General features: G+C 38.1%; 2 protein-coding genes and 1 long non-coding RNA gene across 8 annotated transcripts; 2 read left to right on the top strand and 1 right to left on the bottom strand.

The window, feature by feature from the left end:
* The first annotated feature begins 3,890 nt into the window (after positions 1 to 3,890).
* Positions 3,891 to 86,325, top strand: FLNB (filamin B). Of its 5 annotated transcripts, none has more exons than XM_087923804.1 (47): positions 3,891 to 4,359; positions 31,675 to 31,923; positions 32,702 to 32,799; positions 33,736 to 33,883; positions 35,158 to 35,276; positions 36,283 to 36,360; positions 37,825 to 37,987; positions 39,056 to 39,253; positions 40,940 to 41,077; positions 42,624 to 42,750; positions 43,242 to 43,378; positions 44,213 to 44,406; positions 45,279 to 45,392; positions 46,982 to 47,125; positions 48,090 to 48,213; positions 48,464 to 48,624; positions 49,647 to 49,737; positions 49,970 to 50,139; positions 54,502 to 54,619; positions 54,891 to 55,153; positions 55,798 to 56,395; positions 56,755 to 56,928; positions 57,963 to 58,125; positions 58,783 to 58,943; positions 61,970 to 62,137; positions 64,000 to 64,062; positions 64,845 to 64,968; positions 65,878 to 66,034; positions 67,582 to 67,771; positions 68,828 to 69,075; positions 70,530 to 70,607; positions 71,116 to 71,218; positions 71,893 to 72,033; positions 73,403 to 73,531; positions 74,473 to 74,646; positions 75,003 to 75,161; positions 75,394 to 75,597; positions 76,121 to 76,273; positions 76,650 to 76,772; positions 78,040 to 78,306; positions 78,569 to 78,706; positions 78,799 to 78,914; positions 81,199 to 81,331; positions 83,236 to 83,412; positions 83,643 to 83,861; positions 84,158 to 84,361; positions 84,724 to 86,325. In XM_087923804.1, exons 1-47 carry the CDS (start codon positions 3,906 to 3,908, stop codon positions 84,909 to 84,911), a joined length of 8,040 nt encoding a protein of 2,679 aa, XP_087779930.1. In that variant the 5' UTR covers positions 3,891 to 3,905; the 3' UTR covers positions 84,912 to 86,325. The 5 variants fall into 5 exon arrangements, with proteins under 5 accessions (XP_087779930.1, XP_026579307.2, XP_026579316.2 ...); XM_026723522.2 differs by having other exon boundaries at positions 64,000 to 64,080; XM_026723531.2 differs by lacking the exon at positions 64,000 to 64,062.
* On the bottom strand, positions 75,464 to 77,971 carry LOC148126849 (uncharacterized). The gene is made up of 2 exons (XR_015741635.1): positions 77,887 to 77,971; positions 75,464 to 75,664 (listed from the first exon to the last, which is right to left on the bottom strand). It is a non-coding gene; the product is annotated as an uncharacterized LOC148126849 (long non-coding RNA).
* Positions 86,326 to 90,753: 4,428 nt separating the features above from the next.
* LOC113450172 (protein SPMIP1) lies at positions 90,754 to 98,798 on the top strand. 2 transcript variants are annotated; one of them, XM_087923803.1, is made up of 2 exons: positions 90,754 to 91,267; positions 94,967 to 97,153. In XM_087923803.1, exons 1-2 carry the CDS (start codon positions 90,829 to 90,831, stop codon positions 95,059 to 95,061), a joined length of 534 nt encoding a protein of 177 aa, XP_087779929.1. In that variant the 5' UTR covers positions 90,754 to 90,828; the 3' UTR covers positions 95,062 to 97,153. The 2 variants fall into 2 exon arrangements, with proteins under 2 accessions (XP_087779929.1, XP_026577116.1); XM_026721331.2 differs by lacking the exon at positions 94,967 to 97,153 and adding an exon at positions 98,598 to 98,798 and having other exon boundaries at positions 90,757 to 91,267.
* Positions 98,799 to 113,715: the final 14,917 nt, after the last annotated feature.

Raw genomic sequence — 113,715 nt, 5'->3', positions numbered from 1 at the left:
GACAACAGCAGAAATAATTGTTTAAATATAGTCAGTGACAAAGAGAGGGCCCCCAGTTTTGGGATGCAAAAATCTGGATAAATACAACAAGACAGGAAAGAATTTGTTCTGTCTTTTCCTTGTCATATATCTACAGCCAGAACTTTACAGCTCAGGTCTGCTAACTCTCACTGTATCTAATAAGGTGTTCATTCTGGGCATAGTAACATCAAGATTCAGAAAACAAATGTTTTGAAAGGTATTATGAAATACAGTCGACACCGACACCACTTCCAACTAATCTTATTGAAGTACTGTATAAATAACTTAGGAAAGACTGTCCATGACCTACTGTAAATCTATTCCTTCTTTCCCAATAATAGTTTCTGTTGACTTTATGAGTACTCATATGAAAGTTTGGCTTACCACTGAATGGATAAGCATAATTCTAGAAGGCCTCTTTTGCAAACCTACTGCTTTCTCCGTTTCATTTCTTTCCTTTTTAAAATCAGATTTTGCTATTTTGATGCTATGTCCCAGGATGCTTGTAGATGTTTATTTGGAATAACACAGAAGCACAGAAACCCAAAGCCATACTAGCAATCGCCAATCCTCATTTCTTTAGCTACAAAGATGCCTTTTGAAAATAATACCCCTGACTCCAAATCCAATCTTTAAAAGAAGGTGGTTCTCCCTGCAACCTGAAACACAGTGTAGCTCCTGTTGCTTAACCCCACAACTCTTCATTTCCAAAACATCTTGGCATCAACTCAAAGGGCACCTCACAGACTTTGCTCTTTCCGCATTTTAGGGATTGGCTAGGAAATGCAATATCCTTTTCTAACCACCCTGTTGACAGGAAAAGGAATAATCCAAGTATGACATAGTCCTTTAAATCTCAAGGACAGGCTTCCAGGATCATACCAGAAAAACACCGCAGACAGAGGCTGCTGGAATCCCTTGCCTCATTTTAATACAAGGGATTCAACATTACATTGCAGTGGAAAGAGAGTAGTCTGTCGGTTGCATAGGCCATTTGATCACACAATCTGTTGTGTACATCTGGCTTGGGCAAAGGCCGGGTACACTGCAGACATTTCTTAGGGAAACTGCCTTGGGAAAAATAGAGCAAGGGACTAACTCAGCATCATAAAGGAAACTCGGAAAGAATGAGAATTTGAGTGCAAGATTCAGTAGACTCTAGTAGTCGTTCTCATCAGTAGACTCAAATAGAAAGCAATCTTGCTCAAAAACAAGTCTAAGAAGTAGAATCAAGTAGCTTAACATGCCCGAATGTCTTACTAGCCAATTCAGCAGAAAAAGTATCTACCTATTTAATACAAATAAGTGGACTGTGCCATGGAAAGTTAAATTTAAGAGGAACCAATTTGTCTACCAATTTGGGGCCCTCCCACGGATGATTATTAGGCTCACTCTAAAAACAGGTAGGATTCATGAATATACAGGTCCCATTAAGAAAAAAATTAGTTTAGCATCATTTACATAGACTTCTACATCGGTCAGAGTGACTATAGCAGTGTTGGCGAACCTTTATGGCACCAACTGCCTAAACAGGAAAGTGCGCGGATGGGGGAGCACCAGAAATAGAAGAGCATCTCCCTAGCATGCATGTTCGTTCCAGGAAGCTGAGATTCCAGTGTCTGGTGCATGCATACGTGCTGGTCACCTGGTCTTTTAGTTTCTGGTGCGCATGCACAAAGACATGCGCACACCAGGGAGCTGCTCTTCTGGTTTCCAGCGCTCCGCACGCGTGAAGTCCAGCTGACCAGTGCGCACATGCCAGAACCTGGAAGAGCAATGGGCGACAGCTGGCATGCCTGGAGAGATGGCTTTGCATGTCATTTCCAGCACGTGTGCCATAGGTTCGCCATCATGGGACTTTGGTAATCACTAAAATAAAGACTAGACAATCATCGTGCAAAACAAATTATGTAATAAAAGGAACTACGGTAGGTACAATATACGAGTTCAGAAAAGTATTTTCCCAGAAGACACTTCAGCTTTGGAAAAACTTCCAGAAAGAAGTATGCCCAACATCAAAACAGCGAGTATTTTCTTTTTGATGATTAAAACATTTTCAACTGTTCAGTAATTTAATCTTTCATATTTTCAGCAAGATTATTAGTTTTTGCTCTATATTTTCTTTCACCAATAAATAGGTTGTGTTAACCCAATGGTTTTGCTTTTTAAAAGCAGGAAAAGCAGTGTAAAATAGCATAAAATATATGCTATTATCATTGTGATAACTTTTAAGAATGGAAAAAATGTTTAATTATTCCTCATATGCCTGTCTTGTTGTCTAGTATACTATGTATTTCCAAAATCTAGAAGACGATCGATCTGCTGAAAATATGTCATGTCTTCCTTGTGTTATGCTGGTCTTGTACTGGGAATTTTGTCCATCTACATTTTGACCTGCCATGTGAATATTTTTGATCATCCTGTGAATTTTCTCACCAGCATTACAAAAAGCAAAGAATATGTACTGGTCATAGGGGGAAAAGTCCATATCAGGATAAGATTTTTTTTTAGAAAGGTAAATAAAATAGCAAGCTTTTGAGAATCCAGCTCTTCTTACAAGGTAAGATTGTATTAGGCAAATGTGTTTTTTTCTCATGAACAGACGCATGTTGAAAGCTTGCAGATTTGTGTCAGCTCTGAGTTAGAATATCATTTCTATAGCAGAACTGAACAGGCTTTATGCTTGAGTGATCTACTTTGCTTTTTATTATAAAGAAAAGCACCATCCAACAGAATCTGGCATGCAACTACTGTAATTTAATTCTGTTGTTGTTTAGCTTGGAAAAACAATAGAAAAAGAAAACTTCAAGCACCAAATCAGAAGCAGCATTTCTGGCCTGCAGATTTAATAACTGGTACAGGACGGGAGATCTCAGCAATTGATACTCCCCTCTCGCCCATTACTCCTATAATAAACCGCCTCTGCTAAAAGCTGCTTTTATTCTGAGAGCTTGCTACCTTTTTTGACACACAAACCAATACATTTTTATGACAAAAGATATTTCATGAAATAAAGATATGTAACCACTAGTCACAGATCCCACAGTTCCTCCAGGTAAAACATACCTGGGCTGTTTCTCCAAGCTAAACCACCAGATGTTCGTTAAGAATATTCTGTATTTCTTTGGAGTCTAGCAGTTGTAGGGGGTTTCGGCTCCCAAATATGGGAGCTCTATAGGAGTTTATACAGGCCACCCACCCGTTCACCAATAATTGGGTTGCGGAGGATTATAAATATAAATGTCTTTCTTTGTATTTAATCTCCCCAAAGCCGAAGATATTTCCTGCAGGACTACAACTCCCATTAATCCTAACCTCTGACCATGCTGGCTTGGCTAAATTGCAGTCCCACAGCCGGAGGGGGGGGGGAAATAGGTGGTCACCAAAAAAATAAATAAATGGTTTGTCTCTGTAGTAAACAAGGCAGGCACTCCAACGCGTTGACCCACGCTTAGCGCGGCGGCGCCTCTGAAATGGGTGGAGGGCAATAAGCTTTTCTTCCACCTCCCCTCCCGCCGCGATTGTCCTCTTCGCAGGCTCCGCCCCTTCCCTGGCCGGGATCCAATCCGTTTAATCGGAGAGGGGTATTTAAGGTCTCGCCAAAAAAGACGCCCTCGCTACTCCTTTTCGTAAGGTCGGCACGTGGGTTTGGTGCGCGCTCGCGAGCGGCTTCTCGAGCTTCGGCTGGCTTTGCTAAGGTGACGGCGGGGTCCTCTCGCCCTGCAGCTTCACCGCCTGCGCTTGGCAAAGGGAAGGGAGGGAAGGAGGGAGCGAGCGAGCCAGAGACGCCGGCCTGGACTGGCGGGGTTAGTTGGTTGCTTGGTTGGTTGGTCGGTCTGCCCGCTCGTTACAGCCCAGACAAGAGAAGGCGGGGCGGCCGCGGCATGAGCACGCAGGCGCGGGGCCAGGCGGCTCGCAGTGACTGCAGCAGCAGCGGCGGCGGAGGTGGGAGCGGTAGCGGCGAGCACAGTCAGGGCTCTCACCCCCGGTGGCAGGAGCACCCGTATCCTAAGGGCCGTAGCGACCTCGAGGCGGACTCCGCGGCCATGCCCGTGACGGAGAAGGACTTGGCGGACGACGCGCCCTGGAAGCGGATTCAGCAAAACACCTTCACCCGTTGGTGCAACGAGCACCTCCGCTGCGTGAACAAGCGCATCGGCAACCTGCAGTTCGACCTGAGTGATGGGCTGCGCCTCATCGCCCTGCTGGAGGTGCTGAGCCAGAAGCGCATGTACCGCAAGTACCACCAGAGACCCACTTTCCGACAGATGCAGCTGGAAAACGTCTCGGTGGCCCTCGAGTTCCTGGAGAAGGAGAATATCAAGCTCGTCTCCATCGGTGAGCTCGGCGCGCTCGCCGCGCTCTTCAGGGCTGGGCAAAGAGAGCTCGGGACGGGACGTGTGTGTGTGTGTGTGTGTGTGTGTGTGTGTGTGTGAAGCCTTGCCTCCCAGGCGTGTGTGGCACTTGGCCCGAGGAAGGCAAGCGGCTTCCTTCCCTGCTTTAAGGTGTTTTACATCCCGAGCGTCCCAGCAAACCTGCCAGAAACCCTAATTTCCCGCTGACTAGCTTGACATTGCCCGCCCGAGATGCCTCTCGCCCCCCGCCCCGCCCCCGGTCCTAATACTTGCAGCCGCGCTAAGAGAGGCGGCTGGGTCGGATTCGCATGAAAGCCGGGAAGACCCTCTGGGACCCTTTCAAAGCTTGAAGGGTTGGTGGGGGGGGACGAGGCGGTGCGGGTTGACTTTTGTCCCGCTGGCCGCCAAGCCTCTTCCTGGAGGTGTCGGAGCGCCTGCGGGGACCTAGGAGGAACTGGGTGGGGCTGTAGGTTTGGGAAACCAAACCCGCCGCTCGCGGGAGGATATACCTGCCGGGTGCTTGTTCTACCCGCCAGCCTGGCTTTGAAGCAGCCCAGTAAGGCGCCGCTGTGGGCAATAAAATATCCAGGATACCGGTTTCTTTTTAAACAGTAACAAACACGCTCGAGTAAAGTATACAAGGAGTTTCTAGTCGAGAAGGAAAGACGCTTAAAGTTTGGGATAGATATCAACTTCTTTCTCTCTCCCGTCTCCCTCCCCACCTTTCCCAAATCCGGCTTTTTTCATTGCACAGACTATTTCTGGCTAGCTCTAAGAGGGGTCAGAGCAAATCCTGAGGAAGGGCAGACTTGGCTGTAGTTTGGCAGACAGGATTTCCTGAGGTGCCTCCCTCCCAGCAGGTAGAGCCCTTTCCTTTGGCCTGCAGGATTTGGGGCTTCTGCGTTGAAAATGTGAGGAAGTTTTTACACTGAAAAGTCCAGCCTCTCAAAACTTCAGGGAGAAAGAAGCATGCATCAAATCCTCTTTGAATCAGTTCAAAAACAAAGCAAAAAAGTGTTGTAATGGCAATCTATTGATGATGTTTGCATTTCTCTGAAACATGTTAGATGAACACACATGGTTTTTCCTATCAACAGCACCCTGTGAGATAGCTTGGTTAAGAAGAGGGAGTTGTCCAAAATCACAAGTAGATTCTACAATTGGACAGGGATGTATATGGATGTAATGGGTCAAAACACCCCCAAATGCTTATATTTTTATCCTGAAAAATATACTTTAAAATCATACTGTACTACATTTTCTATTTGCAATATGGTGCAATGTTATTTTTATCAAGGGTTCTAAAGTGACTAATTCTTTTAACTGAAAGCAAATAGATCAGGGGTGGTATTCTACCTATTTGGACCAGTTCGGTAGAACCTGTTGTTACGATTTTGCACAGTTCGCAGAACTGGCAAATCATGCCCCTGGCTGGCCCCACCCTTTGTCCTCCCCTCCCTGCCCAGTCAGTCCTTATTACGCATGTGTGACATCATGTGCATGTGCAACATCGCTGACTGCATTCTTGCCCCCGCCCAGTCACTCCTTACAGTATTTTTTTTTTCCTCCTGGCAACCAGTTGTTCTGACGATGTGCTGGGATCCCCCTTGCTGTCTTACTGCTTGACAAAAGCAGGAGGCTTCTCTGGGGCCCAGGAGGCAAAAAGGGGCATGTGGGGTGGTGGTGCTGCGTGCCCCTCCCCTCACTCCCATTTTTTTGCCTCCTGGGCCTCAGGGAAACCTGGGAGCAAAAACAGCCTCCCCTGAGGCCCAGGAGGCAAAAAAAAAAAGAGAGCGTGGGGGGAGGGGTGTGCTGCAAAAAAGCCATGCCCACCCAGTCACATGTCCATGCCCACCTAGCCACGCCCACAGAGCCGGTAGTAAAAAAAATATTTGCATCCCACCCCTGAAATAGATCCTGCGTTATGCCCAACCCAAAAGTGGCTTGATTGGTTTTGGTTGTGTGTGATGTGAAGAGTTAGCCATTGGGATTGATAAACTAAGAATAAGGGCTTAGTGTTTGGATAACAAGACATGTCTTGTTTAAGAAAGAGTGGTTAAATCAAGACTGTGTATGTGACTCCAGTTTTAATGTTAACTTCTTAAATAAATACCATTTATTTTGGTATTTTTGAGTCAGTTTTGAGTTCTTGGCAACTATCTGAACAAGTGCAGGCAGATTTCTTGGCAAGAGTTTTGGAAGTGGTTTGCCATTGTTGCCTTCCTGGGGTTAAGATAAAATGGCTGGCCCAAAATTACTCAACGTGCTTTGTGCCTAAGGTGGAATTCATGGTCTCCAGGTGTTTAGCTTCAAACCTTTAAACACTACACCAATTGATGCTCTTTAACATTAATTAAAATTATCCTGTGGGTTACCAAGATCTTCTGGTAGTTTAGAATAAGATCTGTTTTTTGATTTTCAATTTCAAAATATGCTATTATCTATTTAGGTATCTATTTAACTTTGTCCCATTATATCAGAGAGCTCGGCAGTTAATTCAATATGAAACTTCAGATATTAGGCCAAAGGTGAACAGACTTCAAGCTTATGGGACTGATTTAGTTTCTTTTCTAAATCTCTAAACTCCTCCAATTGGAGCCAAGTGGAAAATAAAGGTGCAGGGAGACACATGTAAAGAATTAAGAAACAAGGTGCCTCTGAGCAGATGTTTATCTCAGGAATTTATGATGAGTATGGGGAATATGAAGTCTTTAACCATTTCTGTTGGACAACTGAAAACTGGAAACTGGTCTGTTCCAGTTCACTGAGAACGAGTAGGAAATCTGTGAGCCTACAGATCCTGGAGTCCCACTGAGGATATTGACCATGGTAGCAAAGGCTGTGTTGTAATCAAGCAATGTTTGGAGAATATAAGTACTCCATTCCTTGCTTTAAAATGTACTACCAGTTCATGATTGTCATTTTTGTTCTCCCCTGGCACTATGAGGAATAGCTTCGTATAAGCATGTGACTCCTAGTTCTATGTAAGGAATTACTAGCCCTACAGTAACCCTGAATTTCAAGGTTAGAAGAATTAGACTGCAGGCTAATAATTCGTACGACATAAATGAAGACATGTATTTGGATTTCCTGTTCATCATAGCTATGTCTTTAATGATCTGGGCTTGGCCTAAAGCAAAAGTAAAATAATTCCAGACCCAACCAATCTATAGCCTGGTATCTTTTCCACACGGCAACGCTAAAGTGCTGTTATCCTATGCAGGAATTGGCAGAAAACTCTTGTAGGTTTATAAAAAAAACAAAAAAAACCTAAGAGCCCTGGCAACCTCTGCTCTGCCTTGACAATGAAGCTGAGTAGGGTTTCTGCCAGCGCCAGAAGCAGAGGGAGGAGCAAGACAGGGCAGGAGGAATGTCTCCTTTGGTGCCAGTAGCTGGTAGCAGAACATCTAAATATTCTGTTCTCTGTTCTGATTCCAGGGACAGCTCATGCTTTTAAAAAGAAAAATAATAGCAAAGAGCCGTTCTTTCCTACTTCTGTCTCCTTTCCCTGCTATTCATGGGTTCTTGACAAACCAGAGGGAGAGTAAAAGGGGAACAGGTTTTTTTTTTTAGTCTTTAGGGGATATTTTATATCTAAGCCTAGGTGTGCTACATCAGACACATGTCATGAATGCCCCCTGAAGCTTTGACACCACTGCACCCAAAGGAACCCTGGCAGCTATACCAAGAAGGCACACCTGAGGTATAGCCGTCCACTTACTTGCAGCTTAGGTGCTGCACAGCTGCAGCAGTTGGGAGGCATCCTTGATATACGTGCAGTGATCTTCTGGAAGGCTGCCAGACAACTTTTGGACATTCTTCCTGCAATTGCAGTGCTTAAGGTGTGCGGGTGTGGGTGCCTGAATTGTATGAGTCTGCTGCTGGTATACCTGTGGTAAAGCTACCATGGGGGTTACTGTGTGGGTACATGCTGACTGATATCCAAAAAACCCATCTCCTCTTCTCTCCCTGTTTTTGGCCCCCCACATGTTGGATAGAAGAGTGGCTTTTTGACAAAGTGGCAGAGACCTAACTCTGCTGCTGCTATCAAAAAGCTGAGTAGTAGCATAGAAGAAATGAGTTTACAAGGAAAATGGGACTTGTCTGTGGCGAGCTCAGACATACCTCTTTAACAATTGTTACCCTGTTTGATGAATTGAAGTTCTGTCTGAATTCCAGCTAAGGATGTTAGTTGGTTCTCTTTTCAGTTGTGTCTCCAGGGTATAAAACTATGTTGTTTTGAGCAAAACGTGACCTTGAATTAGAGACCTGAAGCAGAACTTTAGAGACGTTGTGTCTATATAAATAGACTCGAGGCTTCAAGGAGAAGTATAGAAGAAGGAATGCTGGCTCTCTATATGTAACCCATATGTTTTGAAGCAGGGGAACTGTGCTGAGCTCAGATGGAGTCTCCTCATAGAAACATATCTCTGACAGCTGCTATAAACTTGCTTTTCCAGAAATTACTTCACTCTCCTTTTTCAGTTTAAATATTAACAGTAGAATAACTTGTTACCTCAGTTGGCACTTTGCACAATAGGAGTCATGTGTACTCTTGCGCTATTTATGCTGCTACAACTAGCAGAAACTTGACACAACTATTAAGGCAGAGGAGTGTCTTTCACTAAGTATTCAGCATCTACGTTATACTGGGAGTGGCTGCTTAAGCCCTCATTAAAATTGGGATTATGATTACTGTAAAACTCAGTATATGTGCATATATACATCATATCTTGGATAATTAGAACTGAAACTATAGATTACCAATGTATTGGATTTTAAAACCTGTAAAACTATTATTAGGTGATCCTCGACTTATGACCACAATTGAGCCCAAAGTTTCTGTTAAGTGAATTTTGTTCCATTTTACAGCCTTTATTTTGCCATGGTTAAGTGAATCACTGCAATTGTTAAGTTAGTAACATGGTTCTTAAGTGAATCTGGCTTCCCCATTGACTTTGCTTGTCAGAAGGTTGCAAAAGGTGATCACATAGCCCAAAGATACTGCAGCTGTCATAAATATGAACCAATTGTCAAGCATCTGAATTTTGTTCACATGACCATGAGGATGCTACATTGATCGTAAGTGTGAAAAATGGCCATGAATCACTTATTTCAGTGCCGGTGTAACTTCAGTCACTAAATGAACTATTGTAATTTGAGGAGTTACCTGTATTGTGAAATTTTAAAGCAACTTTTCCTAGGCTGTAAAATAAAATAAAAAATCTTTCATTGCCATTTACTGGTGACTTGTAACATGAGGTTAAAGGTTAGGAAATGATATCAGGGTAGTTCCTTATTCACTTTATTACAGTCTCAGGTCTCAGGTGGGGAAATGATCATTTGAAGATTTCTTTTAAAAAAATCTGATGGCACTAGTTGTACGGTCCTTATAGTTTGTCTCTTGGGAGGTAGCCTTGAATGTTTTCTCTGTTCAATAATTGACTCTGTGTGGGAGAACAAGGAGAAATTAGATCCAGACAAGAGAGAGAGAGAGAGAGCCTGTTGATCAATAAGGAACCAAATTAGGGGACTGGATGGAAGTATACTAACCTTGAAAAAGCAAGTTCCTGAATTCTCAACTGTCAGTAGGTTCACACTAAGCCGCTGTGGCTAGGAGTGCATTTGCACAGTTAACATCTAGTGAGTCAATTGTAGCCATTTCCAAACTGATCAGACTTGGGAACTTGTCCATGCCTTGGTTATATCCTGTTGACTGTTGCAACTTGCCACATTTAGGAAAAGTCCTTAAGTTGCAATCAGTATGAAATGCATAATATAACTGATGCAAAGTATAAGGAACATATGCGATGGGATTCATGACAAGTTACAGTGTCATCAAAATGATGTTTGTACAGTGAGGTCATCATACAAATGCTACAATTACATGCTTATGTCACAATGTTTGACTCAAATGTGTAGGATGTGGAGACTATGTGATGATGCCACACGAGTCTCATAATTTTCTCCCTGCAGATGCTCATATCTCTGAGGTGCCTGATCCTTCTTGGTACAATATAAGATGTTAATGTTATTCTTCAAAGCCCTAAAGTGGCTTGGATCTTGGCTATTTCAGTTGCATCACTTCCATTAGCTTTTAATGTCAATTACTAGCTTTAGTTTGTACTTAAATTTAAAATAACTGTTTTATTAGCTTCCTTTCATATGTGCAAAGTAAAAAGTGGGTACAGAAGTCACACAAATGCTTCCCATGGAACTTTCCTTCATGACTATCTCTTCTTTCTCAAGTTTTAGTTCCTTTTTTCCTGGGACAAAAGTAAGGTATGATCTTGAGAACATGATATAGCTTGAGCAATCATGTCTATATAGAGTTAAAGCACACTAAATTCAATGAAGCTGATAAGTGTATGTAGATTTAAAGCCTAGGCCAAAGAGAAAAACTTAAAACTATAAGTGCTGTAATAAGTATGCAGCTTTACCTCCATTAGACTATTTTACTAGTTTGCCATTGGACCATGTTCAAAGCCATGTTTTGGCCCTAGTGTTACCAGAATTCCTGAAGTGTATGCAAAAAATTAAATGCCTTATGTGTTGTCAGGTGAGATATTTGTCTAGAATTTGGCATTCCCCCCCCCTCACACACACACAGATTACATTGATTGCTCACTTATGTTGAAGTACATTTTAGGCAATAAATTATATTAGTATTGCCCTTGTGTAAGACTAATCATCTAAAATGCAATAGCTGCCTTCAAATTGAAAGTTGCATCACACAACATAAGAGGCTATTAAATTGGTTTTTTTTTTGTTGAAAAGTAAATAAAGTAATAATTAAGCACCTGTGTGTTTTGGCACTGGAAATATAGTTAATGACTAGCTATCAAATTTAATAACTGATATTACACTGAACTATTTTTATTCACTTGCATGAAGCAAACAATTTTTTGACATATCTTTTTCCTCATGCTCACAACTGGATCAGAAATATAAGCTTAATGGATGGATGTTATAGAAAATGGTAATGCCTCTAAATGTAACACAGAATGAAGCACAATTGGGAGTCCCACTTTTAATGTTCAGGTTGTGATATGTCTTATTAACTGTACATTGCCAAATTTATATATTGAAACGTTTCCTGCTGTGAACATGGCACGGCTTTTTTTGTGACCAGTAAAATGATAGCTGTTAGATCAGTGATGGACTAAAATTTTGAAGTATCACTCATACAAGAAAGATGCATGTCTCCAATGAGTGAACAAGTTCCAGTAAAATGGAATAAAGCATCCTTCTGTTATTCCTTTCTTAATGTATAATCTTAAAGTGGCCTGTAACACTGTATATGAGGTGCTAATTGTAGAAGTTACAAGTAGTCCCCAACTTATATTAATTTAATGACTATTTGAAGTTTAAAGGTGTGGAAAAAAGTGATTTATGACCATTGCACTATCCCCGCAGTCATGTGATCATAATTTGGGTGCTTGGCAACCAGCATGTATTTACAATCATTGCAGCATCCTGAGAGCATGAGATTGCCATGTGCAAGCTCCCCAGGGGGCTTCCAACACAGCTGGATTAGTTTAACAATCATGACAGAAAAGGTCATAAAATTGGACACAACTCATTTAATGGCTGCACTGTTTCACAACAGAAATGCTGATCCCAATTATGGTCATAAGTCAAGGACTACCTGTACGTATTCCTGAGAGTGACATATGTTTAGCTACTGTCTTGGTGAGCAGTCTTTCCCTATGCTGTCATGTGTGGCAAAAGAAGAAATTCTTTGTCAAAGAGTACTATAACTTTTCACAAAAGAGAAATGCATTATTATATCATGCAACATACAGGCTAGTCACTCTACCAGGATTATTGATAAGCATTGTTGATATGATTTTGTTACAGGGAGATGTGTTAAATTCACTCCATGGTAGTACTTTAGTAGTCCATTCATGCAGCACTTGTACTTTTATCAGTGGCTCAGCAGGGTGTGTGCTAAGGTGTGTTAATTACCTTGCAATTTATTATTCAAGCAATTTCCAGTCTTCGTTTTGGTTTGAAGAATCAACCTGTATTTTAACTGGAGTTGGAGTTGGGTGGAGTTGTTTAATTGAAATATTTGATTTATGGGTTTCTTTATATGCGGTTTCCTTAGTAAGTAAAACTGGTATAGATTAAATCAAGAAGGTAGTTTTATTACTGGCAGCTAGTGTTCACACCCTATATTTATTTATACATTCTGAAATACCTAGGTAACTGTTGAGTTAGTTATTACAGTGTACAATGATATCAGATATACAGTTTAGGGAAGGGAGGAAGGATAGAAATTGCCATGTTTGGAATTTGATATGTGTGTTTTGAGTCAATTTATATGGAAGGGAGGAGAATGAATCCCCACAGTGTGTGTAGGTGTGTATATATGTGTGTGAGAGATCATGAGTGCTGTCTCATCCCAGTGCTGAATTTTGATTGTGTGAATTTTCAAAATTGGTAGCATTTCCCAACTTGAGTGGGGGGGGGGGACATTCATGAAAACTGGAATGTTAAGAATTGAGGCTTAACACCTGGGAAATCTTGATTTTACTTGCTTTTGCGTCTCACTCACTACAGCTATCAGTCCCCCAGACTCATTAGGTTAAAGGTGATTCACCTATTATGTCATAGGCCTATTTATCACCCATCTGGGACAGTCTCTAAGTAACTGCTAAGAAAGTCAGGAGAAGATGTTAAGAAAGAAATGCATAGTCTCTTTATGTCAACACATGAAAAGTGGTAGAAAACTCTTAATCATAGGATCATAGAGTTGAAAGAGACAATTTAGGCCATTGATCCCAATGGAGGAAGCTCTGCTCTGGGCAAAGAAATATTGATAATGAAGTCAATGTTTAGTGGAAATTCTTTGATTGGTGTAAAAGCTCTTGGCTCAAAGAAAAAAGGACCTTTTCTGTTCATAGAACATAGATTTTTTTTACTTTATATCAGACTTATTCAGGCTCCAGTGTGTAGGGGTATAAAGGAATGCTGTGAAAATAATGTTGGTGTATAGCTAGTAGGGAAAATAAATTTCATAAGATTTTAAAACTTGTTAATAAATTGAATTTGTTTGATAGCATAGGAAGCACTGTTTAAATTGCAATCAATAAACTAAAAAGTTATTACTAATAATTTGTTTGGATTAGAGAACAAACAAAAGTATATAGCAGGGGTGTCAAATGGGATTTCTTTGAGGGCCAGATCAGCATTGTAGTTCTCTGCGAGCCAGCCAGGGGGAGGGTGAGATGGGGTGGGCAACTCCTGTAGCACCCTGCTGGCTAAAATGGGGTGCAGGGGGCCCGCATGAGGGGCTTCATGCCCCATTTTCAGTCTGAACGGCCTCCTGCAGCATCCTGCTGGCTAAAATGGGGCACGAGGGGTGCTCACGTGGCCCCTCCGTGCCCCATTTTGGCTGCCGGAGGCACCGTGGGCCAGTATTTTGCTATTTCCATGGGCCATATTCAAGCACCCTGCAGACTGGATTCAACGCATGGGCCTTGAGCTTGACATCCCTGGTATATGAAATCATCAAGAGAGTAAAAGAATTGAAATGGAAATGGACTGTTCGCATAGCAAGAAGTGATGGCAAATGGGCCAAGGCAGTCATAGAATGGATCCCACTTGATAAAAAGTGTCCAAGAAAGAAACCTAGGAAAAGATGGATTGATGACATCAGCAAGTATGGCGGGCCCTACTGGCAACAGAATGCTCAGGACTGTATTGATTGGAAACATGCAGAAGAAGCCTTCATCCTACAATGGATAGACAGTGGCTAAAATGATGATGTTGATGAAGCTAAAAATAGAAACACTACATAAACAAGCCAGAATATTATAGCTGTAATAGCTCAGAATTTAGCATGAAAATGGCTTTGCTGATTCTACTTCAGAAAGCAAATTACATAGAGTAAGTTCTGTTTTCCTTTGGCCTGTTTGACCAAAACATATGCTACATCTTAAGATTCTGTGTTGAAAGGAATGTTAGCAGATTTGTCTCCTGTCTGTTTCCTGTAAAGGCTTTTTTACGAGGAGAACTTTTGCATAGGGATTATCACTATAAAGGACAACTCAACACTTTTGATACTAAAACAAAGATTTAAAATACAGTAAACTTCCTGTGGAAGGGACAAGGTTCCGTGATTGATATCAGCTCAGTGACTAAACCCTTAATCATGCTGAGTTAAAGCTCAGACTTATGCCTCTCAGAAAATATTTCCCCATCAGATTTGACCTTATATAATTTCTTAATGGCATTCCTTTTTATTTATTTATTGGGGCTTTTATGTTGCTTAAATTTATAGATTCTTTCATAATAAATTAAAATAGGATTCTAATGACATGCTCAATTTTCATAAAGACTGATGCTAAATTTAGTAATAGCTATCCGCTGTCCTCTTATTTAAGACTGAAAAAGTCTAAATGTATAAATGAACTGTGTTCAAATATAAAACATTTCATGTACAATTCGTATTGCATCAATCACTGTAAAATTGGGCTACACAGTATTTGTTTGGACTGCTGTAGGGAATGACTATGTACACGGGCTGGTTTCCATGTAACTTGCTTACTACACTTTGCATGTTGAGTTATACAAAGTACCTGAATGCCATGGTGGCATAGTGGTTAGAATGCAGTATTGCAGGCTAATTCTGCTGACTGCCAGGAGTTTGATCCTCACCGGCTCAAGGCTGACTCAGCCTTCTATCCTTCCGAGGTCAGTAAAATGAGGACCCAGATGATTGGGGGCAATGTGCTGACTCTGTAAAACTGCTTAAAGAGAAGAGGTGGGCCCATGTCTTGTTTTTTTGTTGTTGACAACTGTGTTGAGGTTTAATATAGACAAAATTTGATTGATTGGTTTATAAGGAGAATTTCTTTCAAAAAAAAACATGGACTTCTGCAAAGATAGAGACCACCCAGAAAGAAAGAGAATATGTCCATGTATGTTTCAGGCTCACTTTATACTGAGCTTTGGGAATACTTCAAAGGAATGAGCAAACAGTAACCTCCGTGATCAAGCAAGTTAACTGGGCCTCATGCCAACATTCTTATCTGCTCGAAACTAGCGGTATAAGCCTGGCCATCCCAGGTATTCTACTGAATAATCTCATATATATCAGTGTGAGAAAACTTAAAAACTGTTTTTCTTGTTTTTAAGACTGTTAGAGTTCCATCCAAAAAGGCTAGACATATTGCTTTGAGCTCCTGAAGGAAAAGCAGGATTTATATCTAAGAAATAGATTGCCATCTTCTGTACTGTCGCTCCCTTTATTGCTTCTTCATTGCTTCTGAAGAGACTATTTTGACATAATTCAAAATACTCTTGGAGTGTTAATGTAGATCCAAGACTTGGAATCCTCCTGTAGCTTATTAGTCAGATGAAGTGGTATGACATATATGGGAAGGAGGGATTCAGAATTCACTGTTATTTTAAATCTAAAGAGATGTCCATCTGAATCCATTTAATTCTTCAGGTTTTAGATGGTTACACTATCCTTCAAAGGCAGCCAGTGACTGCTAAGAAATAGTTTAATTACCACAAACAAAATTTACTTGGCAGAATATTGGCTTATGTGAATTATGCTTTAGAAATTCATTTTTATACTACTAAATATAAAAAGTAGACAAATAACCCTTGTGCTTCAGTTATGTGTCAAGGCTACCAGCTGTTAAGGGAAACATCTGGATTTCCTCTAGTACTTAGGTGATAAGGCAGCTGAAAAACAGGATGGTTGCATATGTTATTACATGCAAAATATCAGGGCCTGTATCGTTGTATTGGTGATGAGGTTGGAGAAATACTATAATTAAATCTGCTGTTGCTTTTGCCTTAGTATTTTTGGTAATCTAACCTTTTTTTGAATGAGGCATCAAGATTCATTTTTTCTTTACTCCATGACTTATGTGTGGTAAAATATGAGTAATATTTAAAATTATTTTGGGGAGTTGACATGTTCCAGGTTTGTAGCATAACCATGAATAAGGTGGTTTAAAATAACTTGAAGTATCTCATGGCACCAATTTTAAAAGGTGTAACAGACTATATAAATTGTAAAATGTTTTCCATGAATTTAGGACATTCAGGGTTATTTTTTCAAAATGTTTTTCTTTGGCTGTGATAAAATCTGGCTGAACTGTTCATTCTTACATGAATGGGATTTCCTTTTGCCAGTTTTGTTCATGTTGTGACTGTAGATGGTTTCAGATGGAAAAAGTGAATCAAAAGTATACATTGCAGTCAAGGATTTCCCCAAACAGTAATCAGTTTTGATTACTTCCAAAGTGTTGGTTTTGGCTTTGAAACCTATCCACTCTACTTCAATGCTTGGCGTGTGCTGCAGAGAAGATACTTGACTAAACTATATCTGAATAGCTTTACTTATCTGTAACAGGCTTCTGTTGGTGGCAACTGCCTAGATGAATTTTGATCTTCTTAGAACTGTTTATTAACATATGATTCCTAGGTCTGGGCAAACCAAGATCGGTTATTGTAAATGAGTATCTGTAGAGTTTTGAACTAGCAGCAGGCAGAATATCTTAATGGGGGCTAATTAAAATAAAAAACACTGTATTTTTGAATCAGAGGGAGGATGTATAGCATAAAGCCACTAAGGAAAGTGGAGTCTAGGAAGAACAACCATTTTTATATCCATTTCAACATAGTCAGGATAAGTTTCTTTGGAAACATCCTGGAATAGCTTAAGGCATTTTACTTCCTCAGCTACTGGTGCTCCTCTTAATCATACAATCTTCAGATAATAAGGTTGGAAGAGATCTTAGAAGTCATTTACTCCAATCTTCTGCTCAATAGCCGAATTCACTGAATCATTTCTGACAGTTGCTTATCCACCCTTGCTTAAAGAAGTGTAGTGAAGGAGAATTCACAGGTCATGTGGTAGGTAGTCTGTACAATTGGCTAAGAGCTTGTGAGATTAGAAATCTGTTCCTCCTTTTTTTAGCCTGTTGGTTCTGATCTTGCCCTGTGGGTCATTAGGGAATATATTCCCTGTTCTATAGCAAAAGCTCTTCAGGAATTTGAGGTCTGTTATCACATCACCCTATCGCTATCACATTAATTGTCTTTTTTAAAAATATGCCTACATCCTCAAAGTATTCTTCTTTGGGCTTGGTTTCCAAACCGAACCCTCTTCTGAATTTCTGTACAGTGTTTCTTTCCATTTCTGGCAACAGTGTTTTAAACAATGTTTTGTCTTGCAGTGGCTGCTGCATAGACTCTTCCTTTTCCCTTGGGATCAGTTGTTCTGATGTTAAGTGATAATCTGCTGTGCTACAGCGGTGGGACTGGAATTAAATCTAGCATAGAAGGGGCTGGTCTCTGAAGATTCTTTATGAGCATTATTCAACTGCCTCTTTGTATAATATCAGACTGTCACTTGAAATTTGAATCATCATGTTCTGGCAAGGGCTTAAAAGTGACCTTCCTACATTTTAATAAAAATAACAGGGACTAATGTGGTCTTGCACTGAACTCTAAAAAATTCACTTAAATAGCCATTGAAGAAAGGGGATGGAATTTAAACATTACATTGTGCCTGAATCAAGCAAGTTGTAATGAGTTCCAGTTCAGGAAATGCCAAATAGGCATTTCCTATTTTTCCTCTTTGAATAAGGGCTGGGAGAAATATCAGTTGAACATTCGCTACACAGACACAAAAGATAATGCACCCAACCAGTTTAACTAGAAAAACGTTTTTGCTGGGTCTTCATTTTCTGGCATAGAGTTATGATTTCTGCATATAAACTACACATAGCAATAGGTATCTGTCCAAACCATATATTTTGACATAAGAAGAATGAGAAAGCATTTTTTTGGGAGGAAATGAGAAGGCAGCAGCTGGTTTTAAGCCGATTTTGGTGCTTTAGCATTGTCCATTGATTCTGAGCCAAACATCTTTTAAAGATAACTCTGGGCTGCAGTCAAGGTCCGTTGTTGCAAATGGATGAAATTGAGCATATGATACCGGAGGTGCTCCTTCCAGTTTTGCTTTGAAGCAGCATTGTTCTTGTCCTGTTGGAAAGTCTATACTCATACTAAAACATTTACTTGCAATAGATGGATAGGCATAGAATTATAGTTGATGTCATTGCAATGAATGTAGGCTGCAAAACACAGATCCAGCATTCTCTGCTTAGCTTGCCTTGTTCTGCTATATCTTCTGAAATATCAGACTGAAAGACTGTCTGCTTTCTTTAGAAGACAGTATATGGCTAGTAAGAACAGTTTAGTGGAAACAAACAAAAGCTTAAACTTAAGGAAGGGTTTTATTTTTTTCTGTCATTTTCCTATGGCAAGCTTAGATTGGATAGACCTTCAGAGGGACAATTGAATATGAACAGCGGGACAATTAGGAAGCCCCCCAAAGAGGTTTTACCTATGGGCAATAAAATCAGGAGGGGGAAAACTATTCTACAGTCTATATACAGTACTTAATTACATTCTACTTACGGAACACTAAAAAGTAGTTTCATGATATCCTGGATTCTCTTTCTTGAATTAATAAATGGTTTCCAGTTGAAGCCTAGGGCAGGCTGATGATGTGCTTCATTTTTTAAAAATAATTTATTTAAATTTAGAGGCTGCCTGACTCAAAATGACCCTAACTTGCAATTAAAAAAAAGAAAAGACCCCTGTACGAGTGCAAGAACAGAGATTGACAGCCATGGTAGCCACAGGCCTGGTCAAACAGCCAGGTCCTGAGGAACTTTTGGAATGTCATCAGGGTGGGAGCTTTCTGGATCTCCGGTGGGATGGTGTTCCAGAGGGTGGGTGGGTGCCATGACATGGAGGAGAAGGCATCTTGGTGTGCTTCAAAATCTTGGTTTTAAATTTGGAGTTAATTGCACAAATCACGAGAATCAGTGAAGTTTTGGGGGTTGGACTTGGTTGAATACAAGTTCAGAATCCTAAAGCACCTTTTTAATTTTTATAGTCACTCATCTTTGTTTTCCCAGTTCCCTGAATTAAACATTTTGAGTGAACAGATGGATGCAGAAATCTTTTTAAAAGGTGGTGGCTTGGGTACTGAATGCCTGTGGCATCTTGTCCAAAGTCTCCTCAAATCTGGTGAGAATTAAAGATCCCTAAGCACTTAAGATGGCCTGATTTGAAATGAATAGCAATTTTGAACATTTGCATGTATAGGCAAGAATAGTTGCCAAGAAAATCTGGAACACTTGCATCAATTTTCAGATGCTTCTGAAGACATCATTTCAGTCAAGGCTGAAATAAAGCAAACTGATCTCATCTCCAGCTTCTGAGTTTTTTTCTCTCTCCCCAAATACATGAGGAAGAAGAGATGACCTCACTTATAAGCAATGTACTTTGTGAAGTATAAGAGAGGGCCTCCACTCCTGGGACTTAATTGTCAGTATAACAATTTTGTCAGTTATGTCATTTATCTAAAAACGTGTTGAAGCAAACTTTAAAGATGCAGAAAGGGCTTGGAAAGCTAATATTTGTGTATTAGTAATGCATTAAAGCAAAAATTCTGTAGGATGACTATAGCAAAATTTTATTAGAAAAAAAAAACATTTTTAGCTGCTGACTTTTGTTAGATGACAACTCCCAGATCTAAATAACCTTGCTAAGTAATCTGCCTAAGTCAGTTGGTGCAACTATGCAGCCCTGTCTTTGCCAGTGATGGCATCAGTTCTATTGCTTCTGCTGAGGTCTATCCTCCTGAGGTCTATCTTTATGGATCTTGTAGCACAAGTTGGCAGCCTCTCTAACAGAAAGGTGAGTTTGGGCAAAATAATTTATGGCCCCAGCCTATTTTTATGCTGATCAATTAAGACTCTGTGCCAAATGTAGATTCCCAGTTATGTTTCAGATCAAGTTCTGGAAATTAAAAGCTCCCAGTATAGTAAAACTTCAATTTAGTGGACCTCTGGAGGATACAACAGATTCAGTTTTCTTTCCCAAGTACTGGACAAAGTCCATTGTTTCTGAAAGAGTTTGAACAAATATAGTTAAACAAATGACATGGATTGACACAAATGACATATTTCACTTCACTTGTGTAAGCTTGAATTTAACAGACATTTGACTTTAACAAACACCACTTCTTTCCAAACACTTCGTTAAATTCAGGATTTTCTGTTACTATTTGTTTTGATTGTTCAGTTACTAAGTTATTATTCTGAGTCAGCAGATAGGCTGGTTTTGGGTAAAATTCTCAAATACTAGAATTTGTCATCCAATGCTTTATATAAACAAACTCTTTATCATTAAGGCTCCAGCATGTTTTCACATCAAAGACAAAGTGCTTCCATGGTTAATACATCTTAAAATAAGTTATAAGAATTATCAGAATATAAACAGCTGATTTCTGTTTATTCTAGAAATAGCTGTAAATATACTGCAGCCATGATGAGGCAACTGACATGTCTCCTTGCATTACTTGACCACAATATCTATCGCCACCTGCTTCTTAAAAGATAAATTTCAACATGCAGAGCCATGCATCTGCTGGCTTGATAACTTGAAAGTCTAATTTATTACAACCTTAGATTTTATAAAGCTGACTTTGGGCCAGATTTCTGCACCTTTTCCTATGTTCAGAATTAGTTTATGATTTCAGTTTTTAAGTGCAGATGGACTATTATAAGGTACCTTTAGATTTCTGGCTGAAAGATTAACTGCAGGTTTTTTCCAGCAGGTTCAGCACATTGGTAGTTTTTCTTGGCTGTAGAATTTTGTTTATTCTGGTTTTAGTTAAGGTATACATGTAGTCCTCAAATAATCACAATTGAGCCAAATTTTTCTGTTGCTAAGCAAGACAGTTAAGTGAGCTTTGCCTCATTTTATGACCTTTCTTGCTGTTGTTAACTGAACCATTGCAGTTGTTAAGTTAATAACACCGTTAAGTGAATCTGGCTTCCCCATTGACTTTGCTTGTCAGAAGGTCACAAAAGATGATCACATGACTCCATGACACTACAACCATCATAAATACATGCCAATTGCCAAGCATCTGAATTTTGGTCATATGACCATGAGAAAATGCTACAATGGTTGTTAGCGTAAAAAATGGGCATAAATCACTTTTTTCAGTGCTGTTGTAATTTCAAACAGTCACTAAACTAATAGTTGTAAATCAAGGAGTACCTGTATAGAATAATTTGGAGAGTTCCCTCCAATTGTTACACATGGACACAAGGGTTGCTATTTTTAAACACTTATGAGTCCTGGAATGTCATAGTAAAGTTTTGAGTTATGGTGCTCATTCCTCTTCTGTTGTTATGTCATAGCCATGAGGGGTTTGGATGCTTCCATTTTGTTCTTAATTAATTGCATTAATTAATGGTTCGTTTGAATTGAGTCCATTTCAAGCATAACTGATGAAGCTGAATTAGTGTTTGTCAGGGTTAGTCAAAGTGATTGAAAAACAAAAACAGATGCTTCCTTTTTATTCCATCTTGTACAAGCTAAATATATGCATAATGGTTCATTTTTATAATGTTATACCGTGGCTTGAAATGACATCACATAAGGTGGTTCCAAAGTCATTCATCTTTGTAGATAATAGAATAGATCATTGTCACTGGAAGTACTCCTTTTATTTTACAGAATACTTCTGATTGCAAGGTTATCCTTTGGTCCTCCCTGTTGTAAGGTGACTTATAGGCAGCAACAAAACAGATAGCTTATTGCTTGTTAGACATGAGAATGGAAATTAGCAGGAGAGTCTAGACCAGGCCTGCACAGCTTTTAGAGGAGAAAGGGCCGCATTGATAAATTAAAAATCATAGGTGACAAAGGAATACCTGGCACCCAGAACAGCTGTTTGGCTTTTTGGTCAGACCTGCTCTAGGTCTTTTTTTGCCACAGTTATGTGAATCATACAGTTGTTAAGCAATCCCATTTTACTCAATGGGCATTTTTTTGCCAGAAATCAGGGAAAAATGCTGATAATTGTGGTTGTATGACTTAAACATTACAAATGACCATAAATGCAAGCATCTGATAAGCTCCCCAAATATGATCATATGACCGGGGATGACATGGCCATTAGAACTCAGGATCTCTGGTGGTAAGTACCTCTGGGAAGGTGCCGCATAACTTTGAATAGATGCTAAACTACGAGTTGTGACTACTGTACCTATTTTTGGAATATGAAGAGTTTTTACTTGATGTTTATGAATGGTCTTGATTGATGTTTTCTTCAATTCCATTCTTCAACTTTTTTCATAAAAAACACAGCACTCCAGCTTCACATCGATTTCATGATTTATTTTCCCCTATGGAAGATAATGGTTTTAACAGAGTATTTTTTTTTTGTGGAAGTGAATATACACTGTGCTTAGTAACAAAACCTTCTCTGTCCCTTGAAACATACAGTAATTTCTACTCAGTTTCTGAAATGATTGCTAACCTTGAAAAAGCAACAGGGAAAAGCATTCCCTTACGTTGATAATTTCAAGGATGAAGCATGTGATCCACAACCACAGATACCATAATTAGCAGCTGTAATGGGAGAAGGCAACACTTCAAACCTGAAGAATGTCAGTGATGAAGGACAAGAGGGTTGTACTCCCGGGTTTGGTTTTGTCTAGCTCTCTTGCATTTGCTTCTTGGCAAAACCAGCAGCATCCTTCATTGAGGATTTTACAAGTACTTTTGAATGAAGTACTGTAGTAATATACAGTTTATAGCACCCCAGTCTCCTCTTTCTGTCCCACAAACTAAAAAATACTAGATAATACACACAGCCCCACGTCTTATATAGGATTCCCTTGTGGTTACAGGAAAATAGTGTGCTAATTTAGCTTGAAGAAGGTAACAAGTTGGGAGGGGCACTCTGTTTCCTGAACCCTTGAAATATCTCAGAAGAGATTATTCAGAAAGGAAGCCTGTTTAATCCCTGAGCAAATCCAGCACATGTTGCAACATTGGCAAATGATTAAAAGTTTGAAAGCTGTGTGGTAGGGTAGAAGAGTCTATGCATTCCCAGGTGCTGCTGACCTACAACGTCCATTAGCTTTATGAACTTTTCCAGACAATTACCAAGAATCAAGACTGAGTCAAAGGCAGAAAAACAAACTAATAATGACACTTAACCTGTTTTTTTTAGGACTGGCAGGTCTGCTTACTTTGGCCTTCCCTTGGTGATGCTCTAGCCCTTGCTTGCTCATGTCAGTAAAAAACGCAGCCCCTTTCTGTGTTGTAGTTGCTAAGGGAACTGACTATGGCAGTTTATCATATTTCCGCTGATTGTCTGCAAATTCCTTGTATTGTAGCAGAACAAAGTTTTTAAAAAGCATCAAGAATATTTGTTCATTGTTAAGAGTCAATTGGTCTCAATTCACAGTACTGTGACTAAGCAGGGACATGAGTTTTATCTCCAGTGGTGTAACAATTAGAATGTGAGCTTATACATTTGAGGGAATTTTGAAAGCAGATTGCATTCTGGTACAATAAAGATCTCTCTCTCTCTCTCTCTTCCCTCCCCCTCTTTTTCCTCCCTCCCTCCCTCCTTTCCTCCCTTTCTCTTCCTCTTCCTCTCTCTCACACCCACCCACACCATCTTTAAAAGAATTATTTGAATTGCAGCCTGAATAATCTTTCTGCAAGGGACTTTTCCCTTAGTAAATATTTAACATTGGTTTTTAGGATGCAACTAATGTTCAAAGGCATAAGCAGGGGTGGGATTCTACCAGTTTGCCCCTATTCACTAGAACCAGATGTTAACATTCTAAGCAGTTTGGAGAACTGGTTTTTAGAAGAAATTACTGGCCTAATCCTGTAAGGAAGACAGGAAGAAAATATTTTGGTGTTGCTTACAGAAACTGCCTTTCCGTTAACCCTTATTACATTCTTAGCAGGACTAGACTTCCTGTCTCAGGAACTTCTCTGGAGTTTTTTTTCTCTCCTTTGCTGGTACTTTGCTTGTGTGGAGTGACCATTCAAAGTTACAATGGCAGTGAAAAAAGTGACTTATGACCATTTTTCACACTTACGACTGTTGCAGCATCCCCACAGTCATGAGAGACCAAGTGAGGAGATATGTGCCTTGATGTGAGTGATATTGAGTTGGCCACCCCCAGCCAATAATATGACCACCAAACCACACCCACCCAGTCACATGACCACCAAGCCACACCCACCAACTTAGCCATGCCCACAGAACCGGTTGTTAAAAAAATTTGAATCCTACCCCTGGGCATAAATATCTACTATACATTTGCTAAGTTTCAATTCATCAATTGGAGCTCATAATGCTCTGCAATTCATGGTTGTAAAGACTACACAACTCATGGTTGTATCATAGTTGAGAGTACAACTCAGATAACAACTCAAGGTTAGGAGTTGGACAACATATTGTTACCATCAAAAGTGTCAAGTTTTCCAAAGCTTGGATAATATACAAAGTTATCTTGGAGCAAATATCTGTACGCCCTAATTCCACACTTTTTTTTAGAACTGGAATTTGAAGGAAGCAAAGAGTTTATTGTATTTGAAGTAATTCACTAACTGTAGTAACAAGGAACAATAGTGCACCAGACAGAACAGTCTCCTAGCTAACCCACCCACATTTCTACTCCTATAGCACCCTCATAATATTGAGTCCCACATTGGATTTGTCATTTATTGCATTTTATGCTAAAATGAAGATCCTTGTCATCAGTGATTCCTGATGTTTCAGCTTCAGATTTATCTAATAGTTCTGAATTTAATTTTTTTATAATTGCTGTTTTATTTAAATGTTATTCTCAATTGCTTAACGAGTGGAAACAAATATCTTATAAAGGTAGCCTTGACTTGTGACCACAACTGAGCCCAAAGTTTCTGTTGCTAAGCATGGCAGTTGTTAAGTGAGATTTGCCCCTTTTTATGGCCTTTCTTGTCAAGCAAATCACTGCAGTTTTTAAGTGAAGCATGTGGTTGTTAAGTGAATCTGGCTTCCCCCATTGATTTTGCATGTCAGAAGCTGGCTGGGAAGGTTACAAATGTGACTGCATGACCCTGGGACAGCACAATTGTCATAAATACATGCAGCTTCTCTGCCCGGTTGCTGGGTGGGCTTGGCCATGGCGGGCATGGCCTAGTCAGCCTCCTGCATCATGGCGGGAGGGTTTTTGCCCTCCCTGGGCTCTGGAAGCTTTCCTCGAGCCACCACGAGGGCCAAACAGCCTCCCTGGGCTCCGAGGCTCTCTAGAATCTGAAAACAGGCCTGTTTCAAACCTTCCTGAACTTCTGGAAGGCCCATTTTTTGCCCTCCCCGAGCCTCCATGCATGCCCTGCACGTATCTACATCCAAAACAGGCTGCGTGGGGACTCAGGGCAGGGGAGGGGTGAGTGGGGCCAGCCAGGAGTGGAATTTGGAGGTTCTCCGAACTGCACAAATCTTAGCTAGGGGCTCTCCCAGACCCCTGAGAATCCCCAGCAGCCCGCCACTGAATATATGTCCGTTGCCAAGTGTCTGAATTTTGATCACGTGACCATGGGGGTACTGCAGTGGTCATAAGTGTTAGAAACGGTCATAGGTCACTTTTTTTCAGTCCCGTTGTAACTTCAGTTACTCAATGAATGGTGGTAAGTTGAGGGGTATCTGCAGATGGTCCAAATAAATTAGTAATTCCCAACCTTTCGGAGCTGATTGGCACTTTAAAAATATTGCAAACTATGTTATGAATAGCCTTTCAAAAAATGCTGCTGGGGAGAGGCTGGGCTATTTACAGACTTGCTGCCATTTAAAGCTTACCTTGGTAAATTGCTGCTTTTTAACTGCCTGGTATAGTGTTTGCTACTCCCTCTAGTCTGTTTCTGCACAATATTCCCTGCTATCCATTCTTATTATCTTTGGCCTCCTCCTGTAATGTGCCTATTGGTAAACAAACATTGGGCTACAACTCCCCTCCCCCCATCATTTTCTGTTTTGTAAGAAAGCTTGGAAATAAAATGTAAGTTTTAGGCTGGTGCTTTGCAGTATGTACAATTTATGTTTAAAAAGTAAACAGAAGGGCAGAGAAGTGGGTGGGGTTGAAGTTCAGTGGGCACATGAGTGCTGTGTTTAGAATCCTGAAATTAAATCATTCTACCTCAGCCTCTTCTCTTACACAGCATTGCTGACTCCTGATGACTGCTGAGAGAAGTTTGTACAGTTTTCTTGGCAAACTTTTCGGAAGTAGTTTGCTAGTCTTCTTGGGCTAAGAGTCCCAAGCCAGCCAGCTGGCTTTTGTGCCTAAAGCAGACTACAATTCGTGGTCTCTCAGATTCTAATCCAGCACTTCAACCAGTAGATCAGATCTGCACATGTATGGAGAAAGGGACACAGTGATAAATTCAAAACCATTGCAGGGAGGTGCACCATCAGGTATTTGATGGCTAGCGAAGCAGCAGTATTGAAGGCACACAACAGCATATATTTTGTGGGGCAGTGGCTGTTCCTTCCTGAGGGTGGTGAATTTGTTTTTGAAAAGTAGCAGGTTACACAAGGCTGCTTGGTGGGTTGCATGGAGCTAACAGGTGATATGGTGTGGAGGCCTGTGCAAGCCCACTCATTTTAGCTTATTTTGCTTATCAAGTTAGATCACCGTCCATAGATCATGCCTCTAAACAGGACATGGGTAACAATTAGTACATATTTGTAGCACCAAGACCTCCCTTCCCCTATTCCCCACCCTACTGTTGATTTTTCATAACTAAAGTATTCACTTAAAAATAAAAACCCCAGAACGAATGGATTAAAACTAGCCCAACCCCATGAATAGGGTGGTGATGAATGGGTCCAATCCCATCAGTATGAAAGGGTGCATCCTATAACCTTTGTTGTAACACTTGGGGTTATGAAGGGGAAAATGTGTCTCTTGATCCCGGACAGTTTTCCTGCCTCTGCTTTGACCAAAGAATATTATAAGGTTTATGAATATTTGAATGTAATTTTTACAATTCTTGCATAACTGTAAGACTATAATTTTTCCTGTAAAATTTCATCCATCTGCTATGATACTCTGTAATTTAAAAATACGTAAGGAGGTGAAAATAGATCACTTACTGCCTAGTATTTTATTGGTTTCTGTAAAAAATAATAATACTTCCATTGTTTAAGAGAATCTTCGGGAGGTCTAAATAAATCATACACTGGGCTTCTCACAAATTGAAGCGTCCATAAATAGTTTGTCAAAGCATTTCTTCTTCTTGGCTATTTTTCATAATGTGATATAAATTCTTATGCTTTGCAACAGCTCAATAAATTATAGTGTTCTAGCAGAGTCATAGCATTGTGCAAGTTTGTGGGTGGAAATTGTCACAGTCCTTAAACTTAAAAAGTACCTTTTGGCTGTTGAGCAATTTCTGTTGTAATCAGGCATCTTTAAGGCTTTACAATATTGTATCAGAGTCCAAGATGCAGCCACAAAGGGAATTTCATCTCCTAGAGATAAATGTCTGCCCTGTAAGCATACTTTTCCATCCACTATTAAATATTACAATATAATTAAACATTGTTCCTCAAGCCTTAGGTCTTAATAACTTGAGACTGGTAGTTCAGCTGCCTAAGTGATTTAAGATTGCAATCAACAATGACAGTGTCTGGGTGCAAATTATACTCTTAATTGACTAGGCAAAAGATCAAAGCCATTAACATTAAAATTATTGCCTGCAATGGAAGGAGTTATATTATTGAACACTTAGCTGCAGTTTGCCTGCTTTGTAAAGTTTCGCTCTTAACCTTACCTGGAAAATAAAACCTATAGGTGGCAGCATCTCTCGATCACTTCACCTGGACAAGTGAAGGCTTATTAGGTCAGGTTTACTAACATTATGCAGTGTATTTGATTTGAAATGAAAAAATGGCTTTAATCTGTGCATGGACACACACCTGGTGGCAGCTTTTTAAACCAAACATATCTTGCGCCTCAAATTAAGGCAAAGTAACTTGTTGTATGATGTTGCATGAATCCAGGAAAAGAACTTGTTTGCATAACCTAATATCTGTGGACATTTTTCCTGTAATTTCTGCACAGCGCTTGTTCATTGCAAGTTGCTTCATGAGATATTTAATTATTAGAGCTGTGGAATGTCTTGGATTTAATTTAGAAGTGTTTCAGATAGCATTGGAGTTCAAATGCAGCTCCAGTTTATGAATCATTAAAGCAGTTATGTCTTTTCTGGGATTATGCAAAAGTTGCAGCTGCACAGTTCTGGAAACATACATTACGTAGTTGTCTTAGTGAAACAAAGTCAGATGATGCATTTGTACCCCTGTGCATTCTGACGTATTTCTTCTGAATCAAATCTGAAGCTTTACTCAAACCTTACTAACTGTAGTAGCCAGATTTGAGGTTTACATTCATTTCTTAGTTTCTCATTACAGCACTTTAAGAGTAATTTACTATCTAACAAAAATAATTGGGTCATACAAGATTATGGGTTTCCAAATCCAACTGGCCACCAAAATATCATTTAAGAACACAATATTTTATTTTATTTATTTTGATTTTTCAATCACTTACAAGATAATAGGTATCAGTATATACATAGTTATGAATACATGAAATGGGTACATATAAGAAAAATAAAAAACAATAGGACGGTAGGCATGTTGGTGCGCTTATGCACACCCCCTACAGATCTCTTAGGAAAGGGGTGAGGTCAATAGCAGACAGTCTAAGATTAAAGTTTTGGGGGTTTGGGGAACAAGCCAGAGTCAGGTAGAGTATTCCAGACATTGACCACTCTGTTGCTGAAGTCGTATTTCCCGCAATCAAACATATCTGTACTTGCTTTCTATTTCACTACACTGAAGCAATCTATAGATATGTGGTAATGGGCATTGGGGAGGCATTTTGATATAGTGGTTAAGGCATCAGGCTAGAAACCAGGAGACCAGGAGTGCTAGACATAAAGCCATATGTGATCTTGGGCCAGTCAAGCTCTCTCAGCCCTAAGAAGAAGGCAATGGCAAACTATTTCTGAAAAACTTTGACAAGAAAACTATAGGGATTTGTATAGGAAGTCTTCAAAAATCATATTAGACCAGTCAGAATTGACAAGTCAGCAGCCTTGAAATTTGAACTATTAATAATAATCACTTATTCTAGATTTTTCCTACTCCCACATATCTGTTACTTAGAACAGAAGAACAATAGATAGCATCAAACATATGCTTAGCATTTGAAAGATCCCAGGCTCAAATCTTGCATTTCCAGGCCTAGAAATGATTTTTTTCAGAGCTAGTGGCAGTTAATATAGATAAATATTAACTATCTAATCTAAATAGTATACATCTTCTCACAGTGCATAATTAACCTCAGGAATTCATTTGCACAAAGCATGGTGATAGCTGCTACTTTGAATGTCTATAAAGGGGAGTTGTATAATTAATGAGGGAGAGAGGTTTTATCAAAGGTTTTGAACCATCAGTTACCTCTGGGCTGAAGTTGGCATACTTCCAGTAGTCTCTACAAGGACCCACAATGACTACAAACATCCCAGAGACAATTACTTGGACACAGCGAGAAACCAAATGTGAGATGGCCTTGGGTCTTGGCTTAGAATTTTATTTAGGTATGATATCACTGTCTCTGTTCTTAAACAATTGGTTAAAAAAGTTTTGCTGATAGTTTTAAGCAAGTAGAATTCTGTTGCTCAAACTTTAGGCATTGTGCCATTTTAAGCATTTATTCCATAACAACATTTCGTACAAACTTTTTTTCACTGAAATCTGTAATTAAATTTCAAAACCTTGGGTTAAAATTCAAATGATAACTGCTTTGGCATGAGCTGAAAAACCATTGGTTCAGACCTTTGTGTGATTGTGTTTAATCCTTAGATGTAGTGATTCGTAATCTTCATTGTTCTCATGCAGGACAAGACTCATTCTTGTAAGCCAAGGTCCAGTATTTAAATCAAAACAGAATTGTAATCTGATAGAAGAGCAATTGCCTGGTATTATTAGCTAGCTAGACAATCTTCTTGAAATCTGTATTCCATCTCTTCATTCTCTTCTCTTGGGCTTGCAATCTGCTTCCTACTCAGTTAAATATTAAGCCAGAGCCTCTAGGAAGATAGGTGAAACATTAAGCCTCAGGAACAATTCATTGTTCGGGAAGAATGATAGTAAATATTTGCTTTCTTTATTTTTATCTATCAAAAATATAGGCTTATCTTCCTGCCCACTGTCACTACCATGACGGTCCCATGAAGCTATACAAACATTATTTTCTTTCTGAGAAAAGGTATTATGCTAAAGATGATATATTTAGTGCTGTTTGAATTGTAAATAGAGTTCAGACTGGGTAGGCTTTACGTTAATAAGAGAATCTACTTTGTGTTTCACTGTAATCCTGATATCAGTCAAACGGGATCAGGCTGCAGATTTTGCAGATCGCTTAGAAATTGTCAGTACGTCTTCAATATACTATCTGCTGAAATGATACAGTAATATGCTTAAACTTTGTACCTTCATTGCCTGCCTGAGCTAAATTGAATCAAAGTTAGGAATTCAAAACCACTTTTGGTTAGTGGGTCCATATAGGTTATTGATATATCGCAGGGGATGCGATAGTGGGCATGGCCATTCATAAAATATCTCCCCACTGAAGTTGTTCTTCATCCCCTTCTCTTTCTTCATAATGCTTTCTATTAACTTAGCTTAAGTCTGTCTTTTGTTTTGGCAGGCAGCCAAAAAAAGCATTGGGCTGAAAACTCTATACTTTTTATTTTCTATGAAAGCCTCCATGTGATATTTATTTCTGGAAATAAAGGTTATGGTTGAGACTGGTGTTTGGCTTTGCAGTGTGCTCGCTTTCCTTATAATTTTAGTTAAATAATCAGAAATATGGGTATGGAGATTTGACAGATGCCAAGAAAGGAGTCTGTGGTCACGTTGATGTCCACATGTGCGCATTGGGAATCCAAGTTCCTGACCGTGATTCATTATAGCAGACTAAATACCTTCTTTCACATACAGAAAAGATCCCTGGGCTAAGAACGTCTCACTTAAAAGACAACCCCTAGATACAAACAGGCTACCTATTACTAAAAATGGTGGATGGCATTTTTCTTCCCTGAGCTGACAAACAACTGAAGCTGTGTGTTTTTAATATGTAGCCTGTTTTCAGAAGTTCCCGAAAGCATGGTGCAGCTTTGGCGGACCATCAGCTTGAGGAAAGACAATGCTGTCTGCCATTTTTAATAATAGGAGCTTCTTTGCAAGTACGAGTTCTGACTTACTTACAGATTCAAGTTAAATACAGAATTAGGAATTCAACTTGTTCTTAATCTGAGGGCTGCCTGTATATACGTGACACTTAATGAAATGGCAATTCTCTTTTTCTCTTTTCAGATAGTAAAGCCATTGTTGATGGAAATTTGAAGCTAATCCTAGGCTTAGTGTGGACCCTTATCCTCCATTATTCAATTTCTATGCCCATGTGGGAAGATGAAGGAGACGATGATGCCAAGAAACAAACACCTAAACAGCGACTGTTGGGATGGATTCAAAACAAAATCCCATATCTCCCGATAACAAACTTCAACCAAAATTGGCAAGATGGAAAAGCACTAGGAGCCTTGGTTGATAGTTGTGCTCCAGGTAAGCATCCTGTGGTTTTTCTTTGTACATCACATATAGCAATAATTGAGAGCTTGGACATAAATAACTTTTCTGTAACCTGCATTTTGTGGACTGCGAGCTGTGGGAGAGATTGCATGTAAACAGAACTGTTTTGTACAGTGTTGGTGTTTGATGTCACAATTTTTTAAAAAAGGTGGCTTTAGGATATACACTACTGTTTTGGGTTTTTTTCTGTTCCAAAATAATGGGGAACCATGCTGTTAATGTTTGACAACTGGGTTCTTTGGAGACTACCACCACCCCCAAAGCAAAAAGTTTGAGAGTTGTGTATTTATTTCATTTATTTATCTGTATCCCTTTTTTATTATTTTTACAAATAATTCAAGGTGGCAAACATATTCAACATACCTTCCTCCTCCTATTTTCCCCACAAAAACAACCCTATGAAGTGGGTTGGGCTGAGAGTGACTCTCCCAAAGTCACCTAGCTGACTTTCATGGCTAAGGCTACAATGGAATGAGTTTTCAGAGCTTGTTTTTCAACCATGATGAAAATCGTATATTCTTTACTAAGAGAAAAACGGCCAGCTTTGGAATCTTTAGACTTGTTATATTGTAAAAGCAATTTCTCCCTCTTTGGTGGGTTTTGCGCTTCGCTCTGCACTGAAAGCTTTGGCTGGCAATCTCTACTTTCTAATTTAGGATATAGCTGGTGCCATTTAAGTATGGGGGCGGAAACTAAGTGCAATGCTTCTTTAATGACAAAGAATTAACTTTTCCCTAATTCCCATCTTCAGGTCTCTGCCCAGATTGGGAAAATTGGGATCCTAAGAAGCCTGTAAACAACGCTCGTGAAGCTATGCAGCAAGCAGATGATTGGTTAGGTGTCCCTCAGGTATGGAAAAGGGAGAGGCTTCAGTATATCTAAGGAGTAGCCTATAAACTAAACAGCCACATTTGATTAATGCTTAAGAACAACATTATTCACTTGTCAGAATATGGAGTGTGACTAACCCAATAATGTGTTTATACAAGTAATGTACTTCTTGCATGAAATAGAAGTGGCTACTTTGTGAAAGCTTCTTTAGAATATATTTGAATTTGAAGGCTTCATTTTTCAATAATAATACTAATAATAATAACAATAACTAACAATAATAACAACAACCATTTTTTTTTACAAATAGTACTAATTCCATTTTTAACTGAAAATTCATTTTGGCTCTGTCAAAATTTCAGATTGATTCTGTTCACAAAAGGATTCAGTTACATCATAGCTTATCAGTGTATAATAATCAATCGGAATGCCTACAGAGCTGCCCAGTTCTCTTTCTATTGTAAAAATAGAAAAAAATATGAGAAAAATATTTCTCATCTGGAAATGTTTGCACTGTAATCCAACATATCTAAATAGTACCTGAATGAGATGTTGTTAAAGTAGATTAAAGACACTGCATGTGTTTAGGTACATTTCAGATCATTCCATTTATAGTTGCTTTCTTCTGGGAATGATTAGATATCTAAACATGTTAGACTTAATATAGACTTAACATTTATGGGAACCAGCAGAACATTACACTGAACTTCATCTAACAATGGGTTATTAAAAATGTATGGTAAAACTGGTAACACTTCCTCAATTTTGAATAACAGTAATAGTATCATTTTATAGGTAGATTATACCCATATGTACAATTTTGAAAAGGCTATTTGCCCTTATTAATGCATTTTGTTAACCATAGTTCCAAAGCTAAGCAAATAGCTAAGGAGCAGTAATGTTGGCAAGGAAGAGGAAGGCCCACTTAACACTGTCCTTTAATGGTTTTTTTAGGTCATCACTCCTGAAGAAATCATACATCCTGATGTGGACGAACACTCTGTAATGACTTATTTGTCACAGTTCCCCAAAGCAAAGCTGAAACCAGGTGCTCCTTTGAAACCTAAGCTTAATCCAAAGAAGGCAAGAGCATATGGCAGAGGTAAGATACTACGAAATCTGGCTTTTGTCCCTGGACTGGTGTTAAGGTATTATGATTTTTTTTTTTGGAGCCCTGTTTTGTTTTGTTTGAATTTGTCTGTGTGGTTTTAGGTTTCATATGTTTTATAGATTTTTTGTTTGTTTGTTACTGTGTGCAGACTCTATTGGAATTGGGCAGCTGTAAAAATTTTAAATAATAAATAGGCAACACTTGGTCTATTTATAACTCTGATGGAAGAGCTAGTTGATTCTTACTATATAGCCAAACATCTATATTTCATTGTGTTCGTTTGGTGCACTGCTAACATTCAGAAATGTGGAATTTGTCCAAAAGGCACTCCTACTTTCATATGAATTCCCCAATCCTGTGAGAACCAGTTCAGCAAGGCTATTGTTTTTGTATCTATAATGTTTACACCACATTCTTGAGCAGATTATTGTCTGTGTCCCTAGACTTAAGCCTTTATATTCTATCACTGACAGGTGGATGTAACTAGATTGAAAAAGTAGATGAAAACATAGAGACAGTTAAGTCATTGGTATTATTTGAAGCAAGATCACATCACCCAAGGGAAGTTTTTTTTTAAAAAAGATACACACATACACAGTTCTGAGAAAATGTATGTTGGTTTATTGTATATTATAAGCTGTTTTTATTATAAGTAAGCTTGCAGGACTTTTTCAAATGTAGGAGAACTACATTTAGCTTTTCATGAACTCATCTTTTGGTAGTTTGTTTGGAGGAGCATTTGAACTCTCTAAACAATGAAAAGAATAGTGGACAAAGGTCTCCCTGGAAAAAAAAACAAGATTTCTTGAGGATAGAATAATCCAAGACAATGGAAACATGCCTTTGTTTTAAGGAACAAAGCTATCACAATCTGCAGGTATTACGACCATGCCTACTTCAAATTATATGTAGGCAGTTTTCAGCAGTTATTCTTGTGCTAGTTATGTTCTAATTTGTGTATTTTAAGGACACTAAAGGGTATGTAGAGGCCTGTATAAATACTTCTTTTTAGAAATCTCATAGATATGTGAGGGAGAAGAAAACATTAAAAGAATGGGAATTATTGGTTCAGGAGTATTGGAGCATTGCAAAGCTTTGCTGGCCACTATTTTGGATGACTTAAGCAAACTTAAATGACATCCATAAAGTTGTCTGCCAGTGGTGATTCGTCATGATAAATTAATTCAGTGTTAATTCTGAGAGAATATCAAGATTCAGTAAATTATATCTTTACACATAAGCATGGTTTTTTAATGTGTTTACAGGAATTGAACCTCATGGAAATATGGTCAGACAACCTGCCAAGTTCACTGTTGATACTATCAGTGCTGGTCAAGGTGAAGTAATGGTTTTCATAGAAGATCCAGAAGGAAACAGAGAAGAGGTGTGCTTATTGTGGAATCTTGGGTAGAATAAACAATTGCTTCAGATTTTTTCTTGTAATTGGAAAATGGTGATCTTGCACAAGTGTGTTTATTTAGAATGAGTTTCATGGGATCATAGTTTGAATAATAGGGTGCATGCATAAGAACTGGGATTCACTCCTTGGTATCTGCAGTTCAGGTATTAAGCTATTTATTTATTCAGTTTTTATGTCTTGTCTGAATTTTTAAAAGAGCTACACAGTTAGAATACAGTATATCAAAAATAGAGGAAGATGCAAAAATGAATGTGAAAATTAACAATTAAAATAATGGAAAAAGAGATGTGTTTGGCAGTTCTAAAGGCAGAGAAACTGGAGGCCAAATAGATCACCCAAAGATTGTTCCTTACATTCTGTGAAGGATGCAGGAAAAGTTGATTAAGCAGAGCAAACTCAACAAACTCTAGGAACATCTTCAGCTGTTGATTTTAATATCTAGACATGTTCATAATGGAAAAAAAATTTTTCAGACAGGTCCTAAGCCATTTAGCAATTATAATGGGAGAGCGTACACACTTTGTTATCCTGTTGGTAGGCAAAATTGTATCTATTTCAATACACTTTTGACGTATAGATTGGCCTGATTGCTAAGGTGAATTTGTACTGGATTTAGAATTGATATAGGTTTGATTTGCATATTATCATTCTGTTACTCTGATTAGCATCTCTGAGTGACATTTTAGATGGAAATTTAGACTAGAGTAATAATCCAGTAAATAAGTTTTGCAGTGGCTGTTGCATTATAAAATGATATTAGACACTTTCCTAACTAGAAAATTAAGAGTGGCTCTTTCATATCATCTTCTATAACGATGCTGTAATGGAGGGCTCTGTTTCAATGGGAGAATTTCTGCTAGTTGTTTGCGATGAAAGAGATACAGTGTGGAGGAGCATTTTTTCTGAAGGTGCTATTTTAAGCTTAGATGCCAATTCTTAGTGAAAATATTGAGCTAATGTTCCTTTTTAGGCCGAAGTGACACCTGATAATGACAAGAACAAGACATTTGCTGTTCAGTACTTGCCAAAAGTTACAGGTCTCCACAAGGTAAGGCAGTTTGAAGACTTTGTACGGAGGGAGGAGAATGTATGGTAGTTGCAGCAATAGTTACGCTTCACAACTTCTCCTCCTTCTGGAATATACATTTGACACCCCAGCATCTTGATTGTTTGGTCTACCAATTATGAAGCATCTCATGGAAGCAAAACCAAGAAAATTATCTTGTATTTCTGTGTCTTCGTGAAATTTGGCCCAAATAAATTATGAAAGGTTTTGATTTGTTTAGATTCACCTCATCCACTATTATTTAAACTATTAAATGTCTTTTCAGCCTGTCTCTAGATAGTCCATAACTTACAATTGTAATTGAATCTAGAATTACGGTTGTAAGTCATGTGGCTTTTTAAGTGGGTCACCAGGTGACCATGACTGATTTTATGCCTTTTTTGAAGCAGTCATTAAGTGAATTATCACAATAGTTAAGCGAATCCCTTGGTGGTTAAGTGAATCCAGTGTCCACAGTGGGCATTTTTTTAATGTAAACTGGAAAGAAATGCCTGTTTCTAGCAAAAAATGTGATACCTTACAGTCATGTAACCATATCAGTTTTAATATAGGTTTTACTCAGGGATTTCAGTGCTTCAGATCCATACCCCAAAAATTGCTTTGGAGGTGGCACGGGTGCAAACTGCATCTCTTAATTCATCTTGGAAGAAGTGTCCTAATAAAATATACATTTGAGGTATTTTAAGGAAACTCTAGCATAGGGGTGTTAAACGCAATTTCACTGAGGGTCACTTCAGGATTGTGTTTGACCTTGGAGGGCTGGGATCGGTGTGGCCAGAGTTGGCATGGCCTGCTCGATGTCACTCATGTCGGGGGTGCCTGTGGCAACTTGCGTGTGGCTCTCCCGAGCTCCGTTTTCTCTGGCAGAGGGTTGCAGAAGGCTGTTACAGCCAGAAGTCAAGTTCAGGAGCCCATTTTCACTGGCATGGTCCCTCACTGTTTCCAGGGTGGCCCCGTGGGCCAGATCTAAGCATCATGTGGGCTGGACCTTGGGTTTGACACCCCTGTTCTAGCAGCATCCCTGTGCTCATTTCAAAGCACCATGTTGATGCTTCCTTAACTCTATTTTCTTCTCAGTGGTGACATTTCTACTGACAATAATTACACTCCAGAGGCATCATTTTCATTACCTTTCTAAAATACAGGAGAATGGGCACCAGCCAAACCTTGGGGATAGGATTGGAGTCTTTTCTAAGAAAAGTGTCCTCAACACAGAAACACTGTCTACACTGCCTCTTGAATGGCAGGGACTCTAAACATGTCTTTTTAAGATGAGCAATTTGGATGAGCTGGTTATGGAAAGAGATGGCTTTGGAGATACTTCAATGCTATGTGACCACAGCAAATTTTATTGGCCAGGAGATGGTCTGTTACATTTTGCTCAGTTGCCAAATGCATTGCAGTAGTCTGTTATATCTAATGTGAACATTCTTAATTTTCTTTTAGGTTACAGTTCTGTTTGCTGGCCAGCATATTTCAAAGAGTCCATTTGAAGTAGATGTTGATAAAGCCCAGGGAGATGCCAGTAAAGTAACAGCCAAAGGTCCAGGCTTGGAAACAACAGGAAATATAGCTAATAAGCCTACTTACTTCGACATATACACAGCAGGTAAGATGGACTAAACAGATTTGTAGGAATATTTTAAAATTGTCTATAATGCCACATTGTAATGAGCTGTAGCAAACTGAAATTGCTTGATATCTGAACCCTTCATTTGCACATTTGAAGATGAAGCAACTAAGATTTTTTGTAGAAATTAAAATTTTATTTAACAATTAAATAAAGTTAATAAGACTATTCATTATTTATTTGATATAGTGACTTTGAAAACTATAGTTTGCAGGATATTTGAACAGCCTTTAGATGTCATAGATTCTGCAGTCTACTTTAGATTAAACCTTTGTGTTCAGAAATCTTTCCTCAGAAAATCACAGATGAAAAATGGCAAATACTTTTTCCAATTTCAGCAAAAAAAAGCCCACAAAAGTTTTCCAGTCTTTTATTAATTTTTTTATTGTTTTATCCTTGACTGGCCAGGTCAATCTGACCATTTCTACTAATTCTGCCATATTTACAATTTATTTCTCCATCGTGGGTAGGCATTTTGAATTGGTGCTCTTTTTGAATTGCATCAATCATTGTTAACTTGGCTAATGTTTCTCCACAGTCTGCTAGATGATGAAGTAACTAGGTGTGGCATTTTGTTCCTGATGAACTTTGCATGGAAACTTAATTTGTAGTTATCTTTACTTTGCTAAAGATACCAAAGATTTCCCAATCACGATGCACGTCTTAGGCTGTGTTGCAGAAGAAACATTTGCTTCTTTTGACCTAAATGATTTTATAAATACCTAGTTGAAAAAAAAAACTAGCTATATTATGTCTCAGATATTAGGATTGTAGAAAGCCTCTTTCAACTCTGCCAATTTGATTTTTATTTTCAAATTTTATGGCTTCAAAGAAATACATTGTGTTGCATATTTGCAATAAATCAGATGCCCCTGAAGGCAAAATTGCATCATATTAAAATCCTATTAATCCTGTATAACTTTTATCCTTCTTACTAATCGATTTTTTAAATATTTTGCATTTTTCTTGTCTTCCCTACATAGTGGCCTCTAGCTATATGGTTAATTATGGAAGCTACATTTTGAGCTTATCTTTTCTGTCTTCTAGGTGCTGGTGTTGGTGATATTGGCGTAGAAGTTGAAGATCCTCAAGGAACAAACATTGCTGAGATTATGGTAGAAGACAAAGGAAATCAGGTTCACCGCTGTGTTTATAAGCCTCTTCAAGCTGGTCCTCACACTGTAAAAGTAGTATTTGCTGGAGAGCATATTCCAAAGAGTCCTTGGGGTATTCTTGTTGGGGAAGGTATGTTTTAGAGATGGATGAAATATATGCATATTCATATTAGCATTTATTTGAATGCATATTTTTTTAAAAAATTACAAATGCAAGCTAATTTTTAAAAAATTATCAACATTCTGGCTTGGTGAAGATTAAATTAAATTATTCCTTGAAAACTCTTTATTAACTAAATGTAATTGATCTGCTATTCTAAATGATCCTGTTTTTCTTTTTGGCACTTCTGCAGTAGAATACCTTCTTGCTATATTTCTTAAACCCACTATATTTTCTTTATTTTTATATCATAACTCCTTTTTACCCCTTCTGAAATGATACTGGCTTTCTATTCTATCCTTGCCTACTCCTGTGCTTTCAGACCTCTGCTTACTTCTCCTGAGCCACTCTCAATTTGTGGGAAGTTGGACTTCACTGCTATTGACTTCCTAGTTGAGCAAGCTCCGTCGGTAAGATGTGTTCAGGGTGACCATGTATGTGTTGCCTTTTTTATCCCTGGAAATCTATTCTGTAACTTTGCAATTTAAAGAATGCTTCAGAATGTTGCAAGCAATTTCTCAGATTAGGGAGATTCTTGTAAGCAGTCTTCAAGAAGTTGGACTGCCTTACCACAAATAGCCAACTTGGTTGTAGGAGAGTTGAAAGTAGAAAATTATCAATTGGATTTAAACTTTAGCTTGCTGTTCATATCTTCATTCTGCTAAAATGAGCAAACAGACAAACAACAGCTAATGCATAAAGAAAAAATGTTTAGGAAAAGTGAGATGCTATACATGCATGGTCAGAGTAGTTGCTGTGGAGTGTATGCTAATACCTTCAAAGAAAAAGAGGCTGATTGCAAAAAGATATGTACTAGATTGGGCTATTCAAGATGCCTGGGGCATATTCAGAAAAGCTGCAATATCATGATTAGACAAATGCTGATAAGTAGGTTCTTAACTTAAGACAGGGAGAAGCAATATAGTGTCTGCCAAATATTTTGTTTTTGAATTTTTAAAAATTGTTTAAAGCAAAATAATGCTTGCTTAGAACTTCCCTCATATGTCCTCAGCATTTTAAATGTTCCCTCTGTTGCAAAATGCCCCTGGCTTGATGTTTTCTAAGCTGCCTTCTATCCCCCCTAAAATTTATGTCTATTAATTGTTCCAATATACTGTATCTAGTAATATTTGAAGACCATTCACATGTTTCTTTCCTGCTCTATTCGAATTTCCTGTTCCAAGCACATCTCTATGGTGGGCTTGCCCGGATTATTTGGTTAATTTCTATGGATGGTTAATTTCTCTTTTCCTATATTGTGCTTACTTTCTCCTCTTCTTCCTTTCCTTTTCCAAAACACTTGAAACTGATTCTGAACATTTGTTCAAGCTAGAAAGCTTCACGTTTCTAAAATTGGAGCTTTAGAAATGGGAGTATTTGGTTTCCTTTTACTGTTGTCAGATACATAGCTGTTCTATTGCAACCATTGACAAAAGGCATATTAATATTCAGTGTATTTGTATGTGTACAAAGTAAAGACTTTAACCAAGAACAGGCTTCTTAAGACTACAAAATGGTATTCAGGTTTTGCATTTCATGTAATGTCTTATCCATCTTAAAGGAAGCCAAGAGAAGCTGTTCCAGCCTGGCTTGGTTAAATTAAATATCTTTAGGAATCAAAGACTGCATTCATGTCTGTCTGCAATTTGCTTGTAGCCTGCAATCCAAATGCCTGCCGTGCCAGTGGTAGGGGCCTCCAACCCAAAGGAGTTAGGATCAGAGAAACTGCAGACTTCAAGGTTGATACTAAAACCGCAGGGAGTGGAGATATCCATGTGGCAATAAAAGGACCAAGTAAGTGTTGAACTTTTTTGTTTTTGCATTGCTTTGCACCATGATATGAGTCTTCTGCAAACAACTCCAATCAGGCACTGATTCTGCTATCTGCATGTTGACTTTGCTTCTCAGGAGAACTCTAGAAGTGAAATAAAGCTCCACTTTTCACTGGGATATTTATTTAATATATGCATAGAAGCAGGAAAACACCAATTTCACTTAAAATAACATATTATTTACATGTTCATGTAGAATTAACTTGAACTGCATAACCCCCTGTGTAATCTTTGATATGGGAAGTTTTATTTGATGAGGCTCTTGGGCAAAATGTCTATGTAGGAAAATCCTTATTCAATGACAAGACTAAACTTTTAAAAAACCAAAACCCTAGTACCCTGATAAGCAAAATGGACAGAATAGACTTTCAGCCAAAGTTCAATTCCCCAACTAAAGGAGAGAAGCTACTTTCTATCTCCAACTTGAGGTTCCCCCTGTGTGTGTGTGTGTGCGTGTGTGTGTGTGTATGTGTGTAGACCAAAAAACACAAATCACAATGCATGAATCAACTTTTGGTGGAGTTACTCAACTTTTTTGAAAGAGATATCTTATGGAAAAGTTGATAACCTGCAAGATTAATTTCAGATACAAACATTGACAAAATAGATTTGCATAACAAGCCTGATTTGCTATATTTGGCCAACCTTTTTGACTAGTCTTGAAATAGTTTACATATGTTGAATGCAACTGGTGTGATCATATCAGGTTTTCAGAGCAGTCATTTTTTTCCTTGTCTATAGACTGATGACAAAAATAACTTAGAACATTGCGCTTTACATAGTCCCGGGAGTGGAAAACCATAAACAAACTAGGGTCTTTAAATTGAGACATCATTTTTTTTTTATTCTTCAGCTTAACAAAACTACATCAGTGTGGAAATTTCAGTGAACTGAAAGTTCATCCATGTGGCAGTCTGCTCTTCAATTTGGGGACATAACCTGATTTGAAAGGGATTTCTGGCGTCTAAATTAAACAAATGGAGGTCCATCTCACTTTCATACAAATCAGTATGGCTTTTGAGAAGTCTTTGATAAAATGAGTTGTAATTTTTACACAATGCTGCTTGAGCATTGGCTAGAAAATGTTGCCAACTGTGCAATGGTGAAGACAATAGGCTTGTATCAACAAACTTTAGAATATTTAGGCTCTCAAGAAAACTAAATCAAGTAGGCATTCCCCAAATATTTGTGGTCATGAGGTCTGACAAAGCTTAAGCTTTCCTTGTTTTCACATATGTCATGCATAATGTTGCAGACTAAGGAATAACATAGGGAAATGAATTAAGCATGGTAACATAACACTTTTACTCATCACATTCTTCTGGAAATGTTTATGCTGTCTTTATTACATGACTAGGGGTAGTTTCTCCCCTTTGCAACAATTTTTGGATGAGAAGAAAAAATGACTTCATTCTTGGCAATTGATCTTGAAACATACAATTACCTATATCCAGAGAATGTAGGCTGGAGTTATTAAAGGCTAATGCTAAATTAATGATATTTTTCAGAAGGCTTGGAAGAGCTTGTAAAACAAAAGGAATTCATGGATGGAATATATGCATTTGAATACTACCCAGTAAACCCAGGGAAATACATTGTCACAATTTCTTGGGGAGGTCACAACATCCCAAAAAGGTGGGTTGAAACATTTCATATGTTGTAATTGAAAGTGATTCCATAGTAAATTATTTTGAAACGATGTGAGTTGGAAGTACATTGCATTGGTGACAGTTTCAGTTTTAGTTCTAAGCTTTACTGTGCGGCAAAGGGATATCCCATCTTTCCAGTGTAACCTAAATTTAGTAGTAGGTACTAAGAAACGAGTAAAAAAAAAAAAAGACAAGTCTTTGGAGCAGAAAGACATTTAGGACATCAAATTCCCAATTTAAATTTTGTGTTCTCCCCTTTCTTGAAAATACTGATGGATGTCTACATGATGTTTCATCTTAACTGCCCTATGAGATGATTTAGGTATGGAATTAGATATTAGCTTTAAATTGTTTAGTAAACTTTTTGGGGCCCTTTGGTTCTGACTGTTCTCTCTTGATAAACAGACATGGATTAAATATATGTGTGCCCATGATTGTTGCCTCTTCATTTTTCCTAATTTGACTTTCTTATCCTAGCCCATTTGAAGTGCAAGTCGGTCCTGAAGCTGGACCTCAGAAAGTAAGAGCTTGGGGGCCAGGCCTTCATGAAGGAGTTGTTGGTAAATCAGCAGACTTTATTGTAGAATCCATTGGTCCGGAAGTTGGATCCCTAGGTAATAACCTGGCTCATTACACTGCTTCCTTCCAAAACAGGTGTTACATGATAGATGGTGTCTAATTATTTCAATAGTAAGAATTTCCTGTTGTTGAATTAATGGGTTGAATTAAATCTTATCTTCTAACTATATTTAAATGGAATTGGCTTTGCACAGTACTTTTGATGTCAATTATAAGTCTATATTCTATTCTCATCTGAAAGAGATTAGCAGTAAATAATGACCAATAATTTTTTTCTTCAAGGTTATCAATCTAATAGCATGATTAGTCTTGCCTTGAAACAGAATCTGGTATTATAAAAGTAGGAAACATCCTAACAAAAATCATAGGACATGTTAGTGCTTAGTGCTGTGGATTACAGGTATGGAACTACAGTGCAGTGCATGGATTAAATGAATTCACATATCACATTAAACTATGGCTTGCTGACTCATACAAAGCACCTGGGATCCCACAAAATGCAAAGCCATAAATGATGGCTTATAACTACAATGTTCTGTTCAGACATCACACAAAACCTAAGCTAAGCAAACTGTTATCACTAGGTACAATCTGTTATCCCAGCTATTGAGGTCTTGTAGGCATTGGCTGAAACAAAAACTTTTGAGATTGGAAAATAGCTTTGGAACAGATATAATAAAGCTCACGTATTTGGTTAGACTGGGTTTATTTATAATTCTAAAATACAGCATTTTCTTGTCTATGATTAATGAATTGTATGAGCCTAACCAACTATTGCTTATTCAGCAGTCTCTTGTTAATGACATTGCAGCTTAATATACAGCCTTAAAAATCCTAAATTTGAGTGCCTCTAAAAATTTTTTTTTCAGGCTTTGCTATTGAAGGCCCATCACAAGCAAAAATTGAATGTGATGATCAGAATGATGGCTCATGTGACGTGAAATATTGGCCTAAAGAGGCTGGTGAATATGCTGTTCACATTATGTGTGATGATGAAGACATCAAAGATAGTCCTTACATGGCTTACATCCAGCCAGCATCTTTAGATTTCAACCCTGACAAGGCAAGGATACAAAGAGATGATGATTCTGCCCTTTTTATATATCATTCAAGGCAGCAAATATTATTTATCTAATAAACCTACCTCCTATGAGGTGGGTTGGGCTGAGAGGGAGTGACTGGTCCAAAGTCAGAGAGCCATAACTCACCGTTTTTCTTTTGAAAAAGTTTAGAAATTATAAGAATTTGTAGTTTTGGGGACTGGAGGTATTCCAACAGATTAAGCCTGAGGCCTGAGTAGTACTAATCACTGTATTATTAAATTCATCTCATAATATTTGCTTCATTTGCATTGTAAGATGCTCCCTTGAGCATTCAATAAAAACATGTTTATTTTTAATATTTAAGCAGACAAGCTATTAGACTGGATGTGAAGAGCAAACTTGGGACAATGCAGTGTTAGTAGTATAAGGCAGGGGTCCCCAACCACTGGGCCCCGGACCGCTATCGGTCCGTGGATCATTTTCTACTGGGCCGTGGGTTTGCTGGGCGCCGCCATCTTGTTTCGACGAGAAAGTGCTTCCGGGTGAGCTTTTCCGGTTGGAAAGCAGCGTTTGGGTCCTGAAGGAATCCTTGGGCCTTAGTTTCATTGAAGGGGGCGGGGCGGCTTCGAACGAAGAGCCATCCCGATGGCGGAGGAGATTAAGAAAGCACAAAAAAGGTACAAAGGAGGAGTTGAAGGTGGCGGGGAGAAGCGGGGGACGGCTGGCTGTCCTTGCGTTGTCATGCGTGCTGATGCTGGTACTGGGCCGCGGATCATTTTGTGATGCCGGTACCGGACCGTGGCACAAAAAAGGTTGGGGGCCACTGGTATAAGGGACTATAAAAGCATCTTGGCCTATTCTCTCACCTTATATCTTGCTCATCTTTTTCTAGGTAAAAGCTTATGGCCCAGGGCTTGAAAAAACTGGCTGCATTATGAACAATCCTGCAGATTTTGTAGTTGATACAAAGGAAGCTGGGAATGCTCCACTGAAGATATATGCACAAGTAAGGCCAAAGATCCAAGCAGCATTCGCTCCTAATCCATGTAGTGTTATCCATCTAAGGATCTTGAATTATGAACACAAATTCTTGGCAATATTCATAAGTTTCTTCTTAAATGTAGTGGGGCTGTAACATTTAAATAATACATTATAAGGGCCTACCCCATCTCTATATTTGAAAAGGTTTGATTTGGCACACACCTTTATTACAATGATGTGAGTTTTCTGTCACTTCACTGAGAACCAATTTGCATCTAAAATCAAGGTAATATAAGTCACTTGCTAAATGACTAGAATTCATTGATTAAAAGTAGGGTGATTGATAATTCTTATTGATGGTCTAATGAAGAAGAAACATGAATAACTTGCTATATTGAGGATAGATTGAGTTACACCAATTCTTCATGATTTTGCTTCATTATTGAAGGTGAGGGAGATAAATGAACTCTTCTATCATCTGCTTTTTTAGTACATAAGTGGCAGTGTGTGTGTGAGATGACCCAGGGCGTGGCACAAAGGCAACACAGCCACATAAATAAGAAGAGACCAACTTTGCCCCCAATGTCCACGTTACCTTCAGCTGGAGAAAAAACTCCCAAGAACAGTCTTTAAATGGAGGAAATTCAGTCTGAAAACAAAGTACATACAAACTGTAAATAAAAATCCACACAAACCACGCTGCAGTTATTAACTTTACAGGGCAGAATAAGGAATTGCAGACTTGAAAGGCCAGCAAAACACACACAGTTGGGAAGATGCCAGGACCCCAGTTAAGCCTCCACAATACCAGATAACTCACGATTTGCTCTCAACAATTTGCTGTGCACAACCTCCCTTTTTAAACACCGTGTTCCCAGCTGCAGCTAATGAAGGGAGTCAGGACCCTTTCCTCCCCCGTAAGCCACACAACTCACGTTGCTCCCTTCTCCATTCCTCCCTGTGTGCCCTAGGATGAAGAGGGGGTGGGCCTGGGTCTTCCTCAGAATTTCCTCTGCCTTGCTCTACCTCTCCCCTGCTCTGCCCAGCCAGACTTTGCCCTTCCCCAGTTTCTTCCACAGTCAATGGAGCCACACTCCCACTCCCTGTCAGCTGCTCTGCGTCCCCCTCAGAATCAGATTCTGACAGGGGCATGACACTGTTTGGTATGCAATCTACATCTTATTTCTAAATGGAAAGAAAATAATAGGCTGGAAATAAAGTTTGATATGCTACCTCCTTCTGTCTTTCAATTTAGAAATACTTTCAGGATAGGTAATAACAATTGAATGTGAAGTAGTGAGCATAATGAAAATAGAAGCCATCAAGATCCTTTCCATAAGCTCTTGAGAACTGATCCCAGTGCTTCACTCTCCTGGAGTTATTTCCACAGGGTAGTTGGTAGTATTTGATCATGGGGAAGAGATAATCTAGCTGCAGCAGAATGAGCACAGATGTATGGAGAACATAAGTTCCATAAAAAGGCCTAAGTTTACTGGTTAAGTTAAAGTATATATCTGCCACCCTTTCCATGACTCTGTATGCGCAACTAATGTTAAACCTGAGTTCATGTTTAGCAGCTTTAATGGAAAGCAAGCTGGCTTTTTTCTTTTTTAGGATGCTGATGGAAATCCTATTGATATTCAAACGAGGAGCAAGCCTGATGGCATCTATGCTTGCTCTTACATTCCAACCAAACCTATCAAGCATACCATTGCTGTTACTTGGGGAGGAGCAAATGTCCCTAACAGTCCTTGCAGAGTAAGTAGCAAAGTGCTTAAATATCTCTAGCTGCTTGTTTTCCAGTTGCAATTTGTTTCCTGACACCTTTGTACAAGTACAACAGTTTCATTGTACAATGACAATAAAGTTCTTCTAATTCTAATTCTTTTGCAAGATTAGATTAACTGATACTTACTTCACAGCAAAAGCTGAATCCTGTTCTTTTAAAGTCATTTTTATTAATCACATTTTTTTTTAAAAGGAAGAAGTTAAAAAAAAATGGATGCAAAGATAGTAAGAGGACAAAGTAGCTCCAGTTGTACAGTTAGTTCCCAGTATATCATTAATGAATAATTTAACCATACATTATTTTTAACAATAAAGAAAACAATTTTAGATATCTTTTTGAATTTCTGAACTGAGTGTCAAGGTCCACTATTTTGTCATTTAAAAACATCATCTAAAATGTACTAAAATATAAATATTCGCTTTCTAATTTTTTCTCTGTTGTTCTCTGATAGACAATATTTATAAATAATTAGCATTTTTATGTATTTCTGAATAAATCTTACTCTTATTCTAAAATGAGATTAGGAATACCTAGGTTAGGAGTGAGAACATTGGATTAAGATGAAGGAATTGTTTTTGGATCAGTGTTCTTTTAATTTCTCTCAGGGCTCACATGGGCTCCTCAGAGGTTTCCAGTTGGCCACTACGAAAACTAAATAATAACTAACTAGGCCCTAGTCTTTCTTCTATGGCTGAGGTGTTGGATTGAGGCCAGAAAGACCTAGGGTCACCCGCATTTCATTCTCAGAGGAATCTTGGAAAAAAAGATGTATGCCCTCTTGAGGTCTTAGAGAACAGATTCAACAAATACATTAAACTATATGTTGAATGTCAGTAGAAGAAACTTAAAAGTATTGTCTGACTAATGTTGAATATTCTAAAGTGCTTAACTCATATTTATTAAGTTCACATTTTGAAAATGTATGCCATGTAGGTCCAGATTGGACAAGGCAGTCATCCTCAGAAGGTGAAAGTTACTGGACCAGGGGTGGCAAGAAATGGTCTGAAAGCTAACGAACCTACTCATTTCACTGTGGACTGTACAGAAGCAGGCGAAGGTAAAAACAGATTGGTATACCATATTGCTGAATAGTGACACCCCACCCTTCTCAGTACTCTTGTTAGAAAATTAAGCTGAAAAGCTGTTAAAAGAATGCTTGATTCCCATAATGTTGCTTTTAGGTGGAGGTCCTTTCTCATTCTAGTAGCTGATAGAAACTGTATTTTAAGGAAGAAATATTTAAGCAGCAAAAGGTGCTATAGGGTGAAAATTATCAACACAATTTCTAGTGAATTGTTTCTTACCAGGTGATGTGAGTGTGGGTATCAAGTGTGATGCTCATGTAATAAATGAAGAAGAGCAAGACATAGATTTTGGCATCATTCACAATGCTAATGATACATTTACGGTGAAATACAACCCACCTGCAGCTGGACGCTATACTGTTAAAGTGCTGTTTGCTGGAGAGGTATGTCATTATCTGATAAGGCTTTTGATACCAACCCTTGTTTCTAATCCCTAAAATATCTCAGATGTATGGTTTCTAATATTGGATATAAGACTAAAACCATCTGGATAGGGAAAGTTGGCTGAGTGGTTGTATTATAATCATATATATATATAATCATATCCTGAGGGCAAATACTGTATATACATGTCCAAGGATAATGAATATGTCATGTCTTAATAAAAACATGTACTTTGGGCAGATTGATAGAAGCAATGTGATAAAAATTGGCCTTAGTTCTAATATATACAACTACAATGACTTTTATTTAATTTGAATGATATAATAAACTTGGATGGCCTTAAGATTAAATAGGACAAAGACTGCTGCCTAAGGCTCTAGAAAAAATGCTGTAGTAGTAGATTAGTTTATTTCGACCTTCTGGATATTCAGAAGTTGCTACAAATATTTTCATGTTTTATTTACAGGGAAAACAATAATTTGGAAATAATTTAAAGAGCAGTTATATGCAAGGGACAGTACATGCAAGGATTTTTTTTTACTATTCAAGCCTCAGGATTTTTCTTCTTTATGGAAATTTTATTGAAAAATTTAGTTTACTTTATTGTCATTGCACCTCATACAACAAAATTAAATGCCATCTTCAGTGTAGGCTATAACTATAAAAATAAAACACAAACACATATCCTTCGCATTCTATACAATTGAATTAAAAAATTCCTGATATTGCATTAATATTGCACTGTACAGTAGAATTCAATATAGTTACTGCTCTGGGATAGAAGTTTTTTCACCTATTTGACCTTGTTTTTGTCAGATGGTAATAGTTCAAAAAAGGGTGCCCAGGATGAGATGGATCTTTAACAATGTTTTGAACTTTCTTAAGGTAGCGGGAGCTATAAAGCTCTTCCAAAGAGGGGAGAGGGTAACCAATAATCCTCTGGGCAATGATGTTAACTGTTTGGAGCGCTTTCCTATCTTCTACTATATGCAATGTCAAATTTTTGTTTCTTTGTCTTAAGGAAATTCCTACAAGTCCCTTCAGAGTGAAAGTGGAACCATCACATGATGCAAGCAAGGTGAAAACCGAAGGGCCTGGATTAGGTAAAACAGGTAAGATTTCTGCTTGATTATTAGGCAATTATTTAATTGGCTCTTTGTTGGTTGCAGTCATAATAAAAAACAAGCGTATTCCTTGTCAAGGCCCGTAAATGGATGCTAAATAAGTAAATCTGGAGTATGAAAAATTAAATTTGTAATATTCTATTCATAAAGGGTTTGCACTTGTTTTTCCAGAACATGTCTAGACATGATGATAATGAATTTCATTCCTTTATCTATCCAGGTGTGGAAAACGGAAAGCCCACACACTTCACTGTGTTCACAAAAGGTGCTGGGAAAGCCCCTCTGGATGTCCATTTCAGTGGACCAATGGAAGGAGATGCTATCAAAGATTTGGATTTCATTGACAACTATGATTATTCCCACACTGTAAAATACACTCCTGTGCAGCAGGTAAATTCTCCTACAAAAGGATAGAAATGTGATGCACATTTCTTTAAGTCTATAAACTGGAGGCAGTTTGCAACATTTCCAGGTCTTGTTTTGTACACAACAAGTTTCTAATACACATGTATTTTTTTTAAGTTTTATTTGGGTTTTCACAAAAAAACACCATAATACAAATAAAACATCTTTTTTTGAAAATAGCATGGTCCCAGGTTACACTTCTTCATACAGATACAAACTCAATTTCATGCTCCTTTTTATGTTCTATTCCATATCTTATTACTGTTTTACATTTTCTACATAATTTTTCCCCTCCTTTAATTTTCTCAATTTTATTTTGATTATCTCATCTCAATTCAAATCATTATATTTATACTTTTGTCTGTCCTGTTTCAATTTCATATTATCTTTTCTCATTAAACAAATTTTCTCCTGTTGTTACTAGTTGGAGTATGACACCTTTATATCTTTTAATTTTATCCATTCAACTCTTATTTAAGCTTCAATGTCTACCTTAAGATTATAACATTCAATATAATACATAACTTCCAATCGAATTCTGCTTGGTACATTCTTGAAATACACACTATATTCTTAAAAAAGATTATAAAAAACACTCATTTCATTCCAATTCAGTTCTATCATTAATATTCATTAAAATCTTAACATCTTTAACATTTCTTTTCAATTAAATATCATACTTCCTTGGGAACACTTATCAGCTTTCCATAATTAATTTTTCCCCCTATTTCTCTTCACTTATATTTTATAAATCATTAAATAATTAAAATGTTCCCATCCTTTCCTAATTCCAATTCTCTCATTCGTTTTATTTCATTTATTTATTAACAAACATTCCACTAGATTACAATAACTATTTTATCCATCATTTTAATCATACATTGTTTCATATTTTCTGAAATTATTTCTAATATAACAATACTATGTTATGTACCTTTGCAGAATCCCTTTTTCAATTAAATTTTCACCCATTATCTCTAAATAAGCCCTGTTTCTCTATATCTTGTTTCTGTCCTTTATAACTTCTTTTCCTTTCCTTTTTCCGTCTCTTCTTCTCCCTCCCCTTTTTACCCCCTTGTCTCTCTACTTCTAATTCTCTCTTCTGTATTCCCCTCTTCTGTTGCTTTCTAATATTATAATTATTTTTCAAACCATTCTTTTTGGTTGTTTTTTCAAATCTCAAACTTTTCATTCTCTTTTCCCCACATAAAATTACTTGTTCATTAAAGATGGCTTATTCTTTGTCCCAATCTTCTTGTTCTGCAGGCATTTCTTGTTGTTTCTCATAGTTCCAAATCTCCATTTCTAAGAATTGAAATACAAAGCCAAAAGAACCTCTCCCTTCTTGTGCATCTTCTTTGTACTTTTTAAGTTCCATTTTCAGTTCTTCTAAGAGTGGTGCTATTTTAAACACTTTTAAACAACCACCTGATTGATTTTAGTCATTCAAATGCAAGAACCAAAAATCCAGAGATTACCAAGTAATCCAAATACTCCCAAGCTGTTGTTTCTTGCTTCTTTTTTCCACTTTCTCTTCCTGGGGTTCTACTATTTTGTTGCCAGGTTTCAGTTAAAATGTATCTGTTAGAAGTCTTATTGAAGTTTTACTGTAAATTCCTTTTAATTCCAGGCAGTCTCCTCCCTTTTTTCCAGATCCTGCCCTTTTATTCTTTTTCTCTTCTTTCCTGCTTTCAAAAGCTTTTGAGTATCCAGAAATCTTTATTATCCCTTTGACATTTTATTTTCAGCTTAAATGCCTATTGATGTCAAAGTGGATTTTTTTCTTCTATTTCTTGCTTAAGTCTCTTTGCTGTCAGTATAGGGAAAGGAAGAGAAGAAAAAAAACCCCAAATCTTTTCCCTTTTCTCTCTCCTTCACTGCTTCTAAGTCTTCTTTGGGAACAATGTTATTTTTTTTATAGTTTAAATTCCAGGGTACCTTAATTGTTGCTTTTGCAGTTTAACCCGATCAACCAAAACTTTCTCTTCTTATCTTCCTCCTGCACATTCTTTTCCGGTTGAGTTTTTCTTTGAGGTGGCCATTTCTGACCACCGCTGCAATTGCCTTCGGGAAAGGGAGTAATGGCCAGCTGAGGAGGAGAGATGCGGCTCTCCTTAACCCTGCTGGCAGTCTCCCCCCTCTTCACCACCTCTACGGAGTGGCTTAGCCCCAAAACCAGCTGGCTTGGGGCACTCCAGCGGCGAGCACGGATTGATACCACACGGTTTTTGTCTGGCTGTGAAGAGGTTCAAACGGGAACTCCCGTACATATGTATTTTTATTAAGCAATGCTCTGAAAGCTGTTTAATGCATTTTAAACTCTGATTCCAGCTAAATTTTGTTTATAGGAATTTAAGTCATAGTTTCCAATTAGCATGTGTTTCTAACAGTGTGCAATGTTACTGTTGGCTCTGGGACATCATCAGGCAAGCAGCAAAGCAAAACTGAAGATTACTGTTCACCCTGAACTAGAATCCACACATTGGTGTAATTCTTCTGCTTGTTACATTGGCTGTCATTTAGTTCTGTGCTGAGAGACAGTAAGGGTGATTATTGGCAGAGACAATTTTCAAAGTAAACTTATTTTTCATATTCTTATGATATCTAGGCTATCTTGCTGACCCCAACAAATTTTAGGTGCCTCTTCTTTGGAGTAACTAAATTCAGTGATGTCTTTGTTTTGGTTGGATCTTGCTAGCATCAGTGATGCCAACTTTATCTTAGGCGTGCTGGTGTTGTAAGTGGAAATGGATTTCAACTTCTGAACAGTGTTTCTTTGTATAAATTCTGACAACTTGCATGTCTGCAAGTGTAGCTTATATTTGAAGAACTGTCTTCAAAATATGTTTGACTCTTGTCAAATATTTTTGGGAAGCAGTTATTTCTTGATTTGGTTGCTGTTCAGAAAGTCAAGCCTTTTTCGAAGGCAGGTAATCCTTGATACATGTCAATAACTTATGATGATATTTTTCAGATAACAATCAGAGTTGGAAGGGACCTTGTAGGTCATCTAGTCCAACCCCCTGCCCAAGCGGGAGACCCTACACCATTTCTGACAAATGGCAGTCCAATCTCTTCTTGAAAGTCTCAAGTGATGGCGCTCCCACAACTTCCGAGGGCAAGCTGTTCCATTGGTTGATTGTTCTCACTGTCAGAAAATGATATCTAATAATATAAAAGATTAAATGAGATTTAATAATGGAATCCTATCACAATTCTGTTATGAATTGAAAACTAAACAGTAGCTAGTGACAAGTTTGGAATAATGCTGCCTTATTTAAATGGTGCACGATATACATTTCTGTATTTCTGGCAAGCACTCTGAATGGAAATAGGGAAGAGACAGGTTTAAAGGGTGAGATTGGAAAGCAAATTAGTCCTTGCACTGTCAGATTTGTAAATATTGCAATGAGAAATGCTACTTATTAAATATCAAGCTATGTCTAACCCTGTGAAAATATAATTTCAATTCCCAAGGAATTAATTACCAGAACTGTCTTATGATATACAACTTGGTTACAAGGATTTTTCTTATTATGCTATTCTGGCCCTTGCCCAAGTCACTTCATTGAAAAAAAATGTCAACGTATCTATTCTGTACTAGCTTCTACTAATTTAGTGGCATATTAATGAATATATTAATATTCCACAAAATAGAGAAGAGGGTATATTAATCTTGCTCATTTTAAGCTGCTAAATGGCAGTTTCTAGGCAGTCAGCACTTCTTCCTTCTAAGCACTTAATTGATTTGCTAAACAGAAACAACAGTGCAATTGTCCTTCTGTTTTTGAGGGTAGTTATAGATGCTGTTGAAATTTCAGAACAGTACATAAAGTGACAGTGGGGGTGAATGTGAACCAAAAAGGTAGATGGTGACCAAACTATATGCAGAAGAGAAAGAACAAACCTGGCCTATTCCAATGTGCAGATATAATAACATATCATCTTAAATAGATAGTATCACTGAAGATTACCTAGTTTTGTAATGAAACGACTGCAAGCAAACAACCAAGCTCAAAGAACTCCAAGGACTCCAGATTATAGTCTGTCAGGTCTCAAAAATTTGAGTCCTACACAAATATCTGAATGTAAAATTGGTATTATAGACAAATGATAACAATTTCAGCATCTTTTATATTTTTAAAATTTTTAATATCATTGAATTTCTCAGTATTTCTGATTTGTTATTCTTAAAGATGTGTTTGTATATACTATGAAAGATTCTTCTCTAGAAATCTGGAAGTGAGCATCTACCTGCATGATTTCTGGAAAAGTTTATCCTGAAATGTTAATTTATTACAGTGGTTTAGTATGAAATGACTTTAAAAATATATCTGAACTCTCCAGGGTAACATGGAAATTCAAGTGAATTATGGCGGTGATCCTATTCCTGGAAGTCCTTTCACTGTAGATGTTGCTGCGCCACTTGACTTGAGCAAAGTTAAAATCAGTGGCTTAGAAAACAGTGAGTAACTCATCTAGTGTACACTTTCTACTAGAATACAAATGAAAAACTTAACTGCAGAATACACCATTCTAAAATGAAGGATGAGATGCGGTAGAGCCTTGTGAGTGTGAATTGAGCAGCCATATAAACTTGTTAAAAAATAAAAATGCTTTGATGTAGCATTACTTCCTTTGTGCATATATGTCTATTCCTCATACTATTAATGGATTTTCCATGCATCTGGTGGAAAGAGGCCCATTTTCAATCTTCTTTTTTTAAATTTTCTAAGGAGTTGAAATAGGGAAAGACCAAGAATTTATCATTGACACGAAAGGAGCTGGTGGACAAGGTAAACTTGATGTGGCCATAATTGCCCCAACTCAGAAAAGTTTACCATGCTCAGTAGAACCTGTCACTGGACAACAGTGTTGCAAGGTAAAGTATATTCCAAAAGAAGAAGGATTTCATGCCATTGATGTCAATTATGATGGGAATCCGGTTCTGGGAAGCCCTTTTACTATAGAAGCCACCTTACCACCAGATCCTTCTAAGGTAAGAATCCTTTTTATGGGTAGACAATTCATTGATACCATTTTCAAGTGTGCCCTTTGCTGTGATGTTCAGCAATGATCTAATTTCTGCTGAACAACTTATATTTTGTTACTAATGAGGTTCTGTGTGCAAAGCACAAACTTGGTCATGTTTACGTAGCTGATGAATTTCCTGCCAACACCATCCCAGTTGGTCAAAATTAACCTGAGGGTTCTTTTGAAAATTTTCTAGCATTGCTGTAATAACTTAGAAACTGGTATAACAGTTGGATCTGCTATGATTGCATATTTTATCTCATCTGGGCATATGTTGTTATGATCTAAGCATTCAAACCTTATCACTTTCTTGATCTGAAAGCCTGCTAAATAAATGAGAAGATTAAAACATATCTATGTATATGTATGGATTGGTTTGAAAACTAATTGTAAGGCTATCAGAATGATAACGAATAGCAGTATTCTGATTAGATTAAATAGTATGGAAAAGTGTCACTGTCTTTTAAAAATAAAACTGGCATTTGAGTTTGGTGTGCTTCTAAACAATAATAGAGATCTACCTAATCTTCAGAACTAGATTTAAAATTCTAGAAATGATAAAATGATTTCATAGGTACTATATTCAGCACCTCTTGCTAATATTTCTAGGTGAGAGCTTATGGGCCAGGCCTCCAGGAAGGACTTGTTGGAAAACCTGCAGAATTCACAATAGACACTAAAGGAGCTGGAACTGGTGGTCTAGGCTTGACAGTTGAAGGACCATGTGAAGCCAAAATAGAGTGCTCAGATAATGGAGATGGAACATGTTCAGTCTCCTACTTACCAACAAAACCGGGTGAATACCTGGTGAATATTCTTTTTGAGGAAGTCCATATTCCTGGCTCTCCTTTCAAAGCTGACATTGAAATGCCATTTGACATTTCAAAAGTAATTGCCACGGGCCCTGGACTTCAGCATGGCAAAGTGGGTGAAGCTGGATTGCTTAATGTGGATTGTTCAAAAGCTGGACCTGGAAAGCTGGACATGGAAGTTTTATCCGATTCTGGTTCTAAAGCTGATGTTGGAGTTAAAGATAATAAAGATGGAACTTATACTGTTACATATGTACCCTCTAATGCTGGTATGCACACACTCAAGTTGAAATATGGTGGAGAACTAGTGCCAAATTTTCCTGCATGTGTCAAAGTTGATCCTGCCATAGACACAAGCAAAGTTCAGGTGTTTGGACCAGGAATTGAAGGGAAAGGTTTGTATATTTTTTTTTTAGATTAATAGGAATGCTACAAATAAATCGTAACTACTTTAGATGTGCCTCTCACAGAACATAATCTTTGGATTTTTCACAATAGAAAATTAATTTCCTCATTTTTATAATGAAACTACTAATGATAGTAAATCATAGAGTTAGGAAAGTAAGATGAAAGTGATTAGTAGAGTGGTTCTAACTTAAATTGCTATATAATGCTAGACAGATTATGATTGCTTTATACAGTTTGGCACTCTTCAGTATTCTTTCTGTGCTTGAGCACTTGAACTAATGTCTGTACAATAACATGTGAGCCTATAGCATGATTTCATTCAAATGACACAATAATTACTTTTCAGATGTTTTCCGTGAGGCAACAACAGATTTTACTGTTGATGCTAGCTCCTTGTCCAAAACTGGTGGAGACCACATCAAAGCCCAAATTGCAAATCCCTCTGGAGCTTCCACAGATTGTCTTATCAAAGACAATGCTGATGGCACATATGCAGTAGAGTTTACTCCATTTGAAAGAGGTGAGTACTACATGCTATTATTCTGGAAGAAAGCAGTGGGAAATAGATTGTGAGGCCATCTGAATACCTTTGAAATTTTAAATTAACTGCAGTGAAAGAAGAAAGTATACTTTCTTCTATTCCTCCATTGCACACATACTAGTGGGGCTTTTCCATCAGGAGAAAGCTATTGCATCATTTTGTGTAATCGGATCTGTTTTAAATTGATCTCTAGCATTGAAGCAGGTCATAGAGATGCAATCTCAGCAACTTCTGGTCCCATGTTTTTGGATTCTTTTTGGCTAGCGTGTCTTGATGTGGATAGGATGTGTAGAGATAAACAGACTGTAGCTTGTTTATTTGATCCTTTCCCATACTGTCTGATTAAATTGGCCAGGATTGGCTTGGCTTTATAGTTAAGAAAGATGAGCAATGTCTTGTTGATGTATTGCCTTATTGCTTAAAGACTGCAGTAATAAGATGTTGAGTGAGAAAAGTCAGGGAGACATGTACAATTCTTAAGACAAGTTAATGATATTAATGTAATGTTGAATTTTATACTAGAGCTTTGAAATTTGATTGTTTATCTGATACTTTTGTTTGGGAATGGTTGTAAAAAGAATTATATTGGGGCATTAGAAAAGTTATTTTCAATATGTCAAGCAATGGCTGTTGAAAATGTGTGATCTATCTGATTTGGAGAAAGCAATATTTTCTATCAATCAAAAAGAGAACAGCGATGTGTCTTGTTGTGACAGAAATTCTTACAGTAACATCTTGTACTGTTCATATTAAAGTAGTTAATCATTGGTAAATTAATGACTTGATAAATATAAAATAGAAGATAGATTTTTCTTCTCTTTGTTAGTTTTTTACTTTTTATATATTTAAAGTTGTCTTTTTACCATTAAAGATAGTTACAAAAATTAAGATATTAAATAACAAAGAGTAGAAATGTGGATATGAATCAAGTACATATTTAGTTAATAAATATGATAGATTGCTACATTAATCTTCTCAGAGCATGTTCATAAAGATATACCTTCTACTTCCAGGTCCTCATACAGTTGAAGTAACTTATGATGATGTTCCTGTTCCAAACAGTCCATTCAAAGTGGATGTCACAGAAGGATGTCATCCTTCACGTGTTGTAGCCCAAGGAACTGGGTTACAAGAAGCCTTTACAAATAAACCAAATCCATTTACTGTAGTTACTCGGTAAGTTTTATAAAAATTTAAGATTTTAAAATATCAATAGCCTTGCTGTCTAGAACCGATGGAAACTGAAGAGTGACAGGTTGAAAAGGGTGTAGTATATTCTAAATTAATCATGCATAATAAAGCCAAGATGGCTGATCTATCTCTGTGCAAACTTTCACATAACCATCTAAAAGTACTTTAGGAAACAGAGGCATGAAATAACATTGTGAACACTTGCCAGTTTCTTCTTGGTATTAGCTGCTTAGTAGGGACATGCCCTGGACTGTATACAAAGACAGTTCAGAGCTCTTTGGAGCATTACTGAAAGTCGAATGATGGATAATGAAAGATGCAATATAGTTCTTAAGAACTTCCAGCCCCACCTCTTGAAATCATTATCTGATGTATACCTGCCAACTTATGTCATCACCTAAGACTTCAACATTCTCCAACCTTAATCAGAGTCCTGAGTATGGGCGAAAAACATTAGTCAACTGAGATCTCTCTGTTCTACAAGTCTTTATTATCCTCCCTAAACAACTGTTTTCTGTGTGAGAAAGTGTAGTAGCATGGCATAACTGATAGCAAAAATCCAATACACAAGGAAAATAACAAAGTAGTCCTTAAAATAAAGTGATAATAATTAAGCATACTAACTTTCCTTTATTTTTGCAGAGGAGCTGGAATTGGTGGCCTTGGAATAACTGTTGAAGGGCCTTCAGAATCCAAAATTAGCTGCAAAGATAACAAGGATGGCAGCTGTAGTGCAGAATATGTTCCATATGTACCAGGAGATTATGATGTCAACATAACTTATGGGGGTGCACATGTTCCTGGTAAGACTATTCCCATATTGTAAGAATGAAAAATGAAAAAAACTATCAATTGTTCTTATCATTTAAAACACTGATAATGAAACTTGGGAAAATGTTGAACATATTGACATTTTAATAAACAGGCAGAAAATACTGATCTTCCAGAATTCTAGGCAAATGACTAAATCACCATTAGAATAATGGAGAATAAATTTTAATTTGATTTTGGTCAGCTAGTGATTCTGTCAGGGAATATAATACTTCCCCATATTTTACCAACCGCCAATTTTATAATTTCTTCAAATGACCTTGCAACCAGTGGCAGTATGCTACCAGTTTGGCCCAGTTCTGCCAAGCCGGTAGTGGCGATGAGCAGTGGAGAGCGAATCGGTTCTCTCCACCGCTCTGCCCGGGCTCCCATACTTACTTTTATCTTCTGATTGTGAAGCGCAACTGCTTTGCGTGGCACAGAAGAGTGCAGCGCGGCAGCTGCTGAAGCGACCAGGAGAGTGCAGGCTTAAAGGAGGTGAGTCAAAATGCCTCTGCACCTGTGCAAAATGCATGTTTGGCATGCGCATGCAAGCAAAGTGTGTGCTGGTGTGCAAAGCGCACACACTAAGCCATGCCCACCAAACCAGTAGTAAAAGTTTTTGAATCCTATCACTGCTTGCAACTTAATGGTATAATGTGCTATTTTGTTTCTCAGATGAACTGGTGTCTCAAGCTAAAACCTGACATAAATATAGTAACAGGAAAAACAGGATAAAACAGGAAAAATCCAGCCAGTGTATTCAGGTTGAAGAAATGACTGGAGTAATTTGAATAAATATGTAAAATACTATTTTCATGTATTCCCTCCATCTCACTCACTATTCTCTCTACCTGCTACTTTAATTAGATAGTGAAAAAAAGTTGCTATCACTGGTGTAACTCTCCTGCATAAATAGGATATAGCAGTGTTATTCAGTTATCAATTTTAGTAGTATTTTAGGCTAGCTAATTAAATAAACTAAAAATAGCACCAAACCTACAAATTGGATAAAACATCCCGAAACAAGAGTAATGATTTGAAGGAAAGGTAAAAGCTCAGGACAATGATAAGTGTCTAATAACTGGCAATGTTGGAATCTGATTGCAAATTATAATCAGACTAAATTGTAAATTTTTTATTTACTTATTTATTTTTATTTATTTGTCAAAAGCTTACAATATAACAGAAACAAGAATAAACATAAATTTAAATACAAGAAATAGGAACTAATAATGGGGACAATAGGACAGGGACAGTAGGCATGATGGTACGCTTATGCACGCCCCTTACAGACCTCTTAGGAATGGAGTGAGATAAACAGAGGTTAGTTTGAGGGCAAAGGAGTGGGGGTTTGAACAGGTGACAACAGAATCAGGTAGCGAGTTCCAGACATTGACCACTCTGTTGCTGAAATCGTATTTCCTGCAATCGAGTTTGGAGTGGTTTACATTTAGTTTATATATGTTGTGCTCTCAGTGTTGTTGTTGTTAAAGCTGAAATATTCATTAACTGATAAGATGTTGTAATATATGATTTTATGTACTATGCTTAAGTTTAATCTTAGTCAGCGTAGTTCAAGGTTGTCTAAGCCAAGAATCATTCCATTGATGGTAGTTCTTCTTTATTTTTAGACTAAATCAGATGTTGAATCTTTTTGGCTCGGCATGCCAAAAATTTGGAAAATGCCTAACTTGACTCTGCTAGAATGTTACACAAAGACAGCCTAAATAAAAGAGAAACTGGTCCCTATTCCCCTGCCCCCCTCTCTAGGCCACCCTGAACAGCAGCACTTGGTGGCAGCACTGAAGTTGGGCCTGTAGGCCTTGACTTCAGCCCTATCAAGGCACTTGGGAACAGCCTTGGGAACAGCACAGTTGCTTCGTGTCCCAGCTCTCCCCACAATCTGCTGCATGCTGTTTACTTTTTTCAGGTGATGTTCTCTTTCTGTTGACAGGCCCTTGTGGCCTACCCGAGTCTGCTCTGGTTCACACGAGGCCTTCGTTCTTGAAGCAGCTTCAGAGAATGCTCCTCCAGGGCCTCTGCAGCCTCTGAAAACTGTGCAAAAACATGGCTCTGTTATCACATGATTTTCAGAGACTCTTGTGACCGCACGAGAACGTGGGACTCTCATGTGATTTCTGGAGACCACAACCAATCTTTGTGTAGTCTCCAAAACCTGCACAAGAACAGGTTGTGGTTTCAAGCACAGTTGTTGTTTGGTCTTGGTAGATGCTGGCACATCCTTCAAAACCTCATGGCATGCCATTTTTGATACATGTGTCATAGGTTTGCCGTCACTGGTCTTCACAATTGTTGTCCATCCTCTTGGTTCCTTATATAATAAGATCCCATATTTTAAGATGGAATATGAAGTTTTGTTTACATTTCATTGTATGGTCTCCATCACACTCAGACTGAGTTGCTGTAATAGTTTTCCAGTCTCATCTTCTCATAGTTGCATAAGTAATACTTCGCTGATCCTGAGATTTTTTTTCAGCTCCTTCCATTTTACCTTAATTCTCATGTCTTCATTTTCCGTCAGTCTGCCTTCATTTATCTTTAGGTTTTTACCTTTCACTTCATAATCTACACACTGACCCAACTTTTTGTGGAATTCCCTGGTTTTACCCTTTACCCCATCATCAACCTAGCGAGTGAAGTTATTTCTAGTTCTTGTATGTAGTTTTGAATTCCAGTCAAATTGATAGTTCCCTTGATGATCGAAGTCAATTCATTTTCTGACAGGTTTTCTTTTTGGGGGGTAAGGGCCATTCACCTGATTTTGGTTGAGCTTTTCCTGCTTAATATAAAATTAAATTTGAACTTCAACACAATCTTAAATCTCTGAATTACCAGTATAGGCATCCTTATGACTTAGAAAGCAGTGTGAATTGACCAAAGCTGTGGAGAAGGTTGCTGCTGTTTTGTCTTCAGAGGTTATAATGCAACCCCCAAAGCATCACATTGCTTAAGCGTGTTTATTATTGTTCAAAACTTGCTTTTGTTTTATTGGTAGGCAGTCCATTTAAAGTTCCTGTAAAAGATGTAATTGATCCCAGCAAGGTGAAAATAGCAGGACCAGGTTTGGGGACAGCCGTGCGGGCCAAACTTCCTCAAGTCTTTACTGTGGATACCAGCAAAGCCGGAGTAGCCCCACTTGAAGTTACAGTCGCAGCACTCAGAGGTAGGATGTTTCTCTCGATAACTTAGCATTTCTTTTAAATGAGAATGTATAGATACTATATACACAACTGTGTGACCTCCATTTCAATACTGAAATTTATAAAGAACTTATTTTTTAAAAATGTTCCCCAAATGGTGGTAGATAAAAATAGCACTGCATGTTTTTTACTGCTTTGTGCTGACTGATTATTTGTAGAGCTGCAAAAAGTTATCCGTTAGAGACTGCTATAATCAAGATAATCCTGACACAGACAATCTTTGGAATCTCAAAGTAATTTTAAAAACCCAGATATTAATTAGGGGTGTTTTACCTGATTGATGAGTTCAGAGCACATCTGAAGAATTTCTTATATCTAACATGGTATTTTCCAGGTGGCTGTCTGGAAATTCAAGGAGTTCCCATTCATCTGGAGGATACCAGATTGGGGACGGCTGCTGTAACAAATCAATATGCATTCTCAATAAATGTATATCAAAAGCATTACAGAGGATTAGGTTGAATTTCCTAGACTCTGCATATTCCCAAGAATGTAGCGCTTTGAAAGTATCTAAATTATAAGAATAAAAAGTACTGTATGTTCTAGACAACCAATAAATATAGAATATATTTTTGCCAGTTGAACTAGGAAAAAGATCTCTAGGCTTCTCTTCAGTAATATTTAAATCATGCAAAGAAGATTCAAATTTATTTGTAGTTACTGAAGAGTGATAAATGGTTGTCTCTTGAGTCAGACGGGAGTTGACACACCCACATGCATAAATATATACATCAAAGTAAGAATTAGGAAAGGAGGGTCAGTAATTCATGAGAATGTGAGGCAATAGAAAGCAAATTTAATTGCTTAATACTGGATGATAAGCATTGTTGAATGAATAAGTGCAGGTTTATTCAATGTAATTTTTTAAAAAATGGGATATAAGTAAAAATTTAATACTGCATATTATCTAAAGTCTAAACAGTCAAGCCTGAATGGCAGCAGACATGGGTTGTAAGTCAAAACATATGGAGGGCAGAAGATTGTGTAACATTGCATATTAAGTAAGCAATGCTGTCTAATGAAAGATGGAGTATTAAATACCAATGTCCAATATTTTAATTTATAGAATTTTTTTATCCTGCTTTTATTATTATTTTAAATAACTCAAGGTGGCAATCATACTCTTTTCTCTTCCTATTTTCCGGTTTTCTGTGAAGTTAAATCTGGAATCTACCTATAGACAGTTGAAGAACTATTTAAAGCCGACCTATGTTAACTTTGCTGGCCTCACTTCAGCAACCTTAGTTGAGCTTAAGCAAAGTCAGCCCTGGTTTGCGCATATATGGGAGATCACCAGGAAATATCAGAACTAAAGATTAGACTGAGAAGTCAAAAAAGCTTCCCAAAAGATAATAGTGTCAGACCACTTTAAAATACTCTCATGAACATGGATCCTGCGACTAGGCTTCAACATGGATTGGGAATATCTTTATCTCTAACAAAACTAACTTAGATTCTTTTTTTAAAGCACATATTTCTTTGAAAATGAAAGTAACTTGGTGATGAATGGAAGCAAGTAGTTAGAATAGAATTCTTTATAGGCCAAGTGTGATTGGACACACAAGGAATTTGTCTTGGTGCAAATGCTTTCAGTGTACATGAAAGAAAATATACATTTGTCAAGAGTCAAGAATCATCAGGTACAACACTTAATAATAGTGATAGTGATGTCATAGTTATAGTGATAATTATAGTGATATCAATAAGTGTGAATGGTTTTATGACCAGCTGTAAATAGTTTTCATCTAAACAAATTTGATAGTTTGTCAGAGCTCTATTTTTGGGAGGAGGGAATGATTTGAGTTAAATAGTTTTTTAATTCTAGCTGATGAGCCGGATTCCCAGTCATGGCGCAGTCCTTTGAAAACCCTTTCAGAGTTCTTTAGAGGTGAACAACCTGAGACAGGTTTGAACTCTCACTAATCAATTATACTTTAACTAAATCTAAATTCTAACTGTAGCTTTAAGAAGAGAGGTTTATAAGAAATAGACTTCTCTATAGGCTACCACTGTTCTATAAAATATTGAAATGCCTTTTTACCAAAATCTTCCATGCTGAATTAGCTATGATAATCAAAATTGTATTTGCTATTAATCCTATGAAATGATTCTCTACATAAATCCATGCTTTGTGGAAATCCATGGTTTCTGGGTTAGACTTTAACCTTTTTCATATCTTTAGCTAGCAGCTCATAGAACACTTATTGGCTCCAAAAATTTATTATTTTCTAAACCTCTCAATAGTTCTATAGTCAAACCAAAGTATTTTGTTGGTTTTTGTTTAGGATTTCTACTAATTGGAATCAACATCTATTTTTTGTATTTGAGATGGGAAGCTTAGATTTAAGTATGTCCCATTACTGACCTACCATTACTAACCTCTCTGTATCTGGAAAAACACATTATTTCAATCTGTCCTTGATAGAAGATTCTCAGCTTTCAATTATGAATCACTTGAGTTGCTAATGAATAATCCTTTCTCTGATTGGCAAAGTCACAACGATAGAAATAAATTCATGCACTTGAACATGTCCTAAATAAATGTCTGTGCTGATTCCTTGAAAAGCTTCAATCTATTTTTTATGAATCAATAGCATTTCTTTACCAATCAGCTCTGAAGCCTTGGAAAGGCAGCTGAATGTATCAAAATGTGGCCTTTTTCCTTTTTAGGATCTGCAGAACCTGTGCACATAACTGATAATGGTGATGGAACTTACACAGTAGAATACACCCCAGCACAAGAAGGCCCCTATGCTATTGCTGTTAAATATGCAAATGAAGAAATTCCTAGAAGGTAAAATTGGGTGAAAAATAAATTATTCAATAGGACTTAAAAATGCATTGGCCTGGCTTCCTTAGTCGGAGCAGTTTGCATCTTTGGTGCGTTATTTAGCTATAGTGCTTGATAGGAATTTTGAAGAAAGGGCTTCTGTTGCAAAGGTTCCTTATGCTTGCAAGAGAGTGGAAAGCAGTAGCAAAGTGAAGGTATTTGTTGGGGCAGAGAACCGGTAATCTTCCTGCAACTATTTTGCTGTTTAATATACTGAAAAATGCTAACTTGGATCAATCTAATCCAAAATAAGTGATCCATTCTGTTTTACAGAGTTTTTAGTCTAAGTAGAATGTAGAATAGAATAGAGCTGAAAAGGACCTTGGAGGTCTTCTAGTCCAGTTCCCTGCTCAAGCAGGAGATTCTATAGCATTTCAGACAAGTGGCTGTCCAGTCTGTTCTTAAAAACCTCCAGTGATGAAGCACCCACGATTTCTGAAGGCAAGCTGTTCCACTGGTTAATTGTTCTCACTATTAGGAAGTTTCACCTTGATTTCATGGTGTTTCTCTCCTTGATTAGTTTCCAACTAATCCGTTGTTTCCTGTCCTGCCCTCTGGTGCTTTGGAAAATAATTTGACCCCCTCTTCTTTGTGGCAGCCCCTCAAATATGGGAACACTGCTATCATGTCACCCCAAGTTCTTCTTTTCCAGACTAGACTAGCCAAACCCCAATGCTGCAACCGTTCTTCATACGTTTTAGTGTCCGGGCCTTTGATCATCTTAGTTGCTCTTCTCTGAACTCTGAAACTTTAAAAGTGACTTGTTAGGAAGTCAGTATTTTTATTTTGGATAACAAGTGGGCATCTTTAATGTGAGTTGAATGAATTCTTCTCATTTACATGCATGAATAAACAAATTCTTTCTCTCAATAGCCCATTCAAATTAAAGGTGCTTCCAACATATGATGCCAGCAAAGTGACAGCTAATGGGCCTGGCCTTGTCTCCCATGGGATTCCAGCAAGCATACCTACGGAATTTGTTGTGGACACTAAAGATGCAGGACAAGGACTTCTCTCAGTACACATAACAGTAAGATATTTCTACCTCTTCTATTGTCTGTCCTCCCCTGCCATTCCCTACCTACCTCAGTCTTGAAGTATGTAAATTATCTGTGTATGGTGGGGAACTTGGATATTATTATCTTACACATTGTGGTATTTTAAGTATATCAGTTTCCCACAAAATACCTACTTTTTGCTTCTCTTGCACTGGTGTATTTCCCTTACTGATTATAAAAATGTAATGTGACCATTGTGTCCTTGGAAAGCCTGTTGATCCTAATGAAAGTTGACCTGATCATAACAAATCATAACATTTTTTTATATGAACTATTCCTGGCCTTTCCAAATTCCTTAAAATTAGGCCAGTCTACAGCTTTCATCATGAATGAGCATAGACAAGGCTCTGTAGAAAGCTCATACATGTTTTGGAACTCACCATAACACTCTCTTTCACGGATACTTTGTTAGATGTTCAGAAAAACTTAATGGCTTTAGAGAGATGTTGGCTAGCCCCTAGAATGATTAAAGTTGTATGTCACACAATGAAAAACAGAAACAGAAGATTCATGAAGTATACAATGTGATCATCTATATTATGAAAAAATGGAGTTTTTTTTAGAATTAGAGGGGAATCTCAAGGACTTCTGACTACTTTAGCTATTACTGGTGAAAACTGCACAGTTTTCCAATGATACTAGAATTCAGTACAGGTTGAGTTTTAACCATTTGTTTAGTGACCATTTGAAGTTACAATGGTATTGAAAAAAGTGACCTATGATTGGTCCTCACACGACCGTTCCAACATCCCCACAGTCACATGGTTAAAATTTGGGTGCTTGGCAACTATCATGTATTTATGATGTTGCAGTAATCCAGAGTCACATGATTACCATTTGCAGCCGCCTCAGCCTGTTTCTGATGAGCAAAATCAATGGCAGAGACTTAACAAGCGCGTGATTCACTTAACAAATGCTATGATTTGCTTAAAAGTCATGACAAAAATAGTTGTAAAATCGGACCTGACTCACTTAAGAACTACCTTGCTTAGCAATGGAAATTCTGATCCCAGTTGTAGTTGAAAGTCAAGGACTTCCAGTATTTGGCAATAACCTTGTTTAAGAATGCTGTTTGGTAACATCTTAAGGAAGTTGTGAAGTTGTGATTGCATATAGAATAACTGAATTAATTTACTTCCGGTTGCTGCTTCTGGTGAAATATAGATTTATGAAGTGTGGTAATCAGTGGTACCAGCTATTTACACATTGAGTGGATATCTAAAGCCATTGAAATTTCAAGTTTCTTGCATCATACATGCTTACTTTCCAAAGAATATTATCTGAAGGGTTTGTCATGAGATGCAATGTTAATAAGAACTAACATCCTATATTTCTGTGGCATGGTGCCAATACAGTTCTTTTTGTTCTGAAGCAACCATTTTAAACAAAACCAATATATTAAGAATGTAGTCATCCTAAGCACTCAAGCTGTTTTTCCCTCCATTCATATACCTTATACTTGTCTCTTGTTTGTGATGAGGGTTGTTATTTTAATGGTGGCTTCATTTCTGGCATTCAGGATCAAGAAGGGAAACCAAAGAAGGCAGATATTCATGACAACCAAGACGGCACATATGCAGTAACGTATATCCCTGATAAGACTGGTCGTTATTCTGTTGGCATTAAATATGGTGAGGATGATATACCTCTTTCTCCATATCGAATCCGTGTTTCCCCAGCAGGAGATGCAAGCAAATGTCTAGCAACAGGTCAGTCCTTATTATGATTTTACAATTAGTGCAAAGTGGTAGTGTAATGAGCCATGGTGGCGCAGTGCTTAGAATGCAATACTGCAAGCTACTTCTACTGACTGCTGGCTGCCTCAGCCTTCCATCCTTCCGAGATGGGTAAAATGAGGACCCAAATTGTTGGGGGCAATATACTGACTCTAAACCACTTAGAGAGGACTGTAAAGCACTGTGAAATGGTATATAAATCTAAGTGGTATTGCTATTGCTGGTGGTCTGCTAGATATTGAAAAACTGAATAGGGTGGAAATGGAGGATGCTGGAAATTTGATTAAAGAAGAATCTTACTTTTATAATTTTGCCATAATTCTTAAGAATTGAATAAGTTGAACAAATGTTACTGGCTTCTTGTCTCCCCTTAGGTTTATTTAGAAATTGACCTTGTACCCTTAATAAGTTTATTTAGATTCAAGCACTGAATGCTTGAATCTAGTATGCCAGCTTACTTTAATCAATTAGTAATGACCCATTTGCAGTAGAAGACATGACAGTGCAAATCTCTTGACTTTTTCAAGTTGCTAATATGGACCAATAATTTCAAGAAGAAGAGAAATTAGTATAAGATTTGTACTGCAAAAGGTAGTCTTTCCTTTGAAGTTCTTAAGGAAGTGATAAATTCTATAGGCCATGAGAAAATGGTGCCGGTATCCTGCAACATATGCATGCAAGAGACTTCTCTAACACAATGCTAACTACGAATGCTAAGTAATGAAATGAAAAAAGCAAATGTAGATTAATTTCTGTCAAGTACCATTCCACAAAGCAGTAAACAAGATAGTTTGTTTTTAAAGTCTTTATGGTATCATTGTTGCCTGAATTAGTATTTTGGTTGAATTGGATATGTTTTTAGTAATGCACATATCCAAGTGAAAACTACATGGTCATTCTATGACAGTTCAAGGTTGACTCAGCCTTCCATCCTTCCAAGGTGGGTAAAATGAGGACCCAGATTGTTGGAGGAAATATGCTGACTCTGGTAAACCGGTCTGGTAAATCTTCATATTAACTGTCTTTCAGGCCCTGGCATTGCAGCAACAGTGAAGACTGCTGAAGAAGTGGGTTTTATAGTAGATGCTAAATCTGCAGGCAAGGGTAAAGTCACATGTACAATCCTGACACCAGATGGTATAGAAACTGAAGCAGAGGTCATTGAAAATGAAGATGGAACATATGACATCTATTATACAGCTGCTAAACCAGGAACCTATGTGATTTATGTCCGCTTTGGTGGAGTGGATATTCCTAATAGTCCCTTCACTGTCATGGTAGGAAGACCAGCTGTTTAATAATATTTTCTTAGTGAACATAAATAGTGATGCAGATTGAGGAACAATTTCAGCAGGCAGTTTGATATCTATGCTATTCACTTACAGTCTAAATTAGTTGTATAGTTGTATAGAAGTTCGCCAACCTTAACTGCAAATGTTGTCTATATTTGCATATTTTATATCTGTTATTTATGGCATCTGTTGGTTTAATTCTAAATAATATATTTCTATAATAGTTGCTTTATGTAATTAAATATACAATATCCAGCAATGAAAGTGTACCATAGATTTGCATGAAGCATAAGTGTTTTTTTTGGCCATAAATTATACTGTCTTAATTTTTCAAATAAGTTATAATGCCCTTTATTTCTTTATTGTGCATGCTTTCTCATTTCGGCCAATCACAGATTGTACCATTTGTAAGAATTCCATTCAACTTACTGTCCAGTGAGGTTTGGCTGTGTGCAGATGACAGCATATGTAAAATATGGTGACTAAGGACAAAGTCAAGTTGGTTACATAATAGTCCCCACAACAGTTCAGGGGATACCTTTTAATGTTCATCTAATGTATTTCAAAAATAAATCATAAAAATTATATATAATTTTTGAAATACATTAGCATTTGCACTTTCAATGCTGTTATAGAAAGTTCTAAAATTTCATTCAATAAATACTTAAGAGAGGGGGGCATTTTGAGGAGAAGATGCAGAAAGGCACTCATCTTTTCCCAGAAGTCATCTTCTAAAGGCCATCACTGCTACCACCAGTTTGCATTTTCATGTATCTTATTTACCAACTGAAAAGCCGTTTTGTCTCTTTTTTAAAAAACCATTTGGTTTGGGGCTACCATTCATTCTTAATACTTGGGTACAATTGAACGCAGAGGGATAGATTTTATATTATAGAGCTCTGAACTGTGGAAATTGGGAAGCAAATCATAAATTCACATCAAAGAGGTTTTGAACAAATTTCTTACCATGAATGCTATCTAAGGATTCCTTTCTAACCTGTCTTCCTTCCATATCTTAAAGAGATGAAAAGAGATCTTCTACTTGGTTCCTACTTACCTATGTGATTTTCCTGAATTGGTTTTTTAAAATTAGTGACCATAGGATAAAATATTGCCATTTAAGGTGGCTGTTTCTACCTCTCATACCCTTTAGTGTTTTAGTATTCTATTACTTATCTGCTCCCTAAGTTAATGGGTTTGTTAAAGAGCATATTAACTGATGTTGAGAAAGTGGACAAAATTGGAGAAAGCACAAAGAAATTTGAGATTGACTTGCTGGGAACTACCATTCAAATCTTGTGCGCTCATTTTGGGTTAGGTGATAACATTCCTGTTCTGTAATATGCTTCTTTCCCACTCTATGTATTTGGTATTTTTTTTGCTCTGTGTGAAGAAATAGGGGTTCATTTTTGTAAACTGTACTTTTTGCCACTAACCAGGCCACAGATGCAGATGAAGTTGCAGTATTGTCTCAGGAGCCACTAAATGCAGCCTGTCCCCCTGGATTCCACCCCTGGGTACACAATTTTACAATTTTTTTCCATGTTCCATTCAAGAAATGACAGCCTGCCTTTCTCTTGGGGTTGCTTAAGCTTGCTTTTGTGTCATATCTTAGCGGTGGTCCAAGTGCTACTTTGGAGGAAGCCAGATTTGATTCAGAAATTTCTATTCATTGCTGTGCTAATGACTTTTTGAGCAACTTTTAACATCACAATCATTTCAAGGCTCCTAAGGTATTCTGTCCTTATAAAATTGCGCATCAGTTTTCTTCTAGCCATATGAAAGCAGATGGCCTTTATATTCTGGTGTCTTAAACAAATTAACTTTCCTCTAGGCTGTGACAAATCGTTGTTCTTTCAGATGGAGCCCTCCTTGTTTGTGCAATGTCTTGCAACTTCATTGTGCCATTTATATGTTCTAAACATCTTTGCGATTCAGTGGTGTCTTCATTCTGGAAGCAGCAGTCTAAAAAAGTTAGCCCAAAATCTTAACTGTACAGATAAAATTACATTTTTTCTTCTTTAGGTCACAGAGGAAGCATGTGCACCTGATGGTGGCGTGAATGGTGTAGGCTTTAAGCCCTTTGATGTGATCATTCCTTTTGCCGTAAGAAAAGGAGAAATTACTGGTAAATAGTTTACTGCATTCAAAATCATACTGTAGATCACCCAGCTTGCTAGCATCATTCAAAATTCTTTGCTCTGTGAGAGAGTCTTCATGTATCTGAAGTATAGAACTAATTTCATAAAATTTGCAGTTTGATTTGCTTACTATGTAATCAAAAGGGGATGATGGACAATTACTTCTATTAAAATAGCTATTCTTAGTTTTGCACAGTGGATGATTCATACTTAGTTACTTTCATTAGTCCATGACAATTTTTCTACCCTTGTGATAAAATGTAGCTATCCAGAATTCTTGGATGCTATAACTCTTGGAAGGTTCCATGTTGGGGAATTATAGTCCAGAACACCAACACCAGATTGAGGTTTTGGCAAATCATACAAATTCAAGGTATAATTATAAAATTGTGAGGCAACAATAATAGATGCTATTATAATTTTGTTTACTCTTAAACAGTTGAAGAGGCTGATTTTAAGTTATTACTAGTTATACTCTACTAATGATATGAAAATAATCTCCAAGTCTCTGATCAAGATGGAAATGGGAGCTGGAAATAGTCCAATTGTCTTCTTCCTTAGATTAATTTACAAAATAGCCTCTTTATATTGTATACAGGCTTGAGAATGAAAATGCTTGGATGGCTTTGTTTTTGTAAAAATATAATCTTACTGTTTTTAGGGGAAGTCTACATGCCTTCAGGAAAGACTGCAACACCAGAAATTGTGGATAATAAGGATGGCACAGTTACAGTTAGATATGCTCCTGTTGAGGTTGGGTTACATGAAATGCATATCAAATACATGGGCAACCATATTCCAGGTAAGTACCAATTACTTCTAATTTAAAATTCATATTGCATTGCAAAAGAACTGTGGATGAATGGGAACTGTAATTATGCATAATGCTCTAGATGTTGATGACTTCAGGCTGGTAAATGGCTGAAGTCTTGATTTGCATGATACATCATAAAATGAGAAACATTGGGTTAAAGAATCAAGAATTCTTACTGAGTGTGTGCCAGATTTAAAAAAGCTTTGGCTCTGTGAAATGAAATTTGTTGCTATTCCCCTATGGTCAACTGAAACATATAATTTGTGGGTTGATAAAGATTAAGAGCTGTACAAAAAGCTTGTGTAAAATATTAGGCCTTCTTTCTTTAAATTATAGTTTGCTCTCTTTTATACTTTATTGCTCTCTATAAATAGCTGAATTTGATTTTTGAAGTAAATTATTATCAATCACCATAGATTTGACTGCTTGTTAACATATTGCTGGCTTGCATGAATTATTTAAAAATACACATTGTATGAAAATCCTTGGCTCTGCTCCTTTAGTATTGTACACAGGAGATAAATTTAATAAGTTGGAATATATAACGATGTATCTTCATACAGTATGTTCTGAATTGTAGTGCTTCAGTTGCTTTAGGGCATGTTTGATGGTTTCTATCATTTTAGTTATTTATCACTTTCTAATGTGTGGTGAGAAGAGTAATTTATGTTTCTCATCCTGATACTTTCATGGGATATGGACAGATAGTGATTGCATGTTGGCTTATGCATTGCAAGTAAATGTCCAAAGTGTAGGCAGCGACAATATTAAAAGGAATATTCTGGGCACATCCAGTTAAGATGGATTCAATTAATTTAGAATGCTTAGCTATGTTAGCTTAAAGTCTATGAGTAAAGCTAGGAATAGAAGCACCATTAAAGCCTAACCACAAAAAAAGCCTTCATAGGGTTTTGACAGTTTTAATGGTTTGGCTTTTTCTTGCATACAGTAACAGATGTGACCCTGTAAGTAATAAAATTGGGACCTGTAGTTTGTTTGTTGACAGAAAACAACTGGACAAGAGGGTCATAGAAATACATGTATGCCTATCATTGGCCAAATAAGACAAACAAGTAATGTAATGTTTTATTTTTGTTTATTTTTTATCCCAACTTTATTATTTTTATAAATAACTCAAGGCTGTAAATATACCTAATATTCCTTCCTCTATCTATTTTCCCCACAACAACCCTGTGAGAGGTGGATTGGGCTGAAAGAGAGAGAGTGTGTGAGTTTCTGGCCCTGATCCCTTGTTGAATGAAGGACATTTATAATCCCTTTTGGAGAGGCAAAACAAGTAAAAGCATTAAAATCTATGATACTGTGTGTACTGATGATAGACTTTTATCCTCTGTAGAGAGCCCCTTACAGTTCTATGTGAACTATCCAAATAGTGGAAATGTGACTGCTTATGGACCAGGCCTTGTCTATGGTGTAGCAAACAAGCCAGCAACCTTCACCATAGTCACAGAGGATGCTGGTGAAGGTGAGTATTAGCTTTTTAGCCAGGAAATTTTTTTTCCTACCAGTTCGGTGTGAGTGCACACTTTGCAGCATTTGCAACTCACTTTCTGCTGCAAGCCCTGTGTGTAAAACAGCTGACGCACGGCAATCAGCTGTGCTGCGTGAAGCATCTGAGGTTGAAAAACAGGAAATAAAGGTCAGTATAGAGCCAGAGGGCCCAGCAGCTGATCATTGGAGCGAACCAATTCACTCACAGATGATCATGGAAGATACTGGTTTGGCCGAAACAGGCTAAACCAGTAAAATACCACCACTGCTTTTAGCCTCAGTACACCAAAGATGAAGCAAATTCCATTTGAGTGTGTTCTTTAATTTGCAAGTAAGCATTCATATGAGATTGAATTGCTGACTTGGAGTTATAAAGATATTTTTTAACAATGAATATGGGCATAATTCCTCATGTCAATATCTTATCCAGGAGTGCATTATGATAATCATATTTGCTTAGGCACAATATTTCTAAAAGGGGTTTTGCTACTTTGCAGATATTACAATATTACAAATATACTTATCATATTTAAAGGTTTAGACTGAGAGTTTCTCATAGGCATTGAGTAAGCTTTGTGAGTAAGTTTGGAATCTGTTGTTAAAACATCACATTGAAGAGATAACAACAATAATCTAGGAGAAATTATGCATGCTATGTTACAACATTAGCATGCAATGTTTGTAGATCAAGTTCATCATTCCACTTCAGTCAGCTTGGCAAGCATTAATTCCCATAATTAAATATGATGATTTGATTATGGAGATGTTTAAAAAGAAAACCATATTACTTGATCAGAAAATCTTCCAAGAAATCCCCACACATCTGAAACTGCAAATTACTCTTCATAATTTCAGCCTAAGTATTGGAAATATACATAGGACAACACTAGTAATGTTTTTCACCCAATGTGACAGGTGGCTTGGATTTGGCAATTGAAGGTCCTTCAAAAGCTGAGATCAGCTGCATTGATAACAAGGATGGCACTTGCACAGTCACTTACCTGCCAACACTTCCAGGAAACTACAGCATATTAGTGAAGTACAATGACAAACATATCCCAGGGAGCCCATTCATTGCCAGAATCACAGGTATGAGAATATATATGGACCAGGTTTCTGATCCATACAGTGTGCTAGATACAGTGTGCTACATGGTTTAGTTTTAACACTTGAACATTTTAAATATGTTAACATTTTCATAAATTCCAACAAAGCTTGAGATACCAGTAAAATGTGGAAATGTCAAGATTTTAGCCAAGGATTTACTATAAACGCATTAGAAATTAATAAGGAGCATATCCAGGTTTTCAGTTGGACTGTGGTCTAATGATGTCCAATTTAGAGTTTCCATTTCTTCAACCATAATGCTCCATCTAGGAACCACTGAACTAGAATAGTCTTGGTTATGTGGTCTACTGGTCTTAATGGGATTCTTCTTTCCTAAGATGACAATAGGAGGCGATCCCAAGTGAAACTTGGCTCTGCTGCTGACTTCTTGTTAGACATTAACGAGACTGATCTTAGCCTCTTGTCAGCCAGTATTAAAGCCCCATCTGGCCGAGACGAACCTTGCCTTCTGAAAAGACTGCCAAATAACCACATCGGTAAGTCTCTGAACTTCTAGGGAGGCTGTGTAATTGTTTATGGGTTTTTTTTTGGTCAAGATCACAGTTAAAAGCTGATAAATAGCTTAAATTTGAATCTCAAATTTTGTGAGCACTAATGCTGCCTGCAATATCAGACCCCTGCTGGGAGGGGGAAAAGTAGCCAAGGTGTTGCTCTCTTTGTGTTGTGAGATAGAGAATTGAAATCTTTTTGCCATGTTTTATCCGGCAGGTATCTCATTCATTCCTCGAGAGGTGGGAGAACATTTGGTCAGCATAATGAAGAATGGAAGCCATGTGCCCAACAGTCCAGTGTCCATTATGGTAGTTCAGTCTGAGATTGGTGATGCAAGTAGGGCAAGAGTTTCTGGTCGTGGCTTGGTTGAAGGTCGCACTTTTGAAATGTGTGACTTCATTGTCGATACCAGGGATGCAGGTCAGTAATACAAAGCCTCTTCATTTGCATGGACTTCTTATGGCTTAACTTAGGAAATTGCCTATTCCTATACATGTAAGAAACAGAAAGAAATACAATTGACAGTTCAGTTTATTTGCCATTGTTTGAAGCAATTTTGTTCAACTCTGCAGTAAGCAATAACATTGTCCAGTTTCTATCACTGGACAAAATTAAAACTTTTAGTTTAATTCCTAATTTGAATTGTAAATTGTCAAGCTCAAAAAGATAGAATGCTTGGTTCCCTGAGACTGCGTACAAAATAGAAAAAGTTTCAATGGTGTACAGTTTTGATAATTAATATATTATTGTTATATATAACTCATAGCGTTATGGTGTATACTATATATATTATACCCAAATCAAATATTTGGTGAGCTCTGCCCATGAGCATGTCCTGACAAAAGAAACTTGTAATCTCTTGATTTTTAGAAGCTATAACTTCTAGGAAATACTTTGTAACTGTTCATCATTATAGGTACTCACTCTGCCTCTTCTCTTCTAGGGTATGGTGGAATATCATTGGCAGTTGAAGGACCCAGCAAAGTGGATATCCAGACAGAAGATCTGGATGATGGAACATGCAGAGTGTCATACTTTCCAACTGTGCCTGGGGTTTACATAGTGTCAACTAAATTTGCTGATGAGCATATCCCAGGTAAGAATGAAGGGAAAGTTAGTTAAGTTAAGCTAACTGTTTTGGTAACTCACAGTATTACCCTTTTATATTCCTAACAGTGCAAGTAGAGCATGATTATCTGGACTGTGAATTCAGTGCACTTTATTTAATTCAGTGCTCTAGGTTATTTAACATAACTCTTTTCAATGTTGAACTGTGTAGTGTAAAAGGATGGCTCTCTTTGTATTCATTATCAAACATTAACTGCTTCATGTTTAATTGTTATGATGTCATCATACATCGTACAAGTCAGACTTGTAGCTAGTATCTTTCTGAAAACTCTACCTACCTAAATTTTGGTATCTGCACTGTTTCTAAGTGGAACTCAACATGGTCTTGTGTATTTTAATTAAAGGCAGTCCTTTTACTGTGAAAATAAGTGGTGAAGGCAGGGTCAAGGAAAGCATCACACGCACCCGGCGAGCTCCCTCTGTAGCCACTGTTGGAAGTTTGTGTGATCTTAACTTAAAAATTCCAGGTAAGTGTTGTCATTTAATAAACATTTAAATGAATAGGGCCTAGACAATAGCAGAGTGATATTTAAATAAAGTGGGCTATTAGCAACCTTAAACGCTCATTAACTTGATTCTGCTCTACTGTGTTTGCTTGAACAGAAACAACTTGAGTTCTCCCAACAGTCAAAAGAACTCGCAATAAAAATGGTGGCTGACCCAAAGATATTCCTTGATTCCTTGGTTGAGAGTGGACTTGAACCTGGGCCCTGCCCAAGTTCAAGTCCAACCTCATAAGCAATGACTGTTCTCCATTCATAATTAATCTTCCGTTTTTCAATTCCTCATTTGTTTTTGAGCAAAAGCATTAAGTGTTTGGCCTTTCATGCCTTGTACATAGGTTACAATTGTACATTTAATGATGGTCCAAAATTATGACAGCCTTGGAAGCAGTGCTTTTTATCCTATAAAGCTCTTTATCCTACAAAGCCATCACAATGTGCTACCCCCATGGTCATGTGATTGCAGTCTGGGTGCTTGGCAACCTGTTCTCACGATTGGTTGCCAAAAACACCTCTGTGATCATGTGATTGCCATTTGCAATTATCTCTGCAAAGGCAATGGGGAAGCAAGTAAGGAAGATTGTAGACTGCTGCTACATGCTGAGAGAGTCCTTATTTCTTGGGGCTGGCCTCTTCCAAAGATTCTGAGCTCTGTTCCTGCACCCCACTGAAGGAATTCCTTTCCGTACATCCACACCCCTTTCAGCCAGCCCTCAGAGATAGCAGAGAGTGAAATCCAAGCAGAGGGACTTCATAGTGAGGAAAGGAGCACCAGATGCCTCAGGCAGGTGGAGGAGGCCCACACAGGCTACGCACAAGAGTCTCTTCACTCATGGGCTGAAATCATATTTGGATGTCAGCAGGAAAGATTTTTAGCTCTTGAATACAACTTCCAGGTATCTCTCTCCCCCCGCCCCGCCAATGTACCCCACACCCTTAGTTTGTACTCCATCCACTTAACAACCTACCAGTCATGAGGGCAATCTCATGATGTCTCATTTAATGACTGATTTGCTCAACAGCTGTGATCCCGATCCCAATTGTGGTCATACGTCAAGGGCTACCTGTATCTACTTACTTCTTTCATCCTTACAAGTGTCTTTCGTTGACTGTAGTTATGGGAGAAGGGAATCACTCCGATTACATGTATGCCTGGCGGAATACCTGTCTGTATGGAACTTCACAGGCTGTAGTATTTCAGCGTTGTTTCCTTTTTTTTTTCTCCCCTAAGAAATAGATATAGTTGATATGTCGTCCCAAGTAACCAGCCCATCAGGAAGGATTACTGATGCAGAAATAGTCGAGCATGACAAAAATACATACTGTGTCCGCTTTGTGCCACAAGAAATGGGAGTCCACACGGTGGCTGTGAAATACAGAGGGCAGCATGTGCCTGGCAGTCCATTCCAGTTTACAGTAGGGCCTCTTGGTGAAGGAGGAGCCAATAAAGTCAGAGCTAGTGGTCCAGGACTTGAAAGAGCAGAGGCTGGCATCCCAGGTAAGACCTTTTTCTGCTTTATTCCAACCTTCTCAATACCTTTTATTGGCCTGAACATCTTTTTTTTTTTTTAGTTGAATGTATGATTATATTCTTAGAACAGGATGATTCATCATTGACTGGATATGAATCTTTTCACACAACTGCTTCTGCTGGAATATATTTTGGGATAACACCACTCTGTGGCAACCAATGCCAGTATTACAAGAAAGGGATGGAGGGAGTCACGTGTCTGCCTCTAATTGATTTATTCTGTTAACAGCTGAGTTTAACATATGGACAAGAGAAGCCGGAGCTGGTGGTCTTTCCATTTCAGTGGAAGGGCCAAGTAAGGCAGAAATTGCTTTTGAAGACCGCAAAGATGGATCTTGTGGTGTGTCCTATACTGCTCAAGAGCCTGGTAGGAGATTTAACTGTGATGGAATAACATTATAACTTGGAGCAGGTTGTTTGCTTTTCTAGTTTGCTTAATGAAGTTTTTGTGTCTTTCAGGTAACTATGAGGTGTCCATCAAATTTAATGATGAGCAAATTCCTGAAAGCCCGTACCTGGTTCCTGTGATTGCACCTTCAGATGATGCTCGTAGGCTTACTGTTATGAGCCTTCAGGTGAGACACAAGGAAATATCTCTGTAATTTACCACAAGCTGATTTCATCCTTGTTCTCAGTGTTCTTAACCTTCCTAGTGTTGCTTCTTTGGAGAATATCTTTCTGCCTGGAGAAAATAGAGTTTTTAGTTAAGAAGCAGTGTTGTGCAGAACATAGCTTGATCTCCTTAGTAGATTAAGCTTTAGGTACTGTACATTGCTATTCACATTATTTTGCCACTAGACATTTAAATTGTAAGTGCACAGTAATACTTGTAATGGCCAACCTGTAGTACTATGAGTTACTCTACTATTCATATTTAGGCAGAGTAGTGTAAACTAAGGCTAAGTGTGTTTTGAGGATGCAAATAGTTGAACAAGTAGGGCCCTAGAGTGAATATAAAGCAGTAATTCATACTAGCAGGTTTCTGAAACCTAGAAAATGCATGGTTCAGATAGTTACCCAACATCAGCACGAGGAAGAATGAATTCCAGTTGTCATATAGTCAGTCAAATGGCTCAAGAGAAGCCACTTAGACCACTGTCTTTTAAGTTTAAGATGACAGAAACACAGAAGATTTTTACATTAAGGTTTGACCAAGCTAGCATGAGTAAATTATTGCTGCACTTTGAAATAACTATGTTAAGTGGTATACTCTTGAATGAACTGCTTTGCAAATATTTTGCATTGGTGCAGGTTTCTAGCTAAATCACATAAAAAGTACTACAAGGATGTGAATTAGCGGCTGTGGTATTGATGTTTTTCTTGTGTTTCATTTAAAGACTCCTGACAGAATGTGGATGTCAGCTAATTAAAAACCCTAAAGAGGGAAATAAAACTAATGAGAAGGCAGGGGCAGTGAAACAAGAAATTGTCTTATTGAGAAGCCTTTTGCATTTTGAACAGCTCTTGATTCACTTTTAATGCCTTATATGTACGCTTGCTCAATAACCATTTATTTCTCTCTTGAGGGTAAAGCTGAAAACGTAATCTCAAGTAAGGCATGAACTGAGAGCAGAACATTCCAATTTAAAACCATGGTGAAGTATCTAGAATTTCCTAGAGTCTGAGGCAGAAGTGGGCCATGCAACAGTGTCTAGTGATAAGTGTTGCCCAACAAATACAGATTTACATATTCTTTTAGTTCCTTTTTTATAGTTCCAGGGATTCTCAAAGTACTGCATCTGTTTCCCATGGTGGAAAGCATGATTTCCATGAAGAGAAAGCTGCAAGTATCATAATCAACCATTATCTGATGCTGCTACTGGCAATACCTTAATTATATGTTAACAAATGCTAACATATAATATATAATTAACATATACTGACAGTATGTTAATTATGTTAACAAATGTTAGAAATAATATATAAACAATATGTTGACAAAAGGGACAATAAAAAGCAAAGAAGGAAACAAAAAGACCAGACCATATTCCCAGCAGTCAAAACTCAGAACCAGGGATTAACACCAAACAGTCAAGCAGAAAGCAACACTCTAATCAAAGAGACCATGGAGAAAAACCCCACACATACTAACATTGGCAGGGCAAGCTCATGTAAATAAACAAGTAAACCCCCACACACTGTAGCACTGATGATGATATTGGTACTTAGTTTGGTAATGAAACATCTGCAAGCAAACAACCAAATTCAGAGAGCATCAAGGTTTCTACAAAATATTAATTGGCAAACCACACTAAGGAAACTCAGATTTCCCACAGAAAACTAAACATTTCAGGGATTAAATTGCTGAGTGCACCAAATGTCTAGTACTAGTTTTTGTGTCAGTATTCTAACTTCTAGGCTTGCAATGTTGATGTTCTGGCTAGTGTGTGTGGTTAGAATAATTTAGAATAATAACTCTGAGCTATCCCTTACTACCTTTCTGTATGGTTCTGCACTTTCTCTCAAGATTAGAATTAACCCCGAAACAGAACTTATGTGTTTAGAGTCGGAAGCACAGAGAGGATCTTACATGATTCTGCCTAGTTATTTCCTTCATGGAATAGTGAGTGACACTTCCTTAATTAAGTTACATGGGTAAGTAGTAAGCAGTCAGGCCAGGGTTATTTGGGTATTTTATGGAACACAGAGTTACGTTTAGAATAAAGTTGATAAGTTCTCTGATATTTTTGAAAAATTCAGTACAATATAGTTTGAAGACAACCATGCTTTGTTTTTCTATTGCTTTTTAGGCAAACTGCCCTTCTATACCTAGAGGTTTCAAAGTATTAAACTAATTTGCTATATTCCATGTCAACCAAATGACAGTGTGCTGTGATTAATCTTGAATTGCTTTCTTAGGAATCTGGGTTAAAAGTTAACCAGCCAGCAGCATTTGCCATAAGGCTTAATGGGGCAAAGGGCAAGATTGATGCTAAAGTGCACAGCCCCATTGGAGCAGTAGAAGAATGTCATGTTTCTGAGTTGGAACCAGGTGAGAAACTGCACACAAGCTCTCCAAAAAACTCCAGCAATCTAGAACATAATAGCTAAACGTTAATAACCAACTTCTCTTTCCATACACCTTAATTTACCAGAATGATGCAAATCTAAAATTGAAAGAAAGAGTAGTGTTTGCCATCTTGATGTTTTAGAGGAAAAGTGAAATATTATTCATTGGAATTTAATAAAAAAAATGCAAGGTAGTATGCTGCTATCTGCAGCATCCCAAGTGATCTTTCTGTTTATCCTGTTGCATTGTTTTTGCCTTTTTAAGGTATTCTAGCAATATCCCATTGGAAGAAGTTAGCCCCATCTTAAGTTAATGGGACTTAATTCATTGTATAATTCTAAATATGTTTCCAGAATATTTACCAGGCTTAATTACTGCTTTTCTAAGCAAGGACAATATTCTAATATTTAGACGTATTCATTATGAATAAATGAATTTAATCTTTTCTAATTGTCTGAGGAAAAAAACCTGTTCTCAGTGAGAGTCAGCGTTTACTGCCATTGGTGGTTTTATCTTGTCTCAAGAAAATAAACAGGTTGCAGTTAAATCTGGTAGCAAAGCAGTGAGAACAGAATTAATTGTGACAAATCAAGCATTCACAAATCCTAGTCAATTCAGCCATCTGAAATGATCTGGGCTGATTTCAAATCACCCAATGTTTTTAGGACCTGCATGCACAAAATTGATTACTTTTCTGAGTCAATTCCAATCAGTTTTGTAGACTCATTCGTCCCGAATGAAAATCCCATTATGAGTCTTTTCCTATATAGGTAGTCCTTGTCTTACAACTATTCGTTTAGTGACTGTTCAAAGTTAGAAGGCCACTGAAAAAAGTGACTTGTGACCAGTTTTCAGACTTATGACAGTTGCAGCATCCCCATGGTCACAGGATCAAAATTGGGTTGCTTGGCAACTGGGATGTATATATGATATTTGCAGAGTCTCAGGTCATGTGATTACCATTTGTAACCTTCCGAGCCTGCTTCCGACAAGCAAAGTCAATGGGCAAAGCCAGATTCACTTAACAACTGCATGATTCACTTAACACCTCCAGTGATTCTCTCAACAAATGGGCCAAAAATATAATTGTAAAATGGGGCAAAACTCCTTGCTTAACAATGGAAATTTTGACTCAAATGTGGTCATAAGTTGAAGACTACCTGTAATGAGCAGTAGGAATAACTCTCAGGAGGAAGACCCACTGTCAAGACAACCATCAGATAGAAGAAACCTTAGTAGGGTCTCAATCTGAGAATACATCCCAAGACTCTCCCTAGTTCTCATGAAGATAACGGGAAATGCATTCAGACTTGCAAAAGTCTGATACCATAAACTTATAATAAAAATGTATTGACCTGCATAACTTTCCTCATCTGATTAACTCTGAAAGGCTGAGAAAGTGATAGATGGTTCTCCTGTATCTTTTAGAATCCATATAATAAATTCGAGCTCACCACTTCCTTTAATAACTAGTTCCCTTGGTTAGAAAATCTTCATTCATCAGTAGCCACCAATGAAACAAAGTGACCCTTTAGGTCTTTAAAAACATGGTTTTATGCAAGCCTACCCAGAATTTTACTGAATGTACTGATTCTTATTGGTGCAAGTAGTTCTCAAGTTGTGGTTGCAAGTCGAAGACTACCTGTAGTTTGACCTGTCATGCGTTTCAGCTTCCAGTTACCCTGAGCCAGCCTTCCCCAAAGTGGCTCCCTCCCGCTGAATTGGGATTTTAAGATCCTACCAGCATGGCTTTTGTAATTCATGAAGTTTCAACCTGAACTAATTGGGAGTGAACCAGGTTGAAGAAGAAAGGAAGTTTGGAATGTTAAGTATATTTTTTTCCAGTAGAAGGTTCCAAACTAATTATTTAATAATCTACGTTACAGATAAATACGCTGTCCGATTCATTCCACGGGAAAACGGCATCCATTCAATTGATGTGAAATTCAATGGGAGCCATGTTGTAGGCAGTCCTTTCAAAATTAGAGTGGGAGAACCGGGTCTTGTAGATAGTCCAGCTCTTGTTACTGCCTATGGACCAGGCTTGGAGAATGGCACAACAGGTAATTTCTTCTCTAGATTGTTTTTGATTTAAACTTAATACATCTGGTTTTTGCCTAAATAAGATTATCTTTCATCTCATTTGCAAACATTGCCTTCTCATTTTCAACTGGAATTGCAGTGCTGATTAAGAAAAAAGCAATTTTGTAGCAGGATGATGGCATTTGTAGGGCTTATTGCTACATGAAATGTATGGGTTTACATCCATATTTCTTATTTCTTTGCTTTCCAGGATTACAATCTATGTTTACTATAGACACTACAAAAGCTGGTCCTGGTACTCTTGCCGTTACAATTGAGGGGCCATCAAAGGTGAAAATGGATTGCCAAGAAGCTCCGGAAGGCTACAATGTAATGTATACGCCGATGGCTCCAGGAAACTACTTGATTGGAATTAAATATGGAGGACCTAATCATATTGCTGGTAGTCCTTTCAGAGCAAAGGTGACAGGTAAAAATAATCTCAACTATGATGGCTGGGTTCACATCATGTAAAACAGGATTTTTCAGACATGGTTTCCTGATCAGCCTGTAATGCCAAGCAAACCATAATGCTTAGTTCATGGCTTGTCACATTTAGGGCTTAGGCCTGTGTGTGAATAAGCCCAAAGTGTCTTGAATCAAAGCATGAGCGGAAGGATTGTAAAAATAAAGGTGGTTCCCAATCGGATTGTAGACTTGATACACAACTGTTTTATATAGCTATACATTCTTGTGGTGAACATATACATGTTGTGTTGTTTTTAGGTCAGCGACTGGTTAGCCCAGGCATCTCAAATGAGACGTCTTCCCTTATGGTGGAATCTGTGACTAGGTCAACCACAGACACCTTCTACAGAGGCATTCCCAAGTCATCGTCTGATGCAAGCAAAATTCTTGCTAGGGGTGCAGGGCTCTCTAGAGCCTTCGTGGGCCAGAAAAATTCTTTCTCTGTGGATTGCAGCAAAGCAGGTAATTTCTTTTTGAAAGCATGAGCTCATTACTAATTTGACAGCTGCATCTGAGTTTTTAAGTTTACTTAAAACTTTATAAATAAATGTTCATTACCTCTTCTTATGTCTCAGAGTGCTACTTAGCTCTCCTTGGTAGCTGGAAATTAGATACTACATCACAGTAACAGGCCTATATAGTGACTGAGAAGTGTTGCTATTTCTCTTTAATAGAGTAGTCACCAGGGCTGCCTGTGTTCATTTGGATTGGGGCTATGTCTCCGCAGAAATGAAATGCGAACTGAAGTTCTGTGGTTTTCAGTGATGCTAGGTACTGAATTCTGCTGCAATATCAGTAACATTAACATTATCTTTGCGCTTTAGGTTCAAATATGCTGTTAGTTGGTGTCCATGGACCTACAACACCTTGTGAAGAAGTATCTGTGAAACACTTGGGAAATTACCAGTACCATGTAACATATATTGTCAAGGAAAAAGGTGATTACCTATTAGCTGTGAAGTGGGGCGAAGAACACATTCCCGGAAGTCCATTCCATGTTACTGTCCCATAAATTCCTCTTGTTTCTTCCCAAGGAAAACCTTACATGCAATACTGTGAGCAGTTTTGTGACCAATGTATACAGATAACCTTTAATGAAACCCAAATTAAATATATTTTAAATTTGTTCTTTGCCTTAAGCATCTTTGATATATGCTTTGTAAATTTGTCTGCTTTAGTTTGTACTGTTCTGAATCAAAACACAATCATGTAATAAATAAGGGCACTATGGTTTTTTGTTTTTGGTGGATTCTGGAATTTACATGTTAAACTGGAATTTATCTTGAGTAAATTGGTATCTTAAACTACTGACTTGCAATAGGTGTTGTTTTTGAATTGGAAACATTTCACTTTGCTGTAGAATGTCACTATGACTGCTGTCAGTTAAAATTTTTGTGTAAAGACATTAGATGAAAAACCCGGTACTTAATATGCCCTTATGTAGTTGATATTCTTTTTCACAGCTAATAGTGAAAACTGTAATTAGTGTTACCTTTAAACACTAAAACAATTTGCATAATGGTTGGCTGTTTACATTTGGAGGGAAATTGATGTTTTGTTCCTTGAAGGAAACCAAATGGATGTCTTACCTTATTCTGGAAGCCTTTATCACTGATGCTTTATGCAGGTTTGGTAATGGACGTTGTAACTGTGATTGCCTTGAGCGATAGAATGCCACATTAAGTTGATATTCTAGCAAAGATACACACTGAAAGATGCTTGAAACTGTGACTGACTGTATGCAATCACCTTTACTCCAGCTGTTTGTGTATACAATAATCTAAGCCTCGATGATTTCCTTTGGTAATGCCTGTTAATGACGAGGTAAAGGCTAATCTAGGCAGTTGACTGTTATGTGAAACTGAATATTTCTACTAATCAACAGTGCAAATTAAAATTGATTGAAATAATTTGGTTCAAGGAGTTCATGAACAAATCCTCTTAAGTAGGGTATTTGTGGGGGGGATTAGAAAAGAACATTTATGACCATTCTGGTTTTCAAAACAACAAAAAGAAAAAAAAAGAAACCTTCCAAATATTGAACTAAATGGTTTTCAAAAGCCCCTGGGGCTTTGTTTTTCTTTAGCAGAACTATTAATGTGCTTGATGGATGAAGATACTTAATGGAAGTAATTTAGTTATTTTCTTTCTGTTTAGTAAAAGATTTCTACTTGGTCGGCTTTATTTTTATAATTTTGTATCAATGCACTAAGTCTAAGCACAGCTTCTTGAAAAGAAGATGGAATAGCCAGAACTTTTTTAAAAAAATAAAAGCTGGACTGTGTGCCTTAATGTGAAATGCTCACCATATTGTAAACTATCAGAAAAGCAAAATAAACTGGAATAAATGTAATATTGTATCTCATAACTTATTAAAACCATGAATGTTTGCTTCAAGAAATAAAATGTGCATGTTAAACAACTGAGATGAGTTTCTGCAATAATTAGTTTTGCCCTTTTAACTTAATGTCATGGCTTAACCTGAAATTCCCACAGGCAACTTTCAGTGGAAATTAATAGCATACGGGAGTCAGATGCTTGGCAAAGCAAATTAGTTTTAATTATGGAGCAAAATTAGCAATATATGTAAAAGCAAAAACCACGATGTTGACCACGAAGGAAGAAAAGATATGAAAATCCATGCCAAGGCAATTCCTTTTTAAGCCAACTGAAAGAGTACAAAGACAAATTTCCAATAACTCTTCATCAGGCAATATGGTTAAAAAAACAAGAGGAAAAGAAGAAAGGGAAATAAAACTTGAATTAGTTTAGAATCCTGAAATATTGTAATAGATATCTTGTTCTGCTACAAACAAAGCTCCAAAGGCCAGCCTGTATGAGTAATTCAAAGTCTGAAGTTTATACCTGGGTCAAAGATAGATAAAAGGCACTTAAGCTACAGGAACCACATAGCCTTTGGTGATGGTGCTGAGTTAATAAAAACTAAGACTATGAAACTGATCCTTTAGCTGGGAAAGCAAGCCAATCCGGATGGATGTTGGATGCTACTACTTCTGGTCTGAATTGCTGTTTGTTTGCATCATATTCAAGGAAGCCATAGTTTTGCTAGCTCTAGACAAAGATGAGAGAAAATTGCATACTGGTAACAGCTCCATACAGCTCTATATGGCATGGTGAGGTCAAACATCTACAGAAGAAAAAACATGTAACACACGGGTGTCAAACTCAAATTGCTACACTGCCATTATGTGATGTATTGCAATGCTTTTTCCTTTTGGGGAGCTGGGGTGGGTGTGGCCTGTGCGTGACCCATCTGGCCCACAGCCCACCAGTTTGACATCCATGATGTAACATTTCAACCTCTCCACATCCAAATTGATGTGTCAGATTATCAGAATTGATTGCCTTTAAAACTTAAAGACCCCATCTCTCTCCAAAGACTATCCTCATGGAGTGAACAAGACGATTTTTTTTGTACTCAAACCAAGCCCAGTGAAAATTGGCTTCATTCAAGACTGACCAGAAATTCACTTTGGATTCAACTTTTCACATGGAAATAACTATGCAGCAAGAAATTATGAGTTTGGTAGTTCATGAATGAATGCTATTTAGTGTATGATAAGTATCAGAAGAAAAGTAAAACTTTGATGGGGGTATGGCAGTGGCCTCATAACTGGATGTCCAGTTCAGCTATCTAGGGGATTGCTTCTGCACTTAAATGCTAATCATGTGTTTGATGTTTCGAATACAAAGTCAGCTTTTCACATTGGGAGTCCTAACTTTACTGAATAGCTACTAATTGTATATTTGTGCAGCATATATACCCATGATTAGCTGGTTATAGAGAAGATTTTGCATCTGCAATTCACTACTGGGTTTACTTCACACTAATCCATTGTTTAATCTTGTTTTGTTGTACAAGCCTCTATTGGTTGAATTTACACATTGTGCTAAACCATAAACTAGCATATAAATCTTAGTGGTTGACGTCACACAAAATAGCCAGAGTCAAAACCATCATGTTATATGTTAATGTATTGCTTGTCCTGTTCCGATAGCTATATGTACTGGCATGCCTGTAGCAAATTTCCTAAGACATAAACAACAGATCCTTTAGCCAGAAGGGCACCATTTTCTGCAAAAGTCTTCAAGCATCAAATACATTTATGGTAATGGGGTTGCATGAGAGCAGGTCTATTAAACCAGAATCTAAAAATTCTCATTCTTTCCTATGCTTGATCTTTGTCTTCAATAGTATACCACTGAAGTGGCATCTTCAGGGTAACAGATGCCTCAAACCCCAAACCAGGTAAACTTAAGCAGAAATAAAAGACAATCTAATTCTTTTGACTATATTAGTTTACCAGTGGAGATACTTATTTTCTGAATGAGCAAAAAGATTTTCTTCATTTTAGATCAAGAACAGGTGCTCTCCTTTTGTTCTCCAACTGCTAATCATTTACTTCCAATTTGTTTTGTTTTGCTTTGGATGACTTCAAAAACTGGATATTATAGGAAGGTAAAAGTTAATAACAGGCCTTAGTGAATTAGTGGGAGCTGTATACATGTGCATAAGGATGAATGTCATTCCACTGTTTGTTTCATCTCAGAAATTGTGTTTTCTTCCTGTAATGACTTGTGTCTACACTTTTAAAATTTTCTGCTGAGGAATCTCTAATGTTCAGGACACCATTGTGGATGGATATGGAGCATTTGACTGAGCTGAATTAAATGTGAATAGGAAATGGCAGATGGGTGTAATTGGTGAGGAGGTGTAACAACCTACTATCTACACAGAAAAAATTAAAGTGCAAAAGCATCTTAAATTGGAAAGGGGACCAAAAGCAACAAAAGGACTTTTTAAAAGTATTAACTTCATCAGTACAGTAAAAGGAAGAAAAAGAAAATGTATGAATCCGTTGTTTAGAATCCACTGGTAGGAAGGTAACCGTTCATAGGACAGAAATCCTCAACTTTACTATATTTTCCATCCTAAGGGAATGATTTTAAAATACATTTAAACACAACAATTGTCGCAAGGAGGGAGTGGCAACCCAAGCAAAGCAAAGAGATGGTAGAGCATATTCAGTATCATGAATGAATTTAAATCACCAATTTGTTCTGAAACCTTGAAGATGCGGATAATTATCTCACAGCAGCTTTCTGTGAAACCATGGAGGAAATGTATAAAACTAAAGAACTGGAGAAGGCCTATAAGGTGGATTGTTCCAAGCAATCAACTCCTTAAGTAGTCTAAAGCTACTTCTATTGAGATTAGCTACAATAACAAGAATCTTGCAAGACAGATTGCTGTACTCCTCCTCCTTATAGTTCACTGAATTGGGGAGATTTCTGTCTGAATCACTTCCAGATGTTATCTGGATATTCTGGACTGTGTAGCCCAAATGCCTAGGGAAAAGAGCCTGCATATGTTTGCCAAGGTAATCTTCCTTACTCTCTATAATATTGGAGTGTGTACAGAAGAGAGTAATCAACGTAATAAAGGACCTGGAACAGATAACTCATGAAAAATTATCAGAAGCATTAGGTACCTTTAACCTGGACAACAGAAGACTCGTGAGGGATATGACAGCTATCAAGTATATAAAGTGGTTTCGCATGGAAGTTGGAGTAGAACAATGAGGTGTTGTTACAAGGGACAGGACAAGAAAATATGGGCCTGAATTACAAAGAACTAGACTTCAAGCATTAGGAAAAATATTCTCAATAATAAGTAAATCTGTTGGATGGTGTAGTTTCCCTCATGGTGAGAGTCTGATGTTAGAAGCAATATGTATGACAAAAATTATTTTTTCCTGCTTTCAATAGTGGGGGCAAGGGGATAAAAATACTCATTTCTTCTAGCCTGGCATATTTAAAATATTTGACATATTTTCTAATAGAACATGGAAAATAGATACAGCTACCATAAACTGTAGCATTCTTTTTGCCAAGCCTTGCCAAGGCACAAGACTTAATTGAAGGTTGTGGCTCAAATTCGTCACAGTTTACCTCCTGAAAACAAAACTCTCTCATTTCTTCCACGGTGTGATGAAGCCTTACCAGAAGGAAATCACCTGGTTGCTCTGGAGTCTTTTTTTTCTCTAGCCTTCTTTCTCCCCTTCTCACTCCCTACTCCCGTGTTCTTGGCTGAATTCTGGTTGGACTGGATTCATGCTTGCAAAGGGCAACCATTCAAAGGCATACTAAAGGGCAAACGAAAGATTTATCAGTTCCAGATTTGGGACGTGGTTTGGTACAGGTCTTGGAAAAGGTTTACCTATGCTACTACAAAGGAGGTTGCACTGAAAAAGCAGTTTTTTAAAAGGTTGTAAAATACAAAAAAAAACAACTGGAATGGCCCAGTTTTGTAGGGCTGAACAAGAGCCAGGGAAAAAAAACACTCTCCACGCAGGATAGTAGCCAATGCAACATTTTGCGGCTTCTGCTGACAGCCATTTACATTTTCCCTGGGTTGGTTCCAATACAACTTAAAACCAAGGATTTGCCAAGTGTATTTGCAAGGAAAACACAATTGGCAAATCCATTGCTTGCTTATGTACAATTTAAAATTAAGATCAATGGTTAAAATTGTCCTCCCCGTGTGTGTGTGTGAGAGAGAGAGAGAGGGGGGGGGGGAGAGAGAGAACACGTTGACACACAAATGTTCAGGGAGATGCCTTTATTGTTTCACTTTGGCTTACAAATTGGATTTAAGGCCAATTCTTGCACCAAAATCAGCACTGCAGCCCTTTGGCGTTCCTCTCCTTCCATGCACAGACAGCCTTAATGCAACAATAACCTAGCAACAGTGATGGGGAAACAAGGCAAACCATTGGCCTGTAATTTGAGCCTGGCTTCACAGACCCTTTTGTGCCTGTATCCTTGGACACCAGAAGATTGAAGTGATAAGTTATACCAAGCACCTCCAACAATCCTGCACCAGTGCTTGCCTTTGCTTGCAGGCTATGAAGGGCCTGCTAACTAGCCAGGAACAGGATAGCTGGAGGGAATTGATTAACAAGGAGGTTTTCTGCAGAATCAGCTGGAAGGCAAAATATGGACGAAAATACCCCCAGCGCCCGCCCGATCATGGCATCTCCAGGCAAAAGTGTTTGCTGCCTGACATCTACTTTCCCAAGGAGGACTCAAGCTCTGGAAATCGAGAAGGAGCTCCCCAAAAGGAGGACCGGCAGGAGCCAGCAGAAGAGAAGGTCGGGCTGAGTCTTCAGGAGCCTCTTCCAGAGATGAGGGTCCCAACTCCAGAGACCACACAGCTGCTATATAAGGGCTTCTCCCATGAAGGCAAAGGAAGGCAGCAGTACCTCAAAGAGAGAATGATGAAGTCTCCTGAAGAAAAATTTTGGTACCCGGTGCTGTCTTCATGGGAATATGGTTGGCGCTTAGGTAAGCAGGGTTCCCCACTCTGATGCTCCTGACAATAAACCCAATTTATTGATGGCAATTCAGCTCTAGCTGCTAAGATTTCAAATCCCCCTTACTAAACAAAAGAGTCTTTTCCCACTTGCTTTTCCTACGACATTCCCTTCCTCTCATTTCCCACCAACTAATCAAACTTAGGCTCAACTGGAATTCAAGTAGCATTTCCCCCCATTATTCCAACAGTATCCAAGGAAGATCTCAAGATGTGTAAAATTTTGGTCAGCCACGGCTGTGGAAGGTAGTGACTTTAGGGACTGAGAACAGAGGTAACAAATAGTGGGGAAATAGTGATAGATATTAGTAACGAACACAGCAAATGTCATGTAAGTACTGCTTTCAACTGACACAACCAAGGAAAAGGAATCTCTAGGCAGTGGCCAGGACATATCTCAACATATTAAGGTGCATTTGGATGCTAGAAGAGCAGGCACCTCCTATGGCACCTTCCTCCCATTCCTTCCTCCCTGAGTTATTCCTCTTTTGCTGCCCTTTCTCTTGCACCAGCATCTGGATTTGTAAAAGTTTGTTTGGCCTTTACAGTATCTCATTGACCCTCCTTCTTTCTCCTCTTTCATGTCCACTTCACTCTCCTCTCACATGACATCTTGTCAGAACTTGAAATCTGAGGTTACCAGCACTGCACGGGGCCTGAATCAAAGGCAGCATATACATCTACCTAATAAATAAAAATATAAACTGTCCTTTGATGGAGCAGAGGAAAGAGAAACTTCTAATTTGCCTGGAGTTTTGCTACCCAAATCTGGCAGTGCCAATAAAAATTCCAGAAATCACACACATAGTTAGAGAGTGAGGGAGAGAGGAGAAGATAGACCTGACTGTATATATGTAAAAGAGAAAAGTGTAGATAGGAGTAGGAAAGAAAAAGGCTGTGTTGGTTTGCTGGAAAGGTTTGCTGCTTACTGAAGCTGAATGTAAAGGCAAAGCTGCCTCACAACATTTTGTCCAGGGACGTAAAGATAATATTTGCTAAGACATTAGCTAACTTATCTAAGACATCGAAGCAAAAGATTCCATTTAAGACTAAATGCCAAAAAGAGCCCACATTCATAATCAGGCTTAGGCAGAGAATAGAACAGAACAGAATGGAACGGAACAGAGCAGAGCAGAGCAGACTTTTGGCTTCATGCAAGGAAAGCAGCAGAAGTCTTTCTTTCTCTCCCCCAAACTCCACCAGAAATGAGTCTTTGTGAGACTTGTTGCACTGGTGCAGCCTCTTGGAGCAGGATTCCTTGCAGGATCCCAAAGACTCATTTCTGGTGGAGTTTGGGGGAGAGAAAGAGAGACTTTTGCTGCTTTCCTTGCGTGTAGCCAAAAGCAGAAGAAGAAAGATATGGAAAGAAGCAGGTCAGTGGCTAGGCCAGGCACATGGGGCATGTGGGGTAAGTTCCCCCCTCCACCCTTTCCCCCCCCTCACTACCTCATGTTGTTCGCAATGCAAGGGACGCAAGGCTTGTGTTCCCATGGGCTATGGGGGTGGCACAGCCTTGTGTTCCCATGCAGCCTGGATTAATTGCTTTGGGGGTGACTTTTCTCTCTGGACCACCAAAATTTTCTCGCAGACCACCAGCGGTCCCTGGCCCACTGGTTGGCGACCGCTGTTCTCGTCCAACCCCCTGCTTAGGCAGGAAACCCTATACCATTTCAGACAAATGGTTGTCCAATCTCTTCTTTAAAACCTCCAGTGTTGGCGCATTTACAACTTGTGGAGGCAAGTTATTTCACTGATTTATTGTTCTAACTGTTAGGAAATTTCTCCTTAGTTCTAGGTTGCTTCTCTCCTTGATTATTTTCCATCCATTGTTTCTTGTCCTGCCCTCAGGTGCTTTGGAGAATAGCTTGACTCCCTCTTCTTCGTGGCAGTCCCTGAGATATTGGAACATTGCTATCAAACATCAGTCATTATGATAGGGACATCAGCTGCAAGGAAAACTGTTTTTGAAAAGTTGGCTGGATTACAGAAAGCTGCAGAGAACTGGTCTCTGCAGGCTTGAAGACTATGTACCTATAGATATTTTCATACTTGGAAGTGCATGTAGTAAAACTTCACTCTTCATTAATGTCCTCTTCTTCTAGGATATTTTACTGACTTTCCTTGCCCTGTGGCTCCCACCAGCCTAGCCACTGGTAGCCAAAGCCCAGTTGCACTGCTATCCTCCCCCTCACACTTTCCCACTTGTTAAGACGTATGTGAGGCTGGAAGGTGTTGTGCTGGGCTCCCCAGTGTTTTTTTCAAGGGATCCGCTATTAGTGAACCCACCCTCCAGAAATACCACCCTCCCAGGAGTGTCAGGACTGTCAGCAAGTGGTTAACACTGTGGGTGTAGATGTAGGCAAAGCTTCAGAAGTGAAGTGTGTCAGCAAAGATTTTTGAGATTTGTTATGATTGCAGGCAGGATTAAGATAACAGTGACTGGCCTAAAAGACGCAAAACAGAGCATGGGAAAATGCAGATGCTAAGATGTTACTTCAGGAAGTATGATGATTCTTGACTGATTTTTTTCCAGTTTTCTTTTGTCATTGAAATGGAGGCAATTGTTTTATAGAAGTATGGAGGGAAGAAAGCAAAGATCTCATTTTAGAATAAAATTAATTTCCTTCTCTGCCAAGAAATGTACATCTCCCTCACTCTGAAGAAGAAATTAATTGTTGTTGAATAATACTGTGTTGATTTTTGACCTAGTTTCCCTTTTAGATATATTGTATATTTAATATTAACTTCAGATTTAATGGACTTGTATTTTAAATAATCAGTTTTAGCATTTTGTTTTATAGGAATCCATCCTTAGTGTTAATTTAAGTCTTATGTATGGAATAGAAATTATAAACCTAGTTTTTTGCATTGGGCCTACATTCCTTAAACATACCTCAGCAAATCTTTTTCTAACTTGATAATTTCCAGAGGTTTTTGGACTATGATTTCAAGAGGTTGGCATCATGAGGGCATATAGACAAATAGAAAACAATTACTTTTCCCATGGATCAGGTCAAAGTACTAATACATTTGCTTACTTATCTTCTAAACTTTGCTTTATTGCAACTGGAGTCATTTTATTAGCTTATACGCAGAAATCAGAACAGCTCTATGTGCGGTAGTGGTGGCATTATGACCACTACTAGAGTGGCTTTATATATTGCTAAAATAAATAAAGTACTGTAAATACCGAATGTTTGTTCTTTGATCATAAAGTTAAATTGGTCTAGACGAGGGTTTCTCAATCTTACCAACTTTAAGATGACTCCAATTCCCAAAATTTCCCAGCTGGCTTGGTCTAGAACTTCCTTAAACTGATGCTCCCCAGATGTATTGAGTTTACACCTGACAGAAATCTCAGCTGGGAATTCCAGGCTTTCAAAGGGAGTCTGCCTGGAAAGCAACTGGTTGTGTAAGGAATGTGAACCCACACATAATATCCTTCTGAAGCTCTTTTTAGCCTTTTCAGCTTGAGATTCGCTGGCCAATTTGGCATTGCTAGGAGAAAGAATTAGGCTTGCTCAGCTAACCACTCTCTATAAATTCATTTTTAATGATGGAATCTGTATGAAGTTTCAGTATCTTCAATGGAATCGTAAGACCTAAGCATAGATCTGTTTTTCTCATGCCAGGAAGTTGCTGACATGTTTATCTTCGTCTTTTCTTGTCAGCTAATGAATCATGGCTGTTTTACAATGGAAACGGGACATTATGTCATTTAACAAGTGGATTTCTGCTCAACGTTATTCAGACAAGTTTACCATGATAACTACAGTTGCGGGCTCTACAGCTCTAAATGTAAAGATGTCTGCTTAAAAATGCAGGAAAAATGTATTGAATTTCTGCATAGCGTGATGCTGTTATAGAGGGGGGCATTGAGTCCCCCCCAAATGCTTTTTATTCTGTTCACCAACCCTTCCTTTGGTTCCTGTTCAAACAGTAAAAATCTTATGCCTTGTATAAGTTTTGTTCTTCATAGTGGCTTGTTTCGTGCCTTATTATTTTACAAGTCATATTTTGCTCAGTGGGAGCTATAGAATAGCAGATTCTTAGGCCAACCCCTAAGGGAAACCACGCCCCCTCCAGTCTGTGAACAGAACAGGTCCCTGATACTCAAAAGGTTGGGAGCCGCTGCCTTAGGCAATTCAAATGTATTCAAATTGAGCAACCAACAAAGCAGGATTCTTCTTCCTTGTCAGATAAGAGGAAACCATGGTTACTTGCTCATTGTAAGCATGCACAGATGTCTGTACTGGAGCTTTGAGAAGGACAGGCCATCACTCTTTGCAGCTATAGGTGGTGATCTCACAAGCAATCAGTTTTTCAGGGCAAATAATTCCCTGATGCGGATTTCATCACGTCAGGAAATGAATGACATGTCTATTGTTCTCTTGCCTTATCAGATGATGAATTGTGTTTGTTGTGCAGATGGATCTGAACTTGACGTCATTTGGCAGTTGAATTCTGTTAAAAATTGTTCTAGCAAGTTTACCTTTCCAAGGAAGCTGTGGCTAGGGCATTACGATATGTCCAGATGTGATGGTTGATGCTTTCTGTTCAAACATACCTCAGCAAACATTAAGAAGAAACTGCTCCTCCCTCTCCCAGTCCATCCCCCCCTACTCATCTCTATCTATTTATCATCTATCTATCATCTATCAAATGGCGTAGGGTCACCTGCTTGGGCGGGTTGGATTACATAACCTACAAGGTCCCTTCCAATTCTCTCTCTCTCTCTTATCTATTTATTTACTGTTGCTTGTTGCTATACCAAAAGGCATCATTGTGTATAAGTTAATGCATAACAAAATAAAACAGCAAGCTTCTGAATCCTGCCAAGCAATTAGATCATCCTTGCCTAGTAGGTGTGGGATTAAATGCTAATTTCTATTTGTTTTCCAGTGTACCTTCTGATGACAATTGGTTAGATTATGGTGCCTGCCACCTTGCTGATGTTAAGCCCTGCTCCTCCCTTGCTGCCTGGGAACACCCATAATGTGGTATTTGCGGGTTCTGGCTTCTTTCATTGGAATGGCTACAGCAGTATTGCACATGTAAAAAAGGAGGAAGGGTCTTCCAATGCAATGCCATAATGCTGCTTCTTTTGGTTTGATTCCCTCGGCCTCCCCAGACACATGGACAGACGCTAACCTTAAAGAAGACTGACACTGTATACAATGATAACAACAAAACACATTGATACCTTTTTATTCTGTTTTGAAGGGCTTGCTTTTCCTTTTAATATTCACAGGCCCATCTTGTTTTTAATTTTAAAAAGAGTAAAGCAGAGGTGGGAATTCTACTAGTTCGCATCTATTCGCTAGAACTGGTTGTTAACTTTCTAAGCAGTTTGGAAACCAGTTGTTAGAAGAAATCTTTTGGTTTTTTCCACTTTACAGGCCCAATCCTGTAAGGAAAGCATTCCTTACACTCTGGTGTTGCTTACAAAAACTGGCTCTCTGTTAATCCTTATTACATTCTTGGCAGGACTAGACTTCCTGTCTCCGGAGCTTCTCTAGAGTTTTTTTTTTTCTCCTTTGCTGGTACTTTGCTTGCATGGAGCCTGAAATTGACATATGTGTAGTCATTTCACTTGGAAACCTGACAGCTTGACTTTCTTAAAGGGGAAGGATTGTTTTAAATTTTTTACACTGTTGTTGGGAGGAAATACTCCTTTGCTGGAGTTAGAAGAAATAATTGAATAATGAAGCAGAGCTGCCAGAAAGAAGCTTTTAATGACAAGGAACCAAGATGAGTGACTTTCAGCAAGGATTCTTTGCTAGCTAGAAAGACTGACATTCAAATGTGAGTTTACATATCCTTCCTGAATTTTGGTCTAACGCTGGTTTTTGGTGAAGTTTAATTCTGTCCTTGGTGACATTTAATCCTATGTTTATTGATGGGATAATTTTCCCTATTCAGCTTTGTTTGGAAGGAAAAAGATTAATCTCTGTTCCTGAAAATAAACTGGGTTGAGAAATCTGGCTAGTTCCTGTGTCTATTTGTTCTGATAATTGGTTTAACAAGCAACAGCTACTGTTGTGGTTTAATTATTTGTTTTGTGTTTGAATTTTTTCCTGCCTCGAGTTTTTTTATCTGGGGAGGGGGTCTTCTTTCACTGCTTTAGTGGTATCTGGCACTGTCCTTTTGGAGTGTACTTTCAAGAGGCAGGATGCAAGCTTGGCACTGATTTTTTTTATTGCCTTTCTGGGGGACATGTGACCTTTCCTTAAATCTGGATGATTTCCTTAGGATATCTTGTGAGATGAGTGAGACCAGTTAGTATCTTTAAGTGGTGCAAATGGTTCTAAGGATTGCTTTTCCTGAGTGTGCTCTTTCTGGAGAGCTTAAATGACCTCTGGGTTTCACTTTATGAGCAAGAGTTGGCTGCTGATAGTTATCATTGCATTTTAACTATTTTAATTCCTCAAGGTAACTCTGGCTTGCAGGTATTTTTAATCATTGGTATTTAGGGCAGGTTTTTGCAAACAAAGAAGCTTTTTGTATTTTTGTATAGGTAATCCTTGACTTTCAACAGTTCATTTAGTAACCATTCAAAGTTACAATGGCACTGAAAAAAGTGACTTATGACTGTTTTTCACACTTACAACCAGAGGTGGAATTCAAAATTTTAAGCAACTGGTTCTGTGGGCGTGGCTTATGTAGTGGGCATGGCTTGGTGGTCATGTGACTAGGTGGTCATGTTATTGGCTGGGTGTGGCCAACTCAATTTCACTCACATCGAGGCATGCATCTCCTCACCTGGCCTCTCATCACTGTGGGGATGTGTGCCATTGTAACTTTTAATGGTCACTCCACACAAGCAAAGTACCAGCAAAGGAGGGGGAAAAAACTCCAGAAAAGTTCCTGAGACATAAGAATGTAATAAGGGTTTTACAGAGAGGCAGTTTCTGTAAGCAACACCAGAATGTTTCCTTCCTGCCTTCCTGACAGGATTAGGCCAATAATTTCTTCTAACAACCAGTTCTCCAAACTGCTTAGAATGTTAACAACCGGTTCTAGCAAATAGGTGCGAACTGGTAGAATCCCACCCCTGCTTACAACCATTGCAGCATCCCCACAGTCACGAGAGGCCAGGCAAGGAGAAGCGCTCTTTGATGTGAGTGATAGTAGAATTGGCCATGGCCATCCAGTCACATGACCACAAAGCCACTCCCACCAACTAAGCCATGCCCACAGAACTGCTTGTTAAAAAATTTGAATCCCACCCTGGATTAAAGTATTAACTACAACTACCCCTATTTGACTTGTTAATATATCTCAATTTCACCTTTATTTCAGGAGACACCATTAAGGACATCAGGACACCAGTTCATGGAAAATCTTGCATTGTAAAGGATACTTTCTACTTCAAAAATGGGATCTTCTACACTCCATCCAAAACTGACAAATTAGCATGAATACTGGCTGAAAAAAAGAAAAGAAATGTTCACTATGTTGTTATATGAGTGCTTATTGCGATATTAAATCAGAAGCCCTGCATGACCTGGATCCAGATTTAATCATACTTAGAGTCAACCTATTTAAACCAGCAAGGTCTAAATGAATGGTGGTTAAAGTTTCACTGATTTCAATGACTCTGTCTTAAGTTTGATCATATGCAGATCCAACTCTCATTGCCTCTATTCACAATTTCTATTAGCCTCTTTGTTATGTGCAAATGTGTCTATACAACGGATTCGTTGTCATACACATGCACATATACTCCACACACACATATATTTTATGCAAAATATAAAGAGAGACACCCGAGGGGGGGGGAATTCCACACCATTCAAGCTATAGAAGTAAAAGAGCTGAATCTTTTATACTTTCATTAGTGTCTTAAACTAGAGATAGTCTATTCAGTTTTAGAGCTCAGCATTCTATAGAAAATAGAGGGTATTTTTTATTTTAAAAATATCTTGAATGTATGAAGGAACAAAGAAATGAATCAATAAAAAATATGCACAGCAAACCCCCTCCCCCAATAATGAGTTTTTCAGTTGCAGTTTCCATTGACTTTATGAAACTAGGGAATCATTGTCAATGTCAGGATAATGTCAGGATTATGTGCTGCAAGTTGACTAGGCAATCATTTACAAAGGAAAGGAAAGAGCTTCAATCATCCAGAGTCCAGTCCCCATCAGAGCCAAAAGAAGTCTGGGGTGGGTGGATGGGTGAAGAAGTCAGAAAAGAAACTGAAAGATCTGAATTGGCAGAACCAGTTGAAGCCACAAGGCTGTTTCAGGCTCTTCAGATTGGTTTGATTTATTTTTATTTAGCGTATGGCAAATACATGGAATTATAGTGGTTCAAATGTTCATGCCCAGTCCACCCAGCCATTCAAGGACAGGGTGATATATGTTGGAAAAAAACCCCAGACATTTGGATTTGTTCATATATTTGAATAGCCAGCCTCATATCAAAGGAACAAGTAAGAGACATTAGAGAATACTTTATTGGCCAAGTGTGATTGGACACACAAGGAATTTGTCTTGGTGTAAATACTCTCAGTATACATAAAGAAAAGGTACATACATTAAGAATCAAGAATCAACATACAACACTTAATGATAGTCATAGGGTACAATCAACAATCAAATCATACTAGGAAACAGTCAATATAAATTGTAAGGATACAAGCAACAAAGTTACAGTCCTACAATCACAAGTGGGAGGGGATGGGTGATAAGGAGTGATGAGAAGATTAACAGTAATAGTCGTGTACACTTTGTAAATAGTTGAACAGTGTTGAGGGAATTATTTGTTTAGCAGAGTGATGGCTTTCGGGAAAAAAACTGTTCTTGTGTCTAGTTGTTCTGGTGTGCAGTGCTCTACAGCATCATTTTGAGGGAAGGGGTTGAAACAGTTTATGTCCGGGATGTGAGGGGTCTGTAAATATTTTCACAGCCCTCTTTTTGACTTGTGCAATTGAAGGCGGGTGGGTAGTAATTGTTTTTTCTGCAGTCCTAATTATCCTCTGAAGTCTGTGTCTGTCCTGTTGGGTTGAAGAACCAAACCAGACAGTTATAGAGGTGCAGATGATAGACTCAATAATTCCTCTATAGAACTGTATTAGCAGCTCCTTGGGCAGTTTGAGCTTTCTGAGTTGGTGCAGAAAGAACATTCTTTGTTGTGCTTTTTTGATTACATTTTTGAAGTTAGGTGTCCATTTTAGGTCATGTGATATAGTAGAACCTAGAAATTTGAAGGTCTCTACTGTTGATACTGTGTTGTCTAGTATTGTAACAAGTGGTAGTATGGGAGGGTTTCTTCTAAAGCCTACCACCATTTCTACGGTTTTGAGTGTGTTCAGTTCCAGATTGTTCCGGTTACACCATGAGGCAAGTTGTATAACTTCCTGTCTATATGCAGATTCATTGTTGTCTCGAATGAGACCAATCACTGTTGTGTCATCAGCAAACTTCAGTATTTTAACAGATGGATCGTTTGAGATGCAGTCATTGGTATATAGGGAGAAGAGAAGTGGAGATTGCACACAGCCTTGGGGGGGCCCTGTGTTGATTGTACAGGTATCAGATGTGATTCTGCCTAGCTTCACCTGCTGCTTCCTGTCTGTTAGGAAGCTTATGATCCACTTACAAGTGTGTTCAGGTACTGCTAGTTGGTTTAATTTACTTAGAAGAGTGTCTGGAATGATGGTATTGAATGCTGAACTGAAGTCTACAAAGAGGACCCTTGAGTAGGTATTTGGAGATTCAAGGTGTTGTAGGATGTAATGCGGAGCCATGTTAACAGCATCATCTGTCGATCTATTTGCTCGGTATGCAAACTGCATGGGATCTAACAGTGGATCCGTGATGGTTTTCATGTGGGACAGCACAAGTCTTTCAAAGATTTTCATAACTATAGATGTTAGAGCAACTGGTCTGTAGTCATTCAGTTCCTTGATGGAGGGCTTCTTGGGCACTGGGATGATGGTAGAACATTTGAAGCAGGAAGGAACATAGCACATCTCCAGTGATCTATTGAAGATTCGGGTAAAGATGGGGGCCAATTGGTCAGAACAGACTTTTAAGCAAGAAGGAGTTATCTTGTCTGGCCCTGATGCTTTCCCTGGCTTTTGTCTGTGTAGTAGATCTTGCACTTCTTTTTCTGTGATCACCAGAGGTTGTGAACCCAATGGATTGGGGCCGGTTGTAGGAGGCTTGGCTGTTGTTGGGTTGTGGAGATAGGTGGCTGTAGTTTCTTTTCAAACCTGCAGTAAAACACATTCAGGTCATCGGCTAGTTGTTGATTTCCTTCTGCCTGGGAAGGAGGTTTGCTGAAGCCAGTGATGTTTTTAGGTTGGATATGGTCTTTGATTTTCACTATTTTTACTGTAAAAAAAAACTGCCACTACTTTGCGAGATGAAATTAAAAGATTGTAGATGAGGCCTCAGAGGATTTCTGTCCAATGCTCAGAGTAGGTTCAGAGGGAACTGAAAGATGATCTGTAAACGACTTGAGCTCACCTCTATGAGCCCAGAGGTCAAGAGGTGAAAGGCCTAAGCAAGCTGGAGATTGAACCTTGGGTGACGTAGAAAGTGGTTTTCAGATGTGCCTTTCCCTGCTCTGGGGAAGAAATGAGACACCCTTTGTTCTGAACTGATGGTCCCCTGTGGATCCCAGCTGCTTCGTTCAAGACAGGGGATCAAAAGGCCTGTTGTTGCCACCACACGAGAATGTGAGAGGGAAAGCAAACAAGCGTTTATGTTTGCCTCATGGGTGCTCATGTTTTGCAAAGGGCACCAAACAGGTAGGCTTGGCAAAGCTGTCTCCACACTTAGCAGGTATAATTTACAGGAAACCTGAGAATCTCTCACTCAGAAGGTGCTTCCTGAAGCCAAGAAAAATGCACTGCAGCCATCAGCTTATTACCATTGTTGCATCTATGCTTGTCTTCTCCAGTTTTTCTCACCATCTGACTTTAAAATGCAGCTGATTATAATTTTATTTTTATTAAATTTGTTTTTACTTGAAGAGGCCCAATGTGTCAGTGCTCCACTGAGATTGATGGAATAGAACAAACTATCTTAAGGCAAATTATAAAAGCAAATGAATTCACTTTTCATTGGTAAGTAGGTTGCATTCATAGGTTTCATAGTTATAGGTTTTGTGTTATGACTTGCTTGAAAGACAATGTGAAATATATTTTACTGTGTGATTTATTGCACAAAGAATGTTGTCCAAGGTGCTGCAGAGTGATAAAGGATGCCAGTCTCAGTGCACAACCTGATACACTGAGAATGCTTTTTCTGGTGTGGTTAAATCAATGTCTATTTTATGATTCAGCATGTGCTAGTTGTGTGGAGCTGAAACTCCCATTTGTTGTTCCAGTGTTGGTCGTTTTGTTGTTCTTTAGCTCTGACTCTTTTCTGCACTTCTCTTCTTAGATTGGCTCAGAGCCCATTTAAGGAGCATGGAAAGTTATATTTTCCTAAGGGTGCATGGATGATTAGTTTAACTAATCTGCACCTCCTGTCACTCTTGCTAGACAAGGAATTGGCAGCAAATCTCCAACTCCACACAACTAAATTTGGCTTCTAGACTCAGACTTGGCCACAATGGGATAAAAATCTTGAGTGCAGATTAGAATGAAGCTGTCTTATTAAATAGCTGATCGGCTTTTGTCCCCATGAGACTGCACTTCCTTCATGGCTGTTCAGATCTGATATTTCTTCTTCCTACTTTCTCCAAATTTTAACAGATTCTTTTCTTTGTGCATCCTGGCCAAATGGCATGTTGTTTCCTGACCTGGTATTTCTGCTGTCAGGATGAAGGGCTTCTGGCTCACCAGCTACTCATGCTGTGATTCTTCTAGAGTTAAGTGGTGGTAACTTAAGTCAAGTAATTTGGGAGCAATTTTGCTTCTATAAAAGGATGAGTCATTCCAATTCTTCAGAGTAAGGTTGATGAGAACAATGATGTAGATTAAGATAAAAATCTATAAGCTTCCAGATGGAATTTCATCCGGCCTTCTAAGTGATGTATTCTAGGCAAGTTTCTGCCGAAGGTAAGCAAAAGAAGACACGAGTCTCAGAGAATTTTGGACTGTATCTCCACTCCAACCTGTCTTGAGAGAGCTCGAGATCTCAATATCTCAACTCCTACTGTTTTACAAAAGTTGCTTGTTTCCCATCCTGTGTGCTTGTAGCAATATCTTGCCTGATTAAAAGACTCTGAGAATTTAATGCATAGAGGGTTTTTTTTTTCCCAGTGGCTCCTAATAATGGTATCAGACAACTGTGGCAAAGAGAGTATTCAGCAGACCAGCTCCACACTGTGTAGGTAGATTTTATTGTATATTCAAGAGAATGGACTTGTTTGAGCTGTTAACTCATGAGAGGACATAATGAGGAGATAACTGTTAAGAGAAACTTCTTGCTTTAGAAAATGTTCTTCAATCTACTCCAGAAAAGGGAGCAGCACCATTTAGTATCCTCCAAATCCACTGGAAGCAGGGCCCAGTTGCCAAGCTGGCAAACACAGCCTGCCTCCACCCCCACGCATACCACAAGCCCATCTGATGCATACCATTTCATGAATCATAAAAGAAAAGTTTGAGTTTAATGCTGAAACTATATTTTCGTTCTTTTTAAAAATTACACTTTGGCTTGCCCCTGGCACTTTTTGGTTGCACTCCAAACAGGGCAGAAGTCTTAAGTACATTTGTGTACATTCTTGTGGATTTGCTCAAGGCATTTATTCCCATATATTTTGGAATATGGATCTGTAAATCTTAACAACACAGTAAGAAACTTTTACAATGAGAAGTACATTACTATTCATTGTCATATCAGAGGATTGAGGTAAAACAAGCAAATTACATTCCATAAAGATCCATGTTCCCAAAACATCTATGTGAATAAAAATATACAATCCCAGTGTATTAATTTTTACTGTATCACCCGCAGAAAAGTGTCCATCGTGTATTGTTCACTGGTGCAGTCTTTTATTTCAGGCAGATTGACAAGGAAATGCTGGGAATTGATGTCAGCACATCTTAAAAATCCTATGTTTGAGAAATGCTGCTATAAATGAGGTTTTTATGGTGTGAATGCCCTGTGTCCTTCAAAAGTTTTACAAGGGATTCTAATGATATTTATAATTTGTAGCCCCTTGGTCTTTTATCAGCTTCCATCTTGAGGGAAAGGAAAAGATGCAATATCTACACAGTCTAGAAATGATCCATTTGAAGGCCTTCTTAGAAAGAAGTAAGAAAGAAAGAAAGAAAGAAAGAAAGAAAGAAAGAAAGAAAGAAAGAAAGAAAGAAAGAAAGAAAGAGAAAGAAGGAAGGAAGGAAGGAAGGAAGGAAGGAAGGAAGGAAGGAAGGAAGGAAGGAAGGAAGGAAGGAAAGAATAAACAGGATAGCTTGGCTGGTCTTCCTATCGCTCTGAATTGTCTGCTTCCCTCCAACTGAAAAATCACATTTGAAAGATGAAAACATATTGGGAAAACAACGGTTTCTATGGGAGAGGCATGTCAAAGGAAATCAATTGAGTTGGGTTGGGTTGATCACAAGACTACAACCATCATCTTGACATATTTTTAATTCCCTTCCAACTGTTGATGGCCCTGCTGCCATTCATAACAAGAAGAGGAAATTATTTGAAGGGAAACAGTTCCCACATAGGCACAGATTATAGCAACATTAGGAATGTATGCCTGATATAAGTCAGAAAAAGTAATAATGAGAATGATTGCAAATATCTTGACATCTGTCTATATAGAGGTGACTTCTAAGCTATATAGTAATACAGTAGAAAGGCTAACTTTCAATTAAGTTTGACATTTGTATTTATGTTACACACACACACACACACACACATATCAGAGGTAGTATTCAGCAGGTTCTGACCAGTTCGGAGAACCAGTTGTAGAAATTTTGAATAGTTCAGAGAATCGGCAAATACCACCTCTGACACACTATATTCTTAAAAAAAAAATGATTATAAATATATGTAATTAGATACCCTCATTTCATTCCAATTCCGTTCTATCATTAATAATAATTACAATCTTAATATCTTTAACACTTATTTTCAATTAAATATCATACTTCCTTAAAGACACATATAATCTCCATAATTAATTTTTCCCTTCTCTTCACATATGTTTTGTAAATCATTAAATATTCATTTTGTTACATTTATTTATTGACAAGCATTCCACTGAATTACGATAGCTATTTTATCAAACATTTATCAAACATTTTAATCATACATTGTTTCATATTTTCTAAAATTATTTCTGTTTCTTATATAACAAATACTATCTTATGTACTTTTGAAGAATCCCTTTTTCCATTAAATTTTCACCCATTATCTCTAAATAGGCCCTGTTTCTCTATATTTTGTTTATAACTTCTTTTCCTTTCTTTCTTCCCTCTCTTCTTCTCCCTCCCCTTTTTACCCCCTTGTCTCTCTACTTCTAATTCTCTCTTGTGCATTTCCCTCTTCTGTTGCTTTCTGATTTTATACTTATTTTTCACTCTATTTTTTTTTCAGGTTGTTTTTCCCAATCTTAAACTTTCCATTCTCTTTCCCCCGTTTCCTTTTTTCCCCCTCACCTAAGATTACTTGTTCATTAAAGATGGCTTCTTCTTTGTCGCAATCTTCTTGTTCTGCAGGCATTTCTTGTTGTTTCTCACAATTCCAAATTTCCATTTCTAAAGACTGAAATACGAAGCTCTCCCTTCTGTGCATCTTCTTTGTAATTTTTAAGTTCCATTTGCAGTTCTTCTAAAAGTGGAGCCATTTTAAACAGCCACCCAATTGATTTTAGTCATTCAAATACAATAACCAAAAATCCAGAAATCATCAATTAATCCAAATAGTCCCAAGTTATTTCTTCTTATTTCTTTTTCCACTTTCTCTTCCTGGGGTTTTTGTTGCGATATTTCAGTTAAAACGTATCTTTTGGAAGTCTTGTTGAGATTTTGCTGTAAGTTCTTTTTAATTCCAGGCAGTCTCCTCCCTTCCAGATCCTGCCCTTTTATTCTTTTTCTCTCCTTTCCTGTTTTCAAAAGTTTTTGATTATCCAGAAATCTTTATTATCCCTTTGACTTTTTATTTTCAGCACTAAATGCCTATTAATGTCAAAGTGGATTTTTTTTCCAATTTCTTGCTTAAGTCTCTTAGCTGTCAGTATAGGAAAAGGAGAAAAAAAACCCAAATCTTTTCCCTTTTCTCTCTCCTTCGCAGCTTAAAAATCTTCTTATGGAACAATGTTATTGTTTTTTTTAATAGTTTCAATTCCAGGGTACCTGTGGTAATATATCCATCATATTCTGCAAGTTCTTGTACAGCTTTGTAAGATCTGGGGGTATCACAAACGCTCCTCATGAGGGCAGTAGTGTCTTTATGATGAGAGTTTGATCCTGTTATGATCTGCTAAAACTCAGAGACCAGGAATCTGTGTGGGAGTTCACAGTACCTATCCGAGCCATTCCCATGAGACCTTTGGTGCCCTGCTTTCTCACGGGAACTTTATCACCTTCGCTGAGGCCTAGCTAGATAATGTTGCTGAGCTAATGTTGAAGTCATTGTTTTGATTTTGTATTTGTATTTTCTTAATAAATACTGCTACCCGAGGGCTATCGGGGCTGGCAGTTGCTCAGACGTCTTCCCTGCATCTCCCATCATTTTTCAATTGCCAGTCCACCACAAGTGGTGACCCCGACGTGATAGTTTGGAAGGCTATACGTTTTGGCGTGATAGCTTGAAAGCTATACGTTTCCCGCATCCTATACTCATCGTCGCGGACGTCGACTGGGCCCTCATCTTCTTCGCTGGACGGAGACAGATTCTTTTCGTGAGTGATGGGGAAAGGTCTCTCGAAGCTCAGACAAAGCACCTTAGGGAAATGAGAGATCGCTGGGAATAGTTTTAAGTTTGGAGTTCATAGTAGAGGACTCCAGAAAAGGGAGCAGCACCATTTAGTATCCTCCAAATCCACTGGAAGCAGGGCCCAGTTGCCAAGCTGGCAAACACAGCCTGCCTCCACCCCCACGCATACCACAAGCCCATCTGATGCATACCATTTCATGAATCATAAAAGAAAAGTTTGAGTTTAATGCTAAAACTATATTTTCTTTCTTTTTAAAAATTACACTTTGGCTTGCCCCTGGCACTTTTTGGTTGCACTCCAAACAGGGCAGAAGTCTTAAGTACATTTGTGTACATTCTTGTGGATTTGCTCAAGGCATTTATTCCCATATATTTTGGAATATGGATCTGTAAATCTTAACAACAGCACAGTAAGAAACTTTTACAATGAGAAGTACATTACTATTCATTGTCATATCAGAGGACTGAGGTAAAACAAGCAAATTACATTCCATAAAGATCCATGTTCCCAAAACATCTATGTGAATAAAAATATACAATCCCAGTGTATTAATTTTTACTGTATCACCCGCAGAAAAGTGTCCATAGTGTATTGTTCACTGGTGCAATCTTTTATTTCAGGCAGGTTGACAAGGAAATACTGGGAATTGATGTCAGCACATCTTAAAAATCCTATGTTTGAGAAATGCTGCTATAAATGAGGTTTTTATGGTGTGAATGCCCTGTGTCCTTTAAAAGTTTTACAAGGGATTCTAATGATATTTATAATTTGTAACCCCTTGGTCTTTTATCAGCTTCCATCTTGAGGGAAAGGAAAAGATGCAATATCTACACAGTCTAGAAATGATCCATTTGAAGGCATTCTTAGAAAGAAGAAAGAAAGAAAGAAAGAAAGAAAGAAAGAAAGAAAGAAAGAAAGAAAGAAAGAAAGAAAGAAAGAAAGAAAGAGAAAGAAAGAAAAAGAAAGAAAGAAGGAAGGAAAGAAGGAAGGAAGGAAGGAAGGAAAGAAAGAAAAGAAAGAAAGAAAGAAAGAAAGAAAGAAAGAAAGAAAGAAAGAAAGAAAGAAAGAAAGAAAGAATAGACAAGAGAGCTTGGCTGGTCTTCCTATCACTCTGGATTGTCTGCTTCCCTCCAACTGAAAAATCACATTTGAAAGATGAAAACATATTGGGAAAACAACGGTTTCTATGGGAGAGGCATGTCAAAGGAAATTAATTGAGTTGGGTTGGGTTGATCACAAGACTACAACCATCATCTTGACATATTTTTAATCCCCTTCCAACTGTTGATGGCCCCGCTGCCATTCATAACAAGAAGAGGAAATTATTTGAAGGGAAACAGTTCCCACATAGGCACAGATTATAGCAACATTAGGAATGTATGCCTGATATAAGTCAGAAAAAGTAATAATGAGAATGATTGCAAATATCTTGACATCTGTCTATATAGAGGTGACTTCTAAGCTATATAGTAATACAGTAGAAAGGCTAACTTTCAATTAAGTTTGACATTTGTATTTATGTTACACACACACACACACACACACACATCAGAGGTAGTATTCAGCAGGTTCTGACCAGTTCGGAGAACCAGTTGTAGAAATTTTGAGTAGTTCAGAGAATCGGCAAATACCACCTCTGTCTGGCCCCACCCCCATCTATTCTCTGCCTCCCAAGTCCCAGTTGATCAGCTGGGTCTTTTGTTGCCCTGCACAGGATAACGGAGCTGGAAAGCAGGTTAGTGGGGTGGGGAGGGAATGGAGATTTTACATTATCTTCCCCTGACATGCCCACCAAGCCATGCCCACCAAGCCACACCCACAAAACTGGTAGTAATTTTTTTTTAAAAAATAAAGTTTTATTTGGGCTTTCACACGTACAAAATACAAATAAAACATCTTTTTTGAAAATAGCATAGTCCCGGGTTGAACTTCTTTATACAGACACAAAACTCAATTTCATGCTCCTTTTTGTGTTCTATTCCATATCTTATACTATTCTACATTTTCTATATAGTTTTTCCCCTCTTTTAATTTTCTCAATTTTATTTTGATTATCTCATCTCAATTCAAATCATTATATTTATACTTTCGTTTGTTCTGTTTCAATTTCACATTATCTTTTCTCATTAAACAAATTTTCTCCTGTAGTTACTAAATGGAGTATGACACCTTTATATCTTTTAATTACATCCATTCAACTCTTATTTAAACTTCAATATATACCTTAAGGTTATCACCTTCAATATAATACATAATACAAAACTTCCAATTCTGCTTGGTACATTCTTATAATACACACTATATTCTTAAAAAAAAAAGATTATAAATATATGTAATTATATACCCTCATTTCATTCCAATTCAGTTCTATCATTAATAATAATTACAATCTTAATATCTTTAACACTTATTTTCAATTAAATATCATACTTCCTTAAAGACACATATAATCTCCATAATTAATTTTTCCCTTCTCTTCACATATGTTTTGTAAATCATTAAATATTCATTTTGTTACATTTATTTATTGACAAGCATTCCACTGAATTACGATAGCTATTTTATCAAACATTTTAATCATACATTGTTTCATATTTTCTAAAATTATTTCTGTTTCTAATATAACCAATACTATCTTATGTACCTTTGCAGAATCCCTTTTTCCATTAAATTTTCACCCATTATCTCTAAATAGGCCCTGTTTCTCTATATTTTATTTATAACTTCTTTTCCTTTCTTTCTTCCCTCTCTTCTTCTCCCTCCCCTTTTTACCCCCTTGTCTCTCTACTTCTAATTCTCTCTTCTGCATTTCCCTCTTCTGTTGCTTTCTGATTTTATACTTATTTTTCACTCTATTTTTTTTCGGGTTGTTTTTCCCAATCTTAAACTTTCCATTCTCTTTCCCCCGTTTCCTTTTTTTCCCCCACCTAAGATTACTTGTTCATTAAAGATGGCTTCTTCTTTGTCGCAATATTCTTGTTCTGCAGGCATTTCTTGTTGTTTCTCATAATTCCAAATTTCCATTTCTAAAAACTGAAATACGAAGCTCTCCCTTCTGTGCATCTTCTTTGTACTTTTTAAGTTCCATTTGCAGTTCTTCTAAATGTGGAGCCATTTTAAACAGCCACCCAATTGATTTTAGTCATTCAAATACAATAACCAAAAATCCAGAAATCATCAATTAATCCAAATAGTCCCAAGTTATTTCTTCTTATTTCTTTTTCCACTTTCTCTTCCTGGGGTTTTGGTTGCGATATTTCAGTTAAAATGTATCTTTTGGAAGTCTTGTTGAGATTTTGCTGTAAGTTCTTTTTAATTCCAGGCAGTCTCCTCCCTTCCAGATCCTGCCCTTTTATTCTTTTTCTCTCCTTTCCTGTTTTCAAAAGTTTTTGATTATCCAGAAATCTTTATTATCCCTTTGACTTTTTATTTTCAGCACTAAATGCCTATTAATGTCAAAGTGGATTTTTTTTCCAATTTCTTGCTTAAGTCTCTTAGTTGTCAGTATAGGAAAAAGGAGAAAAAAAATGCAAATCTTTTCCCTTTTCTCTCTCCTTCGCAGCTTAAAAATCTTCCTACGGAACAATGTTATTGTTTTTTTTTAATAGTTTAAATTCCAGGGTACCTTATTTGTTGCTTTTGCTGTTTGACCCGGGCAACCAAAATTTTCTCTTCTTATCTTCCTCCTGCACATTCTTTTCCTGTTGAGTTCTTCTTTGTGGTGGCCATTTCTGACCACCGCTACAATCGCCTTTGGGAAAGGGAGTAATGGCCAGCTGGGGAGGAGAGATGTGGCTCTCCTCAACTCTACAGGCAGTCTCCCCCTTCTTCACCACCTCTAGGGCGTGGCTTAGCCCCGAAACCAGCTGGCTTGGGGTGCTGCAGTGGCGAGCATGGATCGAAGCCTCGCAGAGACAAGGTTTCGGTCTGTCGCCGAAGAAGCTCAACTGGTAGTAAAATTTTTTGAATCCCACCACTGGGATTGGCCATGACCATAATTCGTTCCACAACTTTGGTGATTGTTCAGTTATTTTCCCACGTCATTGTAGTTGTGCTTTTAAAGTTGTAGCAACGTTTTGGCAGAATCTCATCTGCCATCATCAGGCTTCTGTATTGTGTTCGTCTGTGAGTCAGACTTTTACAGTGGTTTCAGTTTTAAATTTGGGGCTAGCCTTCTGCTGTGCCAGAATGGTTTTTCTTCATCCTGATTGGTTGAGAGTCTTGGTCTGTGTTTATTGGTCTTGGAGTTTGCTGTGTTCTGCTTGATTGGTGTTTCTAATATCTTCTGTCTGTTTTGTGGCTTTTTTGTGTCTTGATTGGCTGGCAACATTGTGTTCCTGTATTGGAGGCTTTTAGTTCAGCTGCATTAAAATTTACTTATTTTTTGTGATTTTGTGCCACTTTGGGGAAACTCAGTCCATTTGGTTGATGTATGATTGAATATACACTGCTCAAAAAGATAAAGGGAACACTTAAAGAACACAATGTAACTAACTCCAAGTCAATCACACGTCTGTGAAATCAAACTGTCCACTTAGGTAGCAACACTGATTGACAATCAATTTCACATGCTGTTGTGCAAATGGAATAGACAACAGGTGGAAAGCATAGGCAGTTAGCAAGACATCCCCAATAAAGGAGTGGTTCTGCAGGTGATGACCACAGACCACTTCTCAGTTCCTATGCTTTCTGGCTGATGGTTTGGTCACTTTTGAATGCTGGCGGTGCTTTCATTCTAGTGATAGCATGAGATGGAGTCTACAACCCACACAAGTGGCTCAGGTAGTGCAGCTCATCCAGGATGGCACATCAATGCGAGCTGTGGCAAGAAGGTTTGCTGTGTCTGTCAGCGTAGTGTCCAGAGCATGGAGGCGCTACCAGGAGACAGGCAGTACACCAGAAGATGTGGAGGAGGCTGTAGGAGGGCAACAACCCAGCATCAGGACCGCTACCTCCACCTTTGTGTAAGGAGGGACAGGAGGAGCACTGCCAGAGCCCTGCAAAATGACCTCCAGCAGGCCACAAATGTGCAGGTGGCTGCTCAAACGGTCAGAAACAGACTCCATGAGGGTGGTATGAGGGCCCGACGTCCACAGGTGGGGGTTGTGCTGGCAGCCCAACACTGTGCAGGACGTTTGGCATTTGCCAGAGAACACCAAGATTGGCAAATTCAGCACTGGCACACTGTGCTCTTCACAGATGAAAGCAGGTTCACACTGAGCACATGTGACAAACGTGACAGGGTCTGGAGACGCCATGGAGAACATTCTGCTGCCTGCAACATCCTCCAGCATGACCAGTTTGGCAATGGGTCAGCAATGGTGTGGGGCGGCATTTCTTTAGAGGGCCGCACAGCCCTCCATGTGCTCGTCAGATGTAGCCTGACTGCCATTAGGTACCGAGATGAGATCCTCAGACCCCTTGTGAGACCATATGCTGGTGTGGTTGGCCCTGGGTTCCTTCTAATGCATGACAATGCTAGACCTCGTGTGGCTGGAGTGTGTCAGCAGTTCCTGCAAGACGAAGGCATTGATGCTATGGACTGACCCGCCTGTTCCCCAGACCTGAATTCAATTGAGCACATCTGGGACATCATGTCTTGATCCATCCACCAACGCCACGTTACTGTCCAGGAGTTGGGGGATGCTTTAGTCCAGGTGTAGGAGGAGATTCCTCAGGAGACCATCCACCACCTCATCAGGAGCATGCCCAGGTGTTGTAGGGAAGTCATACAGGTATGTGGAGGCCACACACTCTACTGAGCCTCATTTTGACTTGTTTTCAGGACATTACATCAAAGTTGGATCAGCCTGTAGTGTTTTTTTCCGCTTTAATTTTGAGTGTAACTCCAAATCCAGACCTCCATGGGTTGTTAAATTCGATTTCCATTGATAATTTTTATGTGATTTTGTTGTCAGTACATTCAACTATGTAATGAACCAAGTATTTAATAAGAATATTTCATTCATTCAGATCTAGAATGTCTTATTTTTGTGTTCCCTTTATTTTTTTAGCAGTATATTATTCAAAATATGAATTCAATTAGCATCTTATTGCCTCTCAGTCTTGCAAAGCATGTTAGTTTAGCCACTAGGCTAGCCAGGTTGGGTTTTTGGCAGTAGATAAAGTTAAAGGCAGATACCAAGTGAAATTTTCAGCATGGCATGGCATAGAAAAAAATAAAAAATCATCACCAACATTGAGCAATGAAAATCAGACAGGGAAAAACTACAGGGAAAGGGTTGCCCTTATTTTAAATCTGAATGAGTTTTGTTGAGGCTAGGAGTTGATCGTTTATGGTGGAAGAAACAATTGCTTGTTTCTGGCTTCTTCTGCTCAGTGGAATGAAGACCTGGCATGTTGGGGAAATAATTTTATTGTTGTGAATATTCCCAGTTGAGTCAGAAGGAAATGATTTCACAGGATAAAATAGGAATTTGTCCTGGATCCGGAATAAAGTATCGAATCCTCACCCGCCCCCCATCTAAGCTCTGTGTTTCCTCCGTTTGAAAAAAATGTCCAACATTTTTTGGGCTTGCCCCATCAACACAAGAGCAGTAAAAAT

Source organism: Pseudonaja textilis, chromosome 2, assembly GCF_049901715.1.
Source record: "Pseudonaja textilis isolate UNSWEBS1 chromosome 2, rPseTex1.2, whole genome shotgun sequence".
Classification (NCBI taxonomy): domain Eukaryota; kingdom Metazoa; phylum Chordata; class Lepidosauria; order Squamata; family Elapidae; genus Pseudonaja; species Pseudonaja textilis.
This window is presented reverse-complemented; position numbering and strand designations above follow the sequence as displayed.

Coding starts and splice junctions, on each gene's coding strand:
- FLNB (XM_026723522.2), top strand. CDS start 3,906: ATGAGCACGCAGGCGCGGGGCCAGGCGGCTCGCAGTGACTGCAGCAGC. Junction 66,035..67,581: donor TTCTCTCAGTACACATAACA/GTAAGATATTTC, acceptor TCTGGCATTCAG/GATCAAGAAGGGAAACCAAA. Junction 69,076..70,529: donor ATAGTCCCTTCACTGTCATG/GTAGGAAGACCA, acceptor GCCACTAACCAG/GCCACAGATGCAGATGAAGT.
- LOC113450172 (XM_026721331.2), top strand. CDS start 90,829: ATGAAGGGCCTGCTAACTAGCCAGGAACAGGATAGCTGGAGGGAATTG. Junction 91,268..98,597: donor GGAATATGGTTGGCGCTTAG/GTAAGCAGGGTT, acceptor CCTTTATTTCAG/GAGACACCATTAAGGACATC.